This window comes from Haliotis cracherodii, unplaced genomic scaffold (genome assembly GCF_022045235.1).
Source record: "Haliotis cracherodii isolate W230 unplaced genomic scaffold, xgHalCrac1.p SCAF_7, whole genome shotgun sequence".
In the NCBI taxonomy this organism is placed as follows: Eukaryota; Metazoa; Mollusca; class Gastropoda; order Lepetellida; family Haliotidae; genus Haliotis; species Haliotis cracherodii.
The window spans coordinates 34,109,213-34,210,469 of NW_027266330.1; the positions used below are offsets into that span (position 1 = coordinate 34,109,213).

General features: G+C 41.2%; 4 protein-coding genes, 1 long non-coding RNA gene and 1 pseudogene across 6 annotated transcripts; 3 read left to right on the forward strand and 3 right to left on the reverse strand.

Moving 5' to 3' along the window:
* Positions 1-12,123: 12,123 nt before the first annotated feature.
* Positions 12,124-16,518, reverse strand: LOC139448425 (sulfotransferase 1 family member D1-like). The gene is made up of 6 exons (XM_071229976.1): positions 16,356-16,518; positions 15,598-15,754; positions 14,726-14,910; positions 14,200-14,303; positions 12,994-13,174; positions 12,124-12,233 (listed from the first exon to the last, which is right to left on the reverse strand). Exons 1-6 carry the CDS (start codon positions 16,516-16,518, stop codon positions 12,124-12,126), a joined length of 900 nt encoding a protein of 299 aa, XP_071086077.1.
* A 7,904-nt stretch (positions 16,519-24,422) lies between these two features.
* Positions 24,423-39,147, forward strand: LOC139448824 (uncharacterized). The gene is made up of 11 exons (XM_071230352.1): positions 24,423-27,216; positions 28,364-28,517; positions 29,802-29,968; positions 31,290-31,454; positions 32,569-32,776; positions 33,565-33,682; positions 34,342-34,527; positions 34,963-35,199; positions 37,040-37,162; positions 37,547-37,662; positions 39,048-39,147. The coding sequence occupies exons 1-11, from the start codon at positions 24,423-24,425 to the stop codon at positions 39,145-39,147; spliced, it is 4,368 nt and encodes a 1,455-aa protein (XP_071086453.1).
* Positions 39,148-39,573: 426 nt separating this feature from the next.
* LOC139448825 (uncharacterized) lies at positions 39,574-42,686 on the reverse strand (annotated as a pseudogene).
* Positions 42,687-49,462: 6,776 nt separating this feature from the next.
* LOC139449096 (uncharacterized) lies at positions 49,463-51,852 on the reverse strand. Its single transcript, XR_011652104.1, has 3 exons — positions 51,726-51,852; positions 49,652-49,824; positions 49,463-49,477 (listed from the first exon to the last, which is right to left on the reverse strand). It is a non-coding gene; the product is annotated as an uncharacterized lncRNA (long non-coding RNA).
* Positions 51,853-62,051: 10,199 nt separating this feature from the next.
* Positions 62,052-74,447, forward strand: LOC139447401 (monocarboxylate transporter 13-like). Of its 2 annotated transcripts, XM_071228729.1 has the most exons (4): positions 62,053-62,791; positions 67,916-68,059; positions 71,537-72,271; positions 72,944-74,446. In XM_071228729.1, exons 1-4 carry the CDS (start codon positions 62,587-62,589, stop codon positions 73,192-73,194), a joined length of 1,335 nt encoding a protein of 444 aa, XP_071084830.1. In that variant the 5' UTR covers positions 62,053-62,586; the 3' UTR covers positions 73,195-74,446. The 2 variants fall into 2 exon arrangements, with proteins under 2 accessions (XP_071084831.1, XP_071084830.1); XM_071228730.1 differs by lacking the exon at positions 67,916-68,059 and having other exon boundaries at positions 62,052-62,791; positions 72,944-74,447.
* A 187-nt stretch (positions 74,448-74,634) lies between these two features.
* On the forward strand, positions 74,635-77,987 carry LOC139448826 (coagulation factor V-like). The gene is made up of 2 exons (XM_071230353.1): positions 74,635-74,673; positions 75,534-77,987. The coding sequence occupies exons 1-2, from the start codon at positions 74,635-74,637 to the stop codon at positions 77,985-77,987; spliced, it is 2,493 nt and encodes an 830-aa protein (XP_071086454.1).
* The last annotated feature ends 23,270 nt before the right edge of the window (positions 77,988-101,257 follow it).

Below are 101,257 nucleotides of genomic sequence, written 5' to 3' on the forward strand. Positions count from 1 at the left end.
GTGCTAAGTTTGGCGGACTATTAGTACAGGTTGATAGCGTAAGAGATTGCGAGCCGCAGCTGGGTATATTGCACGTCAAAAAGGTGACGTGTATGATCACTGACTGTTGCGCCATTCGACGTCTTAAAGAATATATGGATTGCAAACTAAACGTGATGCTTTTGATGAATCAAAACAAAGATCGCGTTATGCCTTAAAAGAAGCTCGTCAGTCGCATATTACGACAAGCATAATCACCTTTTGTGGCAAGTATGGATCGCTGAAGACCTATTCTACCCCAGATCTTCACGGGTCCACAAGTCATCACTATCTCATTGCACTTACATACCGAGGTGATAGATCAGCGAGAGTTCAATGCAGTTAGAAGTTGTCCGTTGCAGTGTATCATCTTAAATATACTTAAAGGGAACATCTGTCATTTCAGCTAAAAAGGAAATGACCATTTTTTGTTGCACGAGACACTGTTGCTGAACGCGGACAGCAAACTCATTCAAACTTTGCATTGTATATAAAACATTCCGTCCATGATGACACATCGAGGAGACCAATATACGTCACAGACATATGGTTTATTGTCAGTGTAGAAAGGAGACAAAGTGTTGACAGGCCTCCAAAAGTGTGCAAGGCGGAAAATGAACAATTGCGCATGATTGAAGCTGGCCAATCACAAGATGCAGTTGCCAGACACTTTGATAAATCTAAAAGTGTGATATCCCGACTGATGGAATGATATCATCAAATGGGTGCCATTAGGATGGGTACAGGAAGGCCCAGAAAGACTACTCCCAGACTGGATCAATATGTACGCGGTATTGCGTTCAGAAACAGATTAAGTTCTGCACGAAAGCTGAGGGGCAACTTCTTGGCTGCTACAGGAATCCGACTTTCGACGTAAGTGACACGTAACAGTTTGAAAAAGGTGGGTCTGAAAGCAAGACGTATTTCCAGAGGACTGCACCTGAGTGTGGCGTGCTGAGAGGTACCACCCGACAGCAGTCCAAGAAAACATCAGGTACGATGGTGACAGCATCAGTCTCCGCTGGCATCACATATGACAACAGAACGGATCTGATGATCTTGCAAGGGAACATGACCGGTCAACGTTATGTGAACTAAATGTTACGTCCAGTGGTCACCCCATTTGCCCAGCACGTAGGTCAGAATTTTGGAGTCAAGGATGACAACGCATGTCCTCAAAGAGGTTGTGTTGATGTCGACTCTCTGAAGCAGCAAGGTGTCACAACATTGCCCTGGTGAGACACATCTTCAGACTTGTCACTGATTGAACGTCTTTGGGATGTTTTGGGCTGAAGGGTTCGCAACCTACTTCAGCATTCCTAGAATTTGCGTTCCTCAGAAGAAGAATGGCCAGGCATACCAAGGGAGACAATCCGGCGTTTGATAACCAGTATGCACCGAAGATGTCTTGTCTGCACAAATACTTGCTGTACGTTGAGTATATATGGAACGGAGATTGGTGATACTTTGATATCACCATGACTCTGCACATTCCGGTTATGCTGGGGAAACAGAACGTGTTTGTGTAGCCCTTAAACATGATCCACCAACAGTGCCAATCAGGATGTCGACGGGTGTAACTAGCCCATTTATAGGTGAGATTAAATTGGGTTTAATCACGCGTTCAAGATTACTGCGCTTATAAACTAACGTGCATGCAAGAGAGAGAGAGAGAGAGAGAGAGAGTGTGTGTGTGTGTGTGTGTGTGTGTGTGTGTGCGCGTGTGGCTGCTTCTGCTATTACGAACTAATGCCGGTTTTGTCATGCTATCCGACAGAGATGCAATGCAAAGGTTTGAACATTGGTAATCCATTCAGGCACTGTATACTGACGCCGAGCCGAACATCTCTTGTATTATCTCTTTAAAGACAGTCCGTCAATTCTTCAAATGTTGACCAAAATGGCGTTGGCAGCATCCTACCAGTTGGGATAACAACTTTAAACACGTGCACGTGTGTATTGATACTTGTTCTGGTGTGAACTTTATTTTGTTGTCCACTGAGATACCAAGCTACATTTTTGACAGTGATACACCACTCCAAGACGGTCACTTCTTGCTTTATTCCTTATTTTGACAAAAGCCAGGCAGTGTAACAGCAAGTACAATCTTTTCACGTCAGCTGCTATGACGCGTCCAGGGATTCGAAACACCGGCATCCGCTCTCCAGGCAATGCTCTTTCCACTTGACCACTGAGGCGGTCTTATATGCTTATATCAGTAAGGGTCTTAACGCAACTGTCAATACGAGATGCCATGACAATATACGTCCAAACTATTGTTGCCTGTAATAACCTAAAATGGTCCGATCGCCTAAATTACACACTTAAACCCGATGTTTCTTACAATTAGTTTACTTACTGTAGATAATACACATGTACACAAATACACTCTTCCAAAAAGTAGAAACGCACAGGTAGTATGTTGTTCTTGAACCCGACTACACACAAAATCCGGTATATAAATTGGATATATGTTATTTGAAATGTTGATGGTCTGATATTCAACAAACGGTGCGTTAAAACGCAGCCATTGTCGAATGCAATGTCTTAAACGGCATTGTTTTCACACTTGTTCAAGAAAGTCATGGTGGAAAATAGTAAAGCAAAATGCACGTGCACGTTATGGCATTCGAAATTCGTGGTAGTGGCTATAAAAAGGCAAGCATAAACCCTTAATTTGTCATTCACTTGTCAACATGTTTCAAATTTTGAAAATGCCGAGACTCAGCACTGCCGGTCGGAACATCTCCATTGGACGTATCCAAAGAGGGGAATCGCAGTCTTCTGTTGCACGCCACTTCCACGTCCATCACAGCACCATTTGCCGCCTTTTGGACCGATACAAACAGTTCATTTCCACTGCAGACAGTCCGAGAACCGGCCGACCAAGAGTTACCACCCCTGCACAGGATCGCTACATTCGACTGTTCCACCTACGTCATCGCAATGCCACAGCTACAGAAGCTGCAGGATACATCCTTGGTTTGAGGAGGACATCAGACCAGATATCGCGAGGCTGGAATCTGAACCAGAAGACCAGTTATCGTCCCTATTTAGCAACAGATCCATCGACAGAGACGCTTGCGTTGGTGCCACATCTTACAGCCTTAGAATTTGAGAAACTGAAGACAAGTGTGGTTAAGCGATGAATCACGAATTCTACTTCAACGGCGACATGGAAGGCAACATGTTTGAATACATAAATGCGACAAATTTGGTGGGGGCATATTCTTCACCACGACATCTGACTTTCTTGTGGTTCAGGAAAAATTAGACAGCAAATCGCTACATGAATCAAATTCTTCAACCTCACGTTCTTCCAATCATTGACTGCCAGAGGGAGCTGTTACCACAGCACAACGCTCCACCGCACACAGCTCGTGTAACGGTAGACTACCTTCATAATGCCAACATCAACGCCTTGCCCTGGCCGCCGAGATCTCCAGATCTCAACCCAATCGGAAAATCTCCGGGATGAACTCGATTGACGTTTACGTCAACGTCAGAACACGCAAACACTCCCACAACTGGCCAACGCGTAACAAGCAGAATGGCGCAGAATTCCGCAGTAAAGAATTCGTACACTTATCCAGTCAGTGCCAAGGAGACACAGAGCTGTGATTGCTGCCCGGGACGGTCACACGAGATACTGAGTTCAGCACAACTTTGGGGCCTTATGTGACATGACAATGAACAGTTTTCAATGCCTTTATACAACAACTACATGTGTCCTATCGAGCTCCAAAATTTCATATTTGTATCTATGATATTAAATGAAATATATAGAAAAGGGTACAATAAATTTACTAAAAAACAACCTTTGCGTTTCTTTTTTTTTGTTGAAGAGTGCATACATATTTAGAGTCTAACTCCGTTAACTCATAATGATCCGACATCTCGACTCTACTCACCGGTTCCGACATCCTCACTTATAAGTACATACACACTTTCCCGTTTATTCGAATTCGAGATAAAAGTACCATCAGTTACGACATAATTTTGTACCATTTGTATATGTTTGTGGACCCGTGAATATAGGGGTTGGATTAGGTCTTCAGCAAACCTACGGGATAGTAAATAATCGGGTCTGGACAAGACAATCCAGTGATTAACTTCATGAGCATCGATCCACGCAATTGGGATACGATGACATGCATCAACCACGTCAGCGAGCATCTCAAGGGTAACGCCTACCACAGCTGACAAGCGGGCATGTTTTATTAAAGATCACAAATATAAATACGCTCGTCAAACGCGTAAATATTCCTATAAGTCAATCCACAAATCTGTCGAAACTACATCCTTTTTCATCAGTTATCTGACATATACAGTTCAATGCTAAAACTGTGACCAAAACAAACATGATACAATGTGGACGTTTTGTTATTGTTTTTATTCCAATTCTTAAAAGTGTAACCATAATATACTTATCTAAAACTAATCTTCATCAGTGACAACATTTTCTTCCGATTTGCTTTGCTCAGTTTCGGGTTACAAATGTTCCTTTCCCAGCAACTTCCCACATCACACTAAACGCACCATATCACTCAGATAAAACGATCTGCCATACAGCTCAAACCTGGCTCATCGTCTAAACACTGAAATGTGCAGTGAGCTCATATCCTTGAAAAAATCTTTATCTGGATGGACAATCCACTGAAACGGACATAAAATATTGACCATGTACAATATATGCATCTCAAGTGAAATGGCTACCGCAACTCGAATTTAAAAGAAGGAGTGAAAGAAAACATATTTATTATTGAACTTCTACAAACCCAACAAAGACGACACCTTTAATACTTCTGTTGAATTGTCTTCGACATAAACGTCTTTTGCTTTGTCGGACGCCCCAGATCAAAGAATGCCACATTGGTTCAACCATAGTTGTAGGAGCCTTATTACTCAGAACAAGTGTGTTTGCTTTTGAAACCAGATGTGCAGGTGGTCCAGCACAGTTGCTGCTTCATTGCCGCTACTGCGTAAACACATCGACTACCTCAACACCTGGAACCCAAGATCTGGAATTGTTTGTTTGTTGTTTAACGCCGCACTCAGCATTATTCCAGCTATATGACGGCGGTCTGTAAATAATCGAGTCTGGACCAGACAATCTAGTTATTGACAACATGAGCATCGATCCACGTAATTCGTTTGGTTTTTGGTTTGTTTGTTGTTTTACGCCGCACTCAGCAATATTACAGCTATATGACGACGGTCTGTAAATAATCGAGTCTAGACCAGACAATCCATTGATTAATATCATGAGCATCGATCCACGCAATTGGGATCGATGACATGCATCAACCAAGTCAGCGAGCCTGACCGCCCGATTACGTTAGTCGCCTTTTACGACAAGCATAGTCGCCTTTTACGGCAAGCATGGGTTGCTGAAGACCTATTCTACCCCGGATCTTCACGGGTCCCACGTAATTGGAATCGATGACATGCATCAACCAAGTCAGCGAGTCTGACCACCCGATCCCGTTAGTCGCCTTCTTACGACTTGCAGTTGCTGAAGACCTATTCTACCCCGGATCTTCACGGGCCAGATCTGGAATTGAATCTTATCAACTTTGTATTTATGTGATTAGCGAATCTCTTTACAGAATGTGACCCCCACATTGAATCCTGGATTCTGAAAACAGTATCTCTAACCATTTGAATACTAGTAGTAAATTCTGCTTAAAGCATCACTTTTCTCATGTTCTGATCTTGTGATCAACTTGAACTGCAGCATGATGTTATGTATACTAGCTTAAAAAGATGACTTAGTCAGTTTCTGTAAGCGCATTATAAAACTACCACATGTTGTGGCTTGCCATCGGTAGACCATTTTAGAGTCGTATTGTGCAGTATGTTGCAATCAATGTTAACTTAACAACTTTTATCTCCCTCCATGTTGAACTGCATTTAGCTTGATCCTCTTTCAAGCTGTAAAAACGTGAAAGCCCACATCACTGGTATCTAAAATACTGAAATGAACGGAGCATGACGATAAAGCAGAGTCAGACAGTTCAATAGGAAAACATTGTCCCTCCAAAATATAAACTCATATACACCAAGCTTCCTTCTGTAAAACATGGAAGACAGACTAGGACCCTGCGATTCTATTCCTCACATCTTCCACTTTAATAGAAGGAACAGAGAGGATACCCATGTCTAGATCCCATATAATGCCAAGCCATCCTAGTCTAGTTTCCAATAGGTACTGAACTCTCCATTCTCATCACAGAGCTATTATTTTTAGCACGAGGTGGGCTATCAACAAATGATAAACTATTCTGGTGAATCAATCTTCCTCCAATACGAAATACACCCCTTGCACAGTTGCAAGACTGGAGACTGGAGACATCTGAATCGTCTGTGTGTCTGTTCAACAAACTGTGTTCCATTGGATATTCTACCATAACTTCGTGAAATAATCGAATTCGAGTTCAGGTGAATTACGCCAACAAACTTCAGCATAATGTAACAACGTGAAAATACATAATTTGAATGTTTAAAAGTGTATGTCTTATGAACACATCTCTTTTTCAAATACCATATTTCACTTCATTTATGATCAGAAATAACAGAAAGTTCGACCCCAGAAAAGAACAACCTACATCTGCACCAACAATGCCGGCGAAGGAAGACACAACAATAATCGGCGTTGACAAATTAAACTTGGGCATGGCGACTGCAACTGCTAAAAAGATAAACGTCTGGAATTATTGAAAAAGCGAAAACATCTAATTACTTTGATTACCCGAGTTTTGTTTACAATTTTACACTTAGGCCTGGCATTAATCGGCTGAGTAAATAGCCTAGAGTCTAGATTATCTTGTGAAACAATATTACAAATTAATAAGGCTGACCTCGACTCTATTTTCCTGGATGACCGACCCAAATCAACCCTACGGACAACACACGGGGGAGTTAGGATTTTGCAACCCGAGGGAATTATTAGAAACAAAACATAGAATAAAACCCAATAACATGACATTTTATTTCACATTTATCCGAAAATATCCCTGTCATATTAGGCCCCTAGCTTCTATTTTTGTAGAATAGTCAAACGTAATTACAACTTAGCCTATATGCCTAACCATAAACAAAGTTTAACTTTTGAAATTAAAAAAGACAGCCTTGTAAAAATAGAGCTCTATTTATACCTAATTTACAGCAAAATTTTAACATGATATTTGCCTACCTGGTAAACGGTATGTTCGTTTGGCGTTTAGAATGGCTGACACAACATGAGATATCCAATAATTTTGAAACACTTCCTAAAAAAGAATTGGCGTCACACCTTCGACACTGCTGACGGACGATTCTACGCCAAGTCTTTTTAGTCGACATCCGATCGGCGATCCACAGGCACCTGAGATCTCCTTCATGTGAGAGAAATATTACTATTTTGAAGGACATTGAGTTCCATAGCGCCAGTAATGTTTTCCTGGGACGAAAGGCCTGGTTTTGCATGGTGTTAAGGCGAGCCATTATTAGGGTTAGGGAAAGTAACAGAAGGAGCATTGTGAAAATGTTGTGCAGGCCTGCATGGGGCTGCATGACGCTTGTGGAGTGCCACACTCTCTGTCTTCTCGAAGCGACGTTCTTCATCTGACCCAAAAGCAATGCTGTCTCCTTCAAATTCCGCGACAACGGCCCAACCAGACAGGGACCTATCGTCTAATCTGATATGCTGTTTCGCTTGATGGCTCAATCAAAACTCTCTGAACATTCAGAATACATATGTTTAAGATATGGGAAGGATGAATCTACTTTTTCCGAAAGACCACAAATGAATTAATAATGCAATTGATGTCCTTTAAATCTATAGAACGGTATCTCAGAATCTTTGCGAGCTTCTTTTAAGGCAGAAAGCGATCTTTGTTTTGATTCAATAGTATCACGTTTAAATGTATTCAGTTTGCAATCCATATATTATTTTAGACGTCGAATGGCTCAACGGTCAACAATACACGTCACCTGTTTGACGTGACACTATTTTCATGTGCAATATACCCAGCTGCAGCTCGCAAACTCTTACGATATTAACCTGTGATAAATATATATATTCCCTGTGTCGGCCAAACCTAGCACAAATGTGCAGTGTCATGGTTATGTCAGCAAACAGCGAAAGTAGAATCCAATGTAACAAACGAAAAACACAGCTTGAACTAAAGTGTCTAACCATTAAGTGAACACACTGGCATTCCTCAAGATGTGAAGAGCTTGCGATCGAGGCACGGCGGCGCATTACACAATATCATTCATAGACACATAGCTCCATGACCCACAAAGCTGCCACTGATGTGGTGGGGTCAAACGGGCGGTGTATTGCGACAGCAGCGTCTGTGAGCTGATACCTGGAGCATTGAACGATCGTTAGTCCTCGAATGTAAGTACACTGTAATGTTGATTTCTTGTGGGATAGTGTAAAATTGACAGACAGTATTATTGTTTGAATAGTGTAGTTTATAATATGTTACGCAATATCACGTGTCGGTATTGGGCTGCCTGGCTGAAGTCCACATATTGTTGGCTAGCATGACAGTGACAACTAGTTTCGGTCATCGAAAAATATTATGTTGTCTTATTGACCTACCCAGTTGTAGTACACATCTGATATTACTCATTAACCTGGCATTTATTCACAGCAATAGACACTGGATGGTGCACAACTGGTGTTACCGACTAACCTGGCAGTGACACACACAAGTGCATGGTAAGTGGTACACCTCTGGCGTTATTGACTAGACACGAAGTGGTAGTGTACAGAAAGCAATAGACATCGGGTGTTTTTGATTGTCCGAGCAGTGATGCAAAGTAGTGTATAGTACGAAATAACATCCAGTGTTACTGACCAGCATAGTAAGTATTCACACTAAGACGCAGTATTAGTCATTGATTAATATCATATAGTATAACCCACATACACATTGATAGTACACGTCTGATGCTATTGACTGGGTGTGGCGTTGTAAGTTACGAATACTGCCTCAGACAATGTATACAACGACTTGATTTCAAGATGTAAAACAATGCGCCCACTGACATAATGTTTGTTATCAGTAAGGATTGTAAATTAATATAATAACAAGGCTTGTTGTGTTTACTATTCCATGTGTTTATTACTTTGTAACAAAAATATAAGAATTAATATCAGATCCTTTTTTTGTATTTCTCTTACTTTAATATGGAGGACACGGGCTGTGCAGAGTTGCGTCTCATGAGGTCGCCAGAAACCAACGATTGGGGTTTATAATCCCGGTTCATGCCAATAATGTTTCTAGGTTTGTCAGTACATACCCGTGCTTGTGGGTTTCACCAAAGTCGTAAACGTCTGAGATTTCAACCTTTTTCGGGTTTTCCTACGTTTCCTCCGTGACTGACATGACATGATGAACCTGGAATACTAATCAAAGCAGTTGTAACCCAACTCACTCACTCACTTAAATTTGTTAATAAAGATGTCGACGCCAGCAGAGAAAGCAATGGCGGCAGGGGTCAATGTTGACCTGGTGCTGCTTGATGGATGTGTGCAGGCTGCTATACCAGTAGACAAGTTGAAGACAGAAAAGTATCTCTTCGTTCGTGACGAAGACATATTACTCTGCACATTCCCAAAGTCATGTAATATTCTGTTGTCAATGGTCACGAATAATGCCATTGACATTTGCCCAATTTTTGTGCTCAACCACCAGAGCTACACAAGCTTAATGTAGAGGAAGTGATCATTGAGAATTTGAGGGTAGGATTAAACGCTTTTCATCTCACGAGTCAGTATTTCAACTTAATAAATGCGATGGGATGATCTTGTTGTTCAAGTGTTCGCTCGCCACATCGATGATTTGGATTTCCCTCGATTTGTGCAATTCCCATTTTTGGCGTCCCTTTGCAGAAACATTGCTGGACCATTGTTAAAGTGACGTAAGACCCTATTCATTTACGCATTCACTTACCACTTACCAATTAATAACTTGCAAAATGCTTGTAAGAGGCGACTAACGGTATCGGGTGGTCAGATTCGCATACTTGGTTGATGCATGTCATCGATCCCAATTGCGCGGATCGATGTTCATGATGTCAATCACTGGATTGTCTGGTACAGATACGATTATTTACAGACCGTCATATAGCTAGAATAATGCTGAGTGAGGCGTTAAACAACAAACCAACCAACCAACCAACCCTACGCTAACTAAAATACAACTTTTTACATTGAAATCTTGTTTTATGGTCTCGGACAACAATCGGCCTTTGATGTTCCTTTTTATGAGTTTCTGCAATACAAGATGGCTGGATGAGAGAGTTGTTAGCAAGGCGAAACCCTGTTAAAAATGAAACAAATAGCACAAGCACTGACTAAATTAATTCTAATACAAAGACTATTCAAGTTTTCATCTACGTTTTTGCGAATTGATACAAGCAACACATAATATATGATATTAAGCTTGAAATGTCATTTCCATTTTTTACAGGTTCTATATGTAAAGCTTTATGTTTTATAAATGGCGATACCATCAGCACATAATTAGAAAAACAAATCTTGATATACATTATATTGATGCATACATCATATTGACATGCAGATGTTGACTTGTATGTGCAATAATGTTTCTTATGACTTGTGATAGATTCACAGCGAACATATTATTTCTCATTGTGAAGTATAAAGTTTTATTCAATATGAACCATAAATTTTTAATACACACAACCAATACAAAATCGAAAGTATCATAAATACTTTATGTACTACCTTTCAATGTTCAAATTACGAATGAATTTTATTTGGGATTAGAAACACAAGTACACCTGTACACAAAATAAACTTAATTTGACTTTAGCCTATCACTCCTTGTGTCCATACTTTCCATGCACATTCTGTATCTCCATAAGTCGAAATAGAATTAAAGTGGATCCAAGTGTTCTCTTGGCACTGAATATGGAATCATAGAGAAATTTATGTTTGCTGCAAATCTTCTAACAAGAAGACATGAATGTAATTTCGTTTATTCCAATATTATTAGTTTCTAAGTTTAGATCACGTTACCTCCGTAGAGTCGTGAAAGCATCCATGAAAGGCATCCAGGTCATAAATATAGATAATACGATAATCAAATAGTTATTGTTATGTACAATAAAGTGCTATTGTTTCAGTATTGGGCCATAACCTACTTACAGTATCAAAACATGATATAAATCTGAGAAAGACCTGTATCCAGTCTGAAAGTTCCAAAGAGAAGCTAGTTGAACGAAAAAACTGAGTCTACGATAAATTGATACAGACTGCGAAAAGGTGGAACTGGGTCATTGCTTGTCAAAGCACCAATGCAAAGAATTGTTTTCTCACGAAATCTGCAATAGATGATTGCCAAAATACAAACTGGTTAAACCAATCAAAAAAGTGTCTCTCGATTGTGAGTCATTGGCAGTGTAAGATCATTAAATCAAATAATATGCCTTAGTTGTGTCAAATTAAGCGACATGATCTGCGTTTTAAGACAAAATGATGACAAAAGTTGTAACTGTGTGACGCCATCAGGCCTACAAGTGTCCTAAGGTGTATAATACACTGAAATACACAAATTAAAGACACTTTCAAGAGTCCAGATGACTCTCAGTAGGACGGGGATGCCTGTGCAGTCTTGCGCTTTCCACTGTATTTGATCTAAACATATCCCACAGACTTTACTCGAAAGAAAAACTTCGTTTAGAAGTCAACTCAAATTCATCTCGATCAGGAAAAGGCAGTAACTATTAAATACATCGTCTTTCTCAATGCTGAAGTTCCTCTTTTTGAATGAACATGGTGTAGTCATTGCAATAAGGAAATGTGTTATACGTCGGTGCTAAATTGAATATGTACAAAACAAAACAGTGAAACTATTCGATGTTATATTGAATGGTACAGAGCATCAACAATCAAGTTCTTTTGCCACTCACCAGTAAGACCAGTAAAAGATACAACTACGAAACAGACCAGGCACAGCCATTAAGTATTCTTCCACACAATCTTGTAGTGACGAAACATTTGACTTCTATGCGGCGCTAGTCTCGTGTGGACCGAGATGCCATATCTACTGTTGATTGTGACTTCCAAAGCTACACCCTCTGCTAACATAATGGATCTTTAATGGCACTTTCCCTGCATTTCAGTTCGTATTTTCGATCAAATTCTTCACTCTGTGCCACTGTGAACCAGTTCTTCCAGTCACCAGCTTGACCTGTAATATGTAAATGCAAAATGTCCGGTCCTTGTTCTACGCATGAATTTAATATGTATAAATGATGTATTGATCGCATGTTTGTAGATTTCTTAGTTTCACAATGAAAACAGCATGTTGATCGTATGTGTATGTCAGTGAAAGTCATAGCATACATGTAAGTATCGCCAGAAGAATATATGCAGTGTCTAAAGCGTTATGTGTATATTATTTCATACTGGCCTTTCATTAGTTTATTATTATTCCAAAAAAAACATGGCACTCTTGCAAACAAAAGGTTGTCGACATACAATCTTTATATGTCTTGCCGTTTTCTTCTGGGGACACGTGTGGTTTCCCTTTGCCATACCAGAAACATATGATCTTGGGTTTGAATCCCCGTTTCTCACCAAAATAGTTTAGATATGTCAGCACCATATCCATGTGCGTTGGCTTCACCAAAGCGGTAAACGTTAGACTTCCGGCATTCGTCCAACACCGAGCTTACACACGGTAAGAAACATTGTTCAAAGCAGAACTAAACAAAACATACTCACCCGGTTACTACTGATGCTGACCTTCACATTTGGAACTACGCAATACTTGCGAATTGATATGTTTCCTCTTGTAGTGGTCAGTTGGTCAAGTAGCTAACGTATTGGCTCGTCTTGTTGCAACCCATGCTATACCCCGCCATGATAACGGAATAATGCCAACCATGGTTTAAAAACTGAATCTGTACGCGCTCAGTCATGTTTTCGTTGCCTTCATTATCAATTACCTTTTCTGAAATATCCACTTGATCCCTCTTGCCAGGCGACGTGAAAGGTCTGGTCTTTGATCTTCTCACTGGCGTGTTTGAGATTCTTAAAGGAACACGCTTCAGCTATCTGCTGGTACTTTTCTTCAGGAAGGTGACGATCGAGATATTCAGCCATTCTCTTTATTTCCGTCGCACAGTCCTAACAAAGGAACAACGAGAATTTGATACGGATTTTTGGCTTGTTGTTTAACACCGCACTCACCAATACTCAATCTCTATGACTGCAGACAATCCAGTGACTCAAGGCGCATTGATCTACGTGACATGCTTCAACCAAGTCGCCTCTCACGACAAGCATAGTCACCTTTTACGCCAAGCATGGGCTGCTGAAGGTCAATTCTAACGTCTAACCCGGGTCTTCACGGGTACGTATTTGTTAAGTGTACAAATACATATACTTGAAAATCAACATATTATGAACTTCAGTCGACGGTTTCTCACACACACACACCTCCTCTCATTTGCCACACATAGAAGTTGTTAATTTTGTTGGTCCAATATTTACTGTAATGGAATAATTGACATTTTGTTCATTTATTTGAAACTACACTTCTACAGTGACTAGATGGTTTGCACTTGTAAATAAAAGTGACAAAAACCTTTCCATATTCACACGAAATCTCCACCAAAAGCATACTCGCTAGATCATGAGCATGTGTCTATGAATCACCATTAAATGTGATGAAACCAGGTGTTCGCGAAAAAGAGAGTGCCCAACTGGTGGCACCCGTCACAAACACATGCAAGGGCAAGTCAATTGGTCACTTGACAAATAGAGAATCTCACCCGAGTGTCTTTTGATATCAAATATATCAACACGAGTTGATAAAAGTGGAAAAATCCGAGGCTTGCCGAGGGTGAGATTTTATTTATCATCCAACATCATTCTGTCAACTTTTTCAATTTGTAGACAGTAATTAGCAGTGTCTTCAGTGTAAAAAGTACTGCAAACAGCTTCAGTAGCAGAGCCATTAGTGATGTCATTTGATTGTGACGTCATGGTAACCAGTGATGTCACAATGGTCTGCAAAGCATTGTGATGTAATTTCATTGCAGCGATATCTACAGTGTAGATATCGCTTGATCTCATCCAAGCGATATCTCCTGTGGGAGCCAGTTTTGGATGATAAAACACGGGAACATATATATTGTAAGACAAATCACCTGTTTCATGTCTTCATACTTCACACTGCATACTTCAAATCCATCGTACACATCCGAAACGTTTTTCCACTCATTAACGTGATCAAATATCGACCCAAAAGGTGCTTAAAAATAATTACGATAGATTAGCAACAGTATGATTTTTTTTAATTAGGCTTGACATCAAACCTATATTTAAACCTCTTGACAATTTATGTTTGTCATTAATCTTATTCTGTGGGTGTTAAATCTGAGCCACACTTGAAGGAACCAGGAATCCGTTATTGCTCAAGGGGAAAAGTATTTCAGATATAAATATATCTGCAATTACTTTAAAGATTTGTATGCTTTAATCTATTGATGAATAAAGTTAGTCTTGTTCTCGGTGAGGTTCATTGCATGTTTCAAAACGCCCGATGAGAATTATCATATAATACAATCCTTGAATTGTCAGTGTTATTCATCAATCAAATATCAAGAGGCCACTATTGCCATCCCGGAGTGTGAATAAGTGTTTGAAAACCACCTCGGCTGAAGATATACGAACCACACCCGTCCTGATACACACTGAGAAAGTCGTCCCAGGAGCCAGTGAATGTGCTTTGCTGAGGTGAACCGCCTTCCCACACCTGTTGGCTGACCTGACAGAAGGACGATACAGCGCAGTCTTTAGCGTTCCTCTCGACATACACCACCTTGCACCCAAGTTGCCATAACAGCTCGGGCATTTGTCTGCAATTATGAACGTCACAGCCAGTAGGCGTATAATAGCAATGTATACTCTTCAAAATTAAAAAAAACTTCACACTGACTTTCAAAATGTAATATAATGCGATTGTTTCAAAATAGGACACAGAAACCATAATTGAAACAATGATATCCACAAACTAGGTTTTAACCTCTTGACAATTCATGTTTGTCAACGATCTACTTAATCGGACATGAGTCAGCCAAGTCGCGGAACATGTGGTGTAATGTAATACTGTCCAGAAATGGGGTGCGTGGGTCCTACTCTAATCTGAATACCCACATTGTCTTGGCAATCGAATACATAACCAAGGACATATTAACTGATGGGTAATATATGCTACTCAAAAGAGTTATGGAACACCCGATTTTTTCATATTACTATAGTTAATCTGTGATGCCATGACAGATTAACTTCTACAATTTGAAAGAACTGGGTGTTCCTTAACATCTTTTGCGTAGTATATATAGTATGTGCATTATCTACTGAACCAAAGTTAGTGAACATGACTATTTTTGGGATATGTTTATGAAAGTGTGTGCTCAGTCTTCACTATAAAAATAGTCCCCAGAGTATGCATGAACCCTGACTAGAAGGAATTCAGTATCGAAGGAACGCGTAAAAGATGTTCGAAGGCTGAGGTACAGGATTCAGTTGTAGACAAATACTACCTGGGAAGTAAATGGGTGTGGAATATCCTTGGTGATGTCAGTTTCTCCAGTTCTTCCTCTGTCCTTAATTCCAGCAAGGCAGAATTCTGCCAATGTTTGGCGTACTCGGCCTTGCCTGCCACGATCATGTTGAGGATCTCCCACGCCCAGTGCGTTCCTAAAGCATGGCATATTATCAAAGGGAAATGTTCACTCGTCAGACTCTAACCCTGTTTCTTATTCTGAAAATATCGAACAATGTGTTCATCTTTGATAAAATTTATTTGGATGCAATAAAAGTCCATTGTGCACCTTGTACGTTGCATATTAGAAACGTTGAAGTGAGGTGAAATTGGTGTTCACGTCGCACTCAAAATCGTCGCACCTTTATGAACCTGTGTTTGTGGCTGCTTGTAATTGTCATGACTCTAGTGCTTGCCTATTGAAATTGCTGCAGTTTTATACATGGATCACTCACTCAGACACCAGTCCTAGTTTTATCACCCGACAGCCAGGCAGGGTAAAAACATGTACCACATTTTAACGTATTTTGGTATGACGCGGCCAGGCCGGGAGTCGAACCACCGACCCTCCGCTCTCCGTGCCGGCGCACCGTCTACTAGACCATTCCATATGATAAACAGAAAACATTTACTTAAAATTCTCGTCATATTTCTTTTTCAATATTATGCAATGTTTTAATTAATGAATTCAATTCATTCGGGTGCAACGAAGTAATATGTATCACTGGTGGTACCCCAGGTCATTAGTGATCTCACCCGACTTTGGATATGTGGCCAGAAAGATGTCATCTTCCCTTAGAGGACGAGATTTCATCGTCTCCAACTTGTCTGCAAAATCTTCTGCCTCAACGACACCGTCTACCATAACAAGTTGAATATTCCATCCGGCAGCCATACCTCTTTCTGCTAGGGTCGACATATTGACGATTATCTGTATATCAAAGAACTGACCATCACAATTGATGATTGGCTAAGACGATACAGATATCAGAAAGAAACTGCTGGGCAAAAGATCCAAAACACAATTGATATACGTATCAAATACTTCTCCATCAAATAACCATTTCTTGTTTGTTTCATATTTACCCTGCATCAAACATGGGTGTATACTTTCTTTTGGCATACAATTTAGTGAATGTTGGTAAAGGCATCAGTGGGTCAGAAATTAAAATTTGCTAAAAGGGGCACAAATCAGAAATAGCGAATGTTGCTAAAAGTAGAATAAATCAGAAATAGTGAATGTTGCTAAAAGTGGCAGTAAATCAGAAATAGTGAATGTTGCTAAACATAGCATAAATGAGAAAAAGTGAATGTTGCAAAAAGTGGCAATACAACAGAAATAGTGAATGTTGCTAAAAGTGGCAATACATCAGAAATAGTGAATGTTGCTAAACGTAGCATAAATCAGAAAAGGGGAATGTTGCTAAAAGTAGCATAAATCGGAAATAGTGAATGTTGCTAAAAGTGGCAATACATCAGAAGCAGTGAATGTTGCTGAACGTAGCATAAATCAGATATAGTGAATGATGCTAAAAGTAGCATATATCAGATGTAATGAATGTTGCTAAAAGTAGCATAAATCAGAAATAGCGAATGTTGCTAAACGTAGCAATATAGTCAGATATAGGGAATGTTAAAGTTCTAGTATGGTCAGTAATAGTAATGTTTGCTAAATTTGCAGTATAGTAGGAAATATTGAATGTTGGTAAAAGTAGAATAAATCAGAAATAGTGAATGTTGCTAAACGTAGCAATATAGTCAGATATAGGGAATGTTAAAGTTCTAGTATGGTCAGTAATAGTGAATGTTTGCTAAATTTGCAGTATAGTCTAAAATAGTGAATGTTGGTAAAAGTAGCAGTTTAGACATAAATAGTGAAAGTTTGTTAAATTTGCGGTATAGTCAGAAATAGTGAATGTTGGTAAAAGTAGCAGTTTAGTCATAAATAGTGAATGTTGGGAAAAGTAGCAGTTTAGTTATAAATAGTAAATGTTTGTTAAATTTGCAGTATAGTCAGAAATAGGGATTGTTGGTAAAAATAGCAGTATAGTCAGAAATAGTGAAAATTTGTTAAAGTAGCAGTTTAGTCATAAATAGTGAATGCTTGTTAAATTTTCAGCATAGTCAGAAATAGTGAATGTTGGCAAAAGTAGCAGTATTGTCAGAAATAGTGAATGTTTGTTAAATTTGCATTTTAGTCATAAACAGTGAATGTTGGTAAAAGTAGCAGTTTAGTCATAAATAGTGAATGTTTGTTAAATTTGCAGTATAGTCAGAAATAGGGAATGTTGGTAAAAATAGCAGTATAGTCAGAAATAGTGAATGTTGGTAAAAGTAGCAGTATTGTCAGAAATAGGGAATGTTAGAAGTTGCAGTATGGTCAATAATAGTGAATGTTTGCTAAATTTGCAGTATGGTCAATAATAGTGAATATTGGTAAAAATAGCAGTATAGTCAGAAAAAGTGAATGTTTGTTAAAGTAGCAGTTTAGTCACAAAATAGTAAATGTTTGCTAAATTTGCATTGTAGTCAGAAATAGTGAATATTGGTTAAAGCAGCAGTATTGTCAGGAATAGTGAATGTTTGTTAAAGTAGCAGTATTGTCAGAAAAAAAAGTGACTGCTGGTAAAAATAGCAGTAGCGGGATGCACATAATTGTCCCTTTGCCAAGTAAACATTATGATTTTATGAGTGCGACATTTCATACATGAGTGTATAGAATTTAATGTATTTGAATTCTAATTCAGGAATACAGTACCAAATTAAGAAAGTTCAAAGTGGTGTGGACCTTAGATTGCCCATGGAGGATGTTAGTATCGTAATGACAGTTCAATTATCATATTAGGACGAACCCACTACCAGCGGATCCTGGTACGACAACGGAGCCAAAATATTATCGAACAGGACAGTAGTGCATGACAGTAGTGCTTGGAGACGCGTGCATCTAGAAACACCCCCACACCCATCCCCACCCCCATCTCACCCCTCACCTTACTATGTTGAAGGACGAATATATCACTTTCGTGTTTGGCTTTGCTTGTTTGCCGCGGAGTCTCTATCTACACTTGGAGGCGACATACGTGAGTAAACATTCGTTTGTAACGGCGGGAGTACCTTTTTTATGCAAATTGTGTGAATGGCGGGTGCAAACGGTGGCACTGGACACTCTTACCCCTTTCGCGAACACATGGCATCATCACCGATTTTCAGAGATCCATTTCAAATATGATCCACAGAGGTTTCAGTACCACTCTGAATTTAAGGTCCAGTTGAATCTGTTTCGGCAAATATTCGAGATTGATTATTCACTAGCGTTAGCGTTTTACGTAAATATGTCGTCGTTTTCCCTGAGTTACCAGTATGCCTGGTATATCAGTGTACATTCAATAAAATTGGAACGGAAAACATCAAAATAAGCTATGTGAATTGATGAACCAACCTTTCTCCTCTTGTGATCCCCGACAATGAAATGTATCCCTTCCCCATCGCATTTTTTGAAAGGACACCAGCTGTCATAAATGTATAGGCACACTGCAACGTGACTTCACTTGTCAATCCCTAAATTAAATTAGTCTCGGTTGCCGGAGTGCTAGGTGTACACCACTGACTTGTAATATCAAGAGTGGATGGCTAAGCGCCCTGATGGTAGTAGTAGTGGTAGTGGTAGAAGTAGTAGTAGTAGTAGTAGTAGTAGTAGTAGTAGTAGTAGTAGTAGTAGTAGAAAAAGAAGAAATAACTCAGTGTTCAAATTTTGTCTGACCATTAAGACTCTGAATTAGAGCAGACAGTTAAAAGATAATCAGCTGGTAAATATATACTCTGCTCTACTATTTGTAACGGCCATAAACTGTCCGAGTCTCTTGACGGGTTTCAAACCACGGACCTTTTGATCCTAGTTCTGACGCCTTGTCCCCCTTGACCAAAGAGGTAAACCGCGTCAGCAAGCTGACAAGGTAAGGATGTCACATGTTGGATGACTCCACGCCCAGCTACTTATTCAACAGACACTCGTCCTCCAATTGTCACATTTTGCATGTTTTTGCAGCATCAGCTGCTAGTCTCTTCTAGAAAAATGCATTACCTTGCGGATGTAGTCATTAAAAACTGTTGTATCGCACCTGAATCTTTAAAGTTTCTAGATATAAATTTTGTTGATATATTTGACTTAAAAGTTTATTTGTGGTCCATATTCCTATGGTTATTGACACAAACATTCTGAGCCTACAATATCTCTCCATCTAAAAGTCATTCTAAATGTTGCTGTTGTATTTGTGTTAGTAGGTCACTGTTAGTAGGTCACTGTACCATCACCTAATTGCTAAATCCCTTTGTCCATCCAATTAATACAGTGGCTTCCATCATCTCCATCTGTCTGCTTGTTTACTCTGTGTTCATTAGTCATCCACTGGCTTCCAATTAGCTTAATCACCTCTCTGTGTCCATCAACTAGTCACTGTAACAACTTAGATGTCAATAAGTGTATATATACCTATGTTGTTTAGCCCTATCCATATCCACACAATCTTACCGACTCCCTAACAACCAATCTATATTCATGGCCGAACTTATGGGCATGGCCTCAGCCCTGCATAACCAACAATCTAAAAACAAACAAAAAATCCTAATTCTCACTGACTCCCTTAGCGGACTACAAGCCCTCCAAAACAAAAATACCAAAAAACGACCTAAATTAATAAACCAAATACTTAAAAGCTCCAACGACCTAACAAAAGCAGGCAAACAAATAACCTTCTTGTGGATCCCCGCCCACGTAGGAATTTACGGCAACGAAAGCGCCGATAAAGCAGCTAAATTATCTCTCAAAATACCAGAAATAAGCCTAAACCTACCCATCTCAAAATCAGAAATTAAAAGTGTAAACAAACAAAAAATAACCAAAAAATGGCATAATCAATATCAAAACTCAAATAGCCAAATCAAAAAAGTGCTCAGAAAACCACTAGCCAAACCTAAAATCCTACACCCCTCTAAAAAAATTGACAGATTAATTACAAAACTCCAAACAGGACACACTAACCTAAATAACCACCTAAAACAACTTAAAAGACACACCACAGGCAACTGCCCCCACTGCAAACAACCCGAAACCACAGAACACGCACTCATTCACTGCACCCACTATCAAACACACAGAACCACACTACAAACCACCCTCAATCTAAATAAGGTTCCTACTCTAGATGAAATACTAAACCCTCAAAATAAACTAGAAAACTTCAAGGCCCTAGGCGTATTCCTAATCAAAACAGACCTAATTAAGCGCATCTAAAAATTAATTAATCTACCAATCCAAAATCCAATAAACATACAAACACCCACCTCACCCGGCTCCCTTAGTTCCCTCCTCCACCCACCTCGGCATTTATTCCAAACTTAAAAATTTCAAAAAATCAATATAAGCAACCCCTAAAAGCCCCCTCTTGGGTTGCATACACCACTTTCACCCTTCTCGGAATACACTAAACGGTCCGGCCAGGCCCGTGTGCGAAATACGCTGTAGTCGGAAAGCGCACGTTAAATCTTCTATATCAGTCAGTCAGTCAGCCCTATCCATCTATTGCTTGATAAAGGTGTTAGGATCTACACCGAAACGTCGCACTAAATGTAATAAAGAAGTTGTTTATCCATAGAACTCGTCTTACTTCATCACTCCAACTTCTAAATGCCACTGAAAGAAGTCACTGTAGGTTAGTTAGTCATTTGTAGCCTGCAGAGATTCTTCTTAATCCCCGAGAGAACTCGTTCTGGTAAGTTTCTCTGGTTAGTATCGTGTGTGAAGGAGTGTTGTGTATGCCTTATCCTAAACTACGTCGTGGGAACAATATTGTACTGCTTCTATGCAACATAGCCGCCTGTTACAAAAACATTGTTCTGTTTTATGCTATACAGCCACATGTTACATTATGGACACAACATTGTACTGTTTTCAATGCATTACAGTCACATGTTACATTATAAACACAACACTGGATTGCTTCTATGCAATACGGTCACATGCAACATTATAGACACAGCATTTGATTGCTTCTACGCGATACGGCCACATGGAAACTATTGGACGCAAGATGGTACTGCTACAATAGTGTAACGTCGTACCATTATGGACTGCCGAGATGCTATGAAGTAGGGACAGTTACACCATGCACGCGGCAACATCGTGCTGCTGCGACGTCTTTGTAACACACCTGGCAGTAAAAAAGATGAAACTGTACGATGTGTTCTTAAGACAAATTTGCATGCTCCTATAACGGTTCACCTGCTTCATGTCTTTGTACTGCCCATTGCATATGGTAATTCCTTTACCCACATCAGAAACGGTTTTGCACTCATTAAAGTGATCAAATATCGACTAATAAGGGACTGAAAATAAAATAAAACTCGCCGAGAAATAGCAAATGAGTATTTTGTAGATATTTTACTATAAATACATTTGAAAGTGACTCCGTGGCATTTTGTTGGCTAACAAAGAAATCCTGTTAAGCCACATCTACTTACGGAGTATTGTTTCCTGGTTGGGTGCATTTTTACGCTGGACGAAGTCATTGATTTCGTAATGCTGTCTACGGTTTCTCGTGTGTTGATGATTAAAATAGCAGACTTTGAAGTTATTATACAGATTTATTTTTAAAAAATGATTTCAATATAATTTTCTTAATTTATACGATATACGGCTTTTCCATTAGACGAGAGGTTGGTAACAAGACCACTAAATTGAAGTTCATAAGTGTATGAATGACGCATTTTGACATTCATATGTTTTTAACGAGACTGAATTCTTGAAATGACGTTAACACTGACGGGCTACTTCCTCGTTCCAGGGAAAACCTATGGGAATTCCCCAGAAAGAATAAATACAGATGACTTATACGATTCAATCTTGTGAGCAGAATCGCTGAAATAATCCAAGCCCTGGAATATTGCTAAAAGCAGCGTGAAACCCAAATGACAAATAATTCCACTATGGAATAGAAAGTGATACACCTCCTTAATAGGAGCGCGGCATAGCATTGAAGTGTGCACATTCCACGAGAAACAAGTTATCTAGGATCTAAGCTTTATATTCCACAATTGTGAAACCTTCCCTGAAGAGGCGTGTCGATGATGGTTCACGCGGACTATACACTTTCATGGTTATCTGTTCCATCAGATATATAATTTCATTCCATGTCATGACACGCTCTTACTCACACAAAGTCAGCGTTATATGCACCTCGACATTAGCCAGTGGTGCTCAGAGACCTCAGGTAGGTTCTATTTTCATCTACTTAAAAAATATTGTGTTTTATATACACATAGTTATTTTCTAAAATACATACGTTTTGGATGAATGGAGTCGGTGTCGTCACTGTGTGAAAATTCTTTAGCAATATATAATACTGTTATGTTTGTTCTATGAAAATGTTGACAAAGTGAATCATTTACCTCTTTGTGGCTATAATAAGGGTGCCTTTTTGACGACTGGGTAAATGTTACGTTTCCGGACATATATGTATATCGGTCACATTAAATTTCGTTCAAATAAACACATTGAACTTTAAAGGACAAGTAAATTGAGACAAAAAATATTCCGATATTGTTGGAAAATCAAATTTCCTAGATACATTTCCAAGAGAGAAATTAAAAATTTATGATATTTGTGGAAAATATTTAAATGTCCACGTGAATGTAATGAAATGAAACGCTTAGTAATTGGGTTTTTCGTTTGAGGGCACGATTTCGCCTGTCGTTTTTTTTGTCTGTTTTACGATATTTCCGGATATTGTTTGTCAAGGTTTTGTAATTAAGAATGCTCTAAAGTCTTAATATCTGCAAAATTGACATTTTGACTTCACTTGCCCTTTACGTATTTTACTAAGTGCCACGTTTGTCTTTCCTCCTCCGTGATGCGCCTTACATCAGGAGTTGTGCCAAGTGTCCATACAACCGGAAGTCGGACAGTGTCAAGGAGAGACACAGTGGTAGTGTATTGTGCTCAATGACTTCTGAAAAGCTTTTACCGTTATGTGACTAAACGTTACATTTTTGTTACATTTCACATCAATCACAGGTTACTATATGGAAGGATTTCATGACAGAACATTTACGTCGAATATGGATACGTTTGTGGAAAGCTAACTCATGAGAAGAAGTAACGTGCTGTGTAAGGACATAAAAGCTGTTGTGCTTATGTCCTTCACTGATGAAAAAATACAAGTAGACCATGTTTTCACTGGTATACAGCACAACATATGTTGTCACCAGTACAACATTGTGTTTACCGTCCAACAATGTTTTCATCATGCAAACTACATGTAAACTGTTTGTTCAACGTGCAATCTAAAAGTAACACAACGTGTTTAACGTGCAAGCTACCAGTAAAACAATGCATTTACTGTAGAACCTACCGGTCAAACAACTTGTTTATCATGCACCCTTCCAGTACACGGTTCAGTTACTGTGAATCCTTAAAAGGAAAACTAAGTGATAAGTAAACTCTACAGTGTACACAATCCCACTACTGGATTTTAGATACGAGACTCATTTTGAACGATGAGGTCACGGACATATCTACCACTGGTTGTGCCCGTCACCATGTGCACTATATACTTAACTTTATTTTTCACAAGCTTTACAATACTAACTACCAACAAGGAATCTGCACAAGACGTCACAGGACCTGGAGAAGAACGTTTTCTTTTAGGACACACTGTGGCATACGTGGGGGACTTCTTTTTTGTTAAACAAAGCACAACGCCTGTTACATATGATAGAATCAGCATTGTTGCCGTCGAACAATCAGGAACAAATAATGAAAAGCCTGTGATGCTATCAAAGCCTCCAGAACCTGCTGCGGATGTTGCGGATGTCTCAAGTGTCCACGAAGATAGACCACACTTAGGGCCCAATAATGAAAAGGTAGTGACACAATCTAAGCCTCCTGTACCTGCTGAGGAAAGGCTAGAAGCAGAATCCAGTAATACAAAGGCTGTGACACGACCTAATCCTCAAGAATCTGGGGCGAGTGCTCAATTCTCTAATACGCGTGATGATAGGAAAGTGCTGGTACCACTGACTCTTGATAAGCTTCTGCTGTTCCCCCCTGAACCAAAGCCAGTTGCAATTCCACCCACTGTGGTGAACGACATACCCGTCAAGAATGGAAATCGGAATATTTTACAATTGCCCCTTGCTAGTTCACAAACGGATAGAGAGGTGGACCAAGATGTGTTATCAAGTACAGATAAACATCGCGACAGGATCAAATTGGATCGGGTTGCAACAGAAACATATGCACCAAGAGTTAGCTACCAGTTAGCACTAAAGACAAATAACCTTGTCAGTCATAACAAATACTTTACAAATCTGGGTCAAGAAACTAAAGTATATGATAAAGTAGATCACAGGAAAGGTGATGTGAAAGGGTTTACAACGCGTGACCCATCCATAGACACAGTAAAACAGTCACCGAGACAGTTTCTTGACAACAAAGCCACAGGGGGGAGTTACAAGACACGTCAAATGCAAATGACCCGTTCTGTGTTTGACAAATCAGTAGCCAAACGTGGTTTCAGGAAGGCATATACTAGCCCTAACTTTACTCGTCCTGGTATGTCCTCCATACAGAGATATTCGGACATGAAGCAACGTTTGCTCAAGCAACCCACAAGGATCTCAAACAACAGCTTAGTCAATACTACAGCAATGTTAGCATATTCAGTTCTGGAGCCAAGGACAGGTGAAAGACCTATAGTCAAGTTATCTGACTTTCTAACGAGAAAGACGCGTCCAAACGAATCCACGACCCACAAAAAAATTAACGCGAGTCGTTCCATAACTCCAACAACACTAAACAATCCAACTGTGAAACAAAGGGTATTTGAACAATCCAGAATCATCCCATTTCTTAGGCCACCCGAAATTCCAACAACCACAATCAATTCCACTGTACAAGAAAGGGCATTTGAGAAATACAATAACGTCCGATTTCTGAGGCAACCTGAAATTCCAACAACGCCAATCAGTCCATCTGGGCCAAAAAGGGTATCTGAAGAATTCAACATCCCATTCTTCAGTCCAACCGAAATTCCAATAACACTAAACAGGCCCAATGTGCAAAAAAAGACATTTGAAAAATTAAATAAAACCCCATTTATCGAGCCACTCGAAATTTCAACAACCCCAAACAGTCCAACTGTGAAACAGACAGCATTTGAAAATTCCTATAGGATCCCCTTTCTCGACCAACCCGAAATTCCAGGAAGGCGAGAAAGTCCTTCTGTGCAACAAAGAGCATTTGAAAAATCCAATAAGATCTCATTCCGGAAGCCACCCCAACTCCCAACAGCAAAATACAGAGAAACTGTGAAACCAAAAGCATTTGAAAAATCTAGCAGCATCCCATTCTTGAGGCCACCCGAAATTCCAACCACGCCACTCAGTTCAACTGAACAACAAAGGGTATTTGAAAAATTAAACATTCCATTCATTAGGCCACCCGAAATCCCAACAACACGTGTCAGTCCAACTGTGCAACAAAGAGTACTTGAAAACCCCAACAAAATACCATTTCTCAGCCCACCCGAAATTCCAACAACACCAGTCAGTCCAACTGTACACCAAAGGGCACTTGAAAACCCCAATTACATCCCATTCCTCAGCCCATTCGAAATCCCAACAACACCAATTAGTCCAACTGTGCAACAAAAGGCTTTAGAAGAATTCAATTACATCCAAAACAACAGGCGGCCTGACACGCCACCAACTCCAAACAGCCAAACAGAGCAACAGGTTGTCTACAATGTACACAACGACATCCAAAACACCAAACAACCTGGACCTGCAACATCAGCACCAACAACCTTTATCTATGACAGAATCCGACATCTTTCTAGAGAATCTAAAATCCCATCCATAGCAAGGCAGCCTGACCTTCAAAAAGCAACAATGACTGGCATGGACTCTGATGTTGACATCAATACGTTGATGCCATATGTAGATAAACTAGTTCTGTCCTCCACGCCAAGCTACGACAAGGAACAGACACAACAGGAGCTACTGTACCTGGACATGGAGGTTGACTACAATAGGGAATCAATAATATTACGGAACGGTATTTTCAGGCTAAGAAACGGTAAACCCCATGAACCATTTTCTGCACGAGAGTTAATTCAGTCGAAGGAAAGGTCCATCTCGGCACAATATACAATAGATGGTGGAACCACAAGTCCCGAAACACGTTTGGACATTCAAAATACCAACACGGATGAAATGGCGCCAAAGATCTTGTCTCTCCCTGCCGTCACTGACAGCAGATCAACAGCAGATCCCATCGACAATGTAACCACAGCTGAAGCAGAGGCCAGTCTTTACCGCCAATTACCTAACGGAACAACCTCTGACCACGTTGTGAAGGATAATGAAGGGGAAGACGTGGAGCTGGACACTCGTGTGGACGAGGCTCGAATAACAAATGTTACGGGAAGTCCTTCAGGGGGTCAGGTGACTACTTCTCAGGGAAAGACTCAGTCTCTGCAGATTGAAGCTTTTGAGAGACAAGCCATGTTCGTCGAACCTCATTTGCCGCAGTCAACATCGCAGGACTCGCCCAGTGGACCAGGTAATGTGTGACAATGTAAATGATGAATATTGTCAATATTGTAAATGAGAACACTTACATAATATATGCCGCACCACACAACAAATTAGTCCGTCCACTCGACCATATTCAGTTGTCAACAATAGTATTTGGCAGCCTCAAAGAAATGATTTCGCAGAGATTTCATGTGATTATCGTTAGGGTTTAACAGTTTGGCGCCTTTATTATACTACATACATACGCACGCACGCCCACACACACGCACGCGCGCACACACACACACACACACACAAGCACGCACGCACGCACGCACGCACGCACGCACGAACGCACACACAAAGTATATAACGGTAATGTATGAACCATATGCATATATTTTGAAAGTTGCAGTACATGCTAATTAATTCTAGTGTGTTCATATTGAAATATTCGGAAACCATATCAGTTTGATCAAAAGTATTATATACCGAGCTGTTAATAGCCCATTGGTAGATGTGGAACTAAGACTACTATCTACTGTAGATCTACCTAAACAGCTTATAAGGGGGTATATCAGCACATGGAGGAAAGCTAATCTGTCTCAGCTGACCTGCCATGAATACTTCATACGTGAAATTAATCGCCAAGGTTGGTAGCTCCCCCCGATCTCCCACACTGATACAAGAACGTACACACAACGCAGTCCCATTCTACACCGCTGTCAACCATCTAGCCGAGACAATCACTTCACCATTACATGCGAACCTGAACGAGGGTTCTCACAGGAAGTGTCAGCTGCGCATAGACGGAGACGTTACATATACATTTTCACTTCACTATAGTTTAAGGCAGAACAACAAGGTTCGATTCGCGACATGGGTACAATGTGTGAAGCCCATTTCTGGTGTTCCCCGCCATGATATTACTGAAATATTGCTAAAAGCGGCGTTAAACCATACTCTCACTCACTCACTCACTCACCTGAATATTGCCGACCCGGGTAATTCCTTTCCGTCTTCCGTGAGATGACACTAATGTTGTATGATAAACGAGGTTGCAGTCATCGTTGTTTGTGATTAAAAAACAATTTGATTTCGAGTATACATATGTTGTTGCAACTATATGTCCCATTCAAGTATAATTGTGACTGACAATTAAATTGAAACTCAACATGAAGTGATCTGCACAGGGGAATACGGAGCACCTGTAACAGTGGACTATGACACACTCTCTAACCGGGACAGGCTGCAATATGCGGAGGGATACAAACAGCACTACTTTAACCAGTACGTGAGTGACATGGTCTCCGTCAGAAGACGACTGTTCGACGATAGACCTACAAGGTATGGCAACCGAGGCGGCGGAAAAAGCATGAACACATATACCAGTAATATATGTATATATTATATATTATATGTAGTATATAGTGTCACACAATAGTAAAACTAGTCGTAGAAGTGGTACTTTGTAATAGTAGAAGTAGTAGCAGTAGTGGCAGTAGTAGTAGTAGTAGTAGTAGTAGTAGTAGTATTTGGTAATGGTAGTAGTAGAAGTTGTACTTTGTAATAGTAGTAGTAGTAGCAGCAGCAGTAGCAGTGGTAGTAGTTGATAGTAGTAGAAGTAGAAGTAGTAGTAATAGTAGATGTAGTAGTAGATAGTGTAGATAGTGTAGTTGTAGTGTAGTTGTAGTGGTAGTAGTAGTAGATTGTAGTATACTTAGTAACGGTAGTGGTAGTAGTCGTTTGTAAAAATAGCAGTTACGGTGCAGTAGCAGTTGCAGTGGTAGTAGTTGATAGTAGTAGATGTAGTAGTTGTAGCAGTATTGAGGTGAGGTGAGGTGAGGTGAAATTGGGTTTAACTTCGCGTCCAAGATTATTGCACTTATATATATATATATATTGCATGCACGTGTGTGTGTGTGTGTGTGCTAGTCCGGACTTATGCCGATTTATAGTGCTAGCTCACTGAGATACCATGCCGCAGTTTAAAATGAATACCCAACTCAGACACAGTATACTGACTCCGAGCCGACCAATCCTTGTTTTAGCCCCTTAATGCTGAGCGCCAGACAGGGTAACAACAAGTACCATCTTTTAACGTCTTTTGGTATGACGCAGCCGGGGATCGAACCCCGTACCTTCCGCTCTCCGGGCGGACGCTCTACCACTAGACCACGTAGGCGGTCTGTAGTAGTAGTATTAGTAGTAGTAGTAGTAGTAGTAGTAGTAGTAGTAATAGCAGTAGTTTGTAATCGTAACAAGTACCTTTATAAAAAGTAACATGTTTACGGGTTAGATTTTATTAACATCGTTTGGGCAGGAGAATTGAGGTGGTATATCGTCTCGCCAAGGAATACATCATGCATATACTGTCTGCAGTAAATAACACACGAGCGAAGTGAAATGTTATGAAACGTAACACTCGATGCCAGAACTAATGGCAGTGGTTTCCATGGCAATATCGTGTAGATCAGTATAGAAAATACATGCTAATTATAAATAACTTATCCGACACATATTACGGTGTTTGCAACAGCAGTTGATGTTTTGTTATTGCAAAGTTTTTATATTTGGATATTTTCAGGTTCTTGCGTGCAGGGTTATAATCTGGAAATATACGTTCATAAGTTGCAGGACAAAGTTCTACTCGGGGAAGTTACCGGAAGTAAGCGTCATCATATCATTCCATAACGAGGCTTGGTCAACACTCCTCCGGTTAATCCACAGTATACTGGACAGATCGCCTCCGGCCCTACTGAGGGAGATTATTCTCGTGGATGACCTCTCGAATAATGGTAAATAATTCTTATAGCTTTACTTTTCAAACTGCAATGATCCGAAGGATTTCCGTAAAGAGTCCAACTGATGATAGTGAGGGATATCAAAATGTGTCGTGATGGTAATGGAGAACCAGACTGTTACATGCCGAAATATTTAGTTTTTTTCCAGTAACAAACGCTCTTCTAGTAAATAAACATTAAAATACGGTGAAGCCTCATGATCATTAGCGGGGCTCGTTTCACAAAGCCATCGAAGTGCTATGATTGATGGTACATACAAAACGTCCAAGCCATAGAATATCCAAGCTGGATTATACGACGAAATATATTCCAAAGGGCGTAAAGGCAAACAAGAGTTGACAAGAACATTAGGTTTAACGTCCGTCCAAGATTGTTGCACTTATATAGCCACGTGCATGCACGTGTGTGTGTGTGGCTGCTTGTATTTGTCCGGATTAAAGTCGATTGTATCGTGCAAGCCTACTGAGACGCCATGCTGCAGTTTAACATGAATACCCCACTCAGACACGGTATACTGATTCCGAGCCGACCAGGCCTTATTTAGCCCCCTAATGCCGAACGCCAGACAGGGTAACAACAAGTACCATCTTTGAACGCTTTTTTGCATGACGCGGCCAGGGATTGAACCCTGGACTTTTCCGCTCTCTCTGCCACTAGGAGGTGGTTAAAAATAAATGACAAATGCACAGCTCATTCTCGGAACACTTGTGTTTATTCATGTCATCAGTGTAAATGATGTACACCAATATTTCCCTCTTTTTCTTGTCCAAGGTTTAATGTAAGATGGCTATATCTGACATATTTCATGTTCTCGCCAATCTCACTAAAATCAGACCTTAGTTCTCGCTACCGCTAAACAAAGATCTGAGGACATCCCATTATGGGTCACGTCAGACCGACCTTGCGCAAACTTTGACCGACCAATAGAATGACCAATCAGAAGGCAGCTTTCTCGTGCTTTACGCCACTAATTTCAAATTGGCAACTACGCTTTGAAACATATTTTGACAAATTCTCGATTACAAATTTGAAACCTAAACAAAAGAACATTCTGGAATGGCTAATAAATGGTCTAGATTGTATGGATAACCTGTAACTATCGTTCGGAATACCCCGTATAAAAAGTTTCGAGGTTGTATGATTAGAAATAACATTCCGACTGTCACTTTCATGATCTGGTAAGCGACGCTCTCATTGGTCGAATGAAAGGTCGTTCTGACGTGGCCCCTATTGGGATGTCTTCAGATCTTTGTCTAGCGGTAGCGAGAACTAAGGTCTGTCGGAGGATATGAAAATTACCTGTCTATCCAATAAGGTTATCTGAAGACTCCACTGGAGGAATATATAGCCACTCTCGTCAAGGTCACACTCCTCCGCACCACAACGAGACAGGGCGTGGCACGTGCTCGACTCCTTGGTTACGCTGCTGCACGAGCTCCAGTTCTGATCTTCATGGACTCACACACTGAATGTTTCCCAGGTAACTTTAAAATTGGATTTGGCCAAAACATTATCAAAACGTTTCTAGGCTGAAACAGTCGGCGAACCATTGACAACTATAGGTCCAAAATGAGGCGACAAACGGGATCGTTAGGTCAGGCTCGCTGACTTGGTTGCTGCATGGTTTCACTTCCCATTTGCGTAGATAGATGTCCCTGTCACTCACTGGATTGTCTGGTCCAAGCTCGTTTATTTACAGACCATCGTCGTAAAGCCATAGCATTGCTATGTGCGGCGTTAAACAACAAACAAGACAAACAGTATTAAACAATATCCGACTATATCATGAACATGTGAGTCGCTCGTCAGAAATACATGCAAAGGCAAGACAAATGTTCACCTGAAAATTCACGGACACAAAGTCATGACAGTGAATTGCATCGGACATCGTTCTGGTCACAGAAGGGGCGGTCGGGTAGCCTAGTGGTTAACGCGTTCGCTCGTCACGCCGAAGACCCGGGTTCGATTCCCGACATGGATACAATGTGTGAAGCCCATTTCTGGTGTGCCCCGCCGTGATATTGCTGGAATATTGCTAAAAGGGGCGTAAAACCATACTCAGTCACTCTGGTCACCGAAACCTAAAATTTGGAAATGACCTCCAAATGTCTACCATAAATCCTTTTGAAAGCCTTACTCGGGACTTGAGTGACGTAATTCTGAATAATGAATGATTTATGCAAAGTATTAATTGATTTTTGTCATTTTACTTGACAGTTGTACATAAGATCTGGCGAGATTTTTAGGCCCATGACGTTACATAATTTGAGTGAGTGCGCCGCTGTTGGCAATATTCCAGCAATATAACAGCGGGGGACACAAGAAATAGGCTTCTCACAATGTACCCATGTCGGGAATCGAACCCGGGTCTTCGGCGTGACGAGCGAACGCTTTAACCACTAGGGTACCCGACCGCCCTACAGATGATTGTTTAATTTAAATTAAGTCAATTCTTTGTTTGAGATAATGCATTACATAAATGGCCAATAGTGACAACATGTGATCCTCCTCTGTGATGTGGTGATAGATGAGGATATCATATACCTTACAGAGGTAACTATATTCAACTAGCGTAAGATATCTTCCGTCCACAGGCTGGCTGGAACCATTGTTAGAGGTAATATCACTGGACCCTTCTACCGTTACCTTCCCGGTGATCACCCCTATTGATCCCGATGACTTTAGTTCCCGGGCGTCGTTGCCTACACATCGAGGCGGTTTCAATTGGGGAGGCTTGAGGTTTGTGTGGGACGCCATTCCTGCCAAGGAACAAAACAAAAGAACAGAGACTGAACCGATAAGGTAAACTGTTAGTGAGTGATAATGGAGTGTGGTGAAATGTGGTTTCACTTTGTCACTAACCTACAGTGTGTGGCTTCTTATACTAGTAGGACGTTTTGGCTGTTTTATAGTGCTAGACCAATGAGATACCATGCTGCAGTTTAACATGGATACCCCACTCAAACACATAAATACCGTCCGAGTCGATGGGCTTGTTTCAACGGGGGGTCGTTTAGCCTAGTGGTTAAGGCATTCGCTCGTCACGCCAAAGACCTGGGTTCGATTCCCGACATGGGTACAATGTGTGAAGCCCTTTTCTGGTGTCCCCTGCCGTGATATTGCTGGAATATTGCTAAAAGCAGCGTAAAATCAAACTCACTCACTCTTCGTCTTTATGCTGAGTGCCAATAACAAGTACCATACTTTAACGTATTTTGTGTGGCCGACATTCCGCTCGACGGGCAGACACTCTATCAAAGACACCGTTGAGGCAAGAAGTAGAAAAGGGTGCACGGCAATGGCCTGTTTCATATGTTGCATGTATAACACATAGAAATGGATGAGTGATGGAGTTTTGGTTTACACGCCGCTATGAACAGTTGTTCAGGTGTATCAGTTGTGTCAGCTTCATGTGAGAGGAAATTCCGACGTGAATCAAGGTAAGGCGCTGATGAACCCACATAACCAGAAAGAACTGGGATTCAAACCCACGAACAAAGGGAAGCAAGAAAACAAACTGCTTGCCTGAAGGGTACATTGACCTGTACAAAGACGGTACATGACCTGATCAGTTTGTGCGTTATTTCCAGATCCCCCACCATCCCAGGGGGAATATTTGCCATCAACAAGGCCTTCTTTGAAAAACTCGGAGGTTTTGATCCAGGGATGATGTTCTGGGGAGGGGAAAACCTGGAACTCTCTTTTAAGGTGGGTGACTATTCTTTCAAATGTTGAATCGTTTATAGAGCGAGCCAGAATTGTAACCTGAACAATGACTAGGTTCATTAAGACTCTCAGATCACTGTCATGATCATCACGTGTGTGAACAATTCAGTAATAGTAGTAGTAGTTTTAGTAGTAGTAGTCGTAGTAGTAACAGTAGTAAAAGTGATTATTGTAGTTATAGTAGTTGTAGTAGCAGTCGTTTTAGTAAAATTAACAGTTTTAGAAGTAGTAGTAGTGGTAGTAGTTTTAGTAGTAGTAATAGTTGTAGTTGTAGTAGTAATTATAATAATAATAATAGTAGTAGTAGTAGTTTTAGTAGTAGTAGTAGTAGTAGTAGTAGTACCTTTATAAAAAGCAACATGTTTACTGGTTAGATTTTATTAACATCGTTTTGACAGGAGAATTGTAGTAGTAGTAGAAGTAGTAGTAGTAGTAGTAGTAGTAGTAGTAGTAGTATTGAACACTGCCATACGCGGTTGGATTCCGGGTAGATCTAGGCTGGGGGGTTGTCCAAGTTTCTCCAGGGGTGGATCGGGAGGTCATGGCTGACATAGCTGATTTCGTGTTACTGTGGCACCGATGGAGTATCGTTGAATATGCAATCAAATTGATTATAACAACACGTTTCACACTTGCTCCAGGTTTGGATGTGCAATGGCAGTATACTCCTTCTGCCATGTTCACAAGTTGGTCACGTGTTCTGGAACTCCAACCCTGTCACGTGGCCAAACAGAGAGGATGTTGCCAACGTTAACTCAGTGAGAGTAGCGGAAGTGTGGATGGATGCATACAAGAACTATGTGTATGATCCATCCTTCCTGAAACCAGTGAGTATTTGAAGTAGTAGCAAGTGGTGGTGGGAGAAGTAGTAGTGGTAGTAGTAGCAGCAGTAGTAGTAGTATTAGTAGCAATGGCAGTAGTAGTAGCAGCAGTAGTAGCAGTAGACATAGTAGTCGCAGTAGCAGCAGAAGCAGTAGCCATAGTAGTAGTAGTAGTAGCAGTAGTAGCAATAGTAGTAGTAGCAGCAGTAGTGGCAGCAGTAGTAGCAATAGTAGTAGTAGTAGCAGTTGTAGCAATAGTAGTAGTAGCAGCAGTAGTAGCAATAGTAGTAGTAGCAGCACGTATAGTGAGCACCATCATTACACGTTATGGGGAGTAGCACGGTTTGTAGTAGTAGTTTTTTTCTGTAGGCTAAACAGCAACACTTCTAAAACGTAAAACGTTTACTAGTTATGTAAATCTTATAAACATCGTTTCAATAGGACAATTACGGGGACATAACCCTCCGTCAAGCTCTGAGGCAGCGCCTTCGCTGTCACGACTTCCACTGGTACATGCGCAACGTCTACGCGGAGAAGCAGGTCCCCCTTCGTCTCGTCGCATCTGGAGAGGTTAGACCACGTGACCATATAGGATCTAACTGGGAGAATATGCACATGCCTTCATATATGATCACTTCACGGCAGAAGGAAATGACTAATGGTGAAGGATACCTTTGGGTAATGATATTGTTGGTTGTAGTAATTACAGTAGTTGTAGTTGTAGTGATGACGGTGCACGTGGTGGCGGTTGTTGCGTTTGTAATGGCGGTGGTGGTGATGACGGTGGTGTTGGTGGCGGTGGTGGTCGTAATAGTTGAATATGTAGTAGAATATGTAGAGTGCGTCATGGAAAATGATAAATACCATTTTTTTCTGGAATACGCTCGTATGCAGCCTCAGACTTATCCAGGCCAACTAACCTGATCTTGTCCTTTTTGATAAATCCCATGAATATTATTGAATTTTCTGTCCCTTTTGACAATAATGCGATTTACAAGATTTAGAAAACAATATGGCACGAATTGTCACCTTTGCATCCCAAGTACCAAGCTGGCCGACTCCCCATTGTTCTCGGTGCCATAGGTTTTGGTACATCCCAATCTGTTGACTGACATTGGGGTTTGCTACCAGGACTACAGCCTTCTGACAATCTGGGTAATACAGGAGAATTTGGGTAATCTTCATATTCTCCGAAAGGTTCTGGGTTCGACTCGGCATTGCGTCCTTGGAGAAGTGACATTCGCTGTCTTGGCTGCGTGTAGAAGGGGAAAGGGCCCTGAAATGATGATGCGCCTAACCAGCCTGACTGTGCCAGGATCACCCAAACCCTCTTTGCTGCATTTATTTATTTTTTGTAGTAGTTGCAGACTAGAAGAAGTGGAATCTTTATTTAGTGCATCACTGTTAGATATATTTAGCCACTCGTGGCCCAGTGGTTAAGGCCACTGCTCATCATGTCGAAAATCCATGTTCGATACCACAAGGGCACAATGCACGAAGCAACATTTATGATGGTATCGGATTGTTGCTGAAGACGGCGTAAAGTCACTTACTTTTGTAACGTATATTTGATAGGTTCGACCTGCTGGGTCTGGTCACTGCGTGACAAGCCTGAGTGGACAGAATCTCCAACTGAGGCCGTGTCAGGGACAGGGTGTAAACCAGGTAAATGCAGGGTGTCCAGTAGCGAGCGGTGGACGCACACGATGTAGCTGGGTGGCACATACTTCCGAACCAATTCTTAGTGTATGTCATTCATTGATCCCTGTAGAGTTCCCTACCGTGGTCAAGTGGTAGAGCGTCCGCCCGGAGAGCGGAAGGTCCGGTGTTCGATCCCCGGCCGCGTCATACCAAAAGACGTTAAAGTGTACTTGTTGTTACACTGTCTGGCGCTCGGCATTAGGGGGCTAAAACAAGGACTGGTCGGCTCGGATTCAGTATACTGTGTCTGAGTGGGGTATTCATGTTAAACTGCGGCATGGCATCTCAGTGGGCTAGCACTATAAATCGGCATCAGTCCGGACTAGTACAAGCACACACACACACACACACACACACACGCACGCACGCACGCACGCACGCACGCACGCTATGTAAGTTCAATAATCTTGGACGCGACGTTAAACCCAATTTCACCTCACCTCACCTGTAGAGTTGTTTTCAAACCAAACACCACGCGCACCATACCACAGTCAGTGGTAATAATATTACAGCTATCTGACGTCGGTTTGTAAATAACCGAACTGACCTGAAAACCAGTAGGCTACTGCACCGCCTCTGTTGTAAGAGTATATGTGATAGATGGATGCACAGTTAGACAATGTGAAACATGTGGAAATGTAATTAGAATATGGCATGGATTGAGTCCAAGGTTTTCGGGGCGTGATCTGTGGTGTGTCGTGTGTGTCGTGCGATCTGTCATGTGTGTCGTGTGATCTGTGGTGTGTCGTGTGGCGTGTGGCGTGTTGTCTGTTTTTTTGTGGCGTACAACTTGTTTCGGTGTTTCATATATTCTTAGCTGTGGCAAATAACACAACAAGGAGACTTCCAACAGGATAACATGTTCATCTGCACTTTGGACATGACCAGCCTCCATCTGGACCGGACATGCTCAGACAGACACAACTGGGAATACAGGGAGGTAAGCCGAGTGCCATGGTTGGTTGAACATTTTAAAGAATAATACCGTGAACAAGGGTGACGTTTACATATAGTTGCATTTCACCATGTATGTACATTGTAGATGATGTTAATCTAATACCACAACGTACAAGCTGCAATTTGACATTGCTTATTTCAGAGGTTTTCAAAGTGAACATACCCGATAATTTCCATAACAACAGTGGAATAATTTTCCCAATTTTCAAGTGGTCAAAAGGACCCATATCATAACTCGTCCTTTTTGTTTCTACAACGCTCTCGGGTCAGTCGGGGGTAATAGTTGGTAAATGGACAGAGGTGCAATGCCCGTGTGTTGGTGTATTTTGCATCTGCAGTAACTCCGTGTTCCACATCCTCTTTTCAGGACAATACTTTGTACCATCGGTTTCTCCAGCTCTGTCTCCAAGCCAACCCAGATGGCATCATTGAAATTACGATCTGTGACTCCTCACCCTCGCAACAGTGGAACATTATCCGGACGTAGGTCTGCAACAGTTGGGGAATATAGGTTTTCATTCTGCCTGACAGTGGTACATCATGCGGACATAGGTCATCAAACAGTCTGGTAGTGGTACATCGTGCGGACATAGGTCTTCATACTGCCTGGAAGTGCAACAGTTGGGGAATATGTAGGTCTTCATTCTGCCTGACAGTGGTACATCAGGCGGACATAGGTCATCACACAGTCTGGTAGTGGTACATCGTGTGGACATAGGTCATCACACTGTCTTGTAGTGATACATCGTGCGGACATAGGTCTTCATACTGCCTGGAAGTGCAACAGTTGGGGAATATGTAGGTCTTCATTCTGCCTGACAGTGGTACATCGTGCGGACATAGGTCTTCACACTGCCTAGCAGATAGACATCAGACTGACACAGGTCTTCACACTGCCTGGCAGTTAGACATCAGGCTGACACAGGTCTTCACATTGCCTGGCAGTTAGACATTAGGCTGACATAGGTCTTCACACTGCCTGGCAGTTAGACATGAGGCTGACATAGGTCTTCACACTGCCTGGAAGTTAGACATCAGGCTGACATAGGTCTTCACGTTGCCTGGCAGTTAGACATCAGACTGACATAGGTCTTCACACTGCCTGGCAGTTAGACATGAGGCTGACATAGGTCTTCACACTGCCTGGCAGTTAGACATCAGGCTGACATAGGTCTTCACATTGCCTGGCAGTTAGACATCAGACTGACATAGGTCTTCACACTGCCTGGCAGTTAGACATAAGGCTGACATAGGTCTTCACACTGCCTAGCAGTTAGACATCAGGCTGACATAGGTCTTCACACTGCCTGGCAGTTAGACATCAGACTCACATAGGTCTTCACACTGCCTGGTAGAGAGAAATCATGATGACATTTGTCTACAATTTACCTGGCAGATAGACATCAGTCGGATACAGGGAGCGACACTACGTGACAGTTTTATTTCCTATGAGTATTTATAAAATGTATTTATGTTTTGAAAATGGCTTTGTAATTGTAATGAAATATACCTGACACATTACATATTCCATTAATTACACATCTTTCTGAAGCAATTTGCATGAAACATGTACTTAGCCAGGTGTCAAATTTCATTCGTATCCGTAATGCCAAAAGCATATTGTATTTGTTACGTGTAGGGTATGATATACATTTAGTAGGTATGTACTTCTCACGCAGTGTTTTATACCGGACACAAACCATCAAAAATTGTATTCATCTTCGACGTAACCTTCATTACAAAGAGTGCACAACCTCTTAATCTCTGGGAATCTTGAAATACCTGTCAGTTTCTAATTTGTGAACATGGGAACAGCACTGGGGGCTAAGTCTGGTCTGTACAGTTAAATCACCCACCCTACTGCCCAGACTTAGCCCCAAATCACTATTTCCTGTTCCGGCAAATCAAATCTGTGGGAGACGCTTCCAGGATGACGAGGACATGAAGGCTGCCACAGTGGCGTGGTAAGAGGGCCAATCTGCGGATTTCTATATATGGTAGTAAAAGCTTCAAGGACAAATAGAATAAGTGAAGTGAGGTCAATGGAGATTATATAGAAAAATAGAAGTGCAAAAGATATTCTGCGACTTGGTCTTAAATTGAAGTTGCAAAACTTATTGAATGCCCCTCGTATTAGATGAATGAATATCTCCGTTCATGAAAAGGAACAATGATTCCCGCCGACCATGCTTCGGGAAAGTGTGCAGAATTGAATATGACATTTGAGAAAGGTGGCTGGAATTTATTTTTTTAAATTATTTGTTCCCAAAAAATAGTTGATAAAAAATATTTGTCTTCTGGTTTTACTCAATAGTTCGTGGGTCATGCTGGCTGTCCTGAAAGTATGTTTTGAAGCAGTGAATGTGAAAATACAGAACCCACAAGAACACAGGTTCATAGTGTTGGAGGAAGGCTGGGTTGGACTTTCTGACACGTTATTTCTCTGGCCAAAAACAGATCTTCGTCTCGTCCTCTCATTATTGCGGCAAGTCGACTGAAACCACTAACAGACATCACCAAAGTGTCGCATTCTGACAAAATATACTGGTCCAGGACAACCTTCTCCATCGCCGAACACTCAAACGTCCCCGATGGGCTATCTATATGAACAATTTGCCCTTTTACATCTAGATAGGAGTCGGGAATGCCTTTTTAAACCGATTTCTGACCTGCTCTGAATCCGTTGCAATGAACAGCTTATCATAGCCCGGATGTAGTCTATTTTTGAGAAAACGGATCAGGCTTTCCGGATCATGCCGATGAGCCTTTCGCCTGTCATCTCTCGTGATTGTCCGGTATTTTCCCATTCGTATATGGGCACAGACTAGATTTTGGTAATTTGGATCAATTGTTCCAACTATTTCATCGAATACATTTTGTGTTTTATCCGAAAGTTTGAATAGTTTTTTAAATGCCTATTTATAAATATGATAAAGATGACTCAATTTCCGAGCCCAAGCGACTTTGTGAAACAACGGATATATCATGAGATAAGGAACCAAATCTATATTTCCAGTGTACATAGTACTGTCGTTCTGAAACATTGCTTCCAGATCTCATGTAGCCATAGCAACACCCATGCCATTACCATCCATATCATCAAACCATTCTTTTTTCAAATGTGCTAATGTTCTACTATCATGGGGCGGTCGGTTAGCCTAGTGGTTAAAGCGTTCGCTCGTCACGCCGAAGACCCGGGTTAGATTCCCGACATGGGTACAATGTGTGAAACCCATTTCTGGTGTCCCCCGACGTGATATTGCTGGAATAGTGCTAAAAGGGGCGTAAAACCATACTCACTCACTCACTCACTCTACTATCAAATGTCCATTCCACGTCCTTAGGGATGACGAACTCTGAGATGTCACACGGCTTGAACATACTAATGCAAAACAGCCGTCCTAACATCTGCGACAACACAAAGGCTGTGACAATCCCCTTCTGTCTGTCCGCCAGCCCGCCACAACGTCCTGTGTTACAGGTGTAGACGATGTACTTATCCTTGACTGTCTCCTTTTGATCTGGTCTTCCATGCATGTTCTTATCACTGATTCTGGATGATGATGTTCTCATTCCGCAAGTTTCTCCCATGTTCACGATGCTAAACACATACATCTTCACCTGCAGGGCGCATGGAACACTAATACAGAGGGTCACACATCCAAGGAAGACCCACATGAGACGTCCATTCTGAAACACAAAATAATTAATCCATCATTATAGACTTCTTGGGCGCCTGAAGGAGCCCATGCTGCCAAGAAAACTGCGGAGTCTAAGGCCACTGAGCCACCCATGTCCATTAAAAGACGTGAAAGAGGCGTGAAGTGTGAAATTATTTCTTGATAACAGTTTCATTATTGTTGTTGAAGATGGGCAAGAGGTAGCCCTGAAACGTCGTTATAAAATGTATTGTGTAAAATCGTTAATTTGTTCGGTTCAACATTTCACGTGAGGTGAGGTGAAATGGGGTTTAACGTCGTCACGTTCACGATTATTGCACATATATAGCGGCGTGTACATGTATGCACACACACGCGCGTTCTGTGTCTGCTTGTGCTGGTCAGAACTGTTGAAAATGGAATAGGGTTCGAATCGCAGAAGTCACCATCAGCATCGTAGCCTAGTTCGTGCGTTTCAACAAAATGGCAAGCATCTGCGAAACAAAAGACCATTGTTCTCATCCCCAGTCGTGGTATAGCTGGATTTTAACTGAAGCAGAGTAAACCTTACATGATTACAACAGGTGTAACATAATCTGTTCCCACGATGTGTACAATGCAGCTAGTATGATGATATACGAACCACAACCCTCTATGACCAAAACCGGTCGAGGGTTCGATCCCCTCCGCGTCACACCAAAAGACGTTAAAGGATGATACTCGTTACCCTGTCTGGCGCTTGCCATGAAGGTGTAAAACAAGGACTGGTCGGCTCGGAGTAAGTATACTGTGTCTGAGTGGGGTATTCATGTTAAACTGTGACATGATATCTCAGTGGTATAACACTATGAATCGGCATCAGTCCGGACTAGTACAAGCAGCCACACCAACATACGTGCATGCACGTCCCTATTTAAGAGCCATAATCTTGGACGCAACGTTAAACCCAATTTCACCTCTCCTACGAACAAACTGTGAAACTCGTCCCAGGAACCAGTGAAGGTCTTCCGCTGTGAGGCATGTTCCTCACGCACCTGTTGGCTCAACTAACAAAAGTGTGACACTGCAATCTTTTGGATTCCTCTGGACTACACCAACTAGCATTCGCGTTTCCATAGAAACTCTGGCATCTGTCTGTAAATACCGAATTCGTCCACCGAAATAAACAGGTATCATGGTGCGTTTAAAGTGTCGTGCATGAACCTTTACTTTCTTGCCCCTACATATGTTTGTGGCTGGTGCCATCGATGGGGAAGGGAACACCTACCTTCCCGCTAACACCTGGCGTCATCACTATTTGATAGTGATTTAGAATAACATGTTTATGATGCCGTTGGAATCGGACCATGAACTTCCTTTAGAATATGGACATGTTTTTGTCGCTTTTTTCTATATCAATTATATATCTCGATTAGATTATGTAAAAAAACATTGTGGACGAAGACGCCCTGTAGGGGTTTCCAAGTTCGTAATATGCAGTGTGTGGGTGAGTGAATGCCTTAGTGCATGGGTTTCGTGCTAACGTTCAACACATGGCATGGCGTAAAACACCGAAACTTGCTTACACACATGTCGATGTTAAGAATTAAACTGGATCTTTGGCGTTGTGAACTAAATTAAATTTAAATGCTTAAACTACTGGACTTCTCCATAACATTCTCCATTGTCATAAATGTAAGTCCCCCACACGACCGTCAGTTTTATGGCACAAACATTTTACCTTGGCTGTAAATCGGAGTGAAAGATCCTTGGTGATGTCAGTTCCTCCAGTTCTTCCTCGGTCCTGCATTCCAGCCATGCGAAGTTCTGCCAGTGTTTGGCGTACTCGGCCTTGCCTGCTACGATCATGTTGAGGATCTCCCATATCCAGTGAGTGCTTGGAACATTGCATAGTATACAGACTTTATTTATCTTTATATTCTTGTGTGATAAACATATCTTCAAGCGGACACTTTGGGTGGCACCTCAAACAGAGAAGGGCCATCCTGTCCACACAAAATGTACGGGCGTTTACAGAGCACTCAAAGACCATGGTAGACGTAGATATTTCAAGAAGGGTGTGTTGCACGTGGGCAACCAGCGTGCAACTTCAAACGCACGCCCAGTTCACAAGGTACAGAAAAATAACAGCCAGGAGCCTAGATGACAGTCTAGGGATACTAATGGGCCTGGGGTCCGTTCCACAAAAAGTGATCGTAGCGCTACTGTAGCACTACGATCGCTTTGTGGAATCGGGCCCTGGAGAAAAGGGACTTGGTCGGACCTTAGTGGGAGAAAATCTCCCAGATCATTGATGGATTTTGAGATTTTGATGGTCTTCTCAATACACTTGAGGACGATGATTTTATGGAGTAAAACCATGGCTTCCTGCTTATTATGTGTCTAAATATTTCACTGATTTCACCATCTACACAGATGCTATAAAGCATTCATCATGCGACCTAGTTGAAACACATGTAAAATAACTACTTGTGAAGAACTGCATTAAACAATGTAGATGTATTTTAATTGTCGTCCCTTATAGGTATTTTTCTGAAGGTTTTATGAGAGCGTTTTGGACAATATGTGTGATTTGTTACATCCATACGTGTTTATATTCCGCAATATAAAAAATGTAATGTTTGTTGTTTAACGCAGCATTCCGCAATATTCCGGCTAAATTATCGAGTCTGGACCAGACAGTCCAGTGATTGACATCATGAGCATCGATCCATACAATTTGGATACGATGTCATCCATACGATGTATCGACTAAGTCAGCGAGTCTGACCACCCGATCCCGTTAGTCGCCTCTTACGACAAGCATTGTCGTCTTTTATGGCAAGCATGGGTTGTCGAAGACCGATTCTACCCCGGATCTTCACGGGTCGAAAGTAAAATTGAAAAAAAATAGGACACATGAAGTAGAAGACATAATTTTCGATCAGCTTAGAAGCTTCATGGCGGACCAAGTGATAATTCGTGGTGGGGATTATTATGCTACAACCTGTAGACCCGTGAAGACTCCGGGGTAGAATGGGTCTTAAGCAACCTATTGTTTGTCGTAAAAGGCGACTAATGGGATCGGGTGGTCAGGCTCGCTGACTTGGTTGATGCATGTCATCGATCCCAATTGAGAGGATCGATGCTCATGCTATTAATCACTGGATTGTCTGGTGGAGACTCGATTATTTACAGACCACCGTCATATAGCTGGAATATTGCTGAGTGCGGCGTTAAACAACAAACCAAACCAAATACAACCTGTAAATTACGCAAAGGTATACCGATTTCAAGGATAATACAAAATATAATGTACTACTATCAATGTTGCGAATGTTGATACATTAATAGATATATTTACAAATGCCACAAATGAAGCTGGATATTGTTTTCTTACTCATCTTAATAGAAATAGAAGTGGAAAATGGTTTGTCAATGATTGTTGACAGAGTAGACGGGAACAAATGTGGGTCAAAGAAGACTTGGAAAAAAATAGATGACGGGAACACTATCGGGCGTATCAAAGCGTTAAGAATGAATATAAATGTTTGAGACGAACAAAACAAAGCGAATACAGAAACAAAAAACATTGAGGGTTTACATGATTTATTAAAGAGATTGATCAAGCTCCCGGTGCCGTACTAGAGAATGTCACAATAGCAACTATACAACTTGTAAGATTAGTTTGGAACAGTGGAATGATAATTTCTCAACTTTATATCTTGAACACGTGAATGCGAATTTGACGTAGATTTCACAGTATTACATGAAGATCATGGTCATATTACTGAAAACTCGAATATGGATATACGTGCAGAAGAAAAAGATGAAGCAATAGACAAACTAAAACATGGGACAGCACCTGGGAATGATCAAGTAATAAGTGAATTGTAATGGAAGGAAATCAATATGTAATAAACTATCTGTTGACTCGTATAACGGATAATAATAATAATAATAAATATTAAATCAATCTATAAACTTGCTTAGAACCCTATGCTAGAAGGCCCAGTCGTCTAAGGCGCCGCGATTTGCTGTGCAGAGTTGCGTCCTTGGGCACGCCAGAAACCTATGATTGTGGGTTCGAATCACGGTTCGCCCCGATTATGTTTCTAGGTTTGTCAGCACCATACCCGTGCTCGTGGGTTTCACCGAAATGGTAAACGTCTGAGACCTGCATCACTTCGGGCGTTCCTCCCACAGTAAGCTTACACGCCCTGATATAACTGGAATACTGTGAAAAGCGGTGTTAAACCCAACTCACTCACTCACTCACTCACTCACCAAGCGAAGGTCTCTGCAGGGTTGCTGATCTTCTCAATACACTGCACACAAACTCGATGCAGTGGTCGTTCAGGTACCCTCTCCTTGAAAGGGTCTGGGCCGACTTGATATGGCACTTCGCTTGGTTGACACTGACTTCTGTAACGTCCAGTAGTACAGAACCGTTAACAAAATCAACACTGACATTGCGATTATGTTCCACATCCTTGGCTCGTTTTAGAAAACTGTGGAATGTCTTGTTTTCATCATGAGTATTGAAATGCTTCACAAGAGGATCATCAGACAAATACATACATGCGTGCAAAAGTGCACAGAACAATTCTATCATGAAGAGCCTCCACATTAATCAACCCACGCCCTCCCATCATAATTGGTAAATATAAGAGATTGAGGGAAGAGCGAGGGTGGTGGGAAATACTGTCTGCCATGATTCTCCGTGTGACGGTGTCAATACCCTGAATTTCTTGTTTCGTCCAATCAACAACACCAAAAGAATACGAAAGAACGGTCACAGCTTAAGTATTTGTTGCTTTGACTTTATTGCGAGTGTTCAGCTCTGAACTCCAGATTTTCTTAAGTCTTCATTTGTCAGCTATCAACAAACTCAGCAAATGCCACTCAAAGAAGTTCTACATTTGTCCTCTGCCCGAAGTTTGTCCTTGATGTGGGCATTCTGGAGTGTGTCCCTAACCTCCATTATTATTATTATTAATCAATCCACGCCCTCCCATAATGATTGGTAGATAAAAGCGATTGTGGGAAGAGCGAGGGTGGTGGAATCTATTGTCTGCCATGATTCTCCGTATGAGGGTGTCAATACCCTGAATTTCTTGTTTCGTCCAATCAACAACACCAAAAGAATACGAAAGGATGGGTACAGCATAAGTATTTGTTGCTATGACTTTATTGCGAGCGTTCAGCTCTGAACAGATTTTCTTAAGTCTACATTTGTACTCTGCCCGAAGTTTGTCCTTAATATGGGCATTCTGGAATTTGTGACAATGATGATGATACAATTAATTACCTAAGCTGTGCTTTCAATATTGATGGATCTATCCTGAGTATGCTGTTTAATGCCGATGGCATCGCTTTGATTGCTGATGAAGACTCACTTCATCGTATGCTTAACTTTGCAGATATATGGCGCAAACCAATGGCGCTTTAGCATTGATGTAATAAAAGTAGACGAAAATTGCCCACTATAGAATCCAATCTGTACTACAATGTATTTTTTTTTTTAAATGTAGAGAGACATATGCTTAGAATATAGTCATCATGCCTATAAATATTTGGGTCTTGGGCTATATGAGCATCTACATTTTACATCTAAGGAAATTGCTAAGTCTGCCGGGACGGCACTCGGTGTTATGAAATGTAAATGTGTGCAACGGGTGTGCAGTGCGTGTGTAACCCGTTGAGCACACGTGGGTAACTCTATGCACACGTGTGTAATTCGGGACCATGTTTCAGTTGAAATTAACAAATATTTCATATGAATAGTGAGAAACAACAAAACAGTGAGATGTGAATATTGAGGTAATGAGTGGCCATTGACCTGGCTTCACCAGACCATCAACACAAGGACGCCCGTCTTAATTAGTGTTCGGTTGCTGGACTTTAATATGGCATGCACCATTCCACGAGGGTCCAGCCTAGCCATTGTGGCTACCCGACAGTAGAACAACACTGAATTTAGACGAGAGTTTATTGATTGGGAAACCCCCGAATTGATACGATTGTCGCGGGTTGGTAAATGTTCGCCATTAATGAAGTGATAGTTTATGGATTGTGGACATATTCGTTTTAGGTTTTGCCCACATGAGTCATTTCAGCTGATTGCAAATATAACGTTATGATCGAGCAGTCACCACCACTAATGTCTTATTATTTCACGTAGGAATATATTCCCATTTCACCACATTAATGTAGTAGTAGTAGTAAAATGTTTATTAAAGTGTCACACGCACAACATGTACAATATAAAAGCGATGCACATAAGATAAAAGGTGTATGGAGTGCTTCCAGGCAGACATTGGCTTATGAAACACAATATACAATATAAACAAAATATATACATAATATACATAATGTGAGAAGTAAATTTAGCTACGAAATCAGAAGACTCACAAGAAACAATAACAAACTCCTCGATTCAACAACGAAAGAAAATGAAAGGACAGGTAGGGAGAGATGTAATTTAATAATCAGGGCGACGACTGTCGTCTCTTAAACATTTTAAAAAGCTTTGCGGCAAGCAATTTTTGTAAAACGTTTGAATTCATTAAGTTGGTTGGTTTGTTGTTTAACGCCGCACTCAGCAATATTCCAGCTATATGACGGCGGTCTGTAAAAAATCGAGTCTGGACCAGACAATCCAGTGATTGATATCACGAGCATCGATCCATCGATCAACCAAGTCAGCGAGCCTGACCACCCGATCCCGTTAGTCGCCTTTTACGACAAGCATTGTCGCCTTTTACGGCAAGCATAGCCCAGCAGGCATTACAACGTTGAAACAACGTTGAAACAACGTTGAAACAACGTCACTCTTCAACGTTGAAACAACGTTGCAAATTGGTTTCATATGAAAATTGAACTGACGTTGACACTTCAACGTTGTTTCAACGTCAGATGTCAACGTTATTTCAACGTAGCTTCAACGTTGTATCAACGTTGATGTATCAGAGGACCCCTTGTAAACCTTGAAAAAGTGGGTTTTTTTCAGTACAGCATCATCAAGAAGTGGTGGCCTCCCTGATATTTGAGATCAGTGAAATATTCTAGACGGTCATAATACACACCAAAAAACGAACCTTTATGTTTTAGTTAAACAATAAATAAGCTGAGCTATAGCTAGCTTAATTAGGGTGTTAACAAAAAACTAATACTGTAAATCAGGAAATTAATACGACTGCTGACCCCTAACCAGAAATGCCACTCAATATCAATGCCAAGGTCACTGATTGGTATGAGATGGCCTCAGCAGTGAAAACTCACCAGCTGCCCATTGTGTAATTCCCTTCCTTTGAATGGTTTGGGTTTCCAGCTATATGATGGCGGTTTGTAAATAATTGAATCTGGAACAGACAATCCAGTGATTGACAACATAAGCATCGATCCACGCAGTTCGGACCGACGACATGCATCAACTTAGTCAGCGAGCCTGACCACACGATCCCGTTAGTCGCCTTTTACAAGCGCAGTCGCCTTTTATGACAAGCATGGGTTGCTGAAGGCCTATTCTACCCCCGATCTTCACGTGCCTATTCTTTGAATGACATTGTTAAATACTTATATCTGAAGCTGATGATGAATGAACAACAAAGATACATTGTTTTCAAAAATTGTATTCAAAGATAATTAAAAAAACCAACTTAATTTCAAATATATACAACATAAGCTCTTCTTTTTTCTGGGTGGCAAAGAGGTCCTAGTGCTTAGGCCTTCCATCTCCCCCCCCGTTCTGCCAGGGGCATATTTAAGAAATCGACTGATCATATCCTGAAGTTCCGTTTCCATTGTCTTTGGAAAGGTCACGAGGACTGAATCTGAAATAATATTAACATGCAATTTAATACTATTATTAAGTTATTCAAAACTTGTGTGTATAACATTAAAACTAAAACGACAGATATTGTGTTATTATATATAAAAGAATCTTAATTATGAATATCCCCTAAGCTTACTCACTGAATGAAATAGTATCACAGATACATTTCCTTTTAGATTTCATTTCATGTGTACACAGTATCCTCAGATCTATATATATATATGTGTGTGTAGTGGTAGCAAACACAAAGATATGATTTTAGTTTGAACAAAAGGTGTTTATGTATACAGATCGCTTTATATGAGTGATGGTTTAATTTCTCTCATATCTCTATATAAAAAATATTATTATAATTACTTTTTACCTTTAATCAACACACACAAAGTAGTACATGAAACGCAGTCTTGGTTTTCTTCCCCTTCATGTTCATTTTGGACAAGGGCGAGTTTGTCATCATTCTGAAAAATATCCAGTAACATATCTGAGGATGCAAATTCAAAGTATGGATCGATGTTCTTGATGTACATATATAATCATTGACCAACTGATTAATGATTTGTGTGTGGATTAACACCACTTCCTTATTATAAACATTCCACTTATCTTACAATGAGGCAATAAAAGTATATACCTTACCACGTTTTCAAAACTCAAAAAACTTGATCCCTACCACTACTTGTACCAGTCTATATGGATCCATGGACCTGAGTTCTACCTACTGAGCTACTGTAACCTTTCACCAGTTTCATTCTATTTTACCTTAGCATAGCCTTTTCCACGTGGTCATCGGCATTCGCCCTACCAACCCTTCTTAAGTAATTTTCTGTAAAAAGAACATTTGAACTTTATATATGGTATGAAAATCATTACATAAGTATATTAATTCAACCAAAACTTATGGCATGTTACTGTTTACTTTTGTTTCCAAGCAATTCATAACAAACAACATTCTAATCTTACAATGTAATAACAGTACCATAACTTCAACTTGACTTACCAAGCTGGCCTGATATTCATCCTCTCTCAGTCTCCCCTCGAGAGTATCCAACTCATCCAGTGTATTGAGTTGCTCAATAGAGCTTACTGATACTGTGTCTGCCACTGAGTCTTGATTCTGTTTCATTAGGTTCCTAATTTCCGTCAAAAGATAGAGAACCCTTCTCTGGAATCCTGTGAAAAAGAAATAAATACATAACAATAAAAGATAGTTTGTTGTAGACATAGAATGTAACAGGTATAGATTCCTTTAGTGTAACTCAGAAAGTAGCACAATATTTAAAGCAAATTGCAAAGCCATGAATACCCTAATTATGATAAGTTAATCTGAGCGAGTATGTCTGTAGGCGCATGGTTTTAACATCAAAGTTGCCTTGACAACATTTCTGAAAAGGTATAATTAAACAATCAAGCAACTTAATTAAAACAAAAACAAATCACATTTAAGGTACTAACAGAACAAACTGGAAATGATAATACCTATTGGTAAATTATATCTTTACTTCTGTTGGAATGTAAATAATTTATCTTTTTTGCCAACAAACTGAAACACCATTTACAACAGTCGCTATTTCATGTCTTAAGACCTGCATGCCAATGAAATGAACAGCTGATGGTGGTAGACATGCATCCTAAACGATCTATAATTGACCTTGCAATTAATTGTCCTAAAGTCAACAATGAACATATATATAAATATAAATCTACTAATGCATTAATTTTGGACACTATTGCTAATATTTTAAAATATTCATCGGAATAATAATGTTCAAAACTATCGGAGGATATATCTGTATAATCTAGTAACATTAATTGCAACATAATTTGAGTCAAATACCGAATATCAAATAGTTTCCACATTGACAGCCAATCAACCAAATCTGACAACCCACCCAATTTATTAAGACCTAAGTATTGGCACTGTAATAATTCATAATGTCTAATGGAACAGTTTCATAATTTCTTCTTGTAGAGATGGCAAGTTATTAATTTGACGTTACACGTGCATTACACCCCGGACACCTATCCGCCATGTTTGTTCGATGCTACTAACGAAGCGGCACGTGACAGCATCAATACTTGAAAAAATAGGGCGATAAAGGTCAAAATAAGCAGAAATATTACCCCGCTTGCATTTCTATGTTTTAATATGATTTAACTTTGAAATTGAACATCAAAGCGATTCATGAAGTCGAAATTTAGACATCAACACAGAAAAAGTACCCAAAAATAGAAGGTAAAAGATGGCGTGCACCGACCTCATTAGTGACATCCGTCGGAGTGACATTTCAACAGACACGTTGTATTTTGTATGTACATTGGTAATACTATTTAAACATTTACTTACGAAAGAAGTTAATTCAAGCCGTTGTGTGTTGGGCCCCCTGTTAATTTAGCAAGGCGAAATAAATGTCGTATAACGAACTTAGAAACCGTCACTGAGGAATGAGCTCGTGCACAAATGGCGCGAAACCCGTGTCATTTTAGCGAGGCCACAAAAAATGGCGTCTGAAAAAATTGGAAACCTTTAGTAAGGAATGAGCTCGAGCACATACCTTACCGAAAAATGGTAGGTGTCCGGTATATTGCATTCAAAGCAAGGCATTAAACATTGAAAATCTACTTCATGCAACATACTGATTGAAGATTTACACTGAAATACCGTAACACAGAAATTCGATAATGGCGCGCGGCAACCTCGATCAACATGGCTACACCCGCTCCGTGCATCGGGTCCACATTTCAACAACTAGGCCCATGTAGATCTGGTATTTTTCAGTTACTTAACTCAAACACATACGGATATAAAAACAATTAACTACACGTCAGTAAAAGTCAATTCATATATTCGCGCGTGCCGACTGAGCCATGTTGTAGCCCACTTACACAGCCTGCCCAGCCTATCAATGGACCGATTGGATGGGCTATTTATAATCTGTTCGTCAAAGGTGTGTGCGAAAATGCAACTTTACGGATCTACGTGTCATAACTAAATGACCATTGAACTACAACTCATTTTCAACATACGAATGGAAACAAACATGCAAAGAATGTCAAATGTTACTTGAACTTACCTTCTCGATCGAGTATCCGCCAAGTTTTGAATTTTCTGCGCAGTCGCAAATCCACTTCCTGTCCTCGCTGATGCTAAATATCCAACTATCATCAGCTGCAAGTACCGAGTTCAAGTCCACGCGTCAAGATATTTATTTTTCAGGTCAAACCCTTTTCAACTTTTTTTTTTTAACTTTTCCCTGAAGATAACACTGAAACACGTCGGGGAATCATCCGTGTTGTGTAATTATTTTGTGAATTTCTTTACATATGTGCACGTATATATATAAAAATACACATATATAATTTAATATACCTGGCTTGTTCAAATTTGAATAGGCAGCCTAACTGATCATGCTTGGGTTTCAATGCAGTGTTTAAACAGGTGAAACGGAGTGGAAAAGTATGGTGATTTGTCGATTTTTGAATAGGCGTACGTCAAATTGAAATTATGTTCGTACGTCTTAAATTCAACGTTGTTGTGACGTCAGTATCACAACCATGGCTCAACGTTTAAGATTTAACGTTGATACAACGTTGCGTTTTGGTTGATCAACGTCACAACCTAAACGCAACCAATTTTAAACGTTGATCCAACGTTGCGTGCCTGCTGGGAGGTTGCTGAAGACCTATTCTACCCCCGAATCTTCACGGGTCCAAATTCATAAAGTAAATAAATTTCTCTTCTTCGCATATCACATTAAAATTTCGGTTGTTAAAATTAATAAGAGAAAGTTTTGTGTGGGACCCTGACGTTTATCACTAATTCTAAGAGGATATTGGAAATGAATATGAACAGTCATGTTGTCTCACTGTTCATAGAATTTGAGATCTTCACAATCACCGGGTGTGACCATGTAGACAGAATCTCGTTATGGTTTGTGATGTTTACAATGACAATAGTGAGTATTACTGGGGATACCAAACGTAAGAGTTTATCATTATGTAGTTATGTTCTATGTTCTATGTTCTGTCTGTCTGTCTGTCTGTGCTCGTCTGCATTTCCAGTGTATGTGGGCGGCCTGTCCTCATCTTGCCTACACCTCATATCGCCTACACTGCTGCATAAGGTGTATACTATATAAGGTATAGGCCAGATGAGGGCAAGCCATGTGGGCACCTCGTACTTGTTTCACTCGGTATTTAGAACCTTGATATACAAGGCTACGGCCACGACGCCATTCAAAGGTGCATTTGTCTATTAATAATGAAGTTGTTTGGCGTTGAAAGTATTTATATACTATCTCACTGACTACTTGTTACTCGGCTATCACCTTAAAACAGAGAGAAGGCTGCTGAGTTCCTTCAAGTCTTTATTCGTGGCAGAGTCACATTTCATATACGGAGAGATATTCAAACAATATAACATTGCAGAGGCTGGGGAATTCAATGTGTATTGTGTAGTGCAGTGGAATTCAATGTGTATTGTGTAGTGCTGTGGAATTCACTGTGTATTGTGTATTACAGGGGAATTCAATGTGTATTGTGTAGTGCTGTGGAATTCAATGTGTATTGTGTAGTGCAGTGGAATTCACTGAGTATTTTGAAGTGCAGTGGAATTCACTGTGTATTGTGTAGTGCTGTGGAATTCAATGTGTATTGTGTAGTGCTGTGGAATTCAATATGTACTGAGTAGTACAGTGGAATTCAATGTGTATTGAGTAGTACAGTGCAATTCACTGTGTATTGTGTAGTGCAGTGGAATTCAATATGTATTATGTAGTGCAGTTGAATTCACTGTTTATTGTGTAGTGCTGTGGAATTCAATGTGTATTGTGTAGTGCAGTGGAATTCACTGTGTATTGTGTAGTGCAGCGGAATTCAATGTGTATTATGTAGTGCAGTGGAATTCACTGTTTATTGCGTAGTGCTGTGGAATTCAATATGTATTGTGTAGTGCAGTGGAATTCACCGAGTATTGTGTAGTGCTGTGGAATTCAATGTGTATTGTATAGTACCTTGGAATTCAATGTTTATTAATAGTACAATGGAATTCAATGTGTATTGTGTAGTGCTGTGGAATTCAATGTGTATTGTGTAGTGCTGTGGAATTCAATATGTATTGTGTAGTACAGTGGAATTCAATGTGTATTGTGTAGTACAGTGGAATTCAATGTGTATTGTGTAGTGCTGTGGAATTCAATATGTATTGTGTAGTACAGTGGAATTCACTGTATATTGTGTAGTGCAGTTGAATTCACTGTGTATTTTGTAGTGCTGTGGAATTCAATGTGTATTGTGTAGTGCAGTGGAATTCAATGTTTATTGTATAGTACAGGGGAATTCAATGTGTATTGTATAGTACAGTGGAACTCAATGTGTATTGTGTAGTGCAGTTGAAGTCACTGTTTATTATGTAGTGCAGTGGAGTTCAATATGTATTGTGTAGTGCAGTGGAATTCACTGTATATTGTGAAGTGCAGTGGAATTCACCGGGTATTGTGTAGTGCAGTGGAATTCACCGGGTATTGTGTAGTGCAGTGGAATTCACCGGGTATTGTGTAGTGCAGTGGAATTCAATGTGTATTGTGTAGTGCAGTTGAATTCAATATGTGTTGTGTAGTACAGTGGAATTCAATGTGTATTGTATAGTACTGTGGAATTCACAGTGTATTGTGTAGTGCAGTGTAATTCAATGTGTATTGTGTAGTGCAGTGGAATTCACTGTGTATTGTGTAGTGCAGTGGAATTCACAGTGTATTGTATAGTATCTTGGAATTCAATGTGTATTGTATAGTACTGTGGAATTCACAGTGTATTGTGTAGTGCAGTGTAATTCAATGTGTATTGTGTAGTGCAGTGGAATTCACTGTGTATTGTGTAGTGCAGTGGAATTCACTGTGTATTGTCTAGTGCAGCGGAATTCAATGTGTATTGTGTAGTACAGTGCAATTCACTGTGTATTGTGTAGTGCAGTTGAATTCACTGTGTATTGTGTAGTGCAGTGGAATTCACAGTGTATTGTATAGTATCTTGGAATTCAATGTGTATTGTATAGTACTGTGGAATTCACAGTGTATTGTGTAGTGCAGTGTAATTCAATGTGTATTGTGTAGTGCAGTGGAATTCACTGTGTATTGTGTAGTGCAGTGGAATTCACTGTGTATTGTCTAGTACAGCGGAATTCAATGTGTATTGTGTAGTACAGTGCAATTCACTGTGTATTGTGTAGTGCAGTGGAATTCAATATGTATTATGTAGTGCAGTTGAATTCACTGTTTATTGTGTAGTGCTGTGGAATTCAATATGTATTGTGTAGTGCAGTGGAGATCAATGTGTATTGTGTAGTGCAGCGGAATTCAATGTGTATTGTGTAGTACAGTGCAAATCACTGTGTATTGTGTAGTGCAGTGGAATTCAATATGCATTATGTAGTGCAGTTGAATTCACTGTTTATTGTGTAGTGCTGTGGAATACAATATGTATTGTGTAGTGCAGTGGAATTCACCGAGTATTGTGTAGTGCAGTGGAATTCAATGTTTATTGTGTAGTGCAGTGGAATTCAATATGTATTGTGTAGTGCAGTGGAATTCACTGTGTATTTTGTAGTGCTGTGGAATTCAATGTGTATTGTATAGTACCTTGGAATTCAATGTTTATTTATAGTACAGTGGAATTCAATGTGTATTGTGTAGTGCTGTGGAATTCAATGTGTATTGTGTAGTACAGTGCAATTCACTGTGTATTGTGTAATGCAGTGGAATTCAATATGTATTCTATAGTATCTTGGAATTCAATGTTTATTGTATAGTACAGGGGAATTCAATGTGTATTGTATAGTACAGTGGAATTCAATGTGTATTGTGTAGTGCTGTGGAATTCAATGTGTATTGTGTAGTGCTGTGGAATTCAATATGTATTGTGTAGTGCAGCGGAATTCAATGTGTATTGTGTAGTACAGTGCAATTCACTGTGTATTGTGTAGTGGAGTGGAATTCAATATGTATTATGTAGTGCAGTTGAATTCACTGTTTATTGTGTAGTGCTATGGAATTCAATATGTATTGTGTAGTGCAGTGGAATTCACTGTGTATTGTGTAGTGCAGCGGAATTCAATGTGTATTGTGTAGTACAGTGCAATTCACTGTGTATTGTGTAGTGCAGTGGAATTCAATATGTATTATGTAGTGCAGTTGAATTCACTGTTTATTGTGTAGTGCTGTGGAATTCAATGTGTATTGTGTAGTGCATTGGAATTCACCGAGTATTGTGTAGTGCAGTGGAATTCAATGTTTATTGTGTAGTGCTGTGGAATTCAATATGTATTGTGTAGTGCAGTGGAATTCACTGTATATTGTGTAGTGCAGTGGAATTCACTGTGTATTTTGTAGTGCTGTGGAATTCAATGTGTATTGTATAGTACCTTGGAATTCAATGTTTATTTATAGTACAGTGGAATTCAATGTGTATTGTGTAGTGCTGTGGAATTCAATGTGTATTGTGTAGTGCTGTGAAATTCAATGTGTATTGTGTAGTGCTGTGGAATTCAATATGTGTTGTGTAGTACAGTGGAATTCAATGTGTATTGTGTAGTACAGTGGAATTCAATGTGTATTGTGTAGTGCAGTGGAATTCAATATGTATTGTATAGTATCTTGGAATTCAATGTTTATTGTATAGTACAGTGGAATTCAATATGTATTGTGTAGTACAGTGGAATTCAATATGTATTGTGTAGTGCAGTGGAATTCAATATGTATTGTGTAGTACAGTGGAATTCAATATGTATTGTGTAGTGCAGTGGAATTCAATATTTATTGTATAGTATCTTGGAATTCAATGTTTATTGTATAGTACAGGGGAATTCAATATGTATTGTGTAGTACAGTGGAATTCAATATGTATTGTGTAGTGCAGTGGAATTCAATATTTATTGTATAGTATCTTGGAATTCAATGTTCATTGTATAGTACAGGGGAATTCAATATGTATTGTATAGTACAGTGGGATTCAATGTGTATTGTGTAGTGCTGTGGAATTCAATATGTGTTGTGTAGTACAGTGGAATTCAATGTGTATTGTGTAGTACAGTGGAATTCAATCTGTATTGTGTAGTACAGTGGAATTCAATGTGTATTGTGTAGTACAGTGGAATTCAATGTGTATTGTGTAGTACAGTGGAATTCAATCTGTATTGTGTAGTACAGTGGAATTCAATGTGTATTGTGTAATGCAGTGGAATTCAATGTGTATTGTATAGTATCTTGGAATTCAATGTTCATTGTATAGTACAGGGGAATTCAATGTGTATTGTGTAGTACAGTGGAATTCAATGTGTATTGTGTAGTGCTGTGGAATTCAATGTGTATTATGTAGTGCTGTGGAATTCAATATGTATTGTGTAGTGCAGTGGAATTTAATGTGTATTGTATAGTACAGTGGGATTCAATGTGTATTGTGTAGTGCTGTGGAATTCAATATGTATTGTGTAGTGCTGTGGAATTCAATGTGTATTGTGTAGTACAGTGGAATTCAATGTGTATTGTGTAGTGCAGTGGAATTCACTGTGTATTGTATAGTATCTTGGAATTCAATATGTATTGTGTAGTACAGTGCAATTCAATGTGTATTGTGTAGTGCTGTGGAATTTAATGTGTATTGTGTAGTACAGTGCAATTCAATGTGTATTGTGTAGTGCTGTGGAATTCAATGTGTATTGTGTAGTGCAGTGGAATTCAATATGTATTGTGTAGTACAGTGCAATTCAATGTGTATTGTGTAGTACAGTGGAATTCAATGTGTATTGTGTAGTGCTGTGGAATTCACCGAGTATTGTGTAATGCAGTGGAATTCAATGTTTATTGTGTAGTGCTGTGGAATTCAATATGTATTGTGTAGTGCAGTGGAATTCCCTGTGTATTGTGTAGTGCAGTGGAATTCAATACCTACTATGTAGTACAGTGGAATTCAATATGTATTGTGTAGTGCAGTAGAATTCAATGTGTATTTTGTAGTGCTGTGGAATTCAATGTGTATTGTATAGTACCTTGGAATTCAATGTTTATTTATAGTACAGTGGAATTTACTGTGTACTTTGTAGTAGTGTGGAATTCAATGTGTATTGTGTAGTACAGTGGAATTCAATGTGTATTGTGTAGTACAGTGGAATTCAATATGTATTGTGTAGTGCTGTGGAATTCACCGAGTATTGTGTAATGCAGTGGAATTCAATGTTTATTGTGTAGTGCTATTGAATTCAATATGTATTGTGTAGTGCAGTGGAATTCATTGTGTATTGTGTAGTGCAGTGGAATTCAATACCTACTATGTAGTACAGTGGAATTCAATATGTATTGTGTAGTGCAGTAGAATTCAATGTGTATTTTGTAGTGCTGTGGAATTCAATGTGTATTGTATAGTACCTTGGAATTCAATGTTTATTTATAGTACAGTGGAATTTACTGTGTACTTTGTAGTAGTGTGGAATTCAATGTGTATTGTGTAGTACAGTGGAATTCAATGTGTATTGTGTAGTGCAGTGGAATTCAATATGTATTGTATAGTATCTTGGAATTCAATGTTTATTGTATAGTACAGGGGAATTCAATGTGTATTGTAAAGTACAGTGGAATTCAATGTGTATTGTGTAGTGCAGTTGAATTCACTGTTTATTATGTAGTGCTGTGGAATTCAATATGTATTGTGTAGTGCAGTGGAATTCACTGTGTATTGTGAAGTGCAGTGGAGTTCACCGGGTATTGTGTAGTGCAGTGGAATTCAATGTGTATTGTGTAGTGCAGTGGAATTCAATATGTGTTGTGTAGTACAGTGGAATTCAATGTGTATTGTATAGTACAGTGTAATTCAATGTGTATTGTGTAGTACAGTGTAATTCAATGTGTATTGTGTAGTGCAGTGGAATTCACTGTGTATTGTGTAGTGCAGTTGAATTCAATGTGTATTATGTAGTACAGTGGAAGTCACTGTGTATTGTGTAGTGCAGTTGAATTCACTGTGTATTGTGTAGTGCAGTTGAATTCAATGTGTATTATGTAGTACAGGGGAAGTCACTGTGTATTGTGTAGTGCAGTTGAATTCACTGTGTATTGTGTAGTACAGGGGAAGTCAATGTGTATTTGTAGTACAGGGGAATTCACTGTGTACTATGTAGTACAGTTGAACCTGTCTTAACCGGACTTCATTGTGATAAGGTGTTCACATCGAAGGGAAATGAACGCTTTTGTTGCTATTGGGCCGAAAAGTCCTTATTAGGAATATGTAATAGCAGAGGTGAATACTTTGCAAATAAAGATAATGTTGAAATAAATATTATTATGAATAATAGTATTAAAACGAGTGAGGGGATTCATCTCGTTTACCAGACGTACCACTGTACACGACTAACCCACACAACCACACACGACTTGAATGAATCAACAGGCAGTTTATTAGACAGACACATAATCTTATATATAATCTGTCAACAATAGAACTGTTTACAGTCAATTATGAGAGAAGATTTACAATCAGTCATAGAAGTACACATTTTGTCCAGAACATTAGATGAACATGATATAGAATCATTACACAAGATACACACTACATGAGTTACGATACATATTCCAAGGTACGCAGCGTAACACAGCAGTTGGCATATGATTGAATATAGTATATCAAACAAATTGTAACTAGTACATTACTCGAGTTGGCGTTCAGACATTCTAGTTCAGCCACAATACATATTCCAAAAGGTAAACAACGTAATAAAGTTAACAAAATTGCATAATCTCTTCACAGAAGATTACAATGTAAATAGCTAATATATAAACACAAATATGACATGTTCGGTAACCAAATAAACTTGCAGGTTTTGCAAAGGGTAATGGCATATAGTTGAGGTTTCACATGGTACAAGATAGTAACGTGAGTGAATAAACAATTAGTTTACTAGAAAGCCACAGAATGACTTGTGTCCGCATTAATACCTATTCTAGGAATCACATTTCATTTACTGATTAAACTGACGATTAATGGGTTTTTTTGTGAATTTTTGTGGCGCTATCTCGAGAGAATTGTTTGATTTAGTTTGACCGAGGCATTGATGATAAAATTGTTTGAAGTTGATTAAGAGTAATAGCTTAGAAACAGCTAGTATGCCATGAATGTATACGTGGTACGTGTGATTTGATAAGAGTGGATGATAAACTGCTGTAGGTACAAATAAATGTTTTAACGCCTTATATTAATTGCCTAACTATATGGCATGTAACATGGTAAAATATGTGTAAAACATTATTCATTTTCCCCATGTTGATAATAGTATCTTTGGTACGATTAATGAGGTCTGGCTCTAGAATTCCTGATTAGTCATTTCTTGACTGATTCCACAGTATACGGTAATGATTTTATGTGTGACGGAAGTATATGCACATGAGCGGTGGGGTAGCCCAGTCTCATTCAAGCCCTGGGGCGATCGGGTAGCCCAGTGGTTAAAGCGTTCGCTCGTCACGCCGAAGATCCGGGTTCGATTCCCGACATGGGTACAATTTGTGCAGCACATTTCTGTTGTCCCCTGCCTTGATATTGCTGGAATATTGCTAAAAGCGGCGTAAAACCATACTCACTCACTCATTCAAGCCCTGAAATGTCACGCCGAAAGCCCCGATCTGGATTCCCTATATCGGTCCAATATATCGCGTGCAGTCCATGCTGGCTGTTCTCCGTCTCCGTGCTTTAGCCGTAATATTGCTTTAAGCTTTGGAACGTCAAACTAGTGGGTATATAACAGCAAAAACATTTATCTGGTAACAGACTGATTGACACATATAATACAGCTATTGTTTAAAAACAGTATGAATTTGGAGGAGAAATGGAACACAAACTGATACTTACAAATTAATGTACATTTTCTTGGAGACTATCGACGTTCTGCCACCTACCTGCTCTTGTTAATGCATGCCACCAGTGTCTTAATGTGAGTGTAACGCAGATACGTGTTTGCGGGTGTACATTTTAGGAGTGAGGTGAGGTAAAATGGGGTTTAACATTGTGTGTGTGTGCTCGTACTAGTCCGGACTGATGCCGATTTATAGTACTAACCCACTGAGATTCCACGCCGCAGTTTAACATGAATACCCCACTCAGACACACTATAGTGACTCCGAGCCGACCAGTCCTTGTTTTAGCCCCCTAATGATCGAACCCCGGGCCTTCCGCTTCGGGCGGACGCTGTGCCACTAGACCACGAGGGCGGTCTGAGCATTTTAGGAATCCATGCATGGGACACTAATCTGTGACAGATAGAGATGCGTATGGAGGTCTGTCTATGTATTGCCCCATACGTGAAGCATGTAGTCTCCTCTAGCTGATGGAGCTGATGTACCAAGTTGTGCGCAACATCAATGTTTTCTCTTGTGGTGCCCGTGGCGGGTCCAAGGCTTCATGGTCCAGCCTCCATCACCCATCGTGTACATTCATCCTTTGATGGGAAGCGTCCCTATAAACAGCATGCTGCTGTTCATCAGTATTCGTTGATAATTGAGTGAGTGAATGATGTTTTACGCCGCTTTTAGCAATATTCCGGCAATAACACGGCGGGGGACACCAGTAATGGGCTTCACACATTGCACCCATGTCGGGAATCGAACCCGGGGCTTCGGCATGACGAGCGAACGCTTTAACCACTGGGCTACCCGACCCCCCCCCCCCCCCCGTTGCTAATTGATCACCGTTGCCGAGTGAACATTTTGGTTACATTTTGACTGCTCTATACACAGTTTTGTCCATGTCAATGCTAAAGAAACCGTCGCTTATGAATGCTAATGAAATAGAAACGCATCCGAGAATACAAAGAAAACATACAAATATGAGCTAAATCACAACAACAAAAAATTGAAAGTATGTTGCGAGAGGGTATGGTTGAACGGCAAATAAAGGACAATAATACAGGAGGTATTAGCCTCTTAAATAAGTCATTCCTGTTTAGAGAAGATTTGAAAAGCGTTCGAATTTATTTATAAAAGCTCTCACAGTAATGATTTTCATGAGCTTACTCCTCTTACGGTATGGTTTACTTCCGACACAAAATATATGAATGGACTGGGTGCTATATACTAAAAAATAAAAATAAAAAAGTAAAGGAGTAATGGTAAGATCAAAAGCGTTTTCGATCTTTTAGGAAGAGCCTGTGTAAGTCTAGGCGGTTCTAGATAAAGGACAGTCTCGCTACAATACAGCTGTTGCTGAAATAGAATGTAAACAAACACACAGCGATGTGGGTCAGCTACACTTTTTTAGCCTTTACTATGAGACGTGAGCCTTTCAGTTATGCTTTTTTGAACAGGAGTCGGTGGAGCGTCTGTTGCAAACTAGGTCATCAGTACAACTGTGTCTGTAGGTGCATCGCCTCCCAATAACGGGACCCGCTGAAGGCTGATTAACTTGTTGTGTTGTCATGATGTGCATGGCAGTTAGTCTGCATGTGTGCATGACTAATACACCGTACACTGATCGGACTTTGGCGTGTCGGAACACGTGATCGGTCAGATTGTGTTCAACTTCGTGTACATATATGTCTCTCGGCCGTGACGGCGATCATGAGGAACCGGTGCGGATAAATTAAAATCCGCAACGCCATGGAAATACTGTATGTGGGTCGGAAGTCTTTCGGCTTGAGCTGTCCCATTGTGAAATGTGACCGACTATTAGGAGAGGCGTTAATCGTGTGATATATCTGATAACAGTGAATCTTGGGTGAAATTGTAGGTCGTGAATTGTTGGCAATGACCTTAAATAAGATGCTGCAGCTTCAGCTTCATCACATGTGAGTTTCAAAACACGAAACACGATACAACTACGTGACAGAGTGAAGCGAGCGTGACAGGTGTCAGCACTACATACGCCACTAGCTCCCGTCCAGCGTTCATAGCATAAGCGTACCAAATGGCCTTCAAATATCGACCTGATCAAATCGACTGCGGCTGGGCGTGGGTAATTGTGGCAGCCTCTTTTTTTGCCCACTTCATCTGCTTTGGCATTTCATGGACTACGGGGATATATCACGTGATCTTCTTGGAAGAGTTCAAGGCGTCCCAAGCCGTCACAGCCTGGGCATGTTCGCTCATGCCTGCTTCCATGTTTGCGGCAGGTATGTAAAGCGAGGCCAGAGGTAGTGCCGTATTATTTAAGTTTATGATATTTAATTATTGCTGATATTATTAATACCACCAAATATGAACTTGTCATCACTATCGTCAGTAAAATAATATAATGGTCGTATATCGTGTTCAATGATAACACCACTGACTGTGTACTGTATAGTCGAGAGTTGTTTATTTTCAATCGAATGCTTTGCTTGGTTTTACACCGGTCCAGCAACATCCACACAATATCCCTTAGTATACTCGGATTCAGAAGGAAGGGGTGGGGTGAGGTCGACGTGACACCGCACCCATTCGATATCCGGCCGCGTCATACGAGAGATAGATATTTGTGGTTACCCTGCCTGGCGCTCGGCATTAATGGATAAAAAAAAGATCTGGTCTGCTCGTCAGCACACTGTGCATATCCATTTTATAACTCTGGCATGGCATCGCTGTGCACTGGCACTATAAGCAGGAATTAGTTGAAACATTAGCACACGCGTCTTTCAAACCCATTTCACCCTACCCCACTCACCTCACCAAACCTCATCTAATCTCATCTCACCTTACCACATCTCACCTCACCTCACCTCATCTCATCTCATCTCATCTCATCTCATCTCATGTCATCTCATCTCATCTCATCTCATCTCATCTCATCTCATCTCATCTCATCTCACCTCACCTCACCTCATCTCATCTCATCTCACCTCATCTCACCTCACCACATCTCACCTCACCTCACCTCATGTCATCTCACCTCACCTCACCTCACCTCACCTCATCTCATCTCATCTCATCTCATCTCACCTCACCTCACCTCACCCTCAATCGTTTATAATTCAGCGTCACTAGCGTTTGCCTCTCACACTCAGCTACCACGCATATAGCTGGCATGCGGTTCAAACATCTTTGATTAGTTCATGTGCAACTGGCTCCCTGTCGACGCAGGCCAAGTCAGCATGTAGATATAATCTTTGTAAACTGGGCTGCACATGCACCTTCTGAACATAGATATCGTCATTCAGGTGTATTGTGATTAAACACGCCAACCACAACCATTAAAAAAGATGCTTTCCGCACGAGCGCAGTTGTTAATAATATACACGACTACTAATACAAGTTGAACACAAGGCGACCTAACCCGGGCAAACCTGTCTCGCATAAAATAGCACGATGACATCTATTTCTGTTGATGTGTGATGAACGTTGGAATAGAAATGTAGGTTTAATTACCTGTACTCAACTGACGAATGCTATTCAGTCAATAGCCAGTGTCCCGGCACTGCAGCTCACCTTGTTCATTTTATGGAGTATTCATGCCAACACGGATTATTGACGACATTTCGCACGTCTGTCACTTTGGGCATTCCAGGTCAAAGCGATATTAAACTCCCTAAACTTACTCATTCTTTAGTAGCGGTCGGGTAGCCTAGTCGTTAAAGCGTTCGCCCGTCACGCCGAAGACCCGGTTCTATTCCCGACATGGGTCCAATGTGTGAAGCCCATTACTGGTGTCCCCCGCCGTGATATTGCTGGAATATTGCTAAAAGCGGTGTAAAACGATATTCACTCACTCGGTCACTATAAATGTGTGAATAACACATGCTATATTTCACACATGTCGATGTGATAAAAGTACTACGTATGTCATTGCAATGCAATATAATGCACTGCAACGCAACGCAACGCAACGCAACGCAACGCAACGCATCGCATCGCAGTCCAACGCAATGCGGGGACATGTAACTATGAGCATGTAATTATATATCAACAGTTTACATAATACAGTGTCTTGAAAAACATATCTCTCTCACATGAATTAATATGGCATAAATGATATGTTGAAAATATAACACCACCATCAGGACAGATATTTTCCTGTATGAAATCATTATATCTGCATGCATTATCAAGGCTAAGTCTGTTCAATCTTCCTTAAACACAACGTAAATTGTCTTTGAATGTTGAGTTACATTGACACGTTACAGCTCTGTCGTTTTTAATGAAGCGAGAATGTTAACAAAGCAGACGTACAATCTCGCACGTTTTTGCAACGCCAACCCTCCCCCCGTGTCGACTACTGCTAGCTGATAAGATAGGGACGGACCTCAGTATTGACAGGATATTGAAAGTATTGTGTTCTCTACGTACCATGTACCCCAACTGAACTAGACATTGTTGCCCTGCAAGACGACAGTGTAGGCACCAGTGGGGCTCAAATATCGCTATCCATGCGTGTCGACCAGCTGGGAAAAACATAAGCGTATCACCAGATTGAAAGAACAGGGCTGCGCTCGCTGCATCGATTAGAGCACAACTGTGAACATAACGCCCCAGATAAAAGCAATGGCAAAGACGTCCAACACTCTTGCCAAGTCTATAAAACCTCAAACACATGCTTGTTTAGTCGCCGAACACGGCAATATGTAGGACATTTCACAGGAAATACACCGACGAGAAAAATAGGCCACGTTCTCATGAATACGTAATTTAGGTCGACCTATCTGAGTCGTGCACTTTACTGTGTATTTGTGGCCCGCATTGTTAAACTGGAAAGAGATATTATTTCACATGGCAATTGTGATATGATTCTGGTTCCTGGTGTGCCTTGTATCATAAAGCTACTTTCAGAAGATGGGGACACGTTTAATATCTCCCTATAACTAGTTTTGAAAAGGTAGGGATTTCATTTTGAGACGTTCAAAATGGCCATATCAGAAACTAACCATGCTTGTCAACACAGGCGCGGGGCACAGGCCTTGTCACTTTGAAGATTTGGGAGTAAGTTCATAACAATGTCTTTATATTCCAACTGCAGTGCTGTTACAATAACAGCGGCAAACCGTTCCCATAATGTATAATTTGATAACCTCACGGTCTCTCAGGGATTCCTCCCCACACCATAACACTACTTTCTCCGAAACACAGTTCTGACCGTAACGTTCACCGTCACGTCGGTATACTCGTATTCGGCCATTGCCGTGGGAGAGGTGAAAACGAGACTCGTCGGTGAACAAAACCTGTCTCATGATCAACTCAATTGCCGTCCAATGCACTCGCTATCTACACATCTGCAGATGCAATCGGCGGTTACTGTTGGTCAGAATTGGGCGTCTGGCAGGTCTTCTCGCTGCATTAGACAGCGACGTACAGTCTGCGTCGACATTCGACAAAGGCCAGGGACGTAAAAGTACAATTCAAATAGTTTCATATATATTCCAACTCAAATAGTATCATATATATCCCAACTGATGTGCTGTTACAATAACAATGACAAATATTAATCGTTTCCATAATGTATAATACGAAATATCAGCTGAAAGCAGAGACCGCAGTACGAGTCGGACAATATCATAAGCGCGTGTTTATGAATCCCTATCAAATAGTGATGACACCAGATGTTCGAGACGGTGTATGCCTTCTTTAGGAATTATTGTCTAAGCACTAATGTCCTATTAGTGTCATCTCCAGCTCAAGTTCACAAAGTTCTTACGAACCCCCTGTCCGCAACCAACAGCGACATCTTTTTGTAGTGTAGTTATGTAAACCATCCAGATAAATTATTTATTATTGCACATGGAGGCACGGTTTGCCCAGTCGTCGAAGGCGGCGCAATGATCTATGCTGAGTTGCGTCCCTTGGTGACGCCAGGAACCTATGATCGTGGGTTCGAATCCCGATTCGCCCCGATGATGTTTCTAGGTTTGTCAGAGCCATACCGTGTTCGTGGGTTTCACATGGTAAAAGTCTGAGACCTGCATCACTTCGGGATTTCCTCCACATGAAGCTGATACTCATATGTATAATTGGGATTCTGTTCAAATCGGCGTTAAACCCAAATCACTCACTCACTAATACGGCATATAATATCGGGAAAAGAGGACATGATATGGCTGCAAGTGTTACTCCTATTTCTTGAGTCATAGTACCATGGTAAACTACACTGATTGCGCCCTTTTGAAACAAAAAAGATTTAGTAAAACTATGTATTTGTCATATACGGCGGCGGAGCAAGAACAAAAACACACAGGGTAACAATCGATATACAGACGACAAAATAAAGTCATAAAATAACAAAAACATTCGGAAATGAAGCCATCGTAGGATCGTATCAAAAGAACTAGATTCGCACGTCGACATCAAGCTATCACCGCACCTGTGTGGCCAAGTAGGTGAGGCTGTTCGTTCGTCAAGTGGTTGATTCCTGACATGGAACACTGTGTGACGCCCATTGTTTGTGTACCCAACAAGCTGGGATATTGGGGAAAACGGCGTAAAACTCATTCATTTTATAAAGTTTTTCATTATCAAATAAAGGTGAGCTTCAGTGCTTTTGGATCGTTGGCGGCGGTCGGGTAGCCTAGTGGTTAAAGCGTTCGCTCGTCACGCCGAAGACCCGGGTTCGGTGTGAAGCCCATTTCTGGTGTCCCCCGCCGTGATATTGCTGGAATATTGCTAAAGGTTCTACTACACCAGCCTTCAGCGCAGATCGAGAGATATCTGCAGGCTGTGATTGGAGGATATTCTGTAAGATTTTTATGTCGTTCAAATGTACATCTATCCAGTTATCAAAACTGACCTTGTTTTTCTATATTTAGTACTGTCTTTTTCAACATGATGACTTATGCTGAATGTGACCACAGCTATTTTCAAGTAGGTGACATTTGGTGCGAAACTGGGGGTGGTGTGTTTAGCTTCCTGTACTCGGAAAAGGAGCTGGCTAAGCTAGTCATTTTTAATTTTTTTATTGCTGCTCTAAGGCCAAACTGTGCACACACGTACAGGTAATAGCTGTTGAATGCTTAGTTATTTTAAAAAAGAATATAACGTTACTATAGAAGTCTATGGGAAAACATTTGGTTGTGTGTAACCTAAAAGCGGCGTAAAATCATACTCACTCACGTACTCACTTTGGCATTGTTGTGTTTAACTTACTTATAATGAAAATGACTGCCTGAGGGTCATAATAGAAATTCTGATTGAAGAAATGTGAAGACATGAGCATATAAAATATTATACCCGTGTTCAGAAATAGTACGGTCAAATCCCTATTTCTGATGGCTTTAAGACCTCTTTCTTTGTTTCATGAGTTGTAACATATTTTGACTTTTGACTGTCGTTTTCAGGTCCTGTTGCCAGTTTGCTCCTTAACAAACTAGGATGTCGTGTTACCATGGTTATAGGAGGTCTGACGTCATCAAGCGGACTCATACTGAGTTACTTTGCCCCAAACATCATTGTCCTGTATCTAACGTTCGGAGTGATTGCTGGTATGTATGTATGCTTGCAGGAACACTTTCATCTCACCCCAAAAGATTATTCCACGCCGCCAGTGACCATAGGTTGCAATACAATAGTTTGACTCCTGGAAACTTTTATTTTTAAAGTTTCAGAAATGAACATTTTTTAATGAACATTATCAGTCTTAATCTAGCCTCTTGTTCCCATCACTCCATCGCTGGTCGAGGAGACCCAATTGGATCGAGATATCCGGCTCGGTGACCAAGAGCTGCGTGTGTGGCGCTGTACCCCGACGGCATGGGGCGTTGCTCCTTAAATGTGTTAAGTCCTTTTTCTGAAAGTACGTCATCACGGAACCTTCCTCAAGCGAAACCCTTTGCCTTTGAAAGACTCACGTGTTGAAAGACATCATGTAATGTCTATAACATAAGATTCCTTCTGTGTGAGGTTTAGAAATTATCAGTCCACCCTCGTAAGAACATCTGCAAGTTTTCCTTCACAGGCCCCATGATACAGCTGGAATATTGCCTATATTGTAGCGTTACAAACAACATTCGTTTCATGGGGGAAGGGGTGGGGGAATTTTTTAAACAAATAATATGTACCAAAAATACTGAGAAACATATATTTTGCAGCAGGATGACGGATGTCCTGAAATATGTGTTCTGAAAACGACAGTCACTGGGTTTCTCCTATGAGAGAAAAAAACATGTACGCTTAAAACAGTTGCCGAAAATATTTTGCCTATACCAAAAATCCCAGCTAAACCCTCCAGACAAATTCAACTATGCCCAAGGGTATAAATCGATTGGGGCTACCCTTAGGCATACATATATGAAATACAAATGTCTTCTGATATAAAACACAAATCAAAAGTCAGACAAAATGACGAAACATACTCATCTTACAATCACATTCAATAATATTACATATTTCAAACAATGACAGACAATTACACCACACACTGTGACATTACACACACACACAATTACACACAGAGACACATACACACACAGAGACACAAACCATACAAACGCACACACACACAATCAGATACAGAGACACAAACACACAATCAATTACACATAGAAACACAAATACACAGAGAGACACAGACACGCACAGATACAGAGATAAAAACACACACACAATTACACACACAAGCATAAACACAAACACACTGCCACTCTCATTACATATCGAGACAGCGGACACAGATACAAACACACACACACACACACACTAACACTAACACTAACACTAACACTAACACTAACACACACTAACACAGACACACGGACACTCTCATACATGGAGACACAGCACATACACACAGACACACACACTGACATTCTCATCATACAATGAGATACAACACACATACACACGTGGACATTGTCATCATACATGGAGACACAGCACACACACACACACAAACACACACAAACTCACACACAAAACACGCATACACATTGCTCCAGGTCGTGTAGAACCCTTGATTAAAGGACTAAACTTTTGCCGATTTTCTGTCACACAGCACACACAGCAGTAAATGCATACCCTTGATAATTGAAGACGTCTCGGGCTTCATGGGGTCACTATAATTATATCTAGATTTGGATTAGAATCATCACAAATCCTTCTGGTATAATCCCCTTTTGACACAAACATACATTACATATTTACAAACACAGCAATACAATGAAGCATTGCCCAGGGCCAACTTAATTGAATCTGTTTCATTAATGTCTCTAATTATTGATGAATCTTCAGCTAGTCGAATAGCCTCCCACGCCTACCAGCTGTTAATGGTTAATTGTTTATGTCCACACGCATGACTGATCCCGCACAGGGAGAATTAATACCCGGACTTTACTGACATGATCGTCAGTACTGCTCTCAGTGGAGAGATATTGATGACTGTGAAACAGCTCAACACTCATTGAGGGGTGCAGCTGGGAGACAAACCTGTCAACCTGTTTTGTATTGCTTATCTTGTCTCTCCAGGTTTATGTTGTTTGTCTTAGCTTGTCTTGCTCATCCAGGCTTATATTTTGCATCCAGGCTTATCTTGTTTCTGCACTGGCTGATGTTTTTCTTATTTAACATTGCTTATCTTTTTCATCTATTTTTATCTTCTTTGATCCAGACTTATTTTAGTCTATCTTGCACACCCGAGCTTATCTTATTTGTTCTTGCTTTTCTTCTTATTTGTTCTGTCTTTTTTGTATGGCCAGGCTTATCTCGTTTCTCCCTGCTTATCATGTTTGTTCTGGTTTATCTTGTTAATCATGACTTATTTGTTTGTCCTGGCTTATATTTTTTTGTCCTGGCTTATCTTGTTTGTCATGGCTTATCTTGTTTGTCATGGCTTATATTGTTCGTCATGGCTTATCTTGTTTGTCATGGCTTATCTTATTGTCCTGGCTTATATTATTTGTACTGGCTTATATTGTTTGTCCTGGCTCATCTTGTTGCCCTGGCTCATCTTGTTGCCCTGGCTTATCTTGTTTGTCCTGGCTTATCTTGTTTGTCCTGGCTTATCTTGTTTGTCCTGGCTTATCTTGTTGCCCTGGCTTATCTTGTTTGTCCTGGCTTATCCTGTTTTATCCTGGCTTATCCTGTTTGTCCTGGCTTATCTTGTTTGTCCTTACTTATTTTGTTGCCCTGGCTTATCTTATTGTCCTGGCTTATCTTATTTGTACTGGCTTATATTGTTTGTCCTGGCTCATCTTGTTGCCCTGGCTCATCTTGTTGCCCTGGCTTATCTTGTTTGTCATGGCTTATATTGTTTGTCCTGGCTTATCTTGTTTGTCCTGGCTTATCTTGTTTGTCATGGCTTATTTTATTTGTCCTGGCTTATCGTGTTGCCCTGGCTTATCTTGTTTGTCCTGGCTTATCTTGTTTGTCCTGACTTATTTTTTTTGTCCTGGCTTATCTTGTTTGTCATGGCTCATCTTGTTGCCCTGACTTTTCTTGTTTGTCATGGCTTATCTTGTTTGTCCTGGCTTATCTTGTTTGTCATGGCTTATCCTGCTTGTCATAGCTTATCTTGTTTGTCATGGCTTATCTTGTTTCTCCCGACCTGTCCATTTCGGAGACCATAAAGTCAAGGAATCTATTATACAAAATTATATAAAAACGATTGTAATCAATATCGTGGCTTTATCTTTAATCTGTCGATCTTTTAAATGAGTTTGTATGTGAAGAGTCTTCAAAGGTTAATCTCATGATCAGCTGAAACTGACTAATATCGAACTGAAGTAACCAAATTGAACCAATCGCTGGAAAGTAGTTGTTTGTACTAAATGCACTTCCCAAACATACAGTTTGTGTCAGTTGAAATACACAGTGATTTGTTCGCATTTTGTCTTTTCGGGGAGGGTCAAATGGGGTGGGTCATCCCCAAATGTGACAAGCATTAGGGGAGAATATTTTCAGTACATTTGTGCATCAAAAACCTCATACACCCCCTGACATATTTTACTCATTTTATTTGTGTCTAGGTTTCGGATTCGGCGTCGCCCACCTCGCCGCCATCTCCTCCGTCACCTACTACTTTGAACGACGTCGAAACATGGCAACAGGGATGGCTGTCATGGGCGTTGGCGTTGGCACGATAGCGTTCCCCCCTTTCATCCGCATCCTCGTCGAGGATTTCACATGGAAGGGTTCCATGCTGATACTCGCAGGCTTGTGTCTCAACCTCTGCGTCTGCGCAGGTCTCATTCGACCAATCAAAAGACCGGAACTGCGTTCGGTGTCCCGAAATGTAATGGACACAAGCATCTTCCGGAAACCATGTTATTGGATGGCTTGTCTGAACAGCTTTATGGTGTGTGTGGGGTTGTCTATAACGTACATCCACATAGCAGCGTATGCAGAGAACTGTGGTCTTGGCAAAGAGAAGAGCACTCTGTTGATATCTGGGATAGGCTTCGCGAACGTCTTTGGTCGGCTAGCCATGGGACTTCTTGCTCAACATCCTAAAATGAACCTTATACTATTGTACTTGGTATCCTTCATAATAGCCGGTGTTGCTGTGACATTGACTCCTATTGCCAGAACCTGGGACGGACTCATAGCGGTAGCTGCCGTGTTCGGATGTTTTACGGCAGGGATTGGAACCCTGTTCGCGCCTATACTTGCTCGGATCTTAGGACTCCGGCGGTTCGCAACTGGATATGGCTGTCTGGCTCTTATAAACGGATTTGGACAGATGATTGGCGGTCCTTTAGCCGGTGAGTCTGATCAGGTGGTTACAGTTAACGAGAGGTTTATTGGTGAATAGTATTTTAGATTTATCATCCAAAAATGGCTTCCGCGGAAGATATCGTTGTTTTGAAATTGCATCACAATGACTTAAAGGGTATTGTGATGTCACAATCAAATGACGTCAATAATCTCCGCGACACTGAATTCGAAGCTGGTTAGTGGTACATTTTACACTGAAGACTCTAGTTACTATTGTATACACACGGAACAGTTCAAAGAATGAGGTGACAAGGGTGGCCCAGACCTCTAAGGCGCTGCGATTCGCTGTGCAGAGTTGCGTCCTTTGGGCACGACAGAAACCTATGATTGCGGGTTCGAATCCCGGTTAGACCCGATTATGTTTCTAGGTTTGTCAGCACAATACCCTAGCTCGTGGGTTTCACCGAAGTGGTAAACGTCTGAGACCTGCATCACTTCGGGCTTTCCTCCCACATTAAGCTGACACGCCGTGATATAACTTGAAAACTGTTAAAAGTGGCGTTAAACCAAACTCACTCAATCACGGCGTGGATCGTTGTCGCAATATAAATCACGGAATTGTTGATTATTTACAGACGGTCGTCATATTGCTGAAATACTGGTGAGTGCGGAGTTAAACAAACAAACAAACAAACAAACATTACTGTTTTGTGTTCCAGGCCTCCTACATGACATGACCGGAAACTACCTCGGTTCCTTTCTCACCGGAGGTATCAGCCTCGTTCTCAGTTCCATCTTCATGATCGTCCCCTTGCGATACAAAGACGTTGCACTAAACACCGGCGTGTCCATTCGGGTCAAGTGTGGACCGAGCAGTGCAGCGTCACCACTCACTGCCCCCGTTGTCACTGACATCGACGAAGACGACAACATTGGGAAGGAAAGTGAAGAAAATACATCAACTGTGTGACTTTATATTTTTTTCAAGGTTGATCACGTGCTCATTTGGTTGAGGGGAGGTTGTCTATTTGGTTTTACGCAACTTTAAACAATATTATTATTATTTATAATATTTCATTATATCGCAGCTTGATTTCAGTGACAGAAAAGCCTGAAGACAAAGACGTTAACACTGTGATGAAGCTGGTTCTTACAAACCTATGGCCATAATAGCATCGAATCTTGGATTCGAACCCACGACCAGCGCCTCCAACCACGGGGAATTATGGATTTGTGATTTTGATCTGTGGCTATGACTTTGTGTCAGCTATTACCTTCAGTGCCAGCCAAAAGCTGCACAGGTCATAACATGCCGGTCTGGTAGTAATGGGCCTCTTCAGATGCAAGGATGCGCTGCTCACTTTAATGACAATGGTTCGGATGTGTCGAATTATTGCTACAATGTCTCAAAGTTGTGCCTGGACGTGATTGCAGTCCGATTACACATGAAGGTGCCAACACTATCTTTATTTATACATCCTTTTCATGTCTTAAATATTTGTATGTACAGTGACACCCCGTTGTAATAATTAAAAAATAACATTAATACTAATAATGATAATAATAATTGCTCTGTCCATGTGCATTTAGTTTTACACTTGTTCTCGTTTCACCTACTGAATGTGATATACTTTCCCTGAGTGAGTGAATATGATTTTACGCCGCTTTATGCAGTATTCAAGCCATTTTCACGGCAGTGGACACCAGAAATTGGCTTCACTCATTATGACCATGGGGCGGTCGGGTAGCCTAGTGTTTAAAGCGTTCGCCCGTCACCCCGAAGACCCGGGTTCGATGTGTGGAGCCCATGTCTGGTGGCCCTCGTCGTGACATATATTGCTAAAAGCGGCGTAAAGCCACACTCACTAACTCGTATTATAACCATGTGGTAAACTGTAGCCAGGGTCCACTTGCACAAAGCGATCTTAGCGCTACGCCTATCTGAAGTCAATGTCAGAGTATTAGAGTTACGGTCATCGCAACGCTAAAATCGCTTTGTGCAAGTGCCCCCGGATCTTCGGTCCGAGGAGTGAACGCTTTAACCTCTCGGCTACCCAATCCCCATATTAGGGAACTTAACTGTAACAAGCAACATCTCCATCAACAATTCGTGTATCGTCATAAAGAACACAGGTTCAAACAATATTTGTCAATTTTAAATGTAAAATATATATATATATATATAATTACTTTCTTACGTTTTTATATATTGCTGTTTTTTCTATTGTTGATCATAAAGACATGACAAAAAGACGGAATATTTGCTTGTCCGAGTTTTGTTGCACCATGGAGTGAGACACTGAATGGGATGGACGCGGTCCGAAGAAATACTCCAGCAACATCACGGCACCAGATATGTTCTTGAACCATTATACACTTGTCGACTGGACGTGCGGACGCTTTTGCCACAATGCTTCCCGTCGCCCCAACGCCAAATGGCGATACGCTGGTGCACAATGCTATAAGATAGACACTACCGCCTGAATATATAGTGCGTCAATGTAAAACGTTAGAAAACACCAACATAAACTAACCACGTTGTGTCATGCAAAAGAGAAGTATTCAGATATACAGTATGTAACTATTACATGTTCTTAAACGTGAAGGGGCGGTCGGGTAGCCCAGTGGTTAAAGCGTTCGCTCGTCACGCCGAAGACCCGGGTTCGATTCTCGACATGGGTACGATGTGTGAAGCCAATTTCTGGTGTCCCCCACCGTGATATTGCTGGAATATTGCTAAAAGCGGCGTAAAACCACATTCAACCACTCAATGACGTAAACGTGAATCGGTATGTGACTGCGTAATACCGCTGACAAATGAAGTGAGCGCCCCTTAGTCTTCGATAACGTAACTCGAGTCTCACTGAGACCGAGGTGATCCACCACATCCTTACACCTGAGGTGATCCACCACACCCATACACCCGAGGTGATCCACCACACCCATACACCCGAGGTCATTCCACCACATCCTTACACCTGAGGTGTTCCACCACACCCATACACCCGAGGTGATCCACTACCCCCATATACCCGAGGTGATCCACCACACCCATACACCCGAGGTCATTCCACCACATCCTTACACCTGAGGTGTTCCACCACACCCATACACCCGAGGTGAACCACTACCCCCATACACCCGAGGTGATCCACCACATCCTTACACCTGAGGTGATCCACCACACCCATACACCCGAGGTTATCAACCACATCCTTACACCTGAGGTTATCAACCACATCCTTACACCCGAGGTGATCCACCACACCCATACACCCGAGGTCATTCCACCACATCCTTACACCTGAGGTGTTCCACCACACCCATACACCCGAGGTGATCCACTACCCCCATATACCCGAGGTGATCCACCAGAACCATACACCCGAGGTGAACCACTACCCCCATACACCCGAGGTGATCCACCACATCCTTACACCTGAGGTGATCGACCACACCCATACACCCGAGGTTATCAACCACATCCTTACACTTGAGGTGATCCACCACACCCATACACCCGAAGTGATCCACCACACCCATATAACCGAGGTGATCCACCACACCCATACATCCGAGGTGATCCACTACCCCCATACACCCGAGGTGATCCACCACACCCATACACCCGAGGTTATCAACCACATCCTTACACCTGAGGTGATCCACCACATCCTTACACCTGAGGTGATCCACCACATTCTTACACCTGAGGTGATCCACCACATTCTTACACCTGAGGTGATCCACCACACCCATACACCCAAGGTGATCCACTACCCCCATACACCCGAGGTGATCCACCACACCCATACACCCGAGGTTATCAACCACATCCTTACACCTGAGGTGATCCACCACACCCATACACCCGAGGTTATCAACCACATTCTTACACCTGAGGTGATCCACCACATCCTTACACCCGAGGTTATCAACCACATCCTTACACCTGAGGTGATCCACCACATCCTTACACCCGAGGTTATCAACCACATCCTTACACCCGAGGTTATCAACCACATCCTTACACCTGAGGTGATCCACCACATTCTTACACCTGAGGTGATCCACCACATTCTTACACCTGAGGTGATCCACCACATCCTTACACCTGAGGTGATCCACCACATTCTTACACCCGAGGTTATCAACCACATCCTTACACCTGAGGTGATCCACCACACCCATACACCCGAGGTTATCAACCACATCCTTACACCTGAGGTGATCCACCACATCCTTACACCTGAGGTGATCCACCACACCCATACACCCGAGGTTATCAACCACATCCTTACACCTGAGGTTATCAGCCACATCCTTACACCTGAGGTGATCCACCACATCCTTACACCTGAGGTGATCCACCACACCCATCCACACGAGGTGATCCACCACACCCATACACACGAGGTGATCCACCACATCCTTACACCTGAGGTTATCAACCACATCCTTACACCTGAGGTGATCCACCACATCCTTACACCTGAGGTGATCCACCACACCCATACAGCCGAGGTTATCAACCACATCCTTACACCTGAGGTTATCAACTACATCCTTACACCTGAGGTGATCCACCACACCCATACACCTGAGGTTATCGACCACATCCTTACACCTGAGGTGATCAACCACATCCTTACACCTGAGGTGATCCACCACACCCATACACCCGAGGTTATCAACCACATCCTTACACCTGAGGTTATCAGCCACATCCTTACACCTGAGGTGATCCACCACATCCTTACACCTGAGGTGATCCACCACACCCATCCACACGAGGTGATCCACCACACCCATACACACGAGGTGATCCACCACATCCTTACACCTGAGGTTATCAACCACATCCTTACACCTGAGGTGATCCACCACATCCTTACACCTGAGGTGATCCACCACACCCATACACCCGAGGTTATCAACCACATCCTTACACCTGAGGTTATCAACTACATCCTTACACCTGAGGTGATCCACCACACCCATACACCTGAGGTTATCGACCACATCCTTACACCTGAGGTGATCAACCACATCCTTACACCTGAGGTGATCCACCACACCCATACACCTGAGGTTATCAACCACATCCTTACACCTGAGGTGATCCACCACACCCATACACCCGAGGTGATCCACTACCCCCATACACCCGAGGTGATCCACCACATCCTTACACCTGAGGTGATCCACCACATCCTTACACCTGAGGTGATCCACCACATCCTTACACCTGAGGTTATCAACCACATCCTTACACCTGAGGTGATCCACCACACCCATACACCCGAAGTTATCAACCACATCCTTACACCTGAGGTGATCCACCACATCCTTACACCTGAGGTGATCCACTACCCCAATATACCCGAGGTGAACCACTATCCCCATACACCCTTGATGATCCACCACATCCTTATACCCGAGTTCATCCACCACACCCGTACATCCGAGGTGATCCACCACACCCGTACATCCGAGGTGATCCACCACACCTGTACACCCCAGGTCATCCACCACACCCTTACACCCGAGGTGATCCACCACACCCATACACCCGAGGTGATCCACCACACCCATACACCCGAGGTGATCCACTACCCCCATACACCCGAGGTGATCCACTACCCCCATACACCCGAGGTGATCCACCACACCCATACACCCGAGGTGATCCACTACCCCCATACACCCGAGGTGATCCACTACCCCCATACACCCGAGGTGATCCACCACACCCCAATTTAAATACTGAAAACAACCTTAACAGACATTGCACACCACAGTAAATCACACTCTACAATATCTACCTCTCCTGTTAGTCAGCGTTTCAATTACAACTACAAACATAATTAAACCTCAAAACCATTTATCTCAGGATATTTATTCTACATTTCAAATTAGCAACATATGGTTCGATGTAACTGTAACAGGCTGAATCATGCATATTGTACATTTAAAGAGATAAACAACCGCAGTGAAGGTATAACACATGATATGAATTACCTGGTTTGATTTCCCAAGTTGATAAAATAAATTAGCTCACCTAACGTTACAGCGGGCAGGGGTCTCGGGTGGCCCAGTTGTCTAAAACGCTGCGATTCGCTGTGCAGAGTTGCGTCCCTTGGGCACGCCAGAAACCTATGATTTTAGGGTTCGAAACCCGGTTCGCCTCGATTATGTTTCTAGGTTTATTCAGCACCATATCCCTGCTCGTGGGTTTCACCGAAGTGGTAAACGTCTGAGACCTGCATCACTTCGGGCTTTCCTCCCACATTAAGCTGACACGCCGTGATATAACTGGAATACTGTTAAAAGCGGTGATAAACTCAACTCACTCACTCCAGTGGACAATTATTTTCCATGTCGCCCGCTCATGAAACCCGCTGAAACAATCGGAACACACCTTAGGTAACTTGCATATCTCGAATAAGTATTGTTTAGTGGAAATGAACCGATGTTCATGCTAATGCCTTAGTAAAGGAAAGAAACTCGTCGCCTGCTGAGTTGAAAAATAACCACTCCCGCATAAAAAACAACCTGTCTCAAATGGTCATATATAAAACCATCAAAATAGAAAGGTGAAAAAGGCTGGATCGCGCCTGTGGTACTGGGGACCGAACCCCTTTCTCCTAAGCAGCAAGAGTTTTCTCAAATGAAACGAAGTAACCACATAGCTGTGGCCAGCCCGTCTGTCGCGGGGACATTTGTAGTATGTATTGTGTCAGCGTCGATAAAGCAATACATGGTGTAAAAATAGGCTTATGAGTCATAGGGATTGTAGGACGCTTAACCCAGTACGGGGTACTGTCACAGCATGGGGCAAGCCAAGCTGTCCTGCAGGTTTATGTTCGGGAAAGGCTTTGAGCATATACTGTCAGCGTCGATAAAGCAACACACAGCGCATAGAGGAGAGACTATATACTGAGCGGATAGAGGAGAGACTATATACTGAGCGGATAGAGGAGAGACTTAATACACCGCGGATAGAGGAGAGACTTAATACACAGCGGAAAGAGGAGAGACTTAATACACCGCGGATAGAGGAGAGACTTAATACACAGCGCATAGAGGAGAGACTATATACACAGCGGATAGAGGAGAGACTATATACACTGCGGATAGAGGAGAGACTATATACTGAGCTGATAGAGAAGAGACTTAATACACCGCGGATAGAGGAGAGACTATATACTGAGCGGGTAGAGGAGAGACTATATACTGAGCGGATAGAGGAGAGACTATATACACAGTGGGTAGAGGAGAGACTATATACACAGCGGATAGAGGAGAGACTATATACCGAGCGCATAGAGGAGAGACTATATACCGAGCGCATAGAGGAGAGACTATATACTGAGCGGATAGAGGAGAGACTTAATACACCGTGGATAGAAGAGAGACTATATACTGAGCGGATAGAGGAGAGACTTAATATACCGCGGATAGAGGAGTGTTGGTAAACACATCCGATGGAGGACTTGTTTTATAAATAGGGTTAATTGGGGCAAGTAATAAAGTGTGTGTGTGTGTGTGTGTGTGTGTGTGTGTGTGTGTGAGAGAGAGAGAGAGAGAGAGAGAGAGAGAGAGATTAAACAATTTTTATGCATTGTACATTGTCTCACACTGTATACGCGGGATGTAGAATGGGCCTGTATGTCCATGATGACTTAAAGATGATGATAATGTTGATGATGATGATGCTGATGATGCTGATGATGCTGATTATTATTATTATTACAACGAGGTGTCACTGTACGTGCCAGGATCCGCCGATTGGTACCTTCAGAATCAAGATATGAGAACATGACACATTTGAGTTTAAAGTTTTATGTTATATAAAAATAGAAAACAAATATATTATGCAAACAATACCAGCAATATGTTTTCACAACAGTGACGTCCTGAAACATTCGTTATAGTTTTTTCAAGGAACAAGAGGTATTAAGTTGATACAATCATAGTGATGTACATGATAAATGTTCAACATATTAAGTAAATGGTATGGCAGAATAAATAATCTGTTGTCGGCACATCATATGTTGCATTGTCATTTATTGAACGAACAATTATGGCAGTGACACAATGGCTTGGTGGAATGGCATTAAACACGTTTTGTATATCTACAGGGGTAAAACTATTAATATATTTTTATAAATAATCCTTTCACAGTATTAGTTACCTTTTTGTCATATCATCTTATAATGAACTAGATCAGTGGGGACATGCAGATATTGTTAAAATTGATACCCACAGCGTTGTCATGAGAGCGTAGCTTTTCAATATAATTTACCTCCATCGAGCGTATGTTCACTCCGGTAGCCTGACACGTCACTTATTCATGCTGTACACAATGCTCATACCTCTCTACACGGAAACTGTGTCAACGGGACAGCGCTTGCCTCCCTTTGATGACTGAGATCGACTAACACATGTGTGTTTTGTTTCATAATTGAGTGAGTGAGTTGGGTTTAACGCCGCTTTTAACAGTATTCCAGTTATATCACGGCGTGTCAGCTTAATGTGGGAGGAAAGCTCAGACGTTTACCACTTAGGTGAAACCCACGAGCACGGGTATGGTGCTGACAAACCTAGAAACATAATCGGGGCGAACCGGGATTATGTTTCTAGGTTTGTCAGCACCATACCCGTGCTCGTGGGTTTCACCGACGTGGTAAACGTCTGAGACCTGCATCACTTCGGGCTTCCCTCCTACATTAAGCTGACACGCCGTGATATAACTGGAATACTGAAAATCGGCGTGAAACCTAGCTCACACTGAAATTAATAATTAACCATGCAAGACATGAAACTAAATAACATCAGGTCTCCATTACAGATGGTCATGTCCCATTACAGTAAACTACGGTTATAACGAACTCAAAGGGACTGCTAATTTTAGTTCGTTATAACCGTAGTTCGTTATATGCATATATACAACAAATATACAGCAAATGGCCGGGACCAAATAATAAGTTCGTTATATCTCTCAGTTCGTTATAAGCGTGTTCGTTATAAACGTACTTTACTGTAGTTAGACGTCCCATTAGTTAGACGTCCCAATTGTTAGACATTTTTATTTAGGCAAAGAGGGAATATACGTACAGGTATAATGGATCAGTCCTAATTAGATTAAAGTACTGAGTAGGGATAGGGGACTCACAGTTTAGGGAGTATATATGTTACAATTTCGTTTAATTAACCTAAATTAAAGTCATCTAGAAAGTCGAGTTTAGTGAAAGGACTAAGGTGATGCAATTGAACTTTGGTGCGGCACCACGCTGCCGCAAGAGAATCTACAGAGAGACAGAGAACCGCCTGCAGCAAAGATCAGCTGCAGCAGGGTGACAAGTCTGCTATTGAGTATTTAGATGCTTGTGGACACTTGTTCGTTTGGGATAAATAAACTGTAAAAGTTATTAAATGTAAAGTGTACATTACCAAAAACTGTCACAAAGTGTTGTTACAAACTGTATAAAATTGATCAAATGTAAAGTGTTAAGTATAATATTAAAGTATCTATTTAAAGCTGCTTTGCTTGTTTGTCAGATCTTATCTGGACTATTCCATTTTAAAGTCTGAGGTAACAAGCATGAGGATTAGTGTGCACTCAACTGTTTAAAGTGTTGTTATAAGCTGTCTAACTATTGGGACGTCTAACTAATGGGAGGCCACCTTACAGATGGGTTTGCCTGGAAAATGTTATTATGCAAAAACTTTAAAAAAGAAAATTACAAAAAAGGCTGGATGGCGTCCGTGGCACAAGGTACGAACCAATTCCATGGAAATAGTGTCTCAGTAAGCGAAGTAACCACATGACTGGAGCCCGCCCGCTAGCTGTGTGAACATTTGCAGTATTTATACTTCCGCGTCGTTAATAGCTGTGTGGTACAAGAACTGACGTCACTCACTAGGATTGTAGGGCGCTTCTCTCCGTAGGGGTGGCGGGTCACACCCGATGATGATATCAGTGTTGTGTTTAATACTGGGAGACTTGGCACGTTTCTTCAAGACAATCGGAAGGAATTGGACCTTCGTTCAACATGTGCTCTGTGTGCAATTTCCGGCCAGGTTATAGGGTCTCGGTGTCAGTTCTTGAAGCTGTTCTGCATCCGCTTGCATTCTGCATCTCGAGTGGAAGATCAACTTCACGTGTATCACACGTGTATCGCGGGTTAAATATTCCACACAAGCAATTTCCTAATATTTTCCCACTGAATTATTTTTTTTGACGAAATACATTTGTTTACAAAGTGGCATACCTATACTGAAATAGACAAACCGAAATAGATTATTATTTTAATTTTTTTTTAAACTCTTCAAATGCAATAGTTTTCTAAGTATACTTTCATCCTTTGCGTCTTTGCGTGGAAGATCAACGTCACATGTATATACACCATACTCAGATTTGAATAAACAAACCGAAATTGATTATTTCTAAATTTGTTTAAACTGTTCAGTGGCAATAGTGTCCTGTAATTTCCTTTGATCAGGTGAGGTGAGGTGAGGTGAGGTGGTGAAATGGGGTTTAACGTCGCGTCCAACATTATTGCACTTATATAGCGACGGACATGCACGTGTGTGTGTGTGTGGCTGCTTGTACTAGTCCGGACTGATGCCGATTTATAGTGCTAGCTCACTGAGATACCATGCCACAGTTTAACATGAATACCCCACTTAGACACAGTATACTGACTCCGAGCCGACCAGTCCTTGTTTTAGCCCCTTAATGCCGAGCCCCAGGCAGGGTAACAACAAGTACCATCTTTCAACGTCTTTTGGTATGACGTGGTTGGGGATCGAATCCCGGACCTTCCGCTTTACGGGCGGACGCTCTACCACTAGACCACGGAGTCGGTCACTTTTCATCAGGTCTCAGCGGTACCTCAAACATTTATCAAAATGAGATCGATGTCATATAAAAAATGTATTCAAGAGAAGTTTGGAATACTGAAGAATTGACTTCAAAATGTCTCTGCGTCTTTTTAGGTGTGAACTTAAAGAGCCTGCGTGCATACTGTGAGAATCCGCGAGCTGGAACTACGCACGGCTCTTTGCATATGTCAATTCATATAGATCAATAGATCAACAATAATAACTTCACCGACTGCATACTTACTCATTAACATACAAAATGTATCCACGATCCGAATTTAGTAACGCCGTTCAGCGCAGTAATACAATATAAACCCCGGCCACTCTTTTATCAGTCAATCAGGAAACACATTATCATTTTAGGAACACGGTAACATATACGAAAACAAGATGTGTTTGGTCAGAGAGTCAAGTGTAATGGATTCACCAGCAATTTATTAACATGGATTTAAAGAAGGGGTTTTGTTTGACATATTTTCTCATGTAGGTGAGTGAGTATGGTTTTACGCCGCTTTAAGCAGTATTCCAGGCATATCACGGCGGGGGGCACCAGAAATGGGCTTCACACATTGTACCCATATACGCTTTAGCCACTAGGCTACCCGATCGCCCCTCTTTTCTCATGTGTACAAGGTTGAATATATTCTTCATTAACGTCTTATATACATGTATGTATAAATATGTGTGAAGATGTTGTGAAGAAATTGCTTTCTAATTTAAGTGGCACAAATATTAAACGAGCTTTCTATATCATTCCAAGTTCGTGTTCCGAGTTGACGTAATACACGTCTATTTATATTATCATCTCCTTATATTATCATCTCCTTATATTATCATCTATTTATATTATCATCTATTTATATTATCATCTATTTATATTATCATATCTTTATATCATCATCTTTTTATATTATCATCTATTTATATTATCATCTATTTATATCATCATCTTTTTATATTATCATCTATTTATATTAATTTATCATCTATTCATATTATCATCGATCATTTTATATTTAATATTTTTCTCCTGTAGTAGGTATTGTGTAGCTACATTCAGTGATTGGGTTAGTGAGTGAGCCAATGAGTGGAAGAGTAAACAGTTGTGTGTGAGTGAGTTGAGGGCGAGTGAGCAGGCATGTTGATGGGTCGGCGAGTGAATGGACAAGTTAGGTGCGGTGAGTGAGTCGGCGAGTGAATGGACAAGTGAGGTGAGTGAGTCGGCGAGTGAATAGACAAGTGAGTTGCGGCGAGTGAGTCGGCGAGTGAATGAACAAATGAGTTGCGACGAGTGAGTCGGCGAGTGAATGGACAAGTAAGGTGCAGTGAGTGAGTCGGCGAGTGAATGGACAAGTGAGGTGCGGTGAGTGAGTCGGCGAGTGAATGGACAATTGAGTTGCGGTGAGTCGGCGAATGAATGGACAAGTGAGTTGCGGTGAGTGAGTTGGCGAGTGAATGAACAAGTGAGTTGCGGTGAGTCGGCGAGTGAATGGACAATTGAGTTGCGGTGAGTGAGTCGGCGAGTGTATGGACAATTGAGCTGCGGCGAGTCGGCGAATGAATGGACAAGTGAGTTGCGGTGAGTGAGTTGGCGAGTGAATGAACAAGTGAGTTGCGGTGAGTCGGCGAGTGAATGGACAATTAAGTTGCGGTGAGTGAGTCGGCGAGTGAATGGACAATTGAGCTGCGGCGAGTCGGCGAATGAATGGACAAGTGAGTTGCGGTGAGTGAGTTGGCGAGTGAATGAACAAGTGAGTTGCGGTGAGTCGGCGAGTGAATGGACAAGTGAGTTGCGGTGAGTGAGTCGGCGAGTGAATGGACTAGTGAGGTGCGGTGAGTGAGTCGGCGAGTGAATGGACAAGTGAATTACGGTGATTGAGTTGACGAGTGAATGGACAATTGAGTTGCGGTGAGTAAGTCGGCGAGTGAATGGACAAGTGAGGTGCGGTGAGTGAGTCGGCGAGTGAATGGTCAAGTGAGTTGTGGTGAGTCGGCGAGTGAGTTGACAAGTGCGTTGCGGTGAGTGAGTCGGCGAGTGAATGGATAAGTGAGGTGCGGTGAGTGAGTCGGCGAGTGAATGGATAAGTGAGGTGCGGTGAGTGAGTCGGCGAGCGAATGGACAAGTGAGTTGCGGTGAGTGAGTCGGCGAGTAAGTGGATGAGTAGGGGACTTGTGGGTGAGTGAGTTGTGCATATCAATCACCTGGGCTTGAGACTGTTCTGGTCAGTATGCTCAATAGTTACTTTTATTAATTACACGTCTAATAGCACCGATGACGTCATTGAGATTGTGGACGGAATACAACCCTCATTGTTGACATGGCGTTAACCCCCTGGATGACACAGGGACTTATTGAAGTCGAATAAAAGAGAAACTATATCACTCTATTGACAACACTTCATAGTGTTGAATTCTGCGGAAGGTTCTCTTTTCTGTGGGGTCATCTACAGTCATTTTTGACAAACACAAAGCCAAATTTAAATAGGTAAAAAGTAAAATAGGTAGATTAGGTTAATTGTACATGTTTTGTAAATTTGATTAAATCACCATTCGCATGCTTATTTACTGCAGACCTTTATTTTGACAAAACAATATCGGGTATTTTCTCGAAGAAACTACTAGAAAAATATATCATTACCGATCAGGGGTATCTGTTATTTTACAAGACACCAATACTCTTTCTGATATGTCGCAAATTACCCTAGAAACGTTTAGTTTATTTCAGAAAGAAACCCTTAAAAAAGGACGCCGAAGTGGACTTTCCGCCATACTTGATATTTCACACTCAGCTGCGATACAGGTGTAGGTCGAGTGAATAAGTACACACAATCATTCTATCCTGCTGTTCTCATATTGTAATCATGATGTAGCATTTGCATGTATTTTTAATATTTCGCATGCAATGAATTACATATGGAATACTGTAAGGGACATTCTCGTGATCTCGCATTCAAGTGGGGGCACGGGTGGCCAAGTCGTCTAAGGCGCCGCAATTCGCTGTGCAGATTTGTGTGTCTTGGGCACGCCAGAAACCTATGATTTTAGGGTTCGAATCCCGGTTTGCCCCAATTATGTTTCTAGGTTTGTCAGCACCATACCCGTGCTCGTGGGTTTCACCGAAGTGGTAAACGTCTGAGACCTGCATCACTTCGGGCTTTCCTCCCACATTTAGCTGACACGCCGTGATATAACTGGAATACTGTTAAAAGCGGCGTTAAACCCAACTCACTCACTCACTCATTTACGACACAGGGCACGGGTCGTCTACAATTTGCGGCCATGCAACTTTCTATGCACTTATCGGGTTAGATCCATCGAGAGGGTACGGTTTTTTGGCCGCCATTACTGATCTCAAAGGCAGATACAAAATCTTTACCGGTGCGGTTTCCATCTCGAAAAGTAAAATATTACGAGTACTGATGAATAACATATTAGTACTCGTATTTGAGACCCGTGAAGATGCGGGGTAGAATAGGTCTTCAGCAACCCATGCTTGTCGTAAGAGGCGGCTAACGGGATCGGGTGGTCAGGTTCGCGGACTTGGTTGATGCATGTCATCGTATCCCAATTGCGTTGATCGATGCTCATGATGTCAATCACTGGATTGTCTGGTCCAGAATCGATTATTTACAGACCGCCATCATTTAACTGGAATTTTGCTGAGTGCGGCGGTAGTCAACAAACAAATAGAAACAAAACTATTTGAAGGCAAGTGGTCTCAGGAAGTGAATCGTACCGAGGCTTCCTGACGGCGTTCAAGTCGGTAGCATAGATGGTTTTCTCCGACATTAGGCTGAGACGCCAAGATACAATGGAAAGACTGTTCTAAGCAGTGACAAACTCATGTGCCACTCACTCAAAGAAAAGCTAGTTTAAATCTTTTTAAATATTTTTTGTGAATCTATCCCTCTGTCATTCAGAGTAGATTTGGAAAGTTGTAACTAAATAATGGGTCAGAAATCGCTTGTCAATTTCGAGCATGTCAACCGAAGGTGCTACTTCACTAAGCATGTCTGGTATGTTCCAAACAGGGTACGTGAATCTTGACGTGTCTGGAGAAACGAGTTGTAATAATTAAAAAACATAAAATCGGCATTTTTATTATTATTATTATTTTAATATATTATTGTTTTTACAAACATAAACTTGAAAAAAAAGAAACTCATAAACTGACCAGCAAAAGAAACGTTACCAAACTGAAATTTGACACGCTGCGTCCAAACCCCGAATAACGGTACAAAATGGTTTAGAATCAATCGCCCAAACACAACTAAAAGAAGTTGCAGATCAGTGGAAATGATCGTGAGTTTGAAGTGAAAATGCCAACCAACAAAGATGTCAATATAAAAGGATTGTAGTACAGTTCACCCACACCCAAACAGTAGGACAGTGACAAATATCAGGCTAAGATTGTGAAAATGATGATCATGAAGATATATAATGATTATGATCCAAGTGAGGATGCCAGGTGGTAACTAAAGAATACCGGTGATGATCACTGGATATTCTCATCATAGAGTCGGAATAGTACAACGGACTATTATGTATTTTCTCATGATTATAGAAAGGGTTTTATGGCTTTTATTATAATGATTATGTCGCTTTTATTTAATATTGTTTGTCTGCCTCGGTGAAGCAAGAGGTGTGGTGAGGTGAATGGGGTTTGACATCACATTTAAGATTATTTCACTCATATGGCGACTTGCATGCACGTCTGTGTGTGTGTGGCTGCTTGTACTAGCCAAACCGGGAAAACAGAAGTCCGCTAGTGGGCGTGGCGGAATTTGTTTCCGGTTTATGGGAACATAGACACAAGCTACATTGCTTGGTTAGCCATTCAAATAACATGAAATCAACTGCAATTTATTTCATTTTGTTAAATTTCAAAACCGGAAATTTAACAACCATATTTTAAAATCATCAAAGTTATCAAATGCCTTTTGAAAAATAAACCTTAACCCGACATAAATATAATATTTTCAAACATGATAATGTGCATTTGAAATTTCAAGACAGATCAACGTTATTACCTCGACAGCATACATGCAATATCATATTGGGCCCTCTATTCTCTGTTACCACATATAACAGGATGTCTGTCTTTGGCCCACTGAATGAGCCGGAAGTGGAGACAACTCTGATGCAGGATTTCCGGTTGAAGGATATCCGAATTGTGGTCGTGAATAGCAGTATTTACGACATGCACACCACAACGTGACGTCGCCGGTTGGGGCGCAACTTCAACAAGTGTTTCTCAAAACCAACGCCGATGTTAGTTGACAAACTTTACCCCTGACAACAAATAGTGCAAGGGCAGACAACTCTGCCCTCTGACTCTTGGGAGTACTTTCGCCCCTTCTGAAGATGGTCGCTTCCATTTTAAAGCTAATTATGTTCAATTTATCATTGGCGCTATCGCAACGTCATCCCACACAACGCTTGTTGATGTCATGTGAGGATATTTTTGACATATCCCACTCAAATGACATTTTACTGGTTTTCGGATTATTAGCATCAGTAACAAAACAACGTAAAAGTCGGCATTTGTTTGTTTGTTTGTTGTTTAACACCGCACTCAACACTATTCCTGCTATATGACGGCGGTCTGTAAATAATCGAGTCTGAACCAGACATCTCGTGATTGACACCATGTGCATCGATCCACGTTATTGCATTTACGATGGTATATAATTGTTATTTCTGTTAACAGTTAACAATGGCAACTGCTAGTAAGGATCTGTTGAAATGTTGAACATGTTTATGAACTTGAGTTGCACGAGTTGAAATTCGTTTCCGTAGAGTATGATCTTTCGGTATTTTAACATCTCCACCAAATGGTCAATTCGTGGAACCAAATGATATGTCAGCTTATGTTTATATTACCAAATATGCGGTGTACAAAGTCGGTCAGTCTCAGACAGGAGTGACAACTACAGACACACCAGCATTTAGAACATTACTTGTTAGAAAAAGTATTTTATACAAAATAACACAGTCCAATCCTGTCTTGTGCTTGGGCCAAAACAAACATTTTGTAGTTTTTTTTACAATTTCTAAGTTTCACCATTTATTGTTATATTTCTGAAAGCCAAGGTATACTTGCAATGCTTGTTATAGCTATAATGGAAATCTTTGCAATTCCAAAAGCAAAACAAAAAAAACAAAACAAATAATCTTCTTCTCATCTTCGTATGGGTCAACAAATTCACTCACATATACAATAATACATTCAAAAGAAAGCTATATCTGGTTGAATCGCACATAAAATCTTTCTCTCCATTCGATTTCTAAAACATTATGGAAACTTATAAATATTTAAGCTTCTGTAGAATATTTAATGCAAACTGGACAGTTATCAACGCGCCCATACACAACATGAGTGAAACTCTTCTTAGATAATCCACAGTTCTCAGTATTGGCGATTAGTAATGAAACATAACTTGCTCTGTCCAAAACTTGAATCGTCTACCTTCACTGACGTGAACTGCTTACTGTACACTCGTCAATTCCTTTATTGTATTCTCGAAACAGACACGAAACAGAACGGAGACGACAAATTCCAAAAGAACGATTACCGACAGCGCATGTCACAATAATGGCTAGCCCGATATATATACAGCATTATACATTATTAATCAAGAAATGGCTATGGTTGTAGTAGGTGGCTGATCGGCTGGTCAGGCTCGTTGACTTGCGTGATGCATGTCATCGTATCCAAATTGCGTCGATCGATGCTCATGATGTCAGTCACTGGATTGTCTGGTCCAGACTCGATTATTTACAGCCGTCATTTAGCTGGAATATTGCTACGTGAGGCGGTAAACAATAATCCAAGAAAGACAAATAAGGTCGTTAGAAGAGGCTTAATATATCGGGCGGTGAGGCTTAGTGGCTTAGTTAATAGCGTGTTAAAAATAAATACCTATCACTGGTTTATCTGGCCCAGAATGGAGTGTGGCGTTTAACAACAAACAAACAATATAAATGAATATAAAACAAGTAATTTGAAGAGGGCAACGTATCATAGTTTGTTCGTGTTATAACGCGGCAATATTCTAGGCGTATTGTAGCATTCTACTGCCCAGTCGCATTTGTGAACTACACGTCAATCTATACTTTACCATACGGTCACTCGAAGTTACCATTTTTATGTAAAAGTATAATTATAACATTGACTATTTATGATCAATAAAAGCGACAAAACCCTTTCCACAATCGTAAGAATGTTTTGCTAAAAGGCAAGTCGATTATACGATTCAAACTATATCACGAGCATGCGTTTAAGAATCACTGTGAAATAGTGATGTTTTCAGCTGATCCAGCGTCAACGGGCGTTGGTGTCTATAATTTTATAACAACTCGAAAAACTATTGTTGTTCAATCAAGCATGCTCTTTCCACGAATATCATCAAAAGCGTCATGCGACTCTTGCTGGAAAAATGTAGTTTGATTGGGGTAACACCATTCAAGGCCCTATGTAGGCATTCAAAACGTTTTATGGTAGACATGTGGGATTTTGAAGCATCAGTGACAAAACTGGCTAACATCTGATTTGCTTTCGCATGTGTTTGTGACGAGTACCAACCGGTATGGCAGGATACGCTCACCTTTTCGCGAATACCTGACCTCCTCGCAATATGATAGTGATTTATAGACATATGATTATGATGTTGTTGTAATCGTACAATGAATTTTGCTTTTATTAGATATTTCTGACGATTATGGAAAGGGTTTTGTCGCTTTGATGGAACAAAGATTCGCTTTCTTGTCCAATGCCTCTTTAGACGTTTGCTTACAATATAACATTTCTTGCTCTGATTTACGTCATGTCTGGCGCATGAGATCAATGGGATAAAACAGGCCGGCTCAGAGTCAGTATATATATGTCTTAGATGGGTGTCCAGGCAGGAGGACATTTCACTATTCGTGGACCCAAAGGGGACTCCCAACTCACCTATGCTGAGATTTAAATGGATCGTGTGTACATGCTCGGTGACTTGGTAGATTGCGTGTCATCGTACCCAATGGCGTCAGACATACATGTAGTTCATAACATCACCACATGATTGTCTGGTCCAGCTTTATTTATATGTCCCCGTGATATGGTTGGAAAATTACTGAATACATCGTAACTAGCTTCACTAGCTTCTTGGTCTCTTGTATGAACAAATATACAATTCGCCCTCTGTTCGATTACACATACAGGAAAACGACTATTGTGCAGCAAACACAACATGACCCGTGATAACACTATATCTAATTGTGAGCTACCAGTTCAAATGTAGGATTTAAAGATGACTTTAATACACGACGTCTTCATCTGGTGAATGAAGATTGTATTCGCACAGTACCAAGATCTAGTGTAGTACTTGAACAGTGAGTGAGTGAGTTGGGTTTAACGCCGCTTATAACAGTATTACAGTTATATCACGGCGTGTCAGTTTAATGTGGGAGGAAAGCCCGAAGTCATGCAGGTCTCGGACGTTTACCACTTCGGTGAAACCCACGAGCAGGGATATGGTGCTGACAAGCCTAGAAACATAATCGGGGCGAACCGGGATTCGAACCCACAATCATAGGTTTCTGGCGTGCCCAAGGGACGCAACTCTGCACAGCGAATCGCGGCGCCTTAGACGACTGGGCCACCCGTGCCCCCAGTACTTGAACAGAATTATTCTTCATCTAGAATGTCCGATCTGTTACTCTACATGTGAGTTTCTTTGAAACACCTGTGTATGTGAAACTCCGATTTTCTCCGAACCGGTCCCACGTTTGCAATGTGACCTTAACCATGCTCTAAATAGGATAATGACACAGCACACCGAGCCTTATGTTAACAAAAAAGCTTTCAACCCATTGACATTTTTTCTTAGGCATCATATTTTAACCAGTGAATGCGTTCTCAGAAAACTTGTATCAACCACCCGACAACAAATCAAACGAAACTAGCTCAGTTGAAAAGGGAACGACTTTCAGTTTCTTATAATAAGAATATTATTGTTCTTGGGTTTCAGTAGACTTTAGTATCGAAAGGTAATGTTATACAATTAGTAATGTATCACACACATGTAACACAACGTTAAATAGAAGCGGAATTAGAATGAGATGCACACACAATCATTCAAAAAATGTCTCAACTGTGAGGTGAGGTGAAAAGGGATTTAAGGTTGTGCTCGCTTACACGTGTGTGTGTGTGTGCGTGTGTGTGTGCGTGTGTGTGTGTGTGTGTGTGTGTGTGTGTGTGTGTGTGCGTGCGTGCGTGCATGCGCGTGTGTGTAGGTGTGTGTGTGTGTGCGTGCATGCGCGTGTGTAGGTGTGTGTGCGTGCGTGGGTGGGTGGGTGCGCGCGTGTGTGTGTGCGTGTGTGTATGTGTGTGCACGCGCGCGCGCGTGTGTGTGTGTGTGTGTGTGTGTGTGTGTGTGTGTGTGTGTGTGTGTGTGTGTGTGTGTGTGTGTGTGTGTGTGTGTGTGTGCTTGTACTAGTCCGGACTAATGCCGGTATTATCGTGCTAGCCCACTGAGGTACCATGCCGCATGAATATCACCCTAATGCCAGGCAGGGTAACAACAGTTACCATCTTGTAACGTCTTTCAGTATAACTCAGTCGGGATGGAACCACCGATCTTCGCTCTCCGGGAAGACGCTCTATCCACTAGACCACGGGGGCGGTCTCAAAGGCATTGTAGATGTTATCTTCAGCTTAGGGCTCCACTCCACAGGCATCCTACCTTTATTTACAAATCTGGATGGTCCGAAGGGAGTACACAAGACAACACGCCTTTGGCAAACTGATGCCTATCTGTATAGTGTTTTGTTTAGGTTGTTCCATTCCATGTATAACTGTCCATCACATAAACTTGGAACAAAATGGAGTCTATTACTTTGTGATTTAGTTGAGAAACTAATGCATTCATGGAATGACTGACATATTCCTTGGCCCTGTCGTTTAAGGCGCCGCGATTCGCTGTGCAGAGTTGCGTCCCTTGGGCACGCTAGAGACCTATTATTGTGGGTTCGAATCCCGGTTCGCCCCGATTATGTTTCAAGGTTTGTCAGCACCATACCCGTGCTCGTGGGTTTCACCGAAGTGGTAAACGTCCGAGACCTGCATCACTTCGGGCTTTCCTCCCACATTAAGCTGACACGCCGTGTTATAACTGTAATACTGTTAAAAGCGGCGTTAAACCCAACTCACTCACTCACACATAGACGCATAACAAAAGCATGGTGGATCACTTCACCCTTATCCACACAGACTAGTCCAAGAATTTCACAATTATTATGGCCTTTGACAGAATGTACAGAAGGTCTTATAGTCGGGGAAAGGGGTCCATTTTCCCTTCAATACAGTTCTGCATTCATTATCGAAACAAGCCCGTAGATGCAAAACAGCTCAACTATCTAATGATGAATTTATTCTGAAATTTATCGCGTAATGAACAGATTGCTCACACTCCATATAATATCGAGTTTAAAGATGAATGCAATAAATGAATTCAATGGAATACTTGTAAATCGACATTTACCAAGACACAACGAGTATGCACTTGAACAGACATGTCTGCTCGGTGCGTTCTGCTTCAGGCAATACATATATGTGTTCCCCGTCTCACTAACACATACTTCTCGGGGAAATGATGTCATTGTCTAAGCAGCATACGCCTACGGATGTGACCGTTACAAATTTAATTCCAAACGCATGCAGCATACCATAGTACGCTTATTTTAAAACTTGTATACCAGTCAACAGTCACGTTTGTCGACCATGTCCCGATCATAGGTTTTCCAGAGAATCTAATGCTTGGAATACTTAACTAATCTGTGGTGTTATATTATACATGTATATACTGCACACAAATGCGGTTTAAATTTGTTCCCTGATACAGACGGGACATTGGCGGTGACCATGGATCTAGTCAAATCACGTTACAGGTTCCGAACAATAAAATCATGCGTGATCTGAAGTTCTGGACTTCCTCATAGATAACATAGATATCATAGATATAACAAAAGCAGAATCCATTGTGAGAGTATCCTGCCCCAGCAATGGCACTTGTCACAAACACAGGCAAGGGCAAGTCAATTGTTCACCTGTTCAAATTTGGAAATGTCCTCAAAAACCATAACAATACAAGAAGAAATTTGACGGAAATGTGTTTGCACAAAGTAAAACGGCTGTTTGACAAAGCATGTTAAATAGACACAAAATATTTTACTTCAAATATCATCTTGACGAGGGAGAATTTATTGACGGTTTCCTCAACTTCAATCTATTTAATTTAGACTACCAAAAGGATTGTCTTTATGTTATATCCACATTTGTATTCGATGTGATATAATGGTAAACATAGTTATCATTGTTTTATTGTGAAGCAGGCAAAACAGGCCAGCGTTTGGCCAAACAATGGGACGACTCTACGAGCCTGATCAATGTCCTTCAGAGTGGGTTAAGTCAGTGCGTGATGATGTCAATGGTAGAACGCACAAATTGAAAAGATGAAACAATTGGGGAAAAAAACATTTTGTCCACGCCAGCTGCCATAAAAGTCTTTATTACTTGCCCGTGAAGAGATCACCCGTTTAATAAACATACAGCTGTATAACACATTGTGTAATACCAAAACGCGTGCTCATGTACTCTCGGAACACGTTTCACGAACAAATATTGAAAGCTCTCAACATCCTTTGGCTTATCCAACGACATTGCGTGTGGAGATGATAGATCACTGAGAGGAGCTTATACACACTCGATGACCCCAGCAACCTTGTTGCTAGGCTGACGTTACATGGCATTGTTGTGCCGATGGATCTTGCAACAAAATGCCACAAATTACGTCATCAGGTATTGTGACGTTATTGTATATTTTAAGGCGCAAGGCCCGTTCCACAAGGTGATCGTATTGTAGCGCAACGACAGTCGTTAGTCTAAGTTAAAGTATGTGAGTTGCGAAAGTCTTAGCCCTACGAAAATTTTGTGAATTCTAAAGGTAGACTGTTGTATGGTATTAAATTCATACGTTTCAACTTTTGACGTGTTTGAAGTATTATGCTGTTAAACTCAATTGGACTATGCCGTGGATCGTGTAGGTGTCAGCCTATTCATACTCAACAGTATAATTCTAAAAACGTTATAAATGGCAAGTAGTAAATAAAATACTAAACTCGCTCCCGTGTAAAACCAATTTTATGAAACTCGTGAATAGTTGTGGTATCTGACGAGCGAAATGTATAGAAATCAATACCAAATGTATAGAATGTGGGGATAGGACACTTAGGCGAAAAGCAGACTTGTGCTTCCCTCCTTGCTGATCTGTTTCTTTATGAAAACGAATCGGAATTTCTGCTCGAATTGGCAAAATCAAAACATGAGACTTTGCCAAGAAGTTTTACTTGAGTTCCAGGTATATCCATGATCTGGTGGTGTTCAATAACCACCAAATAGTCAAGTCCGTTCCACTGATTTATGCACCTGAGCTAGAAATAAAGGAGATCAGTGAAACTGCCTCATCTCTTTCATATCTTTGCCGACAGATTCAGAGTGATTAAACCCTATCAACACGACAAGATGGATGACTTCAGCTTTAAAATGAGTCAAGCAATATTTCAGCAGTTCCAGCCTTGTGGGTCACAACGTTTGAGGAACAATAAAGCATGCTTTTTCTAAGGAGATTTCCAAGAGCGTCCTATGAGCGTCAGGGTTACAACATTCAAAGCCTTCGTACAACTTTCAAGCAGTTTTATTTTGACATTTGGAGGACATTCCAAATTAAACGCCCATTTTTTCATATCATTCACATTACTAATATTATCATCACGAACCATGTATCACGAGCAGGGGGTGCCAGATCTAGATTACCCCCAACTAATTATGTAGATTGCTTCCCGACTAATTATGCACTGGTCAGTGGAAAACCTTTGTCTTTTAACTATATCCGCATATGGGACAGCGACGCATTTGGTGGTGCACAGTCGCCACGCCATTCAGATAGCTCGTCCCATTCTTCGGGAATACATAACGGTACTGGTCACGGGTTGTAACAATAACCTTTGAACCAAGGTGATTGGTGGCCATTCAGTGATACATTCGACGTTTGGGGAAGTATCTCCTGATCAATAGAAACAAGATATCAGATTATTTGGAGCTGTAACCAAAAGAATGATCGGGACACTGTCACACTTCAAATAACAGCCCTGATCAGTTATTCGATTCGAGGATATCGAGGATATCCAACCTAGCACGATGACATTAGGGACATTAATATCATCACAATGTCAGAGTTTCAAATCACTGACCAGATGCATAGTGGTTTGAAACAAAGGACTAAAATCAGCTGACGGCACTGGGTATATAAGCAGCCAGACAATAGACATGGGCAGTTTTGACATGGTCTGAAGACTGGCGTGTTGTCTTAATAAACAGTTGTGGACCTTCAGACGACCTTGTGTTGTTAATGCCTAAATACTAGCAGTCAAACTCTAGGTGTGTACAAGTCACATCGGGAATAAAGTCTTCTCGGGGAATAGGCAAATGAAAAAATCGCGATAAGACACGGTTCGTCCGACACTACATTCTCGGGAAACCAGTGTGAGATATTTGTTGATAAAGTCTTGTGTCTGAAATCTCTTAAGAAGACGCTCACATCTCACATTCGAACTCATATTGACGCATGTTTGTGCAGTTTGTCTCAACTGAAATTGTCATTAGCTTCTGCAGTGTCTCAATTAAAATTGTCATTAGCTTCTGCAGTGAGTCTCAACTCAAATTGTCATAAGCTTTTTCATTGTGTCTCAACTCAAATTGCCATAAGCTTCTGCACTGTGTCTCACTTCCTAGTATCATTAGCTTCTGCAGTGTGTCTCACTCCCTATTGTCATTCGTTTCTGCAGTGAATCTCCACTCCTGATGTCAGTAGCTTCTGCAGTGGTGTGTCTCACTTCCTATTGTCATTAGCTTCTGCAGTGAATCTCCACTCATGATGTCATTAGCTTCTGCAGTGTGTCTCAGTTCCTAGTGTCATTAGCTTCTGCAGTGTGTCTCAGTTCCTAGTGTCATTAGCTTCTGCAGTGTGTCTCAGTGCCTAGTGTCATTAGCTTCTGCAGTGAATCTCCACTCATGATGTCATTAGCTTCTACATTGGGTCTCAACTCAAATTGTCATTAGCTTCTGCAGTGTATCTGACTTCCTATTGTCATTAGCTTCTACAGTGAATCTCCACTCATGATGTCATCAGCTTCTGCAGTGTGTCTCAGTTCCTAGTGTCATTAGCTTCTGCAGTGTGTCTCAGTTCCTAGTGTCATTAGCTTCTGCAGTGCGTCTCAGTTCCTACTGTCATTAGCTTCTGCAGTGAATCTCCACTCATGATGTCATTAGCTTCTGCAGTGTGTCTCAGTTCCTAGTGTCATTAGCTTCTGCAGTGTGTCTCAGTTCCTAGTGTCATTAGCTTCTGCAGTGTGTCTCAGTGCCTAGTGTCATTAGCTTCTGCAGTGAATCTCCACTCATGATGTCATTAGCTTCTACATTGGGTCTCAACTCAAATTGTCATTAGCTTCTGCAGTGTATCTGACTTCCTATTGTCATTAGCTTCTACAGTGAATCTCCACTCATGATGTCATCAGCTTCTGCAGTGTGTCTCAGTTCCTAGTGTCATTAGCTTCTGCAGTGTGTCTCAGTTCCTAGTGTCATTAGCTTCTGCAGTGCGTCTCAGTTCCTACTGTCATTAGCTTCTGCAGTGAATCTCCACTCATGATGTCATTAGCTTCTGCAGTGTGTCTCACTTCCTAGTGTTATTAGCTTCTGCAGTGAATCTCCATTCATGATGTCATTAGCTTCTGCAGTGTGTCTCAGTTCCTAGTGTCATTAGCTTCTGCAGTGAATCTCCATTCATGATGTCATTAGCTTCTGCAGTGTGTCTCAGTTCCTACTGTCATTAGCTTCTGCAGTGAATCTCCACTCATGATGTCATTAGCTTCTGCAGTGTGTCTCAGTTCCTAGTGTCATTAGCTTCTGCAGTGAATAACCACTCATGATGTCATTAGCTTCTGCAGTGTGTCTCAGTTCCTAGTGTCATTAGCTTCTGCAGTGAATCTCCACTCATGATGTCATTAGCTTCTGCAGTGTGTCTCAGTTCCTAGTGTCATTAGCTTCTGCAGTGAATCTCCACTCATGATGTCATTAGCTTCTGCATTGTGTCTCAGTTCCTACTGTCATTAGCTTCTGCAGTGAATAACCACTCATGATGTCATTAGCTTCTGCAGTGTGTCTCAGTTCCTACTGTCATTAGCTTCTGCAGTGAATCTCCCCTCATGATGTCATTAGCTTCTGCAGTGTGCCTCACTTCCTATTGTCATTAGCTTCTGCAGTGAATCTCCATCCATGATGTCATTAGCTGCTACAGTGTGTCTCAGTTCCTAGTGTCATTAGCTTCTGCAGAGTGTCTCAGTTCCTATTGTTATTAGCTTCTACAGTGGGTCTCAACTCAAATTGTCATTAGCTTCTGCAGTGTATCTGACTTCCTCTTGCCATTAGCTTCTGTAGTGTGTCTCACTTCCTATTGGTATTAGCTTCTGCAGTGTGCCTCACTCCGTATTCGCATTAGCTTCTGCAGTGATTCTCCACTCATGATGTCATTAGCTTCTGCAGTGTGTCTCACTTCCTATTGTCATTAGCTTCTGCAGTGTGTCTCACTTCCTGTTGTCATTAGCTTCTGCAGTGTGTCTCACTTCCTGTTGTCATTAGCTTCTGCAGTGTGTCTCACTTCCTATTGTCATTAGCTTCTGCAGTGTGTCTCACTTCCTGTTGTCATTAGCTTCTGCACTGTGTCTCACTTCCTGTTGTCATTAGCTTCTGCAGTGTGTCTCACTTCCTATTGTCATTAGCTTCTGCAGTGTGTCTCACTCCCTGTTGTCATTAGCTTCTGCACTGTGTCTCACTTCCTGTTGTCATTAGCTTCTGCAGTGTGTCTCACTTCCTATTGTCATTAGCTTCTGCAGTGTGTCTCACTTCCTGTTGTCATTAGCTTCTGCACTGTGTCTCACTTCCTGTTGTCATTAGCTTCTGCACTGTGTCTCACTTCCTATTGTCATTAGCTTCTGCAGTGTGTCTCACTTCCTATTGTCATTAGCTTCTGCAGTGAATCTCCACTCCTGATGTCAGTAGCTTCTGCAGTGGTGTGTCTCACTTCCTGTTGTCATTAGCTTCTGCACTGTGTCTCACTTCCTATTGTCATTAGCTTCTGCAGTGTATCTCCACTCCTGATGTCAGTAGCTTCTGCAGTGGTGTGTCTCACTTCCTATTGTCATTAGCTTCTGCAGTGAATCTCCACTCATGATGTCAGTAGCTTCTGCAGTGGTGTGTCTCACTTCCTATTGTCATTAGCTTCTGCAGTGAATCTCCACTCATGATGTCATTAGCTTCTGCAGTGTGTCTCAGTTCCTAGTGTCATTAGCTTCTGCAGTGTGTCTCAGTTCCTAGTGTCATTAGCTTCTGCAGTGTGTCTCAGTGCCTAGTGTCATTAGCTTTTGCAGTGAATCTCCACTCATGATGTCATTAGCTTCTACATTGGGTCTCAACTCAAATTGTCATTAGCTTCTGCAGTGTATCTGACTTCCTATTGTCATTAGCTTCTACAGTGAATCTCCACTCATGATGTCATCAGCTTCTGCAGTGTGTCTCAGTTCCTAGTGTCATTAGCTTCTGCAGTGTGTCTCAGTTCCTAGTGTCATTAGCTTCTGCAGTGCGTCTCAGTTCCTACTGTCATTAGCTTCTGCAGTGAATCTCCACTCATGATGTCATTAGCTTCTGCAGTGTGTCTCACTTCCTAGTGTTATTAGCTTCTGCAGTGAATCTCCATTCATGATGTCATTAGCTTCTGCAGTGTGTCTCAGTTCCTAGTGTCATTAGCTTCTGCAGTGAATCTCCATTCATGATGTCATTAGCTTCTGCAGTGTGTCTCAGTTCCTACTGTCATTAGCTTCTGCAGTGAATCTCCACTCATGATGTCATTAGCTTCTGCAGTGTGTCTCAGTTCCTAGTGTCATTAGCTTCTGCAGTGAATAACCACTCATGATGTCATTAGCTTCTGCAGTGTGTCTCAGTTCCTAGTGTCATTAGCTTCTGCAGTGAATCTCCACTCATGATGTCATTAGCTTCTGCATTGTGTCTCAGTTCCTAGTGTCATTAGCTTCTGCAGTGAATCTCCACTCATGATGTCATTAGCTTCTGCATTGTGTCTCAGTTCCTACTGTCATTAGCTTCTGCAGTGAATCTCCACTCATGATGTCATTAGCTTCTGCATTGTGTCTCAGTTCCTAGTGTCATTAGCTTCTGCAGTGAATCTCCACTCATGATGTCATTAGCTTCTGCATTGTGTCTCAGTTCCTACTGTCATTAGCTTCTGCAGTGATTCTCCACTCATGATGTCATTAGCTTCTGCAGTGTGTCTCACTTCCTATTGTCATTAGCTTCTGCAGTGTGTCTCAGTTCCTAGTGTCATTAGCTTCTGCAGTGAATCTCCACTCATGATGTCATTAGCTTCTGCAGTGTGTCTCAGTTCCTAGTGTCATTAGCTTCTGCAGTGAATCTCCACTCATGATGTCATTAGCTTCTGCAGTGTGCCTCACTTCCTACTGTCATTAGCTTCTGCAGTGAATCTCCATCCATGATGTCATTAGCTGCTACAGTGTGTCTCAGTTCCTAGTGTCATTAGCTTCTGCAGAGTGTCTCAGTTCCTATTGTTATTAGCTTCTACAGTGGGTCTCAACTCAAATTGTCATTAGCTTCTGCAGTGTATCTGACTTCCTCTTGCCATTAGCTTCTGTAGTGTGTCTCACTTCCTATTGGTATTAGCTTCTGCAGTGTGCCTCACTCCGTATTCGCATTAGCTTCTGCAGTGATTCTCCACTCATGATGTCATTAGCTTCTGCAGTGTGTCTCACTTCCTATTGTCATTAGCTTCTGCAGTGTGTCTCACTTCCTGTTGTCATTAGCTTCTGCAGTGTGTCTCACTTCCTGTTGTCATTAGCTTCTGCAGTGTGTCTCACTTCCTATTGTCATTAGCTTCTGCAGTGTGTCTCACTTCCTGTTGTCATTAGCTTCTGCACTGTGTCTCACTTCCTGTTGTCATTAGCTTCTGCAGTGTGTCTCA

What these genes read in the sequence shown, in the direction of transcription:
- LOC139448425 (XM_071229976.1), bottom strand. Translation starts at nt 16,518, where the DNA reads ATGTCGACCCTAGCAGAAAGAGGTATGGCTGCCGGATGGAATATTCAA. An exon ending in TGTGTATCAGGACGGGTGTG is followed by an intron (nt 14,304 to 14,725) that starts GTTCGTATATCT and finishes ATTATTTTTAAG; the next exon opens with CACCTTTTGGGTCGATATTT. An exon ending in AAGTGGATATTTCAGAAAAG is followed by an intron (nt 12,234 to 12,993) that starts GTAATTGATAAT and finishes TACATATTACAG; the next exon opens with GTCAAGCTGGTGACTGGAAG.
- LOC139448824 (XM_071230352.1), top strand. Translation starts at nt 24,423, where the DNA reads ATGCTATCAAAGCCTCCAGAACCTGCTGCGGATGTTGCGGATGTCTCA. An exon ending in TTCGACGATAGACCTACAAG is followed by an intron (nt 28,518 to 29,801) that starts GTATGGCAACCG and finishes TACGTTCATAAG; the next exon opens with TTGCAGGACAAAGTTCTACT. An exon ending in GGATGACCTCTCGAATAATG is followed by an intron (nt 29,969 to 31,289) that starts GTAAATAATTCT and finishes CTATCCAATAAG; the next exon opens with GTTATCTGAAGACTCCACTG.
- LOC139447401 (XM_071228729.1), top strand. Translation starts at nt 62,587, where the DNA reads ATGGCCTTCAAATATCGACCTGATCAAATCGACTGCGGCTGGGCGTGG. An exon ending in AACGTTCGGAGTGATTGCTG is followed by an intron (nt 68,060 to 71,536) that starts GTATGTATGTAT and finishes ATTTGTGTCTAG; the next exon opens with GTTTCGGATTCGGCGTCGCC. An exon ending in GATTGGCGGTCCTTTAGCCG is followed by an intron (nt 72,272 to 72,943) that starts GTGAGTCTGATC and finishes TTTGTGTTCCAG; the next exon opens with GCCTCCTACATGACATGACC.
- LOC139448826 (XM_071230353.1), top strand. Translation starts at nt 74,635, where the DNA reads ATGCTTCCCGTCGCCCCAACGCCAAATGGCGATACGCTG. An exon ending in CGCCAAATGGCGATACGCTG is followed by an intron (nt 74,674 to 75,533) that starts GTGCACAATGCT and finishes CTTACACCTGAG; the next exon opens with GTGTTCCACCACACCCATAC.